The 144,179-nt window shown below is 37.3% G+C and overlaps 1 protein-coding gene across 6 annotated transcripts; it reads right to left on the bottom strand.

Annotated features, from left to right (window-relative positions):
• Positions 1–35,553: 35,553 nt before the first annotated feature.
• On the bottom strand, positions 35,554–118,020 carry MINDY3 (MINDY lysine 48 deubiquitinase 3). 6 transcript variants are annotated; one of them, XR_007131184.1, is made up of 16 exons: positions 117,692–118,020; positions 105,741–105,820; positions 101,791–101,851; positions 99,918–100,091; positions 96,603–96,654; positions 95,364–95,478; positions 92,553–92,626; positions 91,585–91,664; positions 75,667–75,737; positions 70,343–70,423; positions 50,874–50,946; positions 44,404–44,476; positions 41,745–41,832; positions 39,567–39,638; positions 38,255–38,369; positions 36,466–36,529 (listed from the first exon to the last, which is right to left on the bottom strand). XR_007131184.1 is itself a non-coding variant. In XM_047754816.1 (15 exons), exons 1-15 carry the CDS (start codon positions 117,783–117,785, stop codon positions 36,380–36,382), a joined length of 1,338 nt encoding a protein of 445 aa, XP_047610772.1. In that variant the 5' UTR covers positions 117,786–118,020; the 3' UTR covers positions 35,554–36,379. The 6 variants fall into 6 exon arrangements, 5 of the variants coding, with proteins under 5 accessions (XP_047610772.1, XP_047610773.1, XP_047610776.1 ...); XM_047754816.1 differs by lacking the exon at positions 38,255–38,369 and having other exon boundaries at positions 35,554–36,529; XM_047754817.1 differs by lacking the exons at positions 38,255–38,369; positions 99,918–100,091 and having other exon boundaries at positions 35,554–36,529.
• Positions 118,021–144,179: the final 26,159 nt, after the last annotated feature.

The following is a 144,179-nucleotide window of genomic DNA, read 5'->3' as shown; positions in this document are numbered from 1 at the left end:
TTTTATCCTAATGATGGTACTAACAATTATTAAAGATATAGATATTAGTGGCACTACTTAAATGCATAGATAAGTGTTTTTCCTTGCTTAGTAGTTGCTATAAATTCCTTAAGCTCGTCTTATCTTTTTGCTCAGTAAGTATAATTTAAGCTATTTCACAGTTGTTTAAGAGAGAAGTGATTTTATTTTGCTGTAATTTCTTAGTGGCAACAAATTGATGTCTTACCAAAAACATGCTTGGCCTGTTTGCAATTTGCTTTGGCTGTCAAACTAGTGATAAATATAGTTTGAAAAGTTTAACAGGTTTTAATATACATGGCCGTTGTTTTTATGGTCAAGTCCTTGAAAGTGTGTAGTTTTTTACTTTTTCCTTTCAGTTGTAGGGTTGCAGTGTTCAAGCAAAAGTGTCCAAAAATAGCCAACTGAAAGACAAAGACTTTTCCACCATTCAGGCTTTGTTGGAGTTTATAATCAACTCCATGCATTCTAAAAAGTTAATTTAGTTCATAAAGATTGCATTAAGCAAATGAGCTTTAGCAATTTAAAAAAGTGAAAGATATAAAAACATATATCACATAGATTATGTAGCCTATGTATCACATAGGCTTTCGTTTGTTGAAAGGTTCTTCTTTACTGATTCCATTTTGGTGCTAGTAATCATTCTGTTGACATTTTATATTTCTTCATGATTGGGTCTTTGTAGATTGTATGTTTCTAGAAATTTTTCCCTTTCTTCTAGGTTGTCCAATATGTTGGCATAATCATTCAGTCTCTTACTCTTTTTTTTTTGTAATTCTGTGGTATCAGTTTTTAATGTCTTCTCTTCACTACTGATTCTATTTGAGTTCTCTCTCTCTCTCTCTTTTTTTTTTCTTGGTGATTTTAATTAAAGGTTCGTCATTTTTACCTTTTCCAAAAAAACTGAACTCTTAGTTTCAACTCTTCTATTGCCTTTTAAGGGTCTATTTCATGTATTTCTGTTTTGTTCTGATTATTTCCTTCATACTACTAACTTTTGACTTAGTTTGTTGCTTTTGAGTTCTTTGAGGGTGTAAATTTAGAATGTTTAACATTTTCTTGTTTCTTAATGTAGGCATTTTTCATTATTTAATTTCTTCTTAGAACTTCTTTTATTGTATCCCATAAATGTTGATATGGCGTATTTCTGTTTTCATTTGTCTCTATACACTTAAAAATGTATATTTGATTCGTCTTTGACCTGCTAGTTTTCAGGAGCATGTTATTTAACCTCCACATATTCATAAATTTTCTAGTTTTCTTCTAGAAATTGATTTCTTCTGATAATTGATTTCTAGTTTCAGACCATTGTGGTCATAAAAAATGCTTGATATGATTCAATATTCTTAAAATTTATTTAAACTTATTTTGTGGTCTAACATGATTTATTGTGGATTATGTCCATATGTGCTTGAGAAGTGTATGTTCTATTGTTTTTGGTTTGAATGTTCTCTAAGTGTCTTTGAGTCCATCTGGTCTAATATGTAGTTTCATAAGTCCCTTAATCTATCTTCACACTTTTTCCACTCTTTTTTTTCTTTTTCTTCAGCAATTGAGTGATTTCCACTGCCCTTTCAGTTTACTGCTCTTTCTTCTACTTAATCCATTCTGCTATTGAACCACTCCGTTAAAATTTTCAGTTCAGTTATATTCTTCAGCATCGTAATTGCTGTTTGGTACTTTATATTTTCTCTTTGTTGAAATTTTCACTCTGTTCATGTATTATTCTCCTGAGCTTAGTGAGCATCTTTATAACCATTATTTATAACTCTTTATCTGATAAGTCATTTATCTCCATTTTATTAAGGTCTGTTTCTTGAGTTCTATCTTTTACTGTTGTTTGGAACATATTCCTTTGTTTCATCATTTTCCTTGACTCTGTGTGGTTTCTGTGAATTAGATAAAACAGCCACCACTTCCAGTCTTAAGGTAATGGCCTGCTATAGGAGAAAAACCTAGCATTCAGCCCTGCCCTACCTCATAGTTGTTTCTCTAACCGATGTGATTGTCCAGCTGGCATCTTAATTCTTACTTGTTCCCAGTAGTTAAGGGCGTGCCAAGACCTTTCAGTGTCCCAAACAAGGAGGATCTTAGCATCTAGATGCAGGCTGATTGGAAGCCAGACCATAGGCAACAGGTTTTAAAATTTGCTAATAGATCTCTTTCAGACTGGAAGATGGGCATTTCTCTCTGCTGCCTCTGCACTGAACTCTGGGGAATAGTCATTTAAGAACTCTTTCTTTGTTATAATCCTATGGGACTGGTGAAATTAACCTTTATTGATTACAAAGCCAAGAGATCAAGGGCTGTGTCTCTTAGACGGCAGCTGCAAAAGCTCCTTTCACAGAGATATCTGCAACCTGGATCAGGGCAGAGGGAGACAAAGCATATAGTTGGTGCCCACCAGTCTTGGGAGAAGACTGCTATTGGATCCTAGATTTGTGTTCTGACCCTCAGGCCAAAGTTCTTAGGATAAACAAATAGGCCTATTTCATAATAATACTGGGAGATGAGTGTTTCAGTCTGTGGCTTCTGTGTTGAGCCCTAGGATAATAGCCACTATGAGTGTACATAAACCCTTTTGTTTGCTCTTATCTTCGTGGGTCTTGTGGACTAAATCTCCATTGACTTCCAGAGCTAGGTGTTTTGGGAGCCCATCCTTCTGGTGAAAGTCTTAAAATTTGGGGCACTAGACATTGGGTCCAACTTTTCACTACTCTATGGAGAACCTGGGAGCTGCGAGTTCCCTCCCTATTTTATGTTGCTGTGTTGGGATGGGGCTTCTGTTGAGATTGTGTCTCATCCTCTCCTACTAATTTTGATATTGGTTTTTCTTTTTTTAATTTTATTGGAGTATAGTTGACTTAACAATGTTGTATTAGCTTCAGAAATATAGCAAAGTGAATCAGTTATATATAGATCCATTATTTTTTCCCATTTCTACAAACTATTGAGTAGATCTCCCTGTGCTATACAACAGTATCTTGTTAATTACCTATTTTATACATTAGTGTGTATATGTTATTCCCTTTGTCTTAATTCATCCCGCCTTAATGGCTTCCCTTATGGTAACCATAAGTTTGATTTTTGAAATCAGTGAGTTTGTTTCTGTTTTATAGACAAGTTCATTTGTATCATTTTTTTAAGATTCCAATAAATGTGTATCATATGGTGTTTTTCTTTCTCTGTTTGACTTCACTTAGTGTGTTTATCTGTAGGTCCATCCATGTTGCTGCAAATGGCCTTATTTCATTCTTTTTTATGGCTGAATAATACTCTGTTTTATATATGGACCACATCTTCTGTATCCAGTCCTCTGTCAGTGGACATTTAGGTTTCTTCCATGTCCTTGCTATTGTAAATAGTGCTGTAAAGAATATTGGGGTGCATGTATCTTTTTGAATTATGGTTGTCTCCAGATATATGCCCAGGAGTGGGATTGCTGGGTCATATGATAGTTGTATATTTAGTTTTTTAAGGAAGATGCTGGTTTTTTTTTTTTTCTCATTTGTCCAATTGTATAGGAGATCCTCAGCTAGTTTCTGGATTTCTTTCAAGGAGAATTGCTTTGTTTATAGATGTAGAAATATTGTATCCATGGGAGGAGGTAAGTTCGGGCTCCTATATTGCCATCTTGTACTGGAATCCTTACTAGTACTTGTATGCTATCAAATCCTTTTGAAATATATCTTACTACAGGGTGCAAGGTAGGGATCTAATTTTTTTCCTCAAGTAGGTACAAGTTGACACACAATCAGATCATCCATCCTTTCCCCTTTTATTTAAAATACTATGTATTAAACACACACACACACACACACACACACACACACACACACACACACACCCCTACACCTGGGCTCATTTCTGGATCTTCTCATCTGCTTTATTCATCTCTCTGCCTGTGCCTGGTCTGTATCACACTATGTTAATTATTGTAGTTTTATTATGAGGACAGTTGAGCAGAAGTGTTAATTAATCCTAACCCTAATTTAGGAACTATGAGAGTAAGTATGGACCATACATAACAATTTAGCCGTGAAATATTTCTTCCAATTCAAGTGTGATTTGTTGTGTTCAGTGAGAGAAACACTGTATTTCAAAGTCATGTATTGATGCTTTGCAGTTCCCATAGAGACAGGCTGTGAAGTCCTCCAGTGAGATTTTACCTTGTAAAATTCTTACGGCTTGTCTGTAGCCTCATGTCTGTTTTGTTGCTACACAGCCCAACACAACATAATGTCTAAATTTGTAATATTTTCTCACATTGAGAGTACTGAGATACTTTTATTTTATTTTTTTTACTAAGTCCCATTTACTAGGTATTTTATGGCTAAAAAAGGGAGTTTGAAAGGAAGGTGAGGACAGGACAGCAATAACAAAACTGTAGAAAAGAAATAGCTGCAGGAAGTTCCCTAGCAGCAGGTTTAGAATCCAGCATTGTCACTGCTGTGGTGCGGGTTCGATTCCTAGCCCAGGAACTTCCACATGCCATGTGCAAGGCTGACAAAAAGAAAGAGAGAGAGAGAGAGAAAGAGAGAAGGAACAAGTGGCTCGGTGGAGTAGTCCAAGTTTTCCTTTTTATCCATAATGATGGTACTAACAATTATTAAAGATATAGATATTAGTGGCACTACTTAAATGCATAGATAAGTGTTTTTCCTTGCTTAGTAGTGCTATTAAATTCCTTAAGCTCGTCTTATCTTTTTGCTCAGTAAGTATAATTTAAGCTATTTCACAGTTGTTTAAAGAGAGAAGTGATTTTATTTTGCTGTAATTTCTTAGTGGCAACAAATTGATGTCTTACCAAAAACATGCTTGGCCTGTTTGCAATTTGCTTTGGCTGTCAACTAGTGATAAATATAGTTTGAAAAGTTTAACAGGTTTTAATATACATGGCCGTTGTTTTATGGTCAAGTCCTTGAAAGTGTGTAGTTTTTTACTTTTCCTTTCAGTTGTAGGGTTGCAGTGTTCAAGCAAAAGTGTCCAAAAATAGCCAACTGAAAGACAAAGACTTTCCACCATTCAGGCTTTGTTGGAGTTTATAATCAACTCCATGCATTCTAAAAAGTTAATTTAGTTCATAAAGATTGCATTAAGCAAATGAGCTTTAGCAATTTAAAAAAAGTGAAAGATATAAAACATATATCACATAGATTATGTGCAGAATAATCAAAGGAGAAATACTTCTGTAATTAATAAAACAGTGCTATATGCCATTTGTTTTAAAATTACGTGGCACAACGCTACTAGGAGACTGTATACTGAACATTTGTGTCCCTCTTAAAATTCATATATTGAAACCTAATCCCCAGTGTTCTGGTATTTGGAATTGGGGGGGCGGCGGGGTGTTGTGTGGTTAGGTCATGCGGGTGAAGCCATCATGAATGGGATTAGTCCTCTTAATAAAGAGACCTCAAAGATCTCCCCCAGCCCTTCTACCATGTGAGAAAAAAAGCCTCTCTGAACCAGGAAATGGGTTCTTATCAGACAATGAATCTGCCAGCACCTTGATCTTGGACTTCCAGCCTCCAGAACAGTGAGAAATAAATTTCTGTGGTTTTTAAGTTCCCCAGGCTATGGTCTTCTGTTGTAGCAGCCTGAGGATAGAGACATTCCAAAAACATCAGTTTTTTTTTTTTTTTCAATTTTTTCACATGTACCTTGACCAAATTGGAATTTTTTCCCCTTAGATCATTTATGAATTCACTCAGCAAATATTTTTTCAAGTGCCTGGAGTGTGCCAAACACTCAGTGGACAGACACAGCAGGAACAGAGAAATGTCCCTGCCCTCGTGAAGATTTCACTCTAGAGAGAAAGACAGTAACATAAGATACCAGACAGGACATGATAAACCAAGTAGTAAATGGAAGAAAAATAACACAAGTTAAAGGAGATAGCAAAGGCCTGACCAATGGCTGGCAGGGGGAATCTTTTCTTTAGAGAGGACGAGGAGGGCATCACAATAAGACAACATGGTGTAAAGAACTGGGGGAAATGAGAGAGTGAGCCATGGTAAGTGGTGGGGGTGGGGAGCTGGGGAAAAGGATTCCAGGCAGAAAGGGCAAGAAGCACACGGGTCTTGCCCAGGGGGTTCTGGAACACAGGGAGCTGCTGTGGATGGAGTTCAAGGCAGAGAGGGTCACATGGTGAGGTGAGGCTGATAGGGAGGGGGTGAGGGGAGTTACACAATGTGGGGTCTTTTTGGCCATGTAAGGATGCTACTTTGCTCTGAGTGATATGGGAAGTCTTCTGGGGATTTTGAGTAGGACATAGGACTTTGGGCTCTGGCTTTAAGATCCCTCCACTCCTGAATTGAGAATAGATCTTTTTCTTCTTATGCCCACACCTGTGGAATATGGAAGTTCCTGTTCTAGGGTCACACTGGAGCTGCAGCTGAGGCCTACGCCACAGCCATGGCAACACCAGATCCAAGCCGCATCCATGACTTGCACCACAGCTTGCAGCAAAGTCAGATCTTCAACCCACTGAGCGGAGCCCAGGATCAAACCTGCATCCTCAGGGACACTATGTCTGATTCTTAACCCACTGAGCAACAACAAGAACTCTGGGACTAGATCTTAAGGGCTCAAATTGGGGGACATAGAGCTCTGATTAGGAGGCTATTACACAGCAGGAAGGTGGTGTATATGGGGAGAGGTAATGAGCTTCTGGATATATTTTGAAGCAGCAGATAGGCTCAGGACTAGATGAAGGATGGGAGGGAAGAAGCAGCATGAAGACAGCATAGCCGTGTTTGACCTGGGCAGCTGGCAGGATGGAGTCCATCTAACAAAAAGCAGCAGCCATGCTTATCTCTTAGATGGCTCTGGCTGCAGTCAAGTGTCTCTTTGCATTTCCTTCAGGCTACTCCACTCTATTGATTCCATTTTCTGTTTTTAATTAACACAGTAAAAAGAGCAGTGTGAAGTTCACAGGAAAGTTGAGCAGAAACTAGAGAGATTTCCTTCATACTGCCTACCTCCCTACCCCAGGACAACCTCCCCCACTATCAACACCTCCCACAAGATGGTATATTTGTTACAATTGAGGAACCTGCATTGACACATCATCACCTGAAGTCTCGTTTACATTAGGGTTCCCTCCTCATGTTAAACATTCTATGGGTCTTGACAACTGAATGAATACATGCATCCATTCTTGCAGTATTCTACAGAATATTTTCACTGCCCTAAATATCCTCCGTCTATTCATCCCTTTCCCATCCCTGTGTTTGGCAACCAGGGATCTATTTATTGTCTCCGTAGTTTTGCCTTTTTCAGAATGTCGTGTTGTTGGAACCTACAGTATATAGCGTTTTCAGATTGGCTTTTTACACTTAACAATATGTACTTAAGGATCATACATGTCTTTTCATGGCTTGACAGCTCATTTCTTTTTAGTGCTGAATAACCTCCTATCATCTGGATATTTATGCAATGTTCATTCATTTACTGAAGGATATCTTGGTTTCTTCCAAGTTTGGGAATTTATGAATAAAGCCACTGTAAACATCCATGTGCAGGTTTGTGTGTGAACATTCATTTTTAACTTCTTTGTATCATACCAACAAGTGCAATTGCTGGCTCATCTGGTAGGAAACTGCCCAAACATCTTGCAAAGCAACTGCACCATTTTGCATTCCCACCAGCAACGGATGAGATTTCCTGTTGCTCCTCACCAACCTTTAGTCCTGTCAGTGTTTGGGATTTTGGCCATCTCGTAGGTGTGTAGTGGTGTCTCAGTGTTTTAGTTGGTTCCATTTTCGATGGTTGGTAAAGAGGTTTTTTGTTTTTCGTCTTTTTTTTTCCTTTGTCTGTCTTTTCTATGGTCGCACCTGTGGCATATGGAGATTTCCAGGCTAGGAGTCTAATCCGAGCTGTAGCTGCTGGCCTACGCCAGAGCCACAGCAACGTGGGAGAGTTCTTTTTTAAAAAAATAGGTGGCCCTTTTCCAAGACCTCATCCTCCTGGATCACTCAGGCCTTTGGAACTCCATCTCAGATATGACAAGCTGACAAACAAGGCCATTGCTAGGAGACAAGGTCGTCTGAGACTCAGAGCCTTGTTTACTCAGCCTCAATCTACTTCCCCCTACTCTGGTCATCTGTCTCTAGGAATGGACTTGAGACACCCTTTCCCCCATCCTGCTATTCAATAAGAATATTTCCCTAGGCATGACATGCTGTTCCCACTCTGTGCTTAGTTTATTAGAATGTGTGACCATTGCAGCCATCATGTTTAAGCTAAGAAGTCTCAAATTTACATCTTCAGTTCTGCCTTTTCACCTAAATTCCAGCCCCGTAGTTCCAGGTGCCTAGAGAATGTCCTCATCTTGAACAGCTTGCCGTGTTTTCTTTTACTGTCTCTCAAATATTCCATATGTGCGTCTCTTCTTCCCTCTCAGGGTTTGTTATGGCTTTTCGCCCTGGGGTGTGCAGGCGCGAGTATTGCATGATTATTCGCTCTGCCTCCTCACATCCCACCTTGAATCCATCTACAGGTCTTCCATCAAAATAGATCCCCAGACAGGACAGCCCTCCACCCTCCCTTCTAGCAACATCATCTAGACCAGCATCTCTTCCTTGGTGTCCTGCAGTAGCTTTCTAACTGGTCTCTCAGCTTCACGTTTGTTCCTTTATGGCGTACCCTCCAGAGCAGCCAGAGCGATTTTCCCCCAGCTTGATTCGGATATAATTGACATAGAACATCATTGAGTAAATGTGTACACCATGTTGATTTGGTACATTTAGATTTCCAACATGAATGATTTTTATTATTTATTTTTCATTGTTTTTATTTTTTTTTATAATTTTTTTTTTCATTTTTGCCTACCCTGTGGCATATAGATTCCTTGGGCTAGGAGTCAGATTTGAGCCACAGTCTCAACCTAAGCCGAAGGTGTGGCAACACCAGATCCTTAGCCCCACTGTGCCGGGCAGAGGATCAAACCCATGTTACTGCTCCCAAGATGTCTCCAATCCCATTGTGCCACAGTGGGAACTCCTGTTATGTAATTTTTTAAATTAAAAAAAATTTTTTTTAGTTTTTAAATTAAAAAAAAATTAAAACAAGAATGATTTTTTAAAATAAGACCCCACCACTTTCTTGTAATATTATCCAGGGATGCCCTATGGCCATCAGAATAAAATCTCTACTCCTCAGCATTACCTAAAGCCCTCCCTTGCCCAAGTGAACATCTCACCTTACCTCTTTCATTTCCAGCTTTCAAATATGCAGCGCTAGTTCCCACCTAGAGGCTGTTCCACCTGCTGTTTCCTCTGCCTGGAAGGCCTTGCCCAAGTGTTCCCTTCCCTGGCTCAGGTCTCAGGTTTTCCCTGACCTCCCATGGTTATTGGTTAACACATCCCCCATCAGTCCCATTCACTCTTTCTCTCATTTCCTAGTTTTATGCTGTTTGTGACATTTATAAATTATTATCAGAAATTATTTGCAGAGAGTTCCCTTTGTGGGACAGCAGAAACAAATCTGACTAGTGTCCTGTGAGGATGCAGGTTCAATCCCTGGCCTCGCTCAGTGGGTCAGGAATCCAGCATTGCCATGAACTGTGGTATATGTAGGTCGCAGACATGGCTTGGATCCTGTGTTGCTGTGGCTGTGGTGTAGGCTAACAGCTGTAGCTCTGATTTGACTCCTATCCTGGAAATATCCATATGCTGCAGGTGCAGCCCTGGAAAAAGCAAAATAAATAAATAAATAATTTGCTTACGTGTTCTCGGTCTGTCTCTCTGTGATAGAATGTAAGCACCCTAAGAACCAGATTCTTGCTTAATGCCCCACTGGAGCTTACAGCTTAGAACAGTGTCTGGTGCACTGTGAGAGCCCCCAAAATATCTGTAGAATGCATAAGTGTATTTGAAACTCACCCCCCCCCCCAATAATTCATCATCCTCTTTTTTCTATCCAATTCCAAAGGATTCTTTCTCCCATTCAGTCCCATTTTTTTTCAGTCTCCTAAATCAGTGTTTTGGAGTCATCTTCATTTCCTGCCTATTTGTATACCCCATCCAATACAATCCTCAAAACAAATCCTGTTTCTTTTTTTTATAGCCACACCCATAGCATGTGGAACTTCCCCCCAGCCAGGGATTGAATCTGATTGATCTGAATCAATGCCAGATTCTTTAATGCACTGTGCCTGGCTGGGAATAGAACCTGTGCCTCTACAGGGACCCAAGCCACTACAGTTGGATTCTTAATCCACTGTGCCACAGCGGAAACTCCCCAAAACAAGTCCTGTTGATCTTTCTTTCCTGTGATGTTTCAGATTCTTTCTTCCCTTCCCTAGTCTTGGCCTGCACTATTGATCTATTTTATTCATCTTTAGTCTTTCTATAGTCTCCTGACATTCTTGAGGGTGATGCCAGGTGGATGTTTCTAAACACTTGTTTTCAAGTTTTATGCCCAAATATGGTACACTGTTTTTAGGAATTGGAGGCAAGTATAGAAATGCCACCCTCTGTAACTGGTGCTAAGTAGAAGCATCAAGGAAATGCACATGATTAGCTATTAGAATAACTAATCAACTGGGAGGTATTATGTATGTATTTTGTTGTTGATACCAGTATCCTTGAATTTCATCCAGGAACCACCAATTTAAATTTAAACTAGTAGAAGGTGTGTCCTTGGTAATCTGGTTGGTATTTCCTTTTGCAATAATAATTGCATACAGCTATACCAAGTGTTCAAGAAGAAATTGAAAGTGTGAAATTCTGTTTCTCTGTTTAGCACTGTCCAGGGGGCTCATTGCTTTGAATCTAGTGGCTGTTTCCAGTGATTGAGGTGGAAATCTTCTTGGACATGGAGAATCATGACACACTAGGGATTAATAGCTTGCCATAAATATCCTTTTAATAATGGAACATTTCCTTTTTACTGATTCTTGCTCATCGAGTGAACTGTCATTTGAATTTCTATTGACCCTTCCCACTATAAGGACCTGCCACCCTTGTTCCAAGTTATGATAGGCAGACTTTCCAAGAAAAATGCATTGGCATTATCACTTATAAATGAGGCTCTTGCAAAGTTGGCTTGTGTGACATGAACTCTCAAATTAGTTCACACTTTATCACTTAGATACAATGATATATTTGAGATGCTGGAGTTCAGTCTGTCTTTGGTCCAGACACGCCCTGAGATGTTCCCTTGACCTCCCACAATGACTCATGTTCTCTGATACTCATGTCCTGGTGTAGATGCCTCCCTTGTTGCCTCCGAGCTTGGTCATGTGTCTGACCTTGGCCAGCGGAACATCAGCAAAGGAAACATGAGTGGAGGCTGGCTTGGCACTTCCCATTTGAAGCTCATCCTCTTGGAACATTCCTTTTCAGAGTCCAGCTTCTATGCTGTGCAGAAGCCCAAGCAGCTATAGGGAGAGGTCCCCGTGGAGAGGAACTGAGGACCCTGGATGTAACCTGAACTGAACTTCCAGCTGTCAGCTGACACCAGCTCTTAGCCATGTAAACAAGGCCATTTGGAATTTCCCACCATCCTGGTGTCTCAGCTCCAACATAATTTTCCCAACTCAAAATACCTTTGGCGTTTATACCCTAATTTCAATTGCAAATACTCCTTGACCTACAAAGAACAGTAATAGACATCAGAGCAAACATTTATGCAGCATCTACTATGTACCAAGCATGCAGATGACTGGTTTACAATTGTGTGATCACAATGCTATGGTAGTATAAGTGTCAAAAGATTGTATATTTTTATCTAATCACTGGTTTAAAGCCATAATTTGCCAAATCTCCCTTTCCCATCCTATGATAAATTCTTGGCTAGAATTCATTTGGCAAATGCTTATTGAGTTCCCATTGTGTGTTAAACACTGGTGATACAGTAATGAACAAAACAAGCAAAAAATTTTGCTCTCACAGAGCTTATATTTTAGTGGAAAATACAGATAGTAAGCAATGTATCAGTTAGCTTAGTGGAGTGGTGGTAACAACCTAAGAGAGAAATGACTAAGTTTATATTATATGGCCTCTGGAGGTTGGCTGCTTCTCTGCTCTATGTCTCCTTCAAGGTCAAGGAGAAGTCCCTCCCTTGGGACATGCTGGTCATGTGGCCGAGGGAAAAAAGAGATGGTGGAGCTTCTGTCAGTTTCCTCAGCAGTATCACATGTCACTTCCTCTCATATTTTATTGACACACAAACAATCCTGACTGGGCAGAGAGGCCAATAATTGGGAACATTAATATACTCTACCACAGCAGAATATGTTAGATATAGACAAGGGCTCAGCTGAAAAATAAAGAAGAAAATGAGGACAAGAACGCTGGGGACCCAGGAAAGAAAATGAATTTTAATAGCATGGTCAAGGGTGAACTTGACATTTGAGCAAAGATTTGAAGGGAGTACAACACTGTAAATCAACTATACTTTATTAAAAAAAGATTTGAGGGAGTTCCCGTCGTGGCGCAGTGGTTAACGAATCCGACTAGGAACCATGAGGTTGCGGGTTTGATCCCTGCCCTTGCTCAGTGGGTTGACGATCCGGCGTTTCTGTGATGTGTGGTGTGGGTCGCAGATGCGGCTCGGATCCCGCATTGCTGTGGCTCTGGCGTAGGCTGGCAGCTACAGCTCCAATTAGATCCCTAGCCTGGGAACCGCCATATGCCGAGGGAGCGGCCCAAGAAATGGCAAAAAGACAAAAAAAATAAATAAATAAAATAAAAAAAGATTTGAAGGGGATAAGGGCATGAGATTTGGATGACGTGTAAAGAGTTTTAAGCATAGGGAAAGCAAGTGCAAAGGCCCTGAGGTAGGAGCATGCATGGTAATTTGAAGGACAGAGAGCAGTTGTGGCTGAGATGTGCAAGTGTCTTTAAGAAAAATAAAAAAAAATCAGAAAGTGGGGGGGTGGGGTGAATACAGATCACGTAGAGCTCTGCTCAGCCTTGATGCTGAATGACAGTTGCAGTTGCCAGAGGGTTGGGAACAGGAGAGTGATGTGAACTGAATTTCATTTCAGTAGGCTCTTTCTGTCTGCTGTGTTAAAATTATGCTGTATTGGGGCAAGGTTGAGAGCCAGGATACAAGTGGGGAGGCTTTGGGCAATAATCTAGGCAAAAGAGAATGACATCTTGTATTAGACCATGTGGGGTCCAGGGTGGTGGTGAGAAGTAGTTGAATTATGAGCATATTTAAAGGTAGAACTGGGAGTTCCCTGGTGGCCTAGTGGTTAAGGATGTGGCGTTGTCACTGTTGTGTTTCAGTTTGATCCCTTTCGAGGGAAAATTCTGCATGCTGTGGGCATGGGTAATAAATAAATAAATAAGAACTGACAGGCTCTTTTAAGGCTTGGATTGTGTTATAGGGAGAATGAGAGGAAATTAAGGATAACTTTTAGCTCACAGTTTTAATAATTGTAATCATCATTATCATCCTCCTCCTCCTCAATCTGGTCTGAAACTTCAATGTCAATGCAAGGTCAATATCACCTCCCTCTATTCCCCACCCTGACTTGACCAGTACTGGATTATACTGGGACTAGGACTACTTGGGCAGGGAGTAGGGATAGTACTTGGAATGATGTGCCAATGCAAGGATGGAGGAGAGAGAGAGGGATGCAACTGGAAAGCCGTGCAGTCCCCTCCTTGCTGCTTGTCACTTCTTTCCTGGCTATCGCTAAGCTGCCATTGATACTTGCATTTCAGTGGCTTCCCAAATGCTGCTTTCTCAAGGGGGTACATAGATGAGTTCTTTAGACTATACTGAGGAGCTCCTTGCATGGACTTACCTGGTGTGTGAAGTATTAGACCCTGGTGGTACTGCTCTAGCTGGGCCACCTGGAGATAACTCAAGCAAAACTGCATTCCATTGCTCTTCCTCCTTGTTCAGAAGAGTATGTCAACATATCCTCATAGCTGCTGTCCTAGGAGGTGCCTCATTCTTGCAAATACCAAGAGCTTCTCTTGGTTCCAAGGAGGTGAGACCCTCCCCCATCCACTCCCATACTTCCTGTGAGGAGGGAATGCTATTTCACCATGAATATTCCACTCCCACTGGGATGGATGACCAAAGACAAACCTCTCTGTTCCTCTTCTTTATCTTCTCACTTTCTTTTCTTATTAAATTGAGATGTAATTGACATGGGACATTGTATTAGTTTCAGGTATGTACATAACAATTTGGTATTTGTATATATTGCAAAATGATTACCACAGTAAGTCTAGTTAATATCCTTACCGTACATAGTTAACATTGTTTTTCTTTCTTTTTAAAATTTTTTTAAAGTTAAAGGAAAAATTGTTTTAAAATTGTATGGCTGCACCCATGGCACATGAAAGTTCTGAGGTCAGGGATTGAATCTGAGGTGCAACCATGGTAATGCCAGATCTTTCAACCACCTGTGCTGGGTAGGGATTGAACCCTTGCCATGCAGTGATCCATGGTACAGCAGGTTCTTAGCCCATAGTGGAAACTCCTACAATTTTTTCTTGTGATGAGAATTTTCAAGATATGCTTTGTTAATGCTTTCAAATATGCAATAAAATATTATTAACTATAGTCACCATGCTGTGCAATATATCCCCAAGACTTAAGCTACTTTATAATTGGAAGTTTGTATCTCTTGACTTTGTTCACCTGTTTAGCCCATCCCTCAACACTTGCCCATAACAACCACCAATCTCTTTCCTCTATCTATGAGCTTAGATTTATTTTTTAAAATTATTTATTATTATTTTTTTCCCACTGTACAGCAAGGGGGTCAGGTTATCCTTACATGTATACATTACAATTACATTTTTCCCCCAGCCTTTCTTCTGTTGCAACATGAGTATCTAGACAAAGTTCTCAGTGCTATTCAGCAGGATCTCCTTGTAGATCTGTTCTAAGTTGTGTCTGATAAGCCCAAGCTCCCGATCCCTCCCACTCCCTCCCCCTCCCATCAGGCAGCCACAGGTCTCTTCTCCAAGTCCATGATTTTCTTTTCTGAGGAGATGTTCATTTGTGCTGGATATTAGATTCCAGTTATAAGTGATATCATATGGTATTTGTCTTTGTCTTTCTGGCTCATTTCACTCAGTATGAGGTTCTCTAGCTCCATCCATGTTGCTGCAAATGGCATTATGTCATTCTTTGTTATGGCTGAGTAGTATTCCATTGTGTATATATACCACCTCTTCCGAATCCAATCATCTGTCGATGGACATTTGGGTTGTTTCCATGTCTTGGCTACTGTGAATAGGGCTGCAGTGAACATGCGGGTGCATGTGTCTCTTTTAAGTAGAGTTTTGTCCGGATAGATGCCCAAGAGTGGGATTGTGGGGTCATATGGAAGTTCTATGTATAGATTTCTAAGGTATCTCCAAACTGTTCTCCATAGTGGCTGTACCAGTTTACATTCCCACCAACAGTGTAGGAGGGTTCCCTTTTCTCCACACCCCCTCCAGCACTTGTTATTGGTGGATTTATTAATGATGGCCATTCTGACTGGTGTGAGGAGGTATCTCATGGTAGTTTTGATCTGCATTTCTCTTATAACCAGCGATGTTGAGCATTTTTTCATGTGTTTGTTGGCCATCTGTATATCTTCTTTGGAGAAATGTCTATTCAGGTCTTTTGCCCATTTTTCCATTGATTGATTGGCTTTTTTGCTGTTGGGTTGTATAAGTTGTTTATATATTCTAGAGATTAAGCCCTTGTCGGTTGCATCATTTGAAACTATTTTCTCCCATTCTGTAAGTTGTCTTTTTGTTTTCTTTTGGGTTTCCTTTGCTGTGCAAAAGCTTTTCAGTTTGATGAGGTCCCATAGATTTAAAAAAAAAATGTAAGTGAGATCATAGGATATTTGTCTTTCTCCACCTGATTTATTTCAATTAACATAATGCCATCAAGGTCCATCTATGTTGTCACAATGGCAAAATTCCATTTTTTATGGCTGAATAATTTTCCTTTGTATGTGTATACCACATTTTTTAAATTCATCAGTGGATACTGAGTAGTTTCCCTATCTTGGCTATTGCAAATAATGCTACAGTGTGAGCATGGGCATGTATCTGTCTTTTCAGCTAGTGCTTTCATTATCTTTGGATAAATAGTAGAAGGGGAATTGCTATATCATATAGTAGTTCTATTTTTAATTTTCTGATGAAATTCCATACTATTTTCCATAGTGGCTGCACCAGTTTACATTCCTACTAACAGTGTACAGAGGTTCCCTTTTCTCTCCATCCTCAGCTACACGTCATTTTTTATCTTTTGGCTAATAACCATTTTAACAGGCACGAAGTAATATTGTACTGTGGTTTTGATTTGCACTTCCATGGTAATTAGTGATCTTGTACACCTTTTCATGTTGGCCATCTGTAGAATTCTTTGGGAAAATTTTATTCAGATATTTTTCCCATTTAAAAAAATCTTTTTTTTTTTTTTGCTATTGAGTTTTATGGGTTCTTTATATATTTTGGATATTACCCCCTTACAAGATGTATGATACATATGATTTGCAAATATTTGCAAATATTTTCTCCTGTTCAGCAGATTGCTTTTCCATTTTATTGATGGTTTCCTTTTCTGTATGGAAACTTCTAGTTTGATATAGTCCAACTTGCTTTTTAAATTTTTCTTTTGTTACTTTTGGTTTTGGGGTCAAATCCCCCCAAAATCATTGTCAAGACCAATGCCTAGGAGCTTACTGCCTGTGTTTTCTTTTAGGATTTTTATGATTTTAGGTATAATTTTCAAGTCTTTAATCCATTTCGAGTTAATTTTTGTATATGGTGTAAGATAGTGGTCCAGTTTCATTCTTTTTCATGTGGCTGTCCAGTTTTCCCAACACCATTTACTGAAGAGACTGTTCTTTCCTTGTTGTAGGTTCTTGGCCTCTTTGGCATAATTAATTCGTCATATATATCTGGATTTGTTTCTGGGCTTTCTGTTCTGTTCCATTGGTCTATGTATCTGTTTATATGGCAATTCCGTAATATTTTGATTACTCTAGCTTTGTAATGTAGATGGAAATCCAGAAGCATGATGCTTTTAGCCTTGTTGTTCTTTCTCAGGTTTGCTTCGGCTTTTCAAGCTCTTTTATGATTCTATACAAATTTCAGGATTATTCTTTCTATGTCTGTGAAATATGCCATAGGAATTTTGATGGGGTTTGCATTGAATCTATAGATTGTGTTGGATAGTATGGACATTTAACACTATCAATTCACATAATCCATGAGCACAGAATAGCTTTCCATTTATTTGTGCCTTCTTCAGTTTCTTTCATCAATGTCTTAGAGTTTTCAGTGTACAGGTTTTTTCAGTTCTTTTGTTAAGTTTATTCCAGGTATTTTATTCTTTTCGATATGATTGTAAATAGGATTATTTTTAAAATTTCTCTTTGTATATTTTTAGTGATTAGAAGCACAACGGATTGATAAGGTTTTTGTATATTGATTTTGTATTTTGCAATTGATTTTTTAAATTAGTTCTGCCTGGTTTTTGGTGAAGTCTTCAGGGTTTTCTCTGTATGATATCCTCTATCATCTGCAAATAATGATAGTTTTACTAATTCATTTATAATTTAGGTGTCTTTTATTTCTTTTTCTTGCTTAATTGCTCTGACAAGAACTTCCATACTATGCTGAAGGAAACTGGTGACATTAGGCATTCCTGTCTTGTTCCTTTTCTTAGAGAAAAAACTTAGTTTTCATTTGTTGTGAATGATGTTAGTTGAGGGCTTGTCATATATGGTCTTTATTATGTTGATGTTCCCACTTTATTGAGATTTTTTAATCATGAAAATATGTTGAATTTTGTCAAATGCTTTTTCTGCATCTAGTAAGATGATCATATGATTTTATGCTTCATTTTGTTAGTGCGTTGTCTCACATTGATTGATTTGTGAGTGTTGAATCACCTTTGCATCCCAGGAATGAATCCCACTTGATTATGTGTATGATCCCTTTAATTATTGTTGAATTTGGTTTGCTACTATTTTGTGGAAGATTTTTACATCATGTTCATCAGAGACATTGGCCTGTGATTTTCTTTTCTTGTGGTATCCTTGTCTGGTTTTTGTATCAGGATAATGCTGGCCTCTTTCTATTTTTTTTTTTTGGAGTACTAATTTTTAAATTTGATTTTAAAATTTTATTACAGTATAAGTGATGTACAGTGTTGTGTTAGTTTCAGGTATACAGAAGAGTTATTCAGCTATACACATCCATTCTTTTTCAAATTCTTTTTCCATATAGGTTATTAAAGAATATTGAGTAGAGTTCCCTGTGCTATACAGTAGGTCTTTGTTGTTTATCTATTTTATACATAATAGTGTGTGTATACGTTAATCCCAAACTCCTTATTTATCCCTTTCCTGCCACATTTCTGCTTGGGTAACCATAAGTTTGTTTTTGAAATCTGTGAGTCAGTTTGTGCTTTTGTAAAAGTTCATTTGTATCATTCTAAAAATTTAATTCCACATATAAGTGATACCATATGATATTTATTTTCACTAACTTCACTTAGTATGATCATCTCTATGCCTTGCAAATGGCATATTTCATTCTTTTTATGAGTGAGTATATATATATATCCTCTGTTGATGGCCATTTTGGTTGCTTGTCTGTCTTGGCTATTGTAAATAATGCTTCAGTAAACATTGGGATGAATGTCTTTTTGAATTACGGTTTTTCTCTGGGTAGATCCCCAGAAGTTGGATTGCTGAATCATATGCTAGTTCTATTTTTAGTGTTTTAAGAAACCTGCATACCATTCTTCATAGTGGTTGTACTAATGAACATTCTCACTGACAGAATAGGAGTGTTTCCTTTTTCCCATACCCTCTTCAGCATTTATTGTTTGTAAAATTTTTGGTTCTGGCCATTCTGACTGGTGTGAGGTGATACCTCATTGCAGCTATGACTTGCATTTCTCCAATAATAGTGATCTTAAGTATCTTTTCATATGCCTCTTGGCCTTTATGATTAGATCTTCTGCTCATTTTTTGATTGGATTTTTTTTTAATATAAAGCTTCATGAGATGTGTGTGTATTTATTTTGGAGATTTATCCCTTGTTGTTTGCTTTGTTTGCAAATATTTTCTCCCATTCTGTGGGTTGTCTTTCCATTTTGTTCATGGTTTCCTTTGCTATGCAAAAGCTTTTAGTTTAATTAGGACCCATTTGTTTATTTTTGTTCTTATTTTCATTACTCTAAGAGGTGGATAAAAAAGACATTGCTGCAATTTATGTCAAAGAGTGTTCTGGAATTCCCTTTGTAGGTCAGTGGGTTATAAACCCAGGTATCCATGAGGATGCAGGTTTGATGCCTGGCCTTGCTCGGTGGGTTAAAGGATCCAAGCTTGGATCCTGCATTGCTGTGGCTATGGTATGGGCTGCAGGTGCAGCTCAGATCCTGTATGTGGCTGTGGTGTAGGCCAGCAACTTAAGCTCTGATTCAGCCCTTAGCTTGAGAACTTCCATATGCCACAGCCATAAAAAAACCAAAAAAAAAAAGTGCGCTACCTATGCTTTCCTATAAAAGTTTTATAGTACCTGGCCTTACATTTAGGTCCTTGATCCATTTTGAGTTTATTTCTGTGTATGGTGTTAGGGAATATTCTAATTTCATTCTTTTACATATAGCTGTCCAGTTTTCCCAGCACCACTTATTGAAGAAACTATATTTTCTCCATTGTATATTTTTGCCTCCTTTGTCAAAGATTAATTGGCTCTAAGTGCATGGGTGTTTATTTCTGAGCTTTCTATACTGTTTCATTGATCTATATTTCTGTTTTTATGCCAGTACCATATTGTTTTGATGGCTGAAGCTTTGTAGTATGGTCTGGTCAGGAATCTGATTCCTCCAGCTGTTTTCTTTTCTCAGGATTTCTTTGGCTATTTGAGGTCTTCTGTGTTTCCAGACAAATTTTAAAATTATTTGTTATAGTTCTGTGAAAAATGCCATGGTAATTTGATAGGAATTTCATTGTATCTGTATATTGCCTTGGATAGTATAGTCATTTGACAATATTGGTCCTTCCAATCCAAGAGTATGGTATATCTTTCCATTTGTTTGTGTCATGTTTGATTTTTTCCATCAGCGTTGTACAGTTTTCAGGGTACAGGTCTTTTGCCTCCTTAGGTAGGTTTATTCCTACATATTTTATTCTTTTTGATGTGGTGGTAAATGGAATTGTTTCCTTAATCTCTCTTTCTGATCTCTTGTTAGCGTATAGAAATGCAAGAGATTTCTGTGTATTAATTTTGGATCCTGCAACTTTACTGAATTCATTGATGAGCTCTAGTAGTTTTCTCATAGCATCTTTAGGATTTTCTATGTGTAGTATCATATCATCTGCAAATAGTGAGCTTTTCTCTTCTTTTACAATTGGGATTCCTTTTATTTCTTTTTCCCCTATTGCCATGGTTAGGACTTCTAAAACTATGACGAATAAAAGTAATAAAAGTGGTGAGAGTGGACATCCTTGTCTTGTTCCTGATTTTAGCAGAAATGCCCTCAGCTTTTCACCATGCCCTTTATTTATGTTGAAGTATATTGCTTCTGTGCCTATTCTCTGGAGAGTTTTTACTCAGAAATGGGTGCTGAATTTTGTCAAAAGCTTTTTCTACATCTATTGAGATGACTATCTGATTTTTCATCTTCAATTTGTTAGTGTGATATATCACATGGGTTAATTTGTATACTGAAGAATTCTTGCATCCCTGAGATAAATCCCACTTGATCATGGTGTATGTTCCTTTTAATGTACTGATGGATTTGGTTTGCTAGTATTTGTTGAGGATTTTTGCATCTATGTTCATCAGTGATATTGGCCTGTAGTGTTCTTTTTTTTTTTTTTTTTGTGGTATCTTTGTCTGGTTTTGTTATCAGGGAGATGGCGGCCCTGTGGAATGTGTTTGGGAGTGTTCCATCCTCTGAAATTTTTTGGAAGAGTTTCAGAAGGCTAAGTGTTAACTCTTCTCTAAATATTTGATAGAATTCACCTGTGAAAGCATCTGTTCCTGGACTTTTGTGTGTTGAAAGTTTTAAAATCACATTTTCAGTTTCAGTGCTTGTGACTGGTTTGTTCATATTTTCTATTTCTTCCTGGTTCAGTCTTGGAATATTGTATCTTTCTACAAATTTGTCCATTTCTTCACCCAGGTTGTTTTTTATTGGCACATAGTTGCTTCTATTAGTCTCTTATGATCCTTTGTACTTTTGGGATGTCTGTTTTAACTTTTCCTTTTTCACTTCTAATTTTATTGATTTGAGCCTTCTCTCTTTTTTTCTTGATGAGTCTGGGTAAAGGATTTTGAATTTTGTTGATCTTTTCAAAGAACCAGCTACTGCTTTTATTGATCCTTTTTATTTTTTTCATCTCTGTTTCATTTATTTCTTCTCTCATTTTTATGATTTCTTTCCTTCTATTTACTTTGGATTGTGTTTGTTCTTTCCCTAATTGCTTTCTAGGCTCACAGCTTCCACTCTTGTGGGAGAATCTCTGTGATATAATTATATTCTATATTGTGTGCTGTCCACCCAGCAGGTATGGGATTAGATTATATCAGAGAAATGCTCCTCTTAACCAGCTCATTGTGGATTCTTCTTTGTCTCTGGATGTAAAAAATCTTTGGGGGAGGTTCCAGTCTTTTTTGTTGATGGATATTCAGCAGTTAGTAGTGATTTTGGTGTTTTCATGAGAGGAGATGAGCTCAAGTCCTTCTACTCTGCCATCTTGTCTGGAATTCTGACTAATGACATTAAAAATGGAAGCAAGGCTGGGGTGGTACTCAGCGATGGTCCTCTTCCATGTGTTGGGCCAACTTAGCCACCTCCTCAGCTGCCTTTCTACAAGGTGTTTTAATGGTCCTGTGCAACCTTGAAGGTATGTATTCATCCTCCAGAGGCTCAAACTTTTACTTGGAAATCTGTACTTCGTGCCTTTTGTCAGTTTGCTCTGAGGTCACACTTCCTGCCAGGTGAATAGCCTGCTGTGGGCCTCTACAACCCCAGAGTCTTAAGCCACCCACAGTGCAAAGAGCCTAAAAAATAAATATATAAATAAAAGCGGTGTTATGCTCCCAGTTCACTCCCATCTTTGCCTTCCCTTCAGCTTCAGTGCTGGCCTCTTAACATGAATTTGGAGTGTTCTCTTTTTGGAAGAGTTTGATAAAGGTTGGTATTAATTATCCTTTGAATGTTTAGTAGAATTTAACAGTAAAGATATCTAACCATAGACTTCTGTGTTTTGGTATGTTCTTACTGATTTTATCTCCTTACTAGTAATCATTGTGTTCAGGTTTTCTATTTATTCATGATTCAATCTTGTGTGTTTCTAGGAATTTATCTGTTTCTGCTGTTTTGCAATTTGTTGTCATAAAATTGATCATAATATTCTCTTAAGATCCTTTTTATTTTTGTGTTAAGAATTGTAACATCTCCTCTTTCATTTCTGATTTTATTGATTTGAGTCCTTTTTCTTCCTTGATGAGTCCAGCTGAAGGTTTGTCAATTTTGTGTATCTTTTGAAAGAACTGGGTCTTAGTTTTATTGATATATTTTACTATCTTTTTAGTCTCTATTTTATTTATTTGTACTCTACTAATGTTTTATTAGTTATTTCCTTTCTTCTACTAATTTCTGGCTTTGTTTTTTCTCTTTCTAGTTTCTTGAACTGTAAAGTTAGGGTGTTTATATGAGATTGTTCTTCTTATTTGATAAAGACATTTATTGCTATGAACTTCACTCAGAAGTGCTTTTGTTGCACCTCATAGCCTTTGGCATGTGGTAATTCTATTGTCACTATCTCAGGGTATTTTTTTTATTACTCTTTTGATTTTTCTTTGGCCCCTTGGTTTAAGTAGCATGTTGTTTAAGCCTCACATGTTTGTGAATTTTCTAGTTTTCTTCTTGAAATTGATTTCTAGCTTCATACCACTCTTGTGGGAAACAATGCTTGATATGATTTCAATCTACTTACATTTATTGACTTGTTTTGTGCCTTAATATATGACCTATCCTGAATTATGTTTTATGTGCCCTTGAGAAGGACTGCATATTCTGTTGGTTTTTGGATGGAATGTTAAGGTCTGTCTTGCATAATGAGTCACATAAGGTTGATGATTCCATATTGATTTTGTCTCTGGATGACCTGTTCATTCATGTAAGTGGCTTATATAAAGTCCTACATTGTTGCATGCCCACAGCATATGGAATGAAACATATATGTCTAGTCATCACCATATAGTTTTTTTCATAGGAAGTTGTTGCATATGTAGCTGTAGCTTTGGTGTGTCCACAGGAGTAGGTGAGTTCACGATCCTCCTCTGTCACCCTCTTGAACAGGATCCCTTCCCTTTCATCTTCTGATACAAAGAAAAGGGAAGTGGGAAGTGATAATACAGTGGCTAGTGAACCAGTGGCAGAGGTGAAGTAAAGAACCAAAATGAGACTTGTAAGGTAGGGTGGCAGGGACCTAACTGCAGAAGGAAGTGTAATAATCCACTTTAGCTTCCTGCCCCTGGATATCACAGATTTCCTCCTTGTTAGTCTCAGGCTCAGGAAGTATCTGACTCAAACTCTTGGGAGTCCCTGTTCTGCTGCTTACTATATGTGACATTGAGCCTTCATCTCCAGGTTTTGTGTAGTGGGGATAGAACATGACCTCTACCATGTACCTTCCACCTGTCTTTTAGGAAAGCCCCTCCTGCCTACTGTTTGAAAGTTTTCCCGTTTTGGATTCCCTGCCTTGAGCACTGTTTTGGTTTTGGCTCCTAAATCCTGCTTGTGGCAACTTTACCTTTTAAAAATAGTGAACGAGGGTATTTGCATTGGGCTTCCTCCCACTGTCCTTTCTGCCAACCCTCACTGACTTTCCATAGCCTCCTCCTAGACATCTAGGCAAGAGTCTATGCCCACATCCCTCATGCCTCCTGCTCTGTGGCCAAACCAAAGCCACCATGCCCTCAAGGTTTGGCTCAGTATTAGGAGAGAAGACAGAGCCCTTTGTCACTAAAGCAATCTTTCCTATCTCATTGCGTAAGGTTTTCCCTAATCTTGTAATCAACTCTACTTCAAATGCCACCAGTCAAGACTCATTTGGATTACCCAATTGCCTCATTTATTGGAATATAGAAGCTATCAATGACATGTTCCTTTATTCCATATTCATCTATTACCCTACTTGTATGAGGTATTACATTTACTGAGGAAAAGTGGAGGAAACTTTGATAACACTGGCAGTTTAAGAAAAAAATTAATTTATGAAATGTCCCTTACTCAAATGAGTAAAGATTATAATGGATCGAAAATTGGTATTATATTGAATAACAATTCCACCTCCCACTCTGGAGTCTCCATTTTGTTCCAAAAACTGTTACTAGAGTCACAAATATGAATAAAATCTGGAGGCTGCCTCTGAAAAGCTCAAAGCTTACTGCAGTGATTATAATTTTGCCCACAGCATATGGAAGTGCCTGGGCCAGTGATCAAACACGTGCCACAGCAGTAACCCCAAACCCATGCCACAGCAGTAACCCGAGCCATTGCAGTGACAAGGCTGGGTCCTTAACCTACTGCATCACAAGGGAACGCCTTACTGCAGTGATTATTAGCATTGTAAGTGAGGTCACAAGCCCACTTCTGATGGACACTTTTGCCCCATTCCATAACAAATTGGATTATTTGGAAGCTTAATTATTTTTAATATAGTTACAATTTTCTATTTCCAATAGATTTGTGCCCCATCTCCTTTAGAAAGTTAGTATTTTCAGTTGATCGGGATCCTAAGTCATTGGCAAGTGAGGAAGCTGATAATCAATAATAATGATTAGAATATTTACTTGGAACCAGAAAATTTACACATGCTATTTAGGATTCTCACAACCCATTTCTTGGGTGGAGAAAACAATGTAGAAACCAAGCAACTAATTCAACTCGTAGCTAACTCGTAGCTAGTGAGTATGTCAAGGGTCTACTCTGCCTTCAAAAACATCCAATATGTAAACTCCTGGCTCCAGCCTCTTGGAAGAAAGAAAACTCTGATATTTCATTTAGAATTATGTTATTTTGACACATGGGAAAAGATGGTACTGACTTTCTAGGAATTGTGAAAATAAGTAACTAAGTAGACAGAAAACAAATAAGACTGTATAAGAAATTAAGAAAAAGAAATATTTTTCCCCCAGAGCCATATGATTTTGACATGGCATATTTCCCCCATTACATTTTAACAAGATTATATGTGTGTTTATAGACAAAATGTTTTAATTTAATTCTACAAGACAGCTGGAAATTGCTCACATTTGCTTTTTTGCTCAAAATATTTGTTTAGAATTACTCAATGGATTTAATGTGTAACATCAGTTAGTGTGAACAAGGAGAAAAAGTGCAATTGACAGGGAAGAAAATATTATTGTATAATGTGACCATTGTGTTGATAGAATGGGTTTGTGTTCTCCATAGAGACATGTAGTGTTAACTCTGATTTGAAACAGTGGAAAAAAAAGTTGCATTGTCAATGTTATACTCAGATTAAAATTCCTTCATAGTGTAAGTTTTTTTCATGCTTAGAAAATTGTCACATACCTTTGATATGATGGATACTGTGTTATATTACAGTGAGTCATGTACTGTATTTTCTTCAATTAAATTAATACTTATTTTTACAAATTCTGGGCTGGTGTAAATTTGCTGTGTGGCACAAGTGCCTTCCAGGTATATATGGCAATTCTGTGATTTCCATATTTTGTTGTCTTCATAAGAAAGTGGTGGGCAGAAGAGAACAAACTTTGCTTTGATCACCTAGTATGGGCTGGAGAGCTTTATATTTAAGATCTTACTTAGTACAGTAATGCTTACTAAGGTCTTGTGAATGAAAATAAGTATCATTTTCAAATCCGTTTTGCATACAAGATACATATAAAATATTGAAGTAAATTGCCCAAATCTATGCTGGAGCAAGTATTCAAAGATGAGACCAAGTCCTTCTTGTGTCTCATGGCACTGAGTGTGTAAAACCATCCTTAATGAAGGCATGGATGACATTGACTGTTCTTGGGGCTTGGTGTCATTGTGGTCTGCTGGCATTCAAGGACGTGGTACCAGAGATGGTTAAGCCAGCCTTGTGTCCCGGCCCTGCCTCATTCTGACTGTGCGATTAAGGGCAGTAAGTTTATCTCAAAACTTCCGGAACTGCCATTTTACAATGGGAAAACTTATACCATAGGGCTGTTGACATGTCACAACTGATTCAGAGACAGTATATAAATGGTACCTGTAATTATAAAGACATTGGGAAGATAATATCTGACACATGGTAAGAACTAAGGCAAACTTTACCCAGAGTGTGACTATTTTTTTCCCTAATTACCCTCCCCCCCTTCCAATTATTATCCATAATCTTTATTCTGAGAAATTAAGCAAGTGGGAATGTTGTCAATCAATGATTATTGAGTGTACCTCACTTGGTGAGGTAGGTAAAATTATTCTTTTTATGGCAGAGGAAGTAGGATTCAAAACATTAAGGGACTGGTGCCTTTGAGATTGTTGATAAAGGTTTGCTAAATGAAAAAATAAGTAAGTGATAGAGCCAGGATTTAAAACAAGATTTTATAAGGCCAGTGTTCTTTATGCGTTATTGTTTGTCTTCCTAGAAGGGACTTGAGGGAGCCTGAAATATCAGCGGTGTGCCATGTTGTTTATTTAACAGTTAGTGTTTGATTTTGAAAGAAGAGAATTATGTTGGTTTCATTAACCTTTATTTAATGATAAAGGTCATGTGTACCTTTTCTTTATTTAGCCTATAATTCATACACATCTATCCCTACAATTCTGTCTTTTTAATTGAGATATATTTGACACGTAGCACTGGGTTAGTTTTAGGTATACAAAATAATGATTTGATTGTGACAAGGTGGTTACCAGAAAAAGTTAACATTAATCACCACACATAGTTACAAATTTTGTTGTTTTTGTGATAAGAACTTTTAAGATCTACCCTCTTAATAATAATATAGTGTATATTTGAAAGTTACTAACTTTAGTTGCCATCTTGTACATTATCTCCCCAGGACTTATTATCTATTAATGAGAAGTTTGTATCTTTTGATCCCATTCCATCCATTCCCTGCCCCAGCTACCACCAATCTGTTCTCTGTATCTATGAATTTTTTTTCTCCAGATTCCACTTACAAGTAAGATCATCCAATATTTCTCTTTCTGTCTTACTTTGCATAGTGTCCTCAAAGTTCATCCATGTTAGCACAAATTTCCTTTTTTATGGCTGAATAATTTCTATTATGTATATACCACATTTAAAAGGTTCATTTATGGAGTTCTGGCTGTAGCTCTTTGGGTTAGGGACCTGATAGTGTCTCTGTGAGGATGAGGGTTGGATCCCTGATCTTGTTCAGTGGGTTAAGGTTCCAGCATTGTCACAAGCCATGGTGTAGGTTGTAGATGCATCTCAGATCTCACATTGCTGTGGTTGGGGCATAGGCTGGCAGCTACAGCTCCAATTCAACCCCTAGCCTAGGAACTTCCATGTGCTGCAGATACGGCTGAAAAATAAATTAATTTGTCTGTCAGTGGAAGCTTAGGTTGTTTCTCTATCTTGGGTTTTGTAAGTAATGCTTCAGTAACCTGGAGATGGACTCTTTTTTGAGCAAGTGATTAAGTTTGCTTTAAATATATACCCAGAAAATAACTGCTAGATCTAAAGGTCGTTCTGAGCATTTTGAGAAAACTCCATGCAGTTTTCCAAAGTGACTGCACCAATTTATATTCTCATCAATAGTGCCCAAGGGCTTCCTTTTGTCCATATTATCTGCAACATTTGTTATTCTTCCTCTTGATAAGAATAATTTTAACAGGCCTGAGGTGGTATCTCACTGTGGTTTTGATTTTCATTTCTCTGATGATTACTGATGTTGACCCACCCCCCCTTTTTTTTTTAAATTGCTGCACCTGTGGCATATGGAAGTTCCCAGACTAGGGGTCAAATTGGACTTGCAGCTGCAGGCCTACACCATAGCCACAGCAACACCAGATCCAAGCTGCATCTATGACCTATACCACAGGTTGTGGCAATGTTGGATCCTTAACCCACTGAGCAAGACCAGGGATGGAATCCACATCCTCACAGAGACAATATCGGTGCCTTAACCCACCAAGCCCCAGTGGGAACTCCTTTACCACCTTTTTCATGTACCTGATGGTTATTGGTATGTCTTCTTTGGAAAAAATGTCTGTTCAGATCTTCTGCTCATATTTTAATATGATTTTTTTAATATGAATGAAATCTCTATATACATGTAAAAATATGTATATATATATATATATATATATATATGTATATGTAAAATGTTGAACTCTTTTTGGATATAATTTGCAAATATTTTCTCTCATTGCTTTTTCATTTTGTTGGTGGTTTCCTTTCCTGTACAGAAGCGTTTTAGTTTCATGTAGTCCTACCATGTTTATTTTGGATTTTGTTGCCCTTGATTTTGGTGTCACATCTAAAATATCATCACCAACACTGATGTCAGGGATCTTACTGCCCATTTTCTTCTAGGAGTTTTATGGTTTCAGATCTTCTGTTAAAGTTTTTAATCCCTTTTAAGTTATTTCTTGTGTGTGGTGTGATTATGTAGTCTAGTTTCATTCTTTTGTTTGTGGGTGTCTAGTGTTTCCAGCACCGTTTATTGACAAGACTGTTCTTTGCCCGTTATATATTCTTGGCCTCTTTGTTGTAATTAAATGACTGTAGACAAGTGCGGATTTATTTCTAAGCTCTATACTCTCTTCCATTAACCTGCGTATCTGTTTTTATGCAAATATATTGTTTTGATTACTATGGTTTGTAATATAACTGGAAACTATGAAGTCTCCAGCTTTGTTTTTCTTTCTCAAAATTGCTTTGGCTCTTTAGGGTCTTTTTGTCTTTCCATATACACTTTAGAATTGTTTCTTCTATTCCTTCGAAAAATATGATTGGAATTTTGATAGGAATTGCATTGGAGTGGAGATTGCTTTGGGAAGAATGTAGATTTTAATATTTTTTTAAACTTTTTTTCATTTTTAAAGTTTTATTGACATATAGTTGATTTATAATGCTGTGATTATTTCTGCTGTACAACAAAGTTAGACATATACACACATCCATTCTTTTTCAGATTTTCTAATTGTAAAAGTACTGTAAGAACAGAATAGATGGTGTAAATATAAGCCTTCCCTGACAAGTGAAAAAGCAAATGCTTTTGACAGGTTTTCTTAAAGATAAGAATAAGCCTGGTGGCTTCATATCAATATCAAAAAGTTGGAAAGTCAGAGAAGAGAAAGGATCTACAGTGGTGGTTAGAACAGAATACACACATGCAGGAAAAGGTATAATTTATGAGCCCAGAACATTTTCCCATCTATTTGTTCCTTCTTCAGTTTCTTTTATCAGTGTCCTAAAGTTTTCAGTGTAGAAGTCTTTCACCTCCGTAGTTAAATTTGTTTCCAGATATTTTATTATTTCTGATATGACCATAAATGAGATTGTTTTCTTAATTCCTTTCTATAGTCTGTTATTAGTGTATAAAAATACAACATATTTTTGCATATTGATTTTTTTTATTCTGCAATTCTACTGAATTTATTTATTAATTCTATTCATTCTTTTTGGTGGACTCTTTAGGGTTTTGTCTATATAATATCATCTGCAAATAGTAATAGTTTTACTACTACTTTTATAATTTGAATGCCTTTTTATTTTATTCTTTTCTTGCCTAATTGCTCTGGCTAGGACTTCCATTACTATGTTGAATAAACATGGAAAGAGTGGGAATCCTTGTCTTGCTCCTGGAGAGATATTAGCTTTTATCAATGAGCATGATATTAGTTGTGGCCTGGTCAGATATGGCCATTATTGTGTTGAGGCATATTCCCTCTGTACCAGTTTGTCGAGAGTTTTTATGTATTTATTTTTATTTATTCACTTTGTCTTTTGTCTTCTTTTAGGGGCTCACCCCTGGCATATGGAGGTTCCAAGGCTAGGGGTCCAATCGGAGCTACAGCTGCCGGCCTATGCCAGAGCCACAGCAATGCCAGATCTGAGCCACGTCTGCAAACTATACCAGGAATCGAACCCACAACCTCATGGTTCCTAGTTGGATTCATTTCCACTGTGCCACAACAGGAACTCCGAGAGTTTTTAATCATAAATGCGTGTCATGTGCTTTTTATGCCTTCGTTGAGATGATCATATGATTTTTATCCTTTGTTTTGTTAACATGGTATATCACAATGGTTGATTGTTTATGTTGAAATGTTTTTGCATTCCTGGGGTAAATCCCACTTGTTCATGGTGCATGATTTCTTTCATGTATTGTGGAATTTGGTTTACTCATATTTTGTGAGGATTTTTATTCTATTTTGATTTTATATCTAGATTCATCATGGATATTGTCCTGCCATTTTCTTTTCTTGTGGTATCCTTGTCTGGTTTTTGTGTCTAGGTAATGTGGGCCTTATACAATGATTTTGGAAATATTCTCCCCCTTTACATATTTTTTGAAAGAGTTTGAGAAGAATTGGTAATAGCTATTGTTTATTGTTCCATAGACTTCACCAGTGTAGCCATTTGGTCCAGCATTTTTGTTGGTTGGGGGAGTTTTTTTTTTTCTTTTTAATGGCTACACCCTTGGCATATGGAAGTTCCTGAGCCAGAGGTTGAATCTGAGCTGCACCTGCAACCTATACCACAGCTATAGCAATGCTGGATTCTTTAACCCATTGTTTTGGGCTGGGAATTGAACCCTTGCCTCTGCAGCAACTCAAGCCACTATAGTTGGATTCTAAACCCACTGTGCCACAGCAGGAACTCCTTGGAGATTTTCGATTACTGATTTAATCTCCCTGCTAGTAATGAGTTTGTTTAGATTTTCTCTTTCATCATGATTCAGTCTTGATAAGTTATATATTTCTAGAAATTTCTGTATCTTCTAGGTTGTTGAATTTGTTGGCATGAGATTGCTCACAGGTAGCCTCTTAGGATTCTTCATTATTTCTCGGTACAGTTGTGTCTCCTCTTTCGTTTCTGATTTTGAGTTCTCTCTTTTTCTTGCTGAGTCTAGCCAAATGTTGCCAATTTTGTGTATCTTAAAAAAAAAAAAAAACTAGCTCTTAGTTCAGTGATCTTTTAATTGTCTTTTTAGTGTCTACTTCATTTGGTTTTTCTGTGTCCTTGAAGTATAAAGTTAGGTTGTTTATTTGAGATATTCCTTGTTTTTCTACATAGGCATTTATCATTATGAATTTCCCTCTTAGAACTGCTTCTGGTATCCCGTAAGGTTTTGTTTCAATTTTTTTGTTGTTGTTGTTTGTCTTTTTAGGGCCACACCCATGGCATATGGAAGTTCCCAGGCTAGGGGTTGAATCAGAGCTGCAGCTGCTGGTGTATGCCACAGCCATAGCCACTTAGATCCTTAACCCACTGAGCCAGGCCAGGGATCAAACCTGCATCTCCATGGATAGTTGTTGGGTTCGTTTCTGCTGAGCCATGATGGGAACTCTCCTCGTAAGTTTTTGTGTGTTGTACTTCCACATTCATGTGTCTCGAATTTTTATTTCTCTTTTGTTTTCTTCTTTGACCTGTTGGTTATTCAGTTGCGTGTTGCTTATTATCCACACATTTGTGAACTTTACAGTTTTCTTCTGGTAATTGATTTCAATTTTTGTACCATTGTGGTTAGAAACAATGCTTGATATGATTTCAGTCTTTTTAAATTTGTTAAGATTTGTTTTGTGGGCTAACATGATATAGCCTGGAAAATGTTTCATGTTAGCTTGAGAAGAATGTGCATCCTGTTGCTTTTGGATGGAATGTTCTGTATATGTTAAGTCCATCTGGTCTAACATGCAGTTTAAATCCAACATTTCCTTTTTATGTCTGGATGTTCTATCTATTTATGAAAGTGGATATTTAAAGTCCCCTGTTATTATATGGATATCTACTTCTCTCTTTAGGGCTGTTAGCAGTCAATGTATATTTGATTTATATATTTAGGTGCTCCTAGGTTGGGAGTATATTTACAAATGTTATGTCCTTTTGCCGGAATGACCCAATAAGCATTTTATAATGACCTTTTGTCTCTTATTACAGCCTTTATCTGGAAGTCAGTTTTGCCTGATTAAAGTTTAGTTAGCCCGGGTTTCTTTTGTTTTTCATTTGCAGGCAGTGTATAGATGGGTCTTGTTTTCTTTATTTTTGGCTTGTTTTTAAAATCTATTCAGCCATGCTATGCATTTTGATTGGATAATTTAATCTATTTGCATTTCAGGTGATTTTTGATAGGTATGTACTTACTGCCATTTTGTTTATTGCTTTCCGGTTGTTTTGGAATTCTTTGTTTGCTTCTCTTGATGTCTTCATTTGTGTTTTGATATTCTTCTGTAGTTGAATGCTTACATTCCTTTATCTTTTGTGTATCTACCTATTGCAGATTTTTCCCTTGTGGTTACTATATAGTTTAAATTTGTAACAATCTATTTTATGATAACAACAACTTAGTTTGAATATACTCTAACTCCAGTTTTGAATATCTGGAGAAAATGTTTCCCTTTTCTTTCTTGGTATTAATAATTTGTTTTATATCTCATTTTGTTCTTGATCAGTTTTCTTAGATGTTCTACTGGAGTATAGTTGATTTACAATGTTGTGTTAGTTTCAGGTGTACAGCAAACTGAATCAGTTATACATCTGCATCCATTCTCTTTCAGATTCTTTTCCCATATAGGTTATTACATATATATATATATATATATATTTTGTCTTTTTGCCATTTCTTGGGCTGCTCCTGCGGCATATGGAGGTTCCCAGGCTAGGGGTTGAATCAGAGCTGCAGCCACCAGCCTATGCCAGAGCCATAGCAACTAAGGATCCGAGCTGCATCTGTATCCTACACCACAGCTCACGGCAACGCCGGATCCTTAACCCACTGAGCAAGGCCAGGGACTGAACCCACAACCTCATGGTTCCTAGTCGGATTCGTTAACCACTGCGCCACGACGGGAACTCCTATTACATAATCTTGAGTAGCGTTCCCTTTGTTTGGTGTTTTTATCCTTTTTGTTAGGTTTTTTTTCAGAGAACTAACCTTTGGTGTTGCTTTTTTCATCTTTTATATATCTGCTTTCTATTTCATGGATTTCTACTTTGATCTTTAATTCTGTTCAGTGGTTTTTAGTATGTTCAGTGTTGTGCAACTTTCACCACTACCCATACTAGAACATTTTATGTCCCTATACATAGAAACCTGTATACATAGGCAATCACTTCCCAATTCTGTTCCCATCTTTGGCTCTGGTGACTGCTAATCCCTTTTGTGTCTCTTTGGTTTGCCTATTGTAGACATTTCACATAAATGGAATCATAAAATATGATCTCTTGTGACAGGCTTAATTTATCAAGTGTTCAAGGTTCATCCATGTTGCAGCATTTATCAGTAATTCATCCTTTTTTATTTGCAAATATTTCATTGTATGTATATACTATATACACAGTACATTTATTTATCCACCCATCAGTTAATGGACATTTAGGTTGTTTTCATTTTTGGCTAGCATGAGTAACACCACTATAAATATTTAAAGTTTTTGTGTGTATGTTTTGTTTCTCTTGGGTGTATAACTAGGAATGGAGATGCTGTCCCTTGATTTCATTCCTGAAGAACTTCATTACTGTTCTTGTAGAGACTTCATTTTCTATCCCTACCAACAACTTAAGTGTTCCACTTTCTCCATGTCTCTGCTAATACTTCTGTCTAGCTTTTTGATTTTAGACATCCTAGTGTAGGTGAGGTGCTATTTCATGGTTTTTATTTGAATTTCCCTAATGACTAGTTTTGTGAATCACTCCGTTTGTGTGTTTACTGGCCATTTGTATATCACCTTTGGAGACAGATCTCTTCAAATCATTTATTTACCCATTTAAAAGTATGTTTTTTGTGTTAAGATTTCTTTATATATTCTGGATACAAATTCCTTATGAGATATGATTTTCAAATAGTTTCCCCCATTCTTTGGGTTGTCATCTCCCTCCGATGATGTCCTCTGACACACAAATATTTTAATTTTGATGAAGACCAATCCAATTCATCTTTGTTGTTGCTGCTGTTATTTTTGGTACTCTGAGAAACCACTGCCTAACCCACTGTGATGAAGATTTAGTCCTGTTTCTTCTTTTATAGTTTTTGCTCTTAAAATTAGATCTCTGGTCATTTAAAGTTAATTGTTATAAATGGTGTGAAGCAGGAGTCCACATTTGCTCTTTTGCATAGGAAGACCTCTCTTTTGTCTCATTTTTTACTTTACTTTCAGTTTCTCGTTTTTAAGATGAAAACAGCTTTCCGATTTTTAAACGTTTTATTTTTCTAATATATTTAAAAACTATATGTTCTTTAAGCACTGCTATATTTATATCCCATAATTTTTGCTATGTGCTGTTTTCCTTATTATTCAGTAAAAAATATGTTCTAATTCCCAGTGCAATTCCACTTTGACCCTTGGGTTATTTAGAAGTGTGTTCCTTAATTTTCTGACTTTATGGGATTTTTCTGGATGTGTTTTACGGCCCAGCATATAGACTACTTTGCTGTGTCCCATATGGATATGAAAAGAAAAAAAATGTATCTGCAAGTGTCTGATGTTGTCTTTGATCGTGTCATGTGAGTCAAGACAACTATTGTCTACCAGCTGGGTCTCTAGACTGGGAGGCAGACAAGCCATACCTACTGTAGTTTGTTCAAACTACTGAGACATAGTCTTTGCAAAATGATTGCTTTACGTCATGAAGTTCTGGGGATGGTTTGTTAGGAAGCAATTATAAGAAGAATAGCCTATAGTGTAAGCTCAAGGTTTATGAGACAATCTATGCGTTTTGGTAATCCTCCTGGAATTTAGGACCAGAGTTAAGAAAATTAATTCTCGCATAATGTATTTTATATACATTTGGAAATAGCCAGGATTAACCCCAAAGACTGACATTTTACAGCTGTAATTGTAGTAGCTAGTATCTCACTGCTGAACACAGTGCCACTAAAAGTTATATAGAAAAGGTTTTTGCCATGTTTTTCCTATGGTACAATCTACTTATAATTGTTAATGTCTATAAAGATAAACTGTAAATAAAACCTTCAAGAGATTTATATGTTCAGCTGCACTGCTGAAGGTAAAGTTCAGTTCTAGGATGCTTAACAGGATATCCTGTCTGCTTCCCCAGTGACTGGCTATTCACAGTTCAAATTGCTGGGCAACAAACCTATAGAGATAGGGTAAATCTCTCTCAGAAATAAACAGGATGGGGCTTCTGTACCTGTCCACTGATCCAGACAGCTGCCCCTAGGTTCTGGAGCTTCTGGCTGTCAGAGTCAGTTACTGAGCTCCGAGTAAGTGGTTTATCTCCCTTCCGAGGTATTGTGTAAGTCAGGCAGGAATCTGTTCGACATGGTGCTCTTACAGTGACCAGGCAGAATCACTGAAAAATAGTTATTTTGAGCCACGAATGCAAAAAATGCAAGGGTACAGTTAAAGAAAAAAAGTGTTTATCTAGGCCATCCACTAGGATCATAATAAATAATGCAATATACTAATGTAATAACAGATGTTCTCATGCATTTATCACATTTATAAATATACAAGAAAGCTGGCTTACAGGGCTGTTGGGACAAATTTGGAAAAGTATATTTGGCAATACAGTGAAAGTCAACAGTGTTAAGACTATCAAACAGATTCTCTTTCCTTTTTTTTTAATACATCCGCTCATATCTGTGAATAAGTGGTAGTGTTCCCTTATAGTTTCTACTTTTTATAAACATGCTAGAGCTAAGCCAATTGTCAAAGATCCAGGTTGATAATTTGTTATATATCATTATTTCTAATGGAAACCAGACCTTAGAAAAGAAATAACAAAGATTAAACCCTTCTGCATTTCAATATGGAGGCTGATATATTGCATGCCAGAATCATTTAAACAATAAACTGTGCCCAAATGAAGTAAAACCCCCAACTAGAAGTTTAGAAATCATAACTGTGATACTCAATATAAAAATGTTACAGTGATATGGTGTTTCTAATTTGATAAATGACTGCTCTGACTGCAACAGTGATGAACTTTGAGTAAAGCTTAGTTTTGCTAGTGAATTTCACATAAAGAGTTTAAATAGGGGTAACCTTTAACATCATAAAGCTTTAAAACAAATAATTTAAACATATCTTAAACACTGAAAATGTGTTGTCAATTGTTATTTACAGTTCATCAGTGATACCAGTGTACAGCTTAAAGGAGCCAATCGCCAGTCCTGCATCCCTCTTTCAACAGCTGCTCTGATCTTCCTTAGCAATACTCAGCAAATCAGTTTAGTGAAGGAGAGCGATCTGTGGTCCAGAGTAGTTCAATGTAGGGCCATTTGGTTTGGAGACAGCGTTTGATAGGAGTGTCATCTGTCTGCAGCATGGGATCTTCAAAACCCATAATAACTGCGGTTCCTTCCACATACATGACCTGTTGAACAAAATGAAGCCACCAAGGTCAATCAGTATTCTTAGCAAAGTCTTAGGAGGGATACAGAACTTATCACAAGCTAGCAAACAGAGCAGAGCACTGTATACTGTTCGATATGGAACTTTCTATCTAACTTTACTTTGGTAGAAATTATAAGCAAGAATATATGCTTACTGATTAGGTACTGAAAATAAATCTGGAAACAAGATGGTGAAACAGTTTTAACTATTAGCTGACCAGCTGCCTTAGATTAAAACAAAAAGAAAGTGTATGTGACTCCCCAAGAACATATATGGTTTCTGATAAAAGAAAAATCACTCTTCAATAATATATGCCACTTGGAATATTTTCAAATTTTATTTACTTAACACTGACATAGTTCCTAGTGCTTTTATATTGAGGCACTCAGCTGCTGATGCTGCCTCCTGAGATAAAAGGCTACCCTAGAGCTCTACGTTTTGAGAAGGACTTTATTTTTACTCTCAATTGAAGTGCTGAATTTCCAGAGCTGAAAGCAAATTAGGTGTGTGAATGAAATGTTCTACTACTGTATTAGATACTACTGAATTGCTCTTCATGAATGGACTTTGTTCTGCATGAAAAATCATTAGAAAAAAATTAAAGAACGTCAGGACAGCAACAAAAATCAAATAGTAGAAGAAGGTTGAGGGATAAAAATAGGTACTTGACATGCGGTGGCAATGACCATTTAAAAGATACACTGCAGGTGAATATCAGAAAAAAGTTACATTCCAATTAATTTACATAAACTTTTTACAAGTTATCTATGAAGTAACATACTAACTAAAACCCTAACTCATAAGTGCTCACTGGCATTAACTGATTCAGTCATTAATGTCTCTTTGTACCAAGAGAAATTCTAATTGCATACTTTAAAAGAAACAGATACAGGCTGCCTTCTTCCAAAGTATGTACAGGGATTTTTACACGCTCAGTGGCTGATACACATGATTGTAATTATGTTCTTCCAAGATAAAAGCTATAAACTACTTTGACCAAGAGGCCAAAAGACACAACTTTATTTGCCTAAAGATGGAGTCTCCTTAAAAAAAAAAAAAAATACAGAATTGGAGTATCTTCTATTTTACTGGGTCATATAATTTGGTTTCATGACTCTATTCCTTTTTGGGGAAGCACTAAAAACACTGATGTGAAATACTTTATTACTTTGCACCTTTATTTTGGTTAATATATTAGTTTCTGCTTTTGATGGACTATATTTACTATTAAAACTACGAGTCATGCTCTTCAACCCTCCAGACCAAAACTTCTTTTTCTGAAAAATCATCCATGAAGACTACATCTCAGGTTATTATAATTAACAAATAAGACAGGCCCTCTTTTTCACCAAGAACTTCACTGGCTCATGGCGTTACAGCAGACCTGCCTGGACAGCGTACCGTGACCTACCTTTTCTGCAGCTTTAGCAGGCCTGTGCTGCCCGGCAGGTCACGCTCCCTCCCACGTGGCCAGCCTTCTCCTTCCGTCTACTGCCTCAGATACTTTTAACAGTACCTTACTCTGCGGTCTACCCTACTTCTGGCTCCTGAGTGACTTCAAAACGTTATACCCCTGCAACTTAACGGCATACACGCTTTGCTTTACAGTTCTTATCTACTGTGGTCATGGTAACAGTTCATCTTCGATTTCTCATCTCTTTGTTAGTATGTCAGACGCTTGTCAGGAGCAGACTTGAAAACTTACTATATACAGGTAGCGTGGTCAAGCAGACCAAGGACAGGATTGGGGAATCAGGAACTCAGTTCCAATCCCTGCTCTGCCAGTGACTTGCTCTGTGACCCTGTCTCAGATGCCTCATCTGTAAAATACAGATAATATGTGACTGACCTACCTTGCAGGGATTGGGCAGGCAGGCAACTAATGATTGACTTAGCAAGTACCTTCTATTGTAAAGCTACATACAAACTTCACAATCTACAAAAAGCATTCATTTCCACACATTAGGACGGAGCACACGAGTCTTCCTATGGACCGTTTCTATTTTTTGCTATCTGTAACCAACGATTGTCCTATGAAAAAGTCTTCGGACCTAATTTAATAAAAGTTCTAACTGATGTTTCATTATGAAAATGAGAGTAAGCTTTAGTCGCAGGGTATATTTGCTCTAAAACGATGTCTCTGATGTACATTATGATCTATTTTCTGTAGCCATCTGCAATTTTGATACAGATGAAAGCAGCATGGGTATTTCAACTTAAAAAGGCATGTTAAGCCTTATTCATCAATACTGTGACTGTTACTGGAACAAACGTGAACATAGTAGATACAGCTTGTGTGTAGACAAAGCTCATTAATCAAAGAGGCAGAAGTGGCAAGACCAAACTTTTGATTTAAACCAGTGAGTGCATCTGGAAGGGAAGCACCGATGTGCCTCTCTGTCAGTGACTTGTGAAGAAAAGCAGCAAAGCAGAGGGGGTGAGCCCAGGCTGGGAGGCAGACGACCGAGGATTCAGTCGCAGGTCTGCCTGACCTTGTTTCCTGGCTGCCTGACCTTGGCCAGGGTCCTTACCTCTCTGAGCCTGTTTCCTCCACTGGAAAATGGGGATATACAGTCAATACTTACTTCATGGGGTGGCAGGAAACTTTGGATGAAACAAAGTGCTTAAGGCAATTCTAGGCAAATAAATGCTAGTAGTCATTAGAGTTATTAATTTAAATCCTTAAAAATAGTCTTCTAAATCAAAAATCTCACTCTTACCCTTTTCTCCATTTAAATGGATCAGTACCTTTGGGGCAGCCTCATCTTGATTTAGTAATAACTACACACCCATGCATAAGAACTTGTATTTAGATGTAGTTATTTTGTCACAGTGAAACTACTGCTCCAGAATTTCAGTGAAGGTCTTACTGAGTCTAGTTCAAAAATATGTTGTGACAGTGGAGACTCTTAGAATTTTCTTCCTAAAGGAGCAACTTTATGGGGCTCAAACATTGTTATACACTCCTATATTTTATCAACCCACGTGAAGACAAATTACTGTGAGAGTTTTCATACCTTTTCATTGTAATTTGATTGCTTCAATCCATTGTAGTGGTAGACAGTAAAAGACTCTGGACCACTGGAACCCTATAGATAAAGTATGAGTAAAACTTCAGGTCTTTACATCAGGCAATGTCTAATTAGCTATTGAAAGTAAAATGGAAGTTTCTTAAAGCCACACGCTTTGAGGAATCATTTAATAAAGCAAGCAACTTTATGCAGTGGACTGCCACTAAATCTAAAAGCTGGAATAGTTGCTTCTGGGGAAGAGACTGGAAACTGGGGAAGTATGGGGAAGTACTGGTTTTTATTATAAGCTCTTCTATAGCAGCTCATTTTGTTTTTAAATAGGTGCATTACTATAATTTTTTTTTAAAAGGACAAGCTTCTAAAATACAAAAATACTTCCTAAAATGCATCTCTGCTTTTTTTTTCTGGTTGTAAATAATCTGTTCCTCTCAATAAATACAGAGGGCCGGGACATCCTTTTCACTCAGATTACAAACATACATGCATCCATATTTCCAGTTACTTCACAGCCTCATGGCAGAGGAGAACATCAGTGCTGTGGGCTAGGATCTGTCCCACAGACAGGTTGCAGCTCTTACAGGGTGTCACTAGGCAGGGATGTGACAAGTCTCCCCCTAAAGAAGTAGGTCTCAATACGGTGCCACTGGAATCCCTTGGGGGGTTGGTTCGAACAGACAGCTGGGGCCCACCCCCTACACCTCTCAACTAGGGCTGGGGAGGCACCTGAGAATCTGATTTCTAACCTGCCACTGGGGACCACACATTGAGAACCCCTCACTCTAAAGAGAACCAAGACCAGGTTGAGAAAAATAGCAGGAAATAAGCAAATGGAAAGAGATGAACTTGGAAAGAAAAAAAGAATAGTGACATAAAAGTCTGTTATCTGAGAAGGGGACTATAATAATTCTTTTTAATTACTTCATGGAATATTACAATAAAAAATTTCTTGAAATTCAAGTTCATAGACTATAAGCAGCACCATGTATTAACTAAATATATGTATATATATATCTTTTATATCTTTTGGCAATATATAATATCATATTTGGTAACTATATCACTTTGTTTACATTTACCAAGCACTTTTCAAAATACACCCCCAGAAGTTTAATACTATAATTTTAAATTTAAGGATATAAAGTTAAATGCTATAACTTATGAAAAATTTAAGATATCTAAAACACCATATTAGATTCCAAAAGAGAACTTTCAAAAAACCCTGGTAGTTAGAGTCTGAGGACCTTAAATCCAATAAGTTTCCTAATAATGTCAGAAAAAAAATTTTTTTTATGAAGCATTTTCCCAAAGTTGCATAAAGGCTAATAGCTATGCTGGGACTTCCTTAGTTACTTTATGACAGAGGTAGATATGACAGACGTAGAACAGAAATTGGGATTTCTTTAATTAGTGAGTTGTAATTTAAGTCGTGCTGGTACCTGATAAAATGATCACAGTCTACCTGGCTAGTGGCTGAGTGGTAGAACCCTTCACGCAGACAGGAAGAAAAACCAGGTGGAGGCTATAGAATTAGCCAATGATCAGACATAACTCAAGGGTACTGAGACCAGCATAGATTCTTTTAACTGAGCTCCTGTCACAGCCTGTGGAAGACGTGTCCCGACATCAAACAGCACGGCTCCACGCGAAGCTTTTCCTTTTTTACTCAGCTCCATTCAGTCACTTCTCTGAAACTCAGGAGCACTCTCAGGAGTTCACACTCATACAACAGGCTCCTCTGCCTCCTCTCCTAGTACTTTGGAACGTATCCTCCTAGAACTTCCTATTAACAACAGTTACTGGAGAGGAGGAAAAGAGGGGTGGGAGTGGACTAAGTGACACTTTTCTTTTTTCACTCCATGTACCTATGGATTTGAATCTTCCTTTAGAAGAACCGTATCAGTGTGTCTACACTGGTTTATATACTCTCTTCCACTGCCCCCATGCCCCAATCAAAGTTGTGACTTAGTGAATTTTGGAACACAGGTACCGAGCCTCCCCCGAGCCTCTCTGTCAGGGGAAAGTATTCACATGATAATTTCACTTTCTTAGTTTTGTATCTGGATGTAGGAACATTTTCAATTAGTAGAAAAAAATGCTGAAACAATCATAATATGATCATCTCAACAGCACAAAACAATAAAGATATTTCTTCAGCTATGTTACCTGATCAGGAAAAAATTCTTGAAGAAAAGGACCCAATAGTATGATTCCTAACCCTTCTGGATCTAATTTATTCTTCATGAGATTTATACTGTGGGGAGAGAAAAAAGAAAAACAGTGGATACCAAAGAAAAAAAAGCTTATTTTTCTTCTTTCGTGATTAAATTACTAGTACTCTAACACATTTGACTGCCAAAAATCCTAAGAGCTGTTCTTTTTAGATCCTTAATGACAAATACATAGGAATGACATCTAATTTGCCAAAACTTGGTTATTTTTAAACTAGACTAATCTGTTACTATTTAAAATTTAAATTACAATGATGACTTTGGAGTATTGTTCCTTATTAGGTAAAATAACTTAAAAACTCAGGCTTATAACTTCCCAAAGGAACATTCTCTTTGCTTCGTAGGTACGCTTGAATTTAACTATCAAATGAGGCATTTAACTTAAAAAAATGTTTAGGAAGAAAAAGAAACAGTGTTAAAGGCAGTGGTACATTAGATAATTAAAAACATCTCCTAAAGAGCTTACTTTCAAGAACCAAATGAGATGGAGGCTTAAAATGCTTACAGTGTAAACTGATGGTTAAAAAGTAAGATAATCCTCAAGGGCTAAAGTATATGAATTTCAATAAGTGGAAATGTACTGTATTATTCCAGAAGGAGCCTGAAGTGAACAGTGCTCTGTATAGCTTCGGTATTAGGTGTGGACAAGGTTGCTGAAAAGTGCTATGTGTGACTAGAAAGAAGGCAGAGAAAAGTGGACTGAATCAAAGAGCTTCAAAAATGGAAATGATCTTTTCAGAAAATGTTCATTCTCCCTGTTATTAACTGTCAGGTTAAATATACCTTATTATGCAGCTGACTCTTGATAACATGGATTTGAACCTCCTGGGTCTACTTACATGTGGATTTTTTTTCCAGTAAATACATATAGGTACCATAAATATATTTTTGCTTCCTCATGATTTTCCTATACACATTTTCTTTAGGTTACTTTAAGAAAACACTATATAATACATACAACATACAAAATGTGTGTTATCAGTAAGGTCTCCGGTCAACAGTAGGCTATTAGTACTTAAGTCTTGGGGGAGTCAAAAGTACACATAGATTTGTGTCTGCCCAGGGGTTGGTGACCTTAACCCCTGCATTGTTCAAGTCATCTGTACAATATACCAAAGATGTGACACTGCAGTGGGTCTGAGTAATGCCAGAAGGTTATGACATGAAACAAATGAAGGCAAGGTCATATTGTATTTAATTAAACTTATCAATCGTTGATATGACCCTGTTAGTTTATGGGCCATCACATATTATACACTCGACGAGACCAAAGGATGGAGTGAGTAACTTGTTCCAACCTTTCAGCTACTTCTAGAAAAACAATTTCACTAACTCAGCTGCGCCAAGCTTATCATTCATGTATTCTAATGAAATGGGAAAATTAAGTAGATGATGTATGGCCATCTATGTAAGAGTTTGAAAGAAAACCTAACTTTTCCTTCTTCCTCCTTCCCATCTTAAAAACTGTTAGTAATCAAAATTACCCGAGATCAGTCCTTTTTGCATATTAGAGAAATGTAAACAAGGAGGTCTCCACTTGGAGATGAGGTGAGAAGAAATATGGTAGTTACTATTATACCATTTATTAACTAGGTCAACTGTCTCTCCCAAATTTCTCCTCTGTGAGTTGGAATCAACAATTATGCTTACTAAGAAAGGATAACATCATAGCTGTAAATAGAGATGGAGACATATTAATTCAGATGTGATTAGTTTGTAAATGTTTATATGTATATCAGACTTTCAAAAAAAAGAAAGAAAATACACCCCGGCTATTTAAAAACACAATAGGATCAAGTTCTAAAAACTATGTATACGACTATGTCTTATGTTGCTTTTTGCTGTATCCTTTCCTGAAATGTTTATAAGCTAAAGTTTGTTCATTGTCAGATACACTTTCAGGAGGAAAAAAAAAACTATGCAGAAAAAGGAAAAGCTAATATAGTTCATAGCTGATTTCTAACTTTTCTGTTTGATCAACAGGTGTATCCACTTAACCAGAGAGCCATTTTCCCATGGACAATAAAGACCCCAAATTTATGGAAAAAGTTAAAGGTATAATAATGTAAAAAATGGAACAGAATGAAGACAATGACAGATACTCATGATAGGCAATACTGAAAACTATATTCTGTAATATACTGGGGCCGCTTATAAAGGTTCAGAATGTTCACTGTCTTTAAGACTGAAAGCAGAGGACTGCTGGTTATTTAAGCAGGATGACTAGTGATATAAACAGTCTACAAAACTCTCACTACTCGAACTGAAGGTACTGAAGGCATGCACAAAATTTCAAAATATGGAAAAAGTTTTGCAGTGAGAAAAAATATATTTAACATAGAAAAAGGTATTTATATTTTTAGCATCATTTTTTAAAGCGAGACCATAAGCACAGAGTGGAAAAGGAAGCTCATTTTAACTATGTCAAGTCTGCTATAATACTGACTGGTCTGATTGCCTCCTAAATCTTCACTTCTTATAAAGTGTTAGGCTTCATATATGCAATTTAGATTTTGAAAAAAGGCAATGTGTATATAATGTTTTACATTAAAAAAAAAAATCAATTGGTTACATAACACTTCCTGTGAGCTTACTATTCAGGATCTGAAACCAGGTCCAATGCTTTCATCACATCTTCTAGAAGTGAATCAGGTATGAATCCATTATCTGAAAAAAAAAAAATTTGGATTACGTTTATGTCAAGAAATACTATTACTGCTGATCAGACTCTAGCTAAAAATCACATAAGACGAGTACAAAGAATTAGGGAGCAGCATATTAAGTTTATTTTGAGCACAATGTCTATTATTATTAGGTGCTCATCTATTAGTTTTCTTGGGCACATAGGCAAAGATTTGTTTTCAAGGTTAGTTTCTAATACAAAAATTAACCACATGACTTATACCTGAGAATTTCAAGGAAACCTTGAAGCCAAAGTACTTCTTCAAAAGGCTCACAAATTTAACCAAGCTGTTTTTCTACTTAAATTTACAATTACTTACTAAGCGTATCTTTCAATTAGCAATGTAAACCTTTAAATTCCCTTTAAAATAATCCTTTACTAACAAATTCCTTTTGTCACAATTTAATTTTTTTGCAAGACTATTTAGGATCCACTGTTAATATGGATCCTAAATAGTCTTGACAACATAAGAAAAGATAGTCCTTACGTAAATCAACAGACTTGATTTTTTTTTTATTTCCCCAATACATTATTTTTTTTCTACTGTACAACATGGTGACGCAACAGACTTGATTTAAATAAAAGCCCCAGATTTAATAGGGGAAAAAAACCAAAGTTGGAATGCAGAGTAGAATCAAATGTTGATGAAGATTAGTTAATGGAAAATATTCCTTTCCTTGGGCTCAATACGGAAATAGCATTAGTAGATGGCCCAAACTAAGATGATGCAACAGAACATGACACACACACAAAGCTTGTAGGACTGTTTGAAATCACAGTACTTTTAAACAGGCTGGCTGCTGATTCCCTTAAATGTACAATGCCAGAGTTCCTCTACTCATCCACTCATTCTGGAAGACTGTCTCAGCTTGAAGTCAATGTCCAACACAACATCCTTTTCAGAGATTAGGATAATTAAAAAAAAAAAGTCCTGTCCCAGAGAACAAGATGTCCAAAAGTCCTGCTTCTATCACTGAACTACAGAATAAAGAGTGGTTGCTCTTCTGGACGTAGGGGGTACCCTGTCTCTATCAGAAAGGAAATAAAGAAGTTATGATTTTTTAAAAAGTCTTCTTAAACCTCACCAGCACATGCTTAACTCATACGAAGACAACTGGCCTTGGCTAAAAGGCTAAGAATCATTTGGGATAATTTTTAAAAAAGTGAAAGTTTGGACTAATTCTACTTTGTCAGGTTATCAATAATTTAAGACACAGAGAATAAAGAATAATTAAAGACACAGAAGATACCAGTGAAAATACTCAAGCTTTGTAAGCCCAACTTAGGTAGGAAAAACTACTCAGGTCACAGCTAAAAGCTTAGCATCTCCCAATGCAAAAGAGGCTTGATTTGGCCACTGGCAGATAGGCATTTATCTGGACAGGCTGTCACATGTGTCCCTACAGAAGCGGTGTGTATTACAGTTATTTGCAGGAGCATTGAATGGCAGGCAGGCTTATCTCTTCTTACTGCAACCAGAGACTCAGGTCCCATCCCCAGAAAGAGCTAACTGGCTGTATAAAGATGCCAACAGCAACTTGGAAAACAGCAAAATGACCTCCTCAACTCAAACATGATTAACCTCCAGCTTAAATGTTCCATCGTATCTTTAAGGGCCCTGGGAGGTTTACAGCTGGTGAGCATGGACATTCTGGAGTACAATGACACCAAGCCAGTGAGTAACTCCACATTTCGTACATATAGTATTGTGTAACTGGAGATTGCAGCATTAATTTTTTTTCAATACCTCAAAGACTTTTAATATACCCAAGATTAGGAGATTTAGAATTGCTTACCTTTTAAAAACATTTACTTTGAAGTTACTTTTTCATTTTGCTTTTTAGGGCTGCACCTGTAGCACATTGAAGTTTGTGGGCTAGGAGCTGAATTGGAGCTGCAGCTGCTGGGCACAGCAACAGCCACATCCACACAGGATCTGAGCCACATCTGCTACCTACCACCACAGCTCATGCCAACACTGGATCCTTAATCCTCTGAGCGAGGCCAGGGATTGAACCCGCATCCTCACTGGATACTAGTTGGGTTGTTACTGCTGAGCCGCAACAGGAACTCCTACTTTGAAGTTACTTTATTCTTTAATAATCATACCCATCAAAACAAATTCTTTAGGAAAAGAACAGAAGCCTTAACTCTAAGCTGAGGAAACTCATAGCATCTAGTATTTAGTCAATTGTTTCCTTAAAGAATATGGAAAGGGAGACACATGATAAGACCTCGGGACCAACTGCAGGGGAAATCTGAGCGTACAATGTATTGACTACTTGAGCAGACCTAAGATGCATTGAAAGAAAAAGGAGAATTTGAATGCACTGGTAATTTAACCACATGAATATAAAACAGACTTCTGTAAGCTTTTCAAGCTCAGAAGAAAGGGGAAGATGAGATGGGGCAGGTGACAAAGACACAACAGTTGTGATGGTGAGCAGTTACTGGGTAAATATTCAAATGGGTTCAATTGTCTATTAAGACCTTTGAAAAGGAGGGGGAAAAGCTGTTTGAATAAAAAATTTAAAAAGCCTTTGTTTTTGTTTGTTTTAAACCAGTAAGCGGACTGTGAGAATGTGGGAACTCCTAGAGCTTGAGAGGAGGAACAGCTCAGCGAGTGGCGCTGCCCAGGGAGAGCCACAGTGAAGTGGGTTAGCCTTTCCTGGGTAGGCGACGGAGGGCCACTTCATAATTGTGAAGACCTCAGAGCTGGGCTTTAAGGAGAAGGAAGGACCGATCACAATTTCCCTTCTGAGAGGCTGGGGAGGACTTGGCGGAGGGTGGGGTGGGGTAGGGGGAAGTCTGGCAGGCAGGCCTCCTTCAGCACTGGCCCCTGCTAACGGGAGAGCTGCAGGCAGAGAGCGGGTGCCAGGAATTCACAGAGAAACAGCTTGTGGGGAGACAGCATTTGGGACCTGACCTGAATGTTGTCAAACCCCAGTGGATGAGAAAGAGTCAAGTAAATTTGGGGTGAATAGATGCAAACTATTGCCTTTGGAATGGATAAGCAATGGGATCCTGCTGTACAGCACTGGGAACTGTATCTGGTCACTTGTGATGGAGCAAGATAATGTGAGAAAAAAGAAGGAATACATGTATGTGTGACTGGGTCACCTTGCTGTGCGGTATAAAATTGAGCACTGTAAATCAGCTATAATGGAAAAAATAAAAATCATTTTAAAAAAAGGAGTCAAGTTTCTTAAGCAGAGAAAATTGAAATCTAGTTAAGGAGGATTTAATGCTGTTGCTTTCAGTCCAAAAGTTAATAAATGATTTTACTTTTATTAAATGTTGTACATAATTTACCTAGTCATATAAATTGTAGGTATATGTTATTATTTAATAACACCTACAATTTATTATAACTCTTACTGAAAAGAGTATGTGAAAAGAGTATGTGAGTTCTGCCTGCAGGCAGGGGAAGGTCTTTTCATAGTTGCTTGCCTGGTCTTGCCTGTAGCTTTCCTCTTGGACTCTGGGTGGCAGGGAAGCAGGGATTCCGTAACCCCAGGGCCCAGCATGGGGCTGGACACAAGTAACTGCTCAAAAACCTTTCTTACATTTACTTACTCAAGCTAATCCGAACTTCACATTTAAACAAACCACTCTGTTCCAGAACTGTGGTTCAACCAAAAACAGCTCTGTGAATTGACATAAGAAGTTCACAAAGAAATGAGTAGTTTTAACTTAGGGGGCTTGTCCCTGTAGGACCCCTTCAATTATGTGATGGGGAAGGTGCTAAACCAATAAAATATGGGTGGAGTACAGAAAAGCTATGGCAGCATGAAAGAAACAGAGGTGTTAATGGAACACAGGTGAATGGCAGTGATGGAAGGGAGGCAAGGATAGAAGAAAATGTTATTTAAAAGGTTGAGAAAAGACTGAATTAAATGATAGGCAATTTCTAGATAATGTCTAAGAATTGGTGTCTACTAAACTATAAATGAAATTATTCTTAAAGATTAAAGACAAAAGATGCTGTCAATACATTTTAGCAACCAAAAAACAAACAAAAAATACAAGGGCTTTTAAAAATCAAAATATAAATCCCTCGCCCAAACAGGATTGAAGAATGCTATAATGGGGTCAGGAGAAGAAAGAGAGCAAGAGAGAGGCAAAGAAGAAAACAAAACCCATTATGTGTGATGCAAAATTTTTCAAATACCATCTATGTAGAATTTAGTTCTTTGGAGTATGAGCTCAATGCTACATAGTTTGGGATTTTTCCTTTTTAAAACAACAACAATATGTCAGTTTATTGAATACATGAATGATGATATAAAGTAGATATAGTCCATCTTACAACTGAGAAAACTGAGGTTAGGAACTTGTCCAACATATACACAATAATGAGGCTGGATTTAAATCCAGGTTGTCTGACAGTCACTGGAATGCTTTCAGCAATTTGGAAAGCCATTTTCTGAGAACACCTGGAGGCACTTTAAAATAACTTTAAAATTCCTCTCTTGTCCAGTATCTTTGATCACACTGATCAATTTCCCTCCATCTCTACACTTTTATTGCTATTTTAAAAAATTCCTATACAACATGTACTTGAATACAAACCAAATATCCAAACACGTGCCCCCACAAAAGGGATATAAAAAATTACCCCCCCAAACCCCCAGAAAACAAACCTATGGACCTTTGCTAAAGCCCATATGTCACCCTTCTTATGGGTCCAGTATCTGATTCTCTTTAGGATCTGAGCACACATACTAGTGTTTATTTTCATTTCTGAAGTTGGGATTACTCATTAAAGTGAACCATGTAATTAGAGGCAAAATATGTCAAGGTCCTGCTGATATTAAATTTGGGCAGTATTACAAAGAAGAAGTTAATAGCTAAAAATATATTTTTGAACTTATATATATGCTTGGCATCAAAATAATTATTAAGTTCCCAAGATCATAAAGACTCAGAAATGGAGATTATTCTACCTGCTCAATGGGAATGACAGCAAATATATCCTTGTTCCAATAAATTAAAAATAGTTAAAAGTAGACAAAGAGGTTAAAAAAATACCTCTTAATGACTTCGGTTTTCTTAAAAAAGATAATTGGTATAGAGAGAAGGGGAAAGACTGCCTGACATTCTGGAAGAACCCTTCGAATCTGGTCTCTGTTCTCACAACAAGGTTAACGCAGCTCTGATGAACTGACAAACTGTCACAACATTCGGTTTCTTAAGAACGAAATGGTGCTGGAAATCCCTGCCTGCCTCCTAGGTTTATAGTAAACTTCTAATGAGACCATGCAGGTAAACTGCTTTATAAAGTGTGATACATCATGCAAAGACCAGAAAACATTATTACTTTGAGACAGCCCCCACTTATCAATCAGGTATATGTCTCCAAAGATCATTAATAAGTGACCTATTTAGAACACTGAAAATGCAGTCTCATAGAGGCAACGCTATCAATGGTGATGAGCCTGCAAGTCTATTTAATTCATCATATACCTAAAGCATGTTTAAGGGCAGAAACATGCAACTAGCAGATAACTAAGTTCTGGAGAACTAATGAAGAGCATGGTGATTATTAGTCAAAAATACTGTATTATAAACTTCAAAGCTGTTAAAAGACTAGATCTTAATGCTTCATTGTGTGATGTGATAGAGGTGTTATCTAACACTGATGTAATAATCATTTTGCAATGTATAAATATATCAAAGTAACATGTTGTATACCTTAGAGAATATTGTATGTCAATTATAACTCAATTTTTAAAAAAGAAATAGAACATTTATCCATTCGAATACATAAATAAAGAAATGATGACTTTTCAAAGAGCTTATTCCGAGGTGGTGTCTTTCCCTGTTAAACGGCTTCAGAGGTCAAGATTCAAGTAACCTGGAGTTCCTGTGGTGGTTCCATGGAAACAACCAGACTAGTATCCATGAGGATGTGGGTTCAAACCCTGGCTTCACTCAGTGGGTTAAGGATTTGGTGCTGCCATGAGCTGTGGTGTAGGTCACAGACGTAGCTTGGATCCAGTGTTGCTGTGGTGTATGCCGGCAGCTATAGCTCCATTCGACCCCTAGCAGGGAACTTCCATATGCCACAGGAATGGCCCTAAAAAGCAAAAAAAAAAAAAAAAGATTCAAGTAACCCTAACTTTAGTACCTCAAGAAACATGACAAAACCTTATACCATGTAAAAATTTGAAAATGTGAAGATCACTGGAGTACTCAATTTTTTTTTGGTTCCCACTTTCACCAGTTCCTATTTAAAAGTTTCAAGAAATGCGAGCTGTATTTCATTCATTAATCCAGTAACTCTTTAAAATAAAACTCAGGAATTAAGTATCAATATATTTCAAATATATAACAATACAAATCACAGAGTCAATGTTAATAAAAATAAAAATCGCTTACCTTCTGGATCATAAGTTTGAAAAACTCTTCTGGCTTGTTCTGAAGGAGCCTCAGGGGCAACTAAAGCCATATCCTGGGGGAAAAAAAAAAGCATGCTATCAATGAACTACAGTTATAGTAACTTTTAGGGCCTCCTTTTCCTGCATTTTCAATATTATTTTATAAACACTATGCATGTTAAAGGACATGTTTTCCTCTGGTGGAACTTTCGATGGTTTTCTGGTTTTATGGTCCAGTCCTTCATAGCTGCATCCTTGGACTGTGTCTTTTACTATTATAAACAAAACTGCACCAAACAAACCTGAACATGTAATTTCATACATGAACAGTTGTACCTGTAGGACAGAGTTCCAGAGTAGGACTTCTGGGCCAAAGGGAGATGGCATTTGTAATTTTGGTAGATATCGCTGGATTCTTGAGTTAAATTTGTTCCCTTAGCCTACTTTTGAACAATATTCCCAAAAACACTTTCCTTTTTCTCTCTAGCACCAGCAGAGCCTTGGCTCTATAATCACCATTATGTCAAAGCTAGGACTGCGGTGTTGGCTCTCACATTTAGGGAGCAATTGTGAACACTGGAACTACCATTATTAATGTTCCTTAGCTTCTTTTACCTCTCCTAAACCTTATTTGTAAACATTTCTACATGTGTTCCAGAATAAGTTTTAGCCCCCTTAACTATTTCTGACTCTTCTTTCTTTTTCTGTTTTTCCCTTTAGACTGGCTATTGGAATTCGCGGGTGAGCCACTGTCACTGAAATTCTGGCTGAGGAGGCCGGGTGTGGCTGGTGGTGAGATTCTACACAAGGGGGAACATCTGGGGCCACAAGGTGAAGGTACAGTCCTTCTTTTTCTTCACTATCTGCTGCATTTCAACTTTGTTACCAGTAAGTGATGAGGAAAAGTTTGAAATGAGTTTTAAAGCATTAAATTTTCTAAATGTTAATTAAAACTGCTCTAAATAGAAGGAAAGGAAATAGTTTTCCGTGGTCAAAAAGAGTCTTTTGGGGGGAAGAGGTGGCAGAGACTACAACTGAAGCATGACATTTATCTTCCTACAAAGTGAAGTTTTAGGAAATTACCACTGTTTATAAAGTTGGGGGAACAAGGACGATTCCAGTTTTAGTCCTAGAAAAAGGTCTGCATCAAATTCTCTGGCGTTAAAGATTTCAGAAAATATAAGAATACAAAAAGAACTTAACATGAACTACCTGATGCCTCGTCTCTAAGTTCCAAATGCTACAAATAAAAAATATACTACGCTAATGTGGAAAGAAAGTAGACCTAAGGAACTGTTCACTGCCTATCTCTTGCCTCTGGTTATGAACATACACAAAATTCAGGCTTTAGAAAATGTGTTGTTAATTCCTGCTTGAATAGGCTTGGCCTGATATAGAAAGATCAGCTGAAGACTGGGCAAAAATTCCTGGTGTACTCTGGTTTAACAAATGTTCATTTAGAGTAAGGGTTGGCAAATTTTTTCTGTAATGGGCCAGGAAGTAACTATTTTAGGTGTTGCAGGCCATATGGTAGCAAGATAATACAGCACATGAACAGCAACATAACACAATACATAAACAAATATGCATGGATGTGTTCCAATAAATATGTCACAAAACAGGTGCTGGGGTTTGATTTGCCCTGTGGGCTACAGTTTGCCGATTGATGATTTAGAGAATATATTACATTTTCCCCCCAAATGCTCTGACACTTATTAGACATGCCTTCTTTTGACAGATATGGGCATGTGATGATGTCTTAATCACCTGAGTAGGTTGGACAAAGAGATACTTTGACTTTCAGCGGAGAGAGAAAAGAAGACGGGGAATTCTAGCTGGCAGGAATAGGATTATGAAAGGCAGAAAGATGTGAATTAGCTAGCATAGCTCAAGAGGAACTGAAGGCGTTACACAGGACTGAGAACTGTGAAAGAAAAGCAGTAGGTGGGCAGGGGAATCGGCTTTGATGAAGAATGAATTAATTTTGAATGTTCTGAATTCAGAGGTGACTGTTCAACACTCAAGCAGACCACATGCTGGCTCACTGCCTGGCACACTATCAACACCCAGTGTCTGCCAGTAGTAGGCTTCGCATAGGCCAGCAGGAACTGGCGCTGAGCACTAGAGGAGAGCAAGGCTGGAGAGCCTGCCAGCTAAGATACGGAAATGGGTGAAAGCAGTTACTTCGAAGACTTCAGAATAGAGTGCTTCCAAAAAGTAATTTATAGAATGTGCTGCTTAAAGTTTAAACGGGTGAAAACGTATCTCAGAACCCTCTGTGAGGAAACAACAAAAAAAAACCCAGACGTAAACTACCTACACAAAAATTCCTTTTTTCCATTCAAGATACAACCCAGTGGTTTAGCAGTCAGGTTCCACATAATAAAGCCATCAACTGTAACTGTCATTACAATAAAGCAAACTGTGTCTTGAATAATTAAGAAAAAACTGTGGCGTTCCTGCTGTGGTGGAACTCAATCCCTAGCCTGGTGCAGTGCGTTAAGGATCTGGAGTTGCCACAGCTGTGGCGCAGGTCACAGTTGCGCCTCAGATTCAATCCCTGGCCTGGGAGCTTCTACATGCTGCAAGTGTGGCTGAAAAGAAAAAGAAAACAAAAATTTTGTTTTGTTTCTTTGGTCTTAGTGATAGACTCATAGCTAATCTGCTAAACTCCTTAGGAATTAACTGTTCCTATACCACTTATTTTAAGATGTGTTTATATAAGGGGGGAGGCCAAAAAAAGAAAAAAAAAATCCACAGTAAATTTTAATGAAAACATTCCAAAAGTTTTTCAACCACAAATCAAAGCCAGTACAGTCTTCTAAACTGATTGCTTATTTTGAGTGTTTACATTGCTTTTTTAGATTACCATAAAAAAACCTTTCAGTTAAAGCTTATTTAAATTTATATAATGTTTAAAATGTTTATGGATGAAAAGGTTCGTTTGTGCCTTATATTAGAAAAGAAAATCATGGACTTGTAGAATAGACTTGTGGTTGTCAAGGGGGAGAGGGAGGGGGTGGGGTGGTTGGGGACCTTGGGGTTAACAGATGCAAACTATTGCCTTTGGAATGGATTAGTAATGAGATCCTGCTGTGTAGCACTGGGAACTCTGTCTAGTCACTTAGGATGGAGCATGATAATGTGCAAAAATAGAATGTGCACATGTATGTGTAACTGGGCCACCATGCTGTACAGTAGAAAAAAAATTGTATTGGAAATAGCTATTAAAAATAATAATAATAAAATGAAAAAAACCCAACAAAATGAAAAAATGTTTAGGGATGAAATCAGGAAGTTACAAAACCACCTTCTATTTCCATTAAAGTGCTTCATGCTCAACTCCTTTTAACTGTTTAGGTTGATTTTAAATTACAAATTCCAACACTCATTTGTACTTTTTGCTTTTTGGGGGGGCTTTTTAGGGGTGCACCTGCAGCATATGGAAGTTCCCTAGCTGGGGGCTGAATCAGAGCTACAACTGCCAGCCTAGCCACAGCAACACCAGATTTGAGCCATGTCTGTGACCTACACCACAGCTCACAACAACACTGGATCCTGAGCAAGGCCAGGGATCAAACCCGCATCATCATGGGATCCTAGTCAGGTTCGTTACTGCTGAGCCATGATGGGACCTCTACTGCCTTATTTAACTTAAACACTTCTGAATTAGGTTCCCAGTTTAAATATCTGGAATAGAATGTAGTAAGTTTGGCATCATATTAATATTAAATATATTTCATATTTTGCATTGTAAGTCTGAACAGCAAGTACAGAATTCCATTAATTGATAAAGAGTCTTTATAAACTTAAGACAAAATATTTTAATGTGATATCAGTGCCAAATTTTTCTCACTGCACATAAAGGGAATGGTTTAATTAGAAAGGATAAAGTAAAACAGTACTCTTAGTTAAAAACTATGTTAAGTGTGAAGAACAATATGAAGAAGAGGATTCCACTCTTAGATTTTCCATTTCCAAAACTTAATATGGCAATAGCTTTTAGATTACATCTTTAATATATTTTCCCATAAAACTATCCAGACACCCATAATGTTTTGAATACTGTCAAGTCTATTAGAGGAGATAAACACCTGTTCTATACATTTAAAGTCACAATCTAATGGGAAAGAGAAAAAGATGTTCCTATATCCTTATTTCCATGAATGCTGTTAAAATTATCTCAGGAAAAATTTACTTCTAAAATAAAATTCAAACATACATTAATGTCTCACCCTCAAAAAGTGAGTTACACAAATGCTGGAGAGGGTGTGGAGAAAAGGAAACCTCCCCATACTGTTGGTGGGAATGTAAATTGGTACAGCCACTATGGAGAACAGTATGGAGGTACCTCAGGAAACTAAATATAGAATTACCATGTGATCCAGTAATCCCACTCCTGGGCATATATCTGGACAGAACTTTCATTCAAAAAGATATGTGCACACCTATGTTCACTGCAGCACTATTCACTATAGCCAAGACATGGAAACAACCAAAATGTCCATCAAGAGATGAACGGATTAAGGAGATGTGGTATATATATACACTGGAATACCACTTGGCTATGAAAAAGAGTGAAATAATGCCATTTGCAGCAACATGGATGGAACTAGAGATTCTCATACTAAGTGAAATAAGTTAGAAAGAAAAAGACAAATGCCATATGATATCACTTATATGCAGGGTCTAAAGTATGGCAGAAATGAACCTATCTTCAGAACAGAAAAAGATGCATAGGCATGGGAACAGACCTGTGGTTGCCGAGGAGGAGGGGGAGTGGGAAGGAGAGGAATGGACTGGGAGTTCCGTTCCGGGTTAGTAAATGCAAACTGTTACGTTTGGAATGGGCAAGCAATGAGGTCCTGCTGTATAGCACAGGGAACTATATCCATTCACTTGTAACAGAACATGCTGGAAGATAATATGAAAGAAAGAATATACATATACATATATATATACACACACACACACATATATATATACACACATATATATATAAAACTGGGTCACTTTGCTGTTCGGCAGAAATTAACAGAACATTATATATCAACTATACTGTAATAAACGCTCTTTTTAAAAAAAAACTATTGAGTTATATAAATAAATAGATTCTAAAGATGTAATTCCAAGTTACTCCAGTCAGCAACAATACTTGCATAAGCCTTTTCTTTTTGTCATCCCTAGCTGTAGCAGTCAGGAGAAAATTTCAACGTGTACTGCACCTGAAACACTTTTGCGTACCCTCCCTCCCCCATTAGCAAGAGAATCTAAAAACAAGAGTCAAATATTTAAACATTATTTTAATTAGCTATGTTTTAAAACTCTGATTTATCATCAACATTATTTTTACTCTAAAAGTAGCTCTCTACATTAGTCAAGTATAATCAGATGCTTTTATCAAAGGAATGTTGGAGCAAACAACCCCTTCTTAGCCAATTTACTGGTCAACAGGGAAGGCTAAACAATACAGCTTTTAAAATTATCTAGCTTCACCCAACTTTCCTTAATGGCAAAATGGTACAAAAGGGAAGGGAACAAAAACACCCCAAGCTGTAATGGGACTATCTAATATCCCAGAGTCATGAAACAAATACCTCATTTTCATGTCGTTCTATCTATACACCATAAACCTTTTAAATGTTGTAATGCTAGCTGTCCTTCTGAACACCTACTGAAATATAAGAAAGACTTGTGTTTAGTTTGTTAGGTAGGTATAAGTATGTAATTCATTACGGAAAAGGTCTTTAAAGCTTACTCACTGTACCTTTCATTATCATCAGGAGCAATCTGTTGTCATGAGTAATCAAAGAACCTCTGAGAGTTACCTAAGTTCAAGAACGATCACACACATATAAATTACATCATAGCTCGTAGATATTTTTTAGAGCTACTAAGAGTCCTTCAAAAAAAAAATGAGGTTAACTGGTATATAATTTCCCTTTAAGCTGTAAGTAAAATTTCACTTTAAAATCACTTTATTGTATGCTTCATATTGACTCTTCATTCATTAACAATACTTAGGTAAATAACTTTGGAAACATTTAAAATTCTCAAATGTTCTCAAGTACATAATATTCTTCAGTGTCAATGTCAGAAACAGTAATCAGTGACTGCCATCAACTGGAAGCAGGTAGGACAGTGGTCTTTTTTTCTTACTCTTCCATCTTTCCCAAACAATGGGCAGAAGTCCCAGCTATCTCCACAATAGCTCAGGGCGGTGAGCTGGCTCCGTGCTGGGTCAGCAGAGAAGTCAGCATAGGAAACATACCGCAAAGCCCTGTGAGGTTCTTTCTGGACAGAAACATGCACTCTAACAGAGTAAATGAAAGAAGGCAGTAGGAGGAGCAGTCTCCAATAGATGTGATTTGCCGTAATTATTACAGTTATTACTATTAACCACTGGACTTCTTTTTTTCTCTTTATTGCCATAACTGCACAACTCACTTTAATGATCCTCCCACCCCAACCCCAGCCTTTCTCCACCAGTTTCTGCCAGAGAATTCACCCCTCAGGCCTAAGGGGTCCACTCTCTCCTATGCACTTAGAATCACCTTCTGGGTTCTGTTGTTTACTCTGAAGAACTGGGCCAAGAAATGTCTTCACTTTTAACCACTATTTCATTAAGCAAACAGCTAACATAAGCCAATTCTCTCTAGGTATGAACACCTACAGGATTCAAGAGAAATGATTATCTGACTTTTTAAATGTTAGATGTTAATATTTTATAATCACCTGGGCAAAAATCAATCTGATAGTCAAAAAATTCCTCTTTATTTCTAGGCAAAGACTCCTTGTGTCCTTGACACTAATTAAAACTCTGTTAAGTCACCTGGACACACGGTAACCCATGGTGGTTGATGGTACTGCTGTTCTCAATTCCTTTTACTTCCCTGTAAGCTGTCACCTCTGCTTGTTGCTGTGGGACCCACAGTACCTCTCTGTGAGAGGGGCCTACTTCCTGGCCCCAGTGACATCAGGTTTGGCCAGAGAAATAGAAGCAGAAGTGACATCCCGAGAGCTCCTAGAAGAAACCCTAAGTGCCATCTGTGGTTTTGCCTGGCATCTCCTCCCTCTGCTGAGCAAAAAGGCCATCCTGACAGAGGCTGCTCCACAGAAGAGGGAGGCGCACAGAAGGTACGTGCAGCCAACATTAAGATTAAGAGCGAAAGGAGGAGTTCCTGTCATGGCTCAGTGGTTAACGAACCCAACTAGTATCCATGAAGAAGCAGGTTCGATCCCTGACCTTGCTCTCTGGGTTAAGGATACGGCATTGCTATGAGCGGTGGTGTAGGCTGCAGATGTAGCTTGGATCTGGCATTGCTGTGGCTGTGGTGTAGGCCGGCAACTACAACTCTGACCTGACCCCTAGCCTGGGTACCTCCATGTGCCATGGGTGTGGCCCTAAAAAGACAAAAACAAAAGAGCAAAAGGAGCACGGGGGTGTGTGTTTGGGGAGATGGGTATGGTGGGAACAGTGTGCTCCAGCACCGGCAAACAGAGGGTGCTCTGTATGCAGAGTTTAAATATAATAACACTGACTCTGTGAAAGTCCCCTTTATCATCATTGTACGCAAGCAGTTCTGAACCACTTCAGTGGTCAAACATCCCTCCTACCTGGGGCGCACTGCTCTCGCTGCTCCCTTCTTGAACACAACTGTGTAAGTCGTTTAAGTTTTAGGGTTGTTTCTGTGACTTCAGAAAGCTGGCCAAAGGAACTGAACCCTAATCGTGTACCCCAGGTTTAGTCTGCTTGCCCACGTGTACAGTATTTGCTCTTCCTCTTCACACTTGACCTACTTCCCCCTCTTCCATTCCCTCACGCCACCCATCGACATTGATTTTAACAACACAAGCTGCACACGGGACTCTCCGCACGTACAGACTTCCTATGAAAATGGAGGCCTAAAAAGATGATGGAAATTGGAGTCCACACACCACGAGTCCTCTGAGCTTAGGGGGCTTGGATTAATACAAAGGCCTTTTCTACACTTTTAAAAAAGTTTGACCGTGGAAAAGAGTCATAGTATCCAATTTCTAATACTCAAGTTTTATTACAGCTTCATACGGAAATTCTTACTGTTCAATTAAGGAGGCTGTTTTACGTCCATGAAGACACTTCATTCAAACCTTGGACACTCATGCTTAGCCTTTCCCATCAAGATAAGAATGTAAATATGGTGTAATGAAGATGGTCTGGGAAGAGACAATTATTGCAGCTGGTACTATATCTGATCCCAACCTCTGCTTGCATCTTAGTCTCCTAGTGCAACAAGTACATTTCGGCCATACCGAACCAACTACTGTTCTCCAAACACAGCATGAAGTTTCACATCCACGTCTCTTGCCTTTTCGCTTCATCTTTTTCACAAGCCTAGAAATTAGCCCTCTTTTTATACATCTAATATATACCATGTCCTCTAATTCAAGTATCATCTCCTCTGAACCTCTCTCTCCCCTCTATCAGTCTCTATTTCACTCACTGTAAAAATTTTCGTGTCTTTTCTTTTTTTTCCTAAAGGACAGACATTAGTTAAAACCTCAGAACTCAGAATCCTTGCTTTAGCCAGGAGGTGTTATTTTTCACTTGCCCCAAACTATAAAATATAGATGAAAATACTGACTTCACAGGGTTGCAAGGAGGATTGAATAATAAATGAATGTGAGATACTTAGAGCCTGACACATAGGAAACAGTAAAAGTAAGTAGCAAACTATTACAATGTATATGAATCTCTGCATTTCAACAGTATTTAGCACAATACTAAATGTTTGTTCTACTTGGTACTTGGGAAAGCAGATAAATCAGGAAGTATCATAGATACAAGAATGTAGAAAGGAAATTATAGGAGCATCAAGGGAGAAAGAGAATCAGCAGTCATAACACAAAAGATGGCAAGACTGGACCATGAATGTTGAGCAGGATTTTGATCACATTCTGGGCAGAAGACAACATAAACAACAGCAAGGAAAGATAAACAAGCAAAAACACAAATTTCTTAACACTTACTATTATACATTAAATATGTGCTGTAAGACCTTTTCTGCAGTCAACTCTATTTGCTACAATTATTTTCATCAATTCTAGACAGATGGGTAGAGGTGCAGACTTCTCAGTGCTGATTCTAAACGCATAGACCTGACTTATAAGAGAATGCCTTTAGGCTTCTCAGTGATACTTTGTCTTATTTGAACAATTATTTGGGTTCTATTGTTAACAAAAAATTATAAGAAATTTAAATGGAAAGAGGGATTAGTTTCGGTAGGCTGAGTGACATCACTGACATGACTGAGATAACTAAGAGAAGAAAAAAATTCCTAAAAACCAATATAGAAACATGACAAGTTATGATTTAAACTAAAAAAAATGAATACCTTAGCTCTTAAATTCAATCCCTTCTGTAGGAGATAAGGCTTGAAATTTAAACAAATATGTGAACTCTAAAATTTACTTAGGATAAATGGACGGGATGACCACACTGCATTAATACATAGGAAAACCCCATTACAAAATGCCCAACCACGAATTACATTCCAGTCCTAAGACTTTTTCCCAGTAATTAAAGATACACAGAAGTGAATCTTCTTTATAACAAATAGTGTCTATAAAGCATCATTTTACTTCTTTTCCTTAAAACTGTGTTAATACGTCTAGAGAAATGTATTAATGGTAAAGTAGAACTGTCCAACTTTTAGAAACCCTAAAAAAGGGCTCTAACTGTAATGTAGTCCTGCTAATGTTACACCAAAGAGTAACACACAAAAGGAGCTTGCTCTGTGGAGAGAATTCTACCTAGATTCCCAGTAACAGATACCACTGTAAGAATTGGCAGCTGGTACAGGATCAGTTCAATGTTTTGTTTCTCCTTTGCATTAAATTCAGTTTCTCTACATACTTTGCATTTAAACAGAAATGTATTTTCATGTGTTCTTACCTGAAAGGAAAACTGCTTTATCATAGGAAAGGTCAAAGGTGACACTCTGCACACCCATACAATGAGTCCTTTTATAACCATAAAAGAGACAAAAGGGAATGTAAAATGCATCTTCCCAATTTCAAAAGTCTCAAATGGATTACCAAGCAAATTAGTCACTGATCTTCTGAAGATGAAACTAGATGTTACAGGTAGATTTGAACTATTTTTATGTTGGATCGGCAGCTGCTATCCCAGATTTAAGTGCACAATAAAAACCAAGATGATAAAAATTTATTTTATCACTGCATATGCATAATTCTATATAATACTTAAGTATCATATTTATATTTTCAAATGCAAAGCCCTCATCTTGAATTCACACTGAACATTAGTTTCATAATTAGTTCCAAATCAAGAGGAAATTATGAAAGTGACCCAAATAACTTAATCTTAGAACCCAAATATAAAAAGGAAGTCTAAGAGTCAAAAGGAAAAATGATGGTTAAAGAAGAAAAAAAAAAGGTAATTGAACAAATGTCCAAATATTCTATTGGGCAATATTTGGGCCTTTAAAGTATATTAATATGAGCATGAAAAGGCCTGGTTTATAAAAGATTTAATTAATGTATTATTAAAACAAATATTACACTGCTTTATTTTTTCTTTTGAAGTTAAGGAAAACTGCTCAAAAAGATAAATAATTTTAAAACATATGTCCTAAATTCTTTAAGTATCTGCTATTCAAAGTCATTCTTTTTACCTGTGCAGGAGATTTGCAAGTTTGCAGCTAAGACATCAAAAGCACCATGGTATGACGTCTGAATACACTGCCTATGCCCACAGAGCCTAGGCTCTCACAATGTACCGATCCCGAGGTTTTATTCTGCCGTGGCTCAGGAACCTACTTGGAAAACTCTCCTTCCTACTTAATAGAAATTGTTTCCTTCTTTGAAAAAGTCCATTTATGTACTGCATTTCAACACCTTATAGGAGCTTCTGTGGGACCCCTGCTGCTTGATGCCTCTGAGTTCCTAAAAGGTCCTTGCAGTTAGATTCCATGCTGTTGTCCCTCAATATTTAGTATAAAACTCCTATTGACAGAGGATAGCAAGCTATACATTTTTTTCAACTACATTCTCTAAGATAATCAGAGTACAGTATCGTTTCTATTGTTTCACAGACACAGATGTTGATAAAAAAAGGTGACCCTGTCTATATTAGATGGAAAGTAAAATTATGTATAAAACATGGCAGAGGGTCAAATTAAAAAACTTGAAGATTAAAGATGGATATAAATGATCAATTGAAAGTTTTACCACCTGTTCACAAAGGTTATTTATTTTTATTATTGATTTTCAAATAAAACAATTACGAAAAATCTCCTCCAATCCTACCAAATGTGTTCAGTGATTCTCCATGGCTTGGGAAGAGGGTTCTAATGAAATAAAAATAAGTCCTGGGCCACTGGACATCTCCAGTATCAAGTGATTTTATTAATTAAACAGGTTGGCACTAAAACTTAATCACAAATTTACGCTCAACCTCACTAACAGAGAAATGAAAATCAAAACCACAATGAGGTACCACCTCGCACTGGTCAGAATGGCCATCATTAAAACATCTATAAATAACAAATGCTGGAGAGGGTGTGGAGAAAAGGGAACCCTCCTTCACTGTTAGTGGGCATGTAAGTTGGTTCAACTGCTCTGGAAAACAGTATGGGGGTTCCTCAGAAAACTAAATATAGAACCACCATATGATTCAACAATCCCACTCTTGGACATATATATCTGGACAAAGCCTTCATTCAAAATGATACATGCACCCCTATATTCATGGCAGCACTATTCATAATAGTCAAGACATGGAAACAACCTAAATGTCCATCGACAGATAAATGGATTAAGAAGATGTGGTACATACATATACAATGGAATATTACCCAGCCACAAAGAACAAATAATGCCATTGCAACAACTAGATGGAGGCAACTAGAGACTCTCATACTAAGTGAAGTAAGTCAGAAAGAAAAAGACAAATACCATATGATATCACTTATATGTGGAATCCAAAATATGGCACAACTGAACCTATCTACAGAACAGAAACAGACTCACAGACAGAGAGAACAGACTTGGCTGCCAACGGGGAGGGGGAAGAAGTGGGATGGATGGGGAGTCTGTGGTTGGCAAATGCAAACTATTACATTTAGAAGGAACAAGCAATGAGGTCCTACTGTATAGCTCAGGGAATATATCCAGTCTCTTGGGATAGACCAAAATGGAAGCTAATATGAGAAGAAGAATGCATATATGTATGTCTGAGTCACTATGCTGTAAAGCAGAAATTGACTCAATGTGTACATCAACGATAGCCTAATAAAAAATAAATTTAAAAATCACATACTTATACCTCTTTTTAAAAACAGTAATTACTTAGAATCCAAAAAATAAATTGTTCATCAAAAAATGAAAAGCCACAACAGATAGTTAAGAAGTTATTTCACTCAAGAAAAACAATTTTCTTATCCACCTCAAACCGTGAACACAAATCTTAAACATGATGGAGTATATAATGTGACAATGCTTATTTATAAATACTCATCAAAGTTGTTTTTATTCACTAACTGGAAAAAGAATCTGTGTATGCATGTGTATTTAAATTGATCAGATAGAAGAATAAAAGCAGGTTCTTCTGTTTTTACCTCCACACATGATACGGCATGCATTAACTGTTGTTTTTTTGGCTTATAAGCTTAGGGATCTACTGAATTTTTATGATCAAAGGCAATTTAGCACACTTAAGCCCCCTTTCCCCTCTTCCTCAAGTATCAACATGGTTATATCACAATGTGAAACAAATTTTTGGTGTTTTCTTCCAATTTATATGTTCAATAAAAATTTATACTATATGAACGCGTGCCTGACACTGTTCTAGGTGTTAGGTAATGCAGGAGACAAAAGAGACAAAAATCCTGCTGTTATAGAGCTTATTAATGAAATAGACAATACACAGAACAAAACAAGTACAATACAGAGAATACGCCTGGTAGCCAGAATATATTAAAACATTTTACAATTCAGTAAAAAGAAAAACAACCACATTCAAAAGTAGGCAAGGGACCTGAACAGACAGTTCTCCAAAGAAGATATACAAATGGCCAAAAAGCACATAAAAAGTTGATTAACATCGTTAGTCATTGGGGAAATGTAAATCAAGATCACAGTGACCACTTAATATCCACTAGGATGGCAATAATAATAGGACAATAGCAAGTTTTGGCAAAGGTGCGGAAAATTGGGAACCCTTGTTTACTGCTGGTGCAAGTGTAAAATAACGTTGCTGTGGCAGTTCCCCAAAAAGCGAAATGTAAAATCGCCGTATGACCCAGCAATTCCAGTTCTAGGTACATACCTAACTTCCCCAAAGAACTGAAAAGAGAGGCTTAAATAAGGGCCTGTGTAGATGTTCACAGCAGTACTGTTCACAACAGCCTCGAAGTGGAAACACGCCACTGATGAGGGAATAAACTGTGTGAAACACATACACTGTGACATCATTCAGCTGGAAAAAAGAAATGAAGCACTTGTACATGCTACAATGAGGATGAACCTTAAAAACTTTATCTTCAAAGAACCCAGACACAAAAAATGACATGTTGTATGATTCCATTTATATGAAACATCCAGTATAGATAAATTCATAGGCCAGGGACTGGACCTGTGCCACAGCAGCAACCAAACTGTTGCAGTGACAATGCCGGATTCTTAACCCGCTTCGCCACATGGGAATTCCTGAATAGGAGGTTTTATTTTGGGGTGATGAGTATGTTTTGGAACTAGATATAGGTGGTGGTTATACGACACTGTGAATGTACTAAGTGCCACTAAGTTGTTCACTTGAAAATGGTTAGTGTTGCATCCCAAACCCCCAGCAGATCCCCCCACACCCCAACCTGTCTCATTTGGAAACCACACATTTTTCAAAGTCCGTGGGCGTTTGGGATGGAAATGCTATAAAGCTGGGTTGTGATGATCGTTGTACAACTATAACTGTAATAAATTCATTGAGTAATGTAAAAAAATAAAACTTAAAAAAAAAAAGAAAATGGTTAGTTTTATGTGAAGTACGCCTCAGTTAAAAAATCTATTTTTTTTGAGAGTGAGCAACGGAATGTTAATGAAAAGGGGGAAGGGAGAGGGGTTGAGATTCTAGAAGGAGTGGCCAGGGAAGGAGGTGACACTTGGATGAGGACCTGAGGGAAGAAGGACTTCTACACAGACATGAGACAAAAGATGCTAACAGGAAAGAGCAGGAGGCAGAGGAAAGGCCACTGTGGCCAAGCAGGACAGTGCTCTCTGTGGGGAGGGCAGGAGAAAATGAGTCTGAGGGTCAGAGGGAATCTGATGAGTCAAGGTAGGGACTAGGAGGTTTTTTTCTCTTAGTGGAAAGGGAGCTGATGACATGAAATGACTTATGTTTAATGGGCTCATTTTAGCTGCTGAATTGAGAAGATACATGAAGGGCACAGCATGGTCATGAGGTAGGACGCTATTTCAATGACCTAGGAGAGAGAATCCTCTGATCTGTCTTTCAGCAAATTTTCAGTTTCTCTTTTGCCCTTCAAATACTCTTTTCCCATGGCCTCCACAGTTTCATGGGTATAATCACTTTTACGGCTTTTTGAAGTTGTCTTTTGATCACTACACTATCCTACACTGTCAACTTTTTTGAGTTCCTTTCCCCATCTGCCCTGATTTCTGTTTTTCACGTAAGCATCACTCAACTGTCTGGTGACCCTGGGTGGTCTGCTAATACATGAAAAATTAAAAAGTTTTGTTTGTGTGGGCAGGACCGGTAAACCACACTATGTTACTTGGCAGGGCCATTTCAGTGAGATGCACGAAAATGCAGTATTTTATTTTATTATGTCTTTTTTAGTGCCACACCCATGGCATGTGGAGGCTTCCAGGCTAGCGGTCAAATCAGAGCTGCAGCTGCACAGCCACAGCCACAGCATCCTAGTGTCCAAGCCACGTCTGTGACCTATGCTACAGCTCACAGCAATGCCGGATCCTTAACCCACTGAGCAAGGCCAGGGATCAAACCCACGTCCCCATGGATACCGGTCGGGTTCCTTACTACCAAGCCACAATGAGAAACCCCAAACTGCAGTATCTTCATCCTTCTTTTTGACCTTGGTCAATTTGGCTGAAGAAAAATAAAGTGCTTTAGTAATGGGCAGCCACCATCAACAGGAGCAAAACTCCTGAGCTCTTTCTGAGGGTCTAAGATCTAATCATCTGGTTAGACTGCTCACCCCTCATCTATCCAAGTCGACCTATCACCAACTCCTGTCAGTTTAACCTAGGAATGAATCTCTAAATTAATATATCGCTGACCCTTGAACAATGAAGATGTTGGGGGCACCGACCCTCAGCAAGATCAAAAATCTGCATCGTGTATAGTTGGCCCTGTGTCCACAGTTCCTCTGTATCTGTGGTTCTGCATCCACAGGCTCAATGGGCACTCAACCAACTGGGATTGTCCAGCACTAAGCATTCACTATTGAAAAACGTCCATGTGTAGGTGGACCTGCTCAGTTCATAACTGTGTTGTTCAAGGGTCGGTTGTACTTCTGTCTCCCACCACCATCACCCTGGATCAAATGAAACTCTGTGATTACCAGGAATACTTGTTGGCCAGCTGACCCAGCGCCTAGGGCATCCTTCTATCTCTGTTTTCCACAATTAGCCAGACAGATCTTTCAAAAGGCAATTTTAGTCCACTTCCCGTCCTTCCCACCTCCTCCTAACCACTCCCACCAGAGATTTTCAAGTCCAGTGGCTGTCGTTAGGCTTAGAAGAGCTGAATGTGCTGCCTCCCTTTGTAGCCTCATCCCGTCCCCGCACAGCCTCCAGGTCTCCAGTCTCCTGCTCTGCTCTTTCATTGGTTCACACCACAGCCCTTTCTTCTGCAGCTGCTTGCTTGCTCCAGCTACTTCCTTTGTAGGGAGTGCCCTTTTTACCCCCTCTTCCCATAGTTTAATCTTACTGACGAGGCCTCGGTGCTCACTTTCGATATCAATTCTTTAGGGAAACGCTCATCTTACTTACAGCTTTATAGACCTGTGCTTTGTTAGCACTCATCACAGCAGTAATTTTGTGTGATTCTTCGATTAAGGCCTCCCCCATTAGAACGCACCCTTCAGAAAAACAGGAGCCTCGTCTATTTTTGCTCATCACTGCATTTACAGCACCCAGCATAATGCCAGGCACACATTATGGGCCCTGTGAATACACAACAAATGGACATAAACAGAAATAAAGAGACTTGAACTACCATTGCCTCGAGTGTATAAGGGCATGAAAAAGCCTCCTGGCCTGCTGCTTTTCTTTTCCTTCTTTCCTTCCTCCCTTCCTTCCTTCTCTTTCTTCTTCCTTTTTTTTTTTTTTTGGCCTTTTTAAGGCCACACTCATGGCATATGGAAGTTCCCAAGCTACAGGTCCAGTCGGAGCTGTATTTGCCAGCCTACACCACAGCCACAGCCATGCCAGATCTGCGACCTATACCACAGCTCATGGCAACGCCAGATCCTTAACCCACTGTGTGAGGCTAAGGATCGAACCCACATCCTAGTGGATGTGGATACTAGTCTGATTTGTTTCCGCTGAGCCACGATGAGAACTCCATCAAAGGCATTTTACAAATGCTAAATTATAGACTGCCCTGAAAACTGTGACCTTAAAATGTGTTTTTTCTTAATCGCAATCACTACAAAGAAGTCAGCACATGAAATACACAACCAGAAAAACACACTAGTTTTACAGAAAATTATATCAACATTTAATTAAGCTCCTGGGGGTGGTGGGGTGGGAGGCAGAATGGTGGTGTTAATTTCAGGTCAGGATCATAAAAGTGAACAAATCCACCAAAACAAATCAAACAAAAATCAAGAAGAATAACAAAAACAAACCCACAGTCAAAATTACTTGCTCAAATATATAAATATTGAAGAACAACCAACTAATAGATCTTTGTAAAGAACAGAAAAATTTACAGTATTTTCTTTATAGAAAAGACTACATAAATACTATTTCATTAAAAAAAATTAAAATTGCACCGAGTAAATGTTATCTAGTATTATCCCAGTAAATGTTACCTAGTATTATCAATGTCATTTACCATTTATGTGTTCTTCCAGCTTTATAATACTTTATTTCAAAGGGAAAAGTGCTTTACTTGTAACTCTTTTTGAAGATAAACTGTTCCAATAATCCAAATTCAAATGCTCTAAAATTCACTGAAATGGAAGCACTCATGCTTTTAAGAAGTTTCAGAATGAGTCATGAAAAAGAATTTTTAGAAGATAAGTTGCTGGAACTCAACTGCGAAAACTTCATGCGAAGGCTTTATTCCCTACACTAAATTGTACACACACAGTATCTACATACCAGATCCAGAAAACACAAAGCTAAGTATCAAAACAACAACAATTAGTAGGAAATGTAAGGGTTCTCAAAGAAAAAGAAGGTATTTGAGTTTTTTTCTTTTGGGGGGCAGTGCCCATGGCAAGCAGAAGTTCCTGGGGCAGGGACTGAACTTATGCCACAGCAATGACAATGCTGAATGCTTAACCTGGTGTGCCACAAGGGAACTCCTCGAGATGTATCATTTAAACGATTTACAGTAGTTGAAGAACCTAAAATTTGAACGTAGACTTTTCTATAATCACTGCATATGTGTGCACACTCCCCTATCGGGATTATCAGTAGCTTCAAGGATGCAAATAATGAAGACATTTAAAAACCTTGACTGACTCCCATGGTGTACACTGAGTGTGGTTTGTCAGGCCTACATGTGGTGCAGCGGGGGGTTTTGTTTTTCTATGTACTTCCTGGCTCCAGCTCAACATTTCAGGGCGCATGCCTGAGGTCTGTGAATACGAAGATGAATGAGAATCCCTGCCCCACCACACCAGGCTCACTGCTGACCCTGGGCCATGCTAAAAAAGGCTTGGGAAATAGCAGCTGTGTGTCATGTGATAAATGCAACAGGGCAATGTACCAAATGCTATGGGAACAACCAAGAATACCAGAACAGGTAGGCCAAGAAATGTCTATTTCATAGAAAGGTAAGTGTCACGCCCATGACTCTCTCAACACACCTAACACTTCCATGCTCGAAGCCCTAATAATTACATATTTACACAGTGCAAATGACACTGTTGCTTGTATCAATCTGTAAAAATCTCTTCTGCTGTTTGGACGACAAAATCATTTTTTAAATACCAATCATGAAATTTAAGATTTAAAATACTCTTATCTTACTGTCTTTCTATTTGGTACTTAGGTAGTTTTATAAAATTAGTTTTCCTAATGCTTTTAAAGGATAGACTTGGTGATAAAAATAATAATTGGCTTGAAAATACATTTTTGGTGTGTGCATTGGAATTAACTTCCTTTCCTGGCAATATTTAACACTTGACACAAAAATCAGTCAAATGATGAAATCCTCACTCAGGAATTAGTTGTTTAGTTTCTGTAGCTTTCATGTGCTTTTAACTTCTTCCTCTCTGCTTCAGGAGGGCAAATTAACAGCAAAAGCTGTCAGATGAAATATAACAAATCAGTAAGTTCTGTCCTTGCATTTTACAGCTTTCCCTGTCTCGGGTAAGGTAAGTACGTGTCTTTCACTAAATCCACTAGCTGGACATTTACCAGCACAATAAAAGTAATAAATAATGAAACGGATCCAAAAAGTTAGAACTGTCAATCCAGTCTTTAGAACAACGTATACAATTCATACTTCTCATAGATACAAATAAACTTACATTTACAAATACAAGCTGAAAAAGCATGCTGAGGAGTCAGGACGGTGCAACAGAATTAAGCAACTTCAAAAATATAATAACACATTCTCTTCCTTTAGCCTAACATCTGGCAACTCTACGTAAGGCATACCAGAAATGTTTAACACATCAAGAATAATGAAAATAATGATGATGATGATGATAATAGCTAAGATTTACTGGGTATTTAAACTGCACTTGGTACTGCTAAATGTTTTATACTCAAACCTGACGACAATTCTAAGTCAAAGGACTATTATTAAACCCTATTTTAAAGAGCGACTGTCTTCTATACCATTGAATTATTAACAGACTTTAAAATGTTTTCATAGAAAATGTTATATTATTTTATACCATGGAAGTTAGATTTTTATCCTCTCTATAAAAGACCACCCAAAATTTTTAGAGTTATTGTCACCATAACACAAGTGATTTTTGAAAAAAATCTAGAATCAAAGTTCTAAAGTTGGAAAAGATAAAGAAATTATAACTAATTCAGGACAGATTTTACTGAAATGATTCCAAAACCAAAGCAGTACAGCAGTACGTTCTTCAGAATTAACTTTTTACATTATGATCCACTCCTCAATGGAAATACACTTAAGTCTGTATAAATATCCAAATTAAATATAGACTTACATTACTTGTTTGTCTGATGCCATACTTGGGAAAAAAAAAAAAATCCTGCTATAAACAAGCCTACCTTGGCAAAAAATACGGTGAGGTGAGTTTCACTGCCAACAATCCAAATAGGGAATTTTGGAGATTTCAAGTAAGAACCAACCTAGAACAAATGTAGCAAAATAAAAAAACAAATGAAAATTTTATACTGCCTGTTAAATATCTGCCAATGAACAGTTGTAGCATAACTAAAGTGCCGTATTCATATTTAAATGGAATGATGCATTGCCAAAATGCCTTACCCATAACGGTCAAATGCTGAATGTGAAAATGAATGTTATAAAAGACAGGGCTAAGCTTACATTGCATCTTTACATTAGAAGAATAACACAGATTTGTACAGCTAAAAAGAATTGGTTTAGCCCTAAGAATTATTCTCAGGTTTTACTAAAAATCCTAGATAGAATGACCCCTTCTAGAATTTCTCCTTGCTCAAACCCTAAAACTATAAACTTGGTACTGTAAACTTTACCAGGAAAATGATTATAAATTAATGAGTAAATTTTTGAATAAATAAGGAAAAAAGCCTTAAGAACATCCTGTCTTCAAAGAACTTAGGACAATATATAATAATTTCTCTAAAGCAAAATACATTCTCCTAAACATTTAACAATATAAAAGAAGCCTGTCATTTGATTCTTCATGGTAGAAAGTAAATTCAGTTTTACAATATGAAGTCTCCTTAAATGCATAAAAAACTACACTTTATAGCCTGTTTCAAGATTATATATTTAATCTATAAAAATGATAGTAACCCAAATTTGAGAGTATCTTTTTGTGTGTGTGCATGACAAAAAAGGAAAACTTTAAATTCACCAAATAAAAAACAGACCTGTGAAATCCAATCATGTTCACATCAATCACTCACTCTTAGGCAGACAAAGACTTTGACTGAACAACTAACCTTACCGATCACAGATGCTCAATTCTTTTCTCACGCAGACTCCCTAGAAGTGGGAGAGTCCAAGGGGCTGTGTGTGGCAGTCAGGACCAACTATTCTCCCTCATCAGCCAAAAGCCCTGCTTTGATGCCACTTTCAGCCACTCTTTGGAATTCTCTTATTGTTAGGAAGGCAGTGGGAAATAGGAACTCTTTGTATTCATGGACAGTAAAACAAGTATCCTTGACCTAAGCTGGGAGGGATGAGCTGGATGTGCTAACAGCAATGGTGAACCAGCAGAGGATTAAGGATGGTTTGAGGACAACAGAAGAGTAACAGCGAAAGGACAAAGAAAAAGGAAAAGCTCTGGTCACAGGTTTGGAATAAACGGATTTTAGAATGTTTGGCGCAAGTCCTTCAATTTTACATAAGGAAACTGAAAAGTTCACCGGATCAGTGCCTGGTCTGAATTCAAACAGCTAACTACCATAGAGATGGAATTAAAACTCAGGTTTTCCACTCCTAATGTGGCAGTTTTCCATTATATCATGCTGCATTTTGTGATGAAAAGTTTAGATGTAGTTTAATTTCTCTTTCAGCAAAAGTATCTGTGTGTATGTGTGTTTAAATAGGGTAGAAGTAAAAAATGATGACAAAATTATATACAGTAGGATCAAAGGGTACATGAGTACTGAACTCATGAGGATTTTTATAATAATCAAAATAAATAAATCAAGAGGGCATAAACAGTGCAACCACTTCGGAAAACAGTTTGACAGTTCCTCAAAAATTAAACATATAATTACCATATGACCAAGTAATTTCATTCTTGGCTGTATACTCAAGAGAAATAAAAACATGTTCCCAAAAAACACATTTATTAATACTCATAGTGGAATTATTCATAATAGTCCAAAGTCAGATACAACCCAAATATCCATCAACTGATAAATAGAAAACAGATATTAACTGATGTGTCACACACATAATATTATTTGGTCATAAAAAGGAATGCAGTACTAATGTATATTAAGACATTAATGAACATTGAGAACATAATGCTATTTAAGTGAAAGACACTAAAGGCCACAGAGCACAGGATTCCATTTAGATGAAATGTCTGGAACAGGCAAAACTAGAGCGAAAGTTGCCAGGGGTCGGGGAGGAGGAGGAGGTAACAGCTAAAGGGTTTAGAGGATCTTTGGGAGAACATACTGAAATTAGACAGTGGGATGGTTGCACAACCTTGTGAATATAAGAAAAAGCGAACTGCACACCTGAAAATGGAATTTTATGGCATATGAGTTATATAACAATTTTTTAAAAAGTGCACAGCCAGGAGTTCCCGTTGTGGCTCAGCAGGTTAAGAACCTGACTAATATCCATGAGAATGCGGGTTTGATTCCTCGCCTTGCTCAGTGGGTTAAGGATCCAGTGTTGCTGCAAGCTGTGGCATAGGTTGCAGATGCCGCTCAGATCCAGCATTGCTGTGGCTACGGAGTAGGCTGGTGGCTACGGCTCCAATTCAAGCCCTAGCCTGGTAATTTCCATGTGCCATGGGTGTGGCCCTAAAAAGACAAAAACAAAAACAAAAAAGAAAAAAGTATAGAGCCAAAAGCATTCAGTCACCTGCTTCTTTTCTCACTTGAATATGTACACCACCACACACACACACACATACACACTCCAACACACAAATACAAGTGGGGGGGGAGAGAGAGAGAGAGAGAGAGAGAGAGCGAGCTAAAGAGACCATTAGAGAGACTGGTTCATTTGTGTTAATGAACACACATGATCAAAATGATGTGAAAACAATTTGCTAGACAATCATAAATAGGGAAATATTCAGATTCACAAGACCAATACAAACACTATTATTTCCTTAATGCCATTTCTCTAAATGTTTGGTAAAAAGTAAATGTATATATATTTTCAGAAGGATATCTACAGCTACATATGGATGAGCACCACAACATGATCAAGCTGTTTTTATTTTTAAATGCTCTCTTAACTCAGTTTTGAGGCCCTGATGAGGGGCTGGTCAGTTCCCTCAAAAAAGACAGCTTGGAGTTCCCATAGTGGCTCAGTGGTTAATGAATCCGACTAGGAACCATGAGGCTGCGGGTTCAATCCCTGGCCTTGCTCAGTGAGTTAAGGATCCAGCATTGCTGTGAGCTATGGTGTAGGTCACAGGTGCAGCTCAGATCCTGTGTTGCTGTGGCTCTGGCATAGGCCAGTGGCTACAGCTCCGATTAGACCCCTAGCCTGGGAACCTCCATATGCCGTGGGAGTAGCCCCAGAAAAGGCAAAAAGACAAAAAAAAAAAAAAGACGTCTGATTAAGGCCAAACCCCTACCATGGCCTTAAGTGCCCTGGAACCAGGTGCCAGACAGGGACAATGCACAAGCCCCAGAGCTCACCAAAACTACTCAAACTAGCCAGTCCACAGGGAGCCCATGAGACCCAGCATACTCTACCCTAACTCTCATTCATCAGCTTGCTGTTGCTCTGTTCCCAGGTTAATTCTCTCTTCGGCTCTGCCTGGTAGCTTTCTCTTATTTGGAACCTTAAGTGACAAAGAGATGCCTTCCATCTATCTGAGTATTAGTGTACTGTATCTTGCCATTCAAAACATCTTTAGGAGCTCCCATCGTGACTCAGCAGTAACAAACATGACTAGGATCCATGAGGACATGGGTTCCATCCCTGGCCTCGCTCAATGGGTTAAGGATCTGGTGTTGCTGTGAGCTGTGGTCTGAGTCATAAACATGGCTTGGATCTGGGTGTTGCTACTGCTCCAATTAGACCCTTAGCCTGGGAATTTCCATAAGCTGCACATGTAGCCCCAGAAAAGCAAAATAAAAAAACCAGCTTTAAATCTTAGAAAATATTTACACTAGAACACTAGAGTAGTAACACTTGAGTAATACTTGAGCAATAATACTGGAGTAACAGTAGACTATTCAGCAGCTAATGACTTCCCACTTGGGGAGAAAACACATTTCTCTGTTCTACCTAACAGTTAAAAAAAAAAGCAAATGACCATATTTAGCATTTATGTGCATTTAGAAAATGCACATAAAAGCTTACAATTCTGGTTAAATTTCCATTCATTCATTCAACAAATATTCATATTCACTGAGTACTGACTATGTACCCAGAAAGACAATGAGCCTGCTTTCAAAGAGTTTACATTCCATTAGGGATCACAACAGAAAAACAGATTTAAGACCAAAAAAAGATAAATATGTAAACAAAAAAAGTTATGAAAAAGTGATTACTGCTATGAAATAATGTGAAGAGTAGTCACTGAGGGAATAGTCAAAGAAAAAGTCTTTGCAGCATGGTCTGAAGAAGGACCCAAGGGGAAAAGGAGCCATCTACCAGCTTGACTCTCTGGTTGCTAGGCTACTTCAGAATAGCTTTAACTCCTGTAATTAAAGTCAGTGAAAATATAAGAGTTGCTACTGTTTCACAGAACAATCCCTTCTCACCAACAAGAGCATGATGAAACCTACTTGATTATCAAATCCATGTCACCCCTGACCAAGTGCTGTCACGAAAGAGGAAATGTTGTCTGGTAAAAAAAGAAAGGAAAGAAGAGAGAAAAGCACCTGCTACTAAAAAATAATCACCATCACCAGAACCACTGCTATGGCACCACCATTCTAAAATAGAAAAGAATGTAAGATCTACTTTCTTTCTTCAAAATCAGAAAATCTTTTTAAGTGCACATCATTAATGATTTAAGTTCCACAGAATTATTTCAGATTTGCAAGAAAGAAATGAGATATATATCAAAAAAATGAGAATTTCATGGCAGTCCCTAGCCATGTGTTAAAGAGTTTAATGCTATGAAATGCTTGGATTTTCTTTTTTTAATTTTTTAGTGCTAAATTATTTTTCAGATGACAGAGACAAAAGTTAGAATTGCAGGAAAATTTGCTAAAGCAAATTATTTTTCTTTGCCTGATCAAATATTACCAGTTGTTTCAGTGAAGCATACGGTTAGTGAGGAACAGGACATTCTTCTCCTCTGTTTACTAGAAACTGCATTTGTATTTAATAATAAGTACCTCTGTTTTTATAAATTATTTTATACTGGCTTTTGCTCCCCAAAACTCAAAAAGGAATGAGCCTCAAAAATAGAAAACTCAGAGTTCCACGCTTGGCCTTGTGGTTGAGGACTTGATGTCATTACTGTGGCTCAGGTTCAGTCCCAGGCCTTGGAACTTCCTCATACCATAGGCATGGCCCCTCCCCGCAACAAAAAAGGAAACTTAGCATGGTCAGCCAGCTTAACTCTATCCTTGGTAAGGCTGGCAGTTCAGGAAGGGAAATCAGAAAGGAGGTGAGAGTATATACTATCGGTAGGACACTAAAATACGTTGTCATAGAAAAATGCTCTCCACAACAATGCATGTGTTAACAAAAACCATTCAAAGTACCTTAAAAACCAACTCACCTTACAGTATCTTAAAGCTTCCATTAGTGTTAAGAATCCCACAGCTGCTTGTTCATGTATACCAAGAAGTTCTGCAACAGAAGTTAGCATTGCCTTAGTATATAAATTTGAAAAGCACTTAAATGTAAATGTACATATATTCCACACTAAAACTTTTACCCAAAACTAGACTTTAACGCCTGGTACACATTGTTAAGAGTTCACACCAAGTCATCATTACAGTACTACTCATTACAAAATGTCATTAGATTAAGTAGCGGGTGAAGTGATACTTCAGATGTACATTAAGTGTATTTTTTAAACTTTATAATGATAACTTTTTTTTTTTTTGGCTGCACCTGTGGCATGTAGAGACTGAACGTGCACCACAACAGCGACCCAAGCCGCTGCAGTGATAACACCAGATCCTTAACCGGCTGTGCCACAGACCTCGTCAATGATAACTTTTGATGGACATTTGAAACCATGTCTCTCTCCTATAAATAAACACAGGCAGCATGCTTCAGATGGGGTAAATAATGATGAAAACAACACGGTAACAGCTTTACAAAGACTAATATCTTGTCGAGGGAGACATGAAAACACTTGGGTTCTGTGTTTACATGCACACACGTTATCCTATAGCGGTATGAGAACATCTGCTCCCTGTGTTAGGGAAGGTGTACACGAATGCTAACAACTGAGTTGAATCCTGAATCATACGTAGGAATTTTCCAGAGGAGGATAAGAAGAAAATTCAAGGCAGAGGAAATGACAAATAAGTGTGAAAACGCAACGTACATAAGGGGTAAAGAATTTATCAAAGCTTCCTTAAAGGTTTCTATGTAGCCTGGGGAGCTTGATAAATGGTGACCAACCAAGAGAAAGAATTCAGTAGGTTCTCAAGTGGTATGAAGAGAGAACATGAGTTTGGTCTTAGACAAGCCAGGAGAGAGGAACCTTTAGGACTTCTAGCTACAGACAGATACATAACTAGAAGTGAGGCTCGGAAACATGGAAGAGAGATCAGTGTTGGAGGTGAAACTCTGGGAGTCATGAGCCTCAGAGATGAGAGTTAACATCATGGAAATGGATAAGAAAAAACAGAAAAAGCAGAGGAAACGAAAAGACATTATTCTACATCAGACATGTAACTGTGATGATAATAAAGTCTTTTCATAGACTACAGCTTTCAGCTCATGTATATTAAATATCATTATAATAGTAATTTGGGTCCATTCATATTTCTAAAAAGCATTTTTTTTCCTGGTTAAAAATTATGTCCACTGTAAACACAACGTATATATAACTTTGCATCCTTTTTATCATTTGGTCATGTATTGTCCATTTTACTATTAGGAAATTATGTTTTTCTCAACTAATGTAGTAATATAAACTTAGCTGCTTTTGTTGTAAATATCTTACTATGTATCCTTAAGTCCAACATCAAGATGGTGTAAGCCAAGAACTGACATTTCAGCTTTTAGGTTTGTTAATTCAAAATTAATAGAAGGCATGTATACATACAGTTTGTATTTTTTCACTAACTACTTACTAGCATGGAGGAAGCATACATAGTAATAGTTCTCAAAGTGGATTAGGATTCTTTGGGATCTACAAGACCCTTTTAGAGGCTATACGAAATCAAAATGATTTTCATAAAAAGATGTTTATTGTCTTTTTCACTCTTACTCTTTCCTGAGTGTAGAGTAGAGTTTTCCAGAGGCTAAATGGTGTTATTTTCCAACAGATGGAATCTATAAACAGATATAAGAATCCAGCTGTCTACTAATAAACTAGACATTAAAGGGATTTGTAAAATTTTAAAACAATGTCACTCTTCCTACTAAAATTTTTTTTCTTGTTTTGGAAAATAGTTTTTTAATTAAAAAGGTTTATATTTAAAGTAATGGGTGGGAGTTCCCGTTGTGACTCAGCAGTAACGAACCTGACTAGTATCCATGAGGATGCGTGTTTGATCCCTGGCCTCACTCAGTGACTTAAAGATCCAGTGTTACTTCAAGCTGTGGTGTAGCTCGCAGATGCACTTTGAATCCCATGGTACTGTGGCTGTGGTGTAGGCTGGCAGCTGCAGCTCCAATCTGACCCTTAGCCTGGGAACTTCCATAAGCCGCAGGTGTGGCCCTAAAAAGCAAAAAAAAAAAAAAAAAAACAAACATGATTATGAGCACACAGGACCCCCAAAATTAAATAAATAGGTGCATTACTGTTATTTTAAAATGAATTAATACATCTTTAAAACTTCCTCAGCCTTTATATTTTAAAAAAAAGTGACCATAATTTTCTTATAAACCAAATAAGCAAGAGCTTTTTCAGATCCTCAGTGATTTTCAAGTGTAAAGGACATGAGAACAAAAAATGTGGAAACTGTTTTATTATACAGCATTTAAGGGAAAAAGAGAGTGAACAAGAGCAGCCCAAATAGGCAGAGATGGTACTCTATAGCCTTTCAAAATTTCCCCTCCTCTACTTTCTGAAATGTAAGCAGCACTAAATGTTTTCGAGTTCAAAGAATACATGTTAAAAGACATTTTCACACTTTAATTTCTAAAATCAGTTACTACCACCTAGTGTTGCAACTTGATACTACATCTCTTTCCTTAGAATTTTAAATGTCTACAATAGTACACTTATAATATGCTACTACATAAAGCAAATTCACTGGTCATAATTCTTGAACAAGGAATTATTCAGATTAGGTCAGTTGCCACATGTTTAGGCATGTTGTTTGGATAATGTTTTAAAAATGTATTACTCCCATTTCATTAAACAGGATATATACTTAACATTTTTATCTTCTTTTGATAACCGAAGTGCACGATTAAGCATACTGAATATTATACAAAGTTGTAATTGGAGTTTACATTCAGAGTTTAGCTATAAGAGAATTTTCTCAGTAAGTCTCAAAGAAGTCTATTGAGGAGTTCCCGCTGTGGCACTGTCTCTGCAAAGGCGCAGTTCAATCCCCAACACTGTGCAGTGAATTAAGGATCCGGCACTGCTGTAGCTGCATTTAGGTTGCAGCTGGGGTTGGATCTGATCCCTGGCCCAGGAACTTTCATAGGCCTAGAGTGCAGCCAAAAAAAAAAAAAAAAGTCTACTGACATTTGCAGAAAATTCTAATAACCGCACCATTATTTTTCAGATTTTTCTAACTTTGTTTTCTTAGCCTCACATTTAAGACTACTTATGATCAGTGCCTATCAGCTCTTCTCTTCAGCCAGTGAGAGTGTATTTAAATGCACAGTTTTATATTCCTGAGTTTGCTTTTTTACTGCATTATCCTCCACTCCCAACCATCACTTCCTTCTCACTACTGTCAGGGTGTCCAGAGAAGTCCTTCTTGGGCCTTGCGAATTGATGCCGACTTGGAAACCAGATAACTGCACTACATTTATAGAACAAACACATCTTGAGTGCCAAGTACTGAAAAGAACAATGCTAAGCAAAGGAATACAAAGGTACCCTCAGAGATGATACCATGCAAAGACGAAGAAGCAAAGAGCCTCTCTGCAAACCATTTATCTGATGAGGAGTTACTATCCAAAATAGATAAGGAACCCTGACAACTCAGTGGCAAAAGACCAAATAACCCAAAATGCAAAACCAAACCCCCAAACAAAAAAATCTGGGCAAAGGACTTAAACAGATATTTCTCTAAAGAATACATACAAATGGCTACCAGTATATGAAAAGATGCTGAAAATGACTAATCATGAGAGAGGTGCAAACTGAAACCACAATGAGGTATCACTTGCACCTGTCAGATAGACATTAGAAAAAACACAAAAGGCAAGTGCTGGGGAGGATGTGCAGAATTTGAATCCTTGTACACTGTTGGTGGGAATGGAAAATGGAAAACAGTATGGATGTTCCTTACAAAAATTTAAAAAAACATATAATCCAACTGTTCCACTTCCAGGTGTTTAATCCCAAAGAATGAAATCATGATCTCAAAGGAATACTGGCACTCCCATGCTCACTGCAGCATTGTTTCCAATAGCTAAGAAACCGAAACAACCTAAATGTCTAGCAACGAATGAATGGATAAGAAACTTTGCAACATCCGTATGATGGAGTACCATTCAGGCATAAAAAAAAAAGGAAATCTTACTACATGTGGCAAATGTATGAACCTTGAGGGTCTTATGCTAAGTGACATATGCTAGTCACAGAAGGAGAAATATTTGCATGATTCCACTTACATGAGGTACCTAAAATAGTTAAACTCAAAGACGCTGAGAGTAGAATGATGGCTGCCAGGAGCTGGGGGGAGGAAGAAATGGGGAACAGCTCATTCAATAAATACGTAAAGTTTTAGTTATGTAAGATGAGTAAGTTCTAGAGATCTCCCGTACAATTTCGTACCAACAGTTAATACTCTACTTAAAAATTCATTTTAAGGGTATGGCGTTCCCATCGTGGCTCAGTGGTAATGAACCTGACTAGCATCCATGAGGATGTGGGTTTGATCCCTGGCCTTGCTCAGTGGGTTAAGGATCTGGCATGGCTGCAAACTGCAGTGTAGGTTGCAGACACAGCTCAGATCTGGCGCGGCTGTGGCTGTGGTGTAGGCCAGCAGTTGCAGTTCTGATTCGACCCTAGCCTGGGAACTTCCATATGCTGCCGGTTTGGCCCTAAAAAAACTTCATTACAAGGGTATATCTCATGTTTCTCATGTTAAATGTTCTTACTACAATTACGGAAATTCAGCCTCCTCCCCCACTCCAAAAAAACTCCACAGTAGGTGACAAAGTAGAATGTGGTAAATGCCATGAAGGCAAAGTGCTCAGGGCAGGCTGGATCACCTGTGGGAATCAGGCCTGGGGACGGCCATTGGGAAGGGACAGCATGTGAAGTGGCAAGTAAAGGATGGGTGGATCACAGGTGGGAGGGTCAGGTCTTCAGGCACAAGGAGCAGCATGAACCGAGAAAAGAAAGCAAGCGGCCAGGACTCTGTTCAAGCAGAGGTTCAGGATGGCTGAAAAAATAAGCTGGGGTGAAATTATGTAGGGCCTTGAGTAAGTAAGGTATAGAATCTATAGTTAAAAATATGAAAAATACGTACTTTTTAAAATAAGAACATTAGAATAGCTAAAATAAAAAAAACAATACAATGTAGAGAAAGGCTTGATTATCTCATAGGTAAAGGTACATGCAAATTGAGCCATGAACTTGGTGAAATCTATTTTTGAAGTAACGGGCTTTTAAAAACCCACTTACTGGTTGATTATTATATTCTTAAGAAGTCAGACTGCTAGAGAGTTGGCATCTAGTCAGGGTTGCCAGATTTACCAAATAAAAACACAAGATACCCAGTTAAATTTAAATTTCAGATACAAAATATAATTTTTAAGTATATTCCAAACACCCTATGAGACATACTAAAAATGACCCATTGTTTATTTGAAATTCAGATTTAAATGGGAGTCCTGTATTTTATCTGACAGCTTAGTTCCAGCTAATTCAATGTATTTTTATAGGCAATAAAATTTGGAGAAAATAAACACTTCTGATCTCCACGTATATTCTGATAAACCAAATACTTCTCAAATTTGTATTAGCACCTAGCCACTTAATGGCAGTTCATATTAATTACGTAAAAATACTAAAATTTCAAAATGTTCGTTTTTGTTTGGCCTGCCCATGCCATAATGTGGAAGTTCCTGGGCCAGGGATCAAACCTGTGCCACAGCAGCAACCCAAGCCACTGTAGTGACAACACAAGATCCTTAACCTGTTGGGCCACAAGAGAATCCTCAAAATAATCTTAATCTTCAGAGTTTAGAATCTCTTACTGTCTGTGTATCATGAGTTTATCAACTTTCAAATAACTTGCCTACGTAGACTGTGATATTGACTTCTATCAAAAAGAAAAAAGAAATACGTGGATTTATGATTTATAAGAGTTGACTCTATTTCAATCTCATGAAATGAAGAAAGCATTAAAATAAAAATAATCATAAAATAAGCATACAAAAGCAATAAATGTACAATACACAAAAAACAGATGGTACACAAATACTGGGATTCATCTGAGACAGAAAGGGGGCCATGGGAAGATGGATCTGCAGGAAAACAAAATCAAAGAAAATCTCTGCTTAAAATACAGACAATAGTAAAAACGAACACATCCGGTAGGTCAATGGGTGCCAGGGCACAAAAGGATTTGAGAACCTGGCTGTGAAGTTTGGATTTTATTTTAAGTGAAGTGCATGGGGAAGCGAGCTATCAAATAGTTTTAAGTAAGAGAATATTATGATGAGCCTAATTTAGATTTAAAATACCACACTCATCACTGTGAAGGACTGAGGAGGTGAGCAAGAGTGAATCTGGTGATTAGTTCTACTGCAGTTTTATTTGTACTCTACTACAGAAGCAAAAACTAGTTTTAGCAGGTGAGGAGAATTCAGGAATTTTATGCTTTGTATGACCAACAATATATACTTTCATTATCAAAATAGAAAAAATAATCTAGATGGGAAGACCTAATATTGTGAAGATGTCAGTTGTCTAAAATAATATACCAATCAGAGCTCCCATTGTGACTTAGCGGAAACGGACTGATCAGTATCCATGAGGATGCAGGTTTGATCCCTTGCCCTGCTCAGTAGGTTAAGGACTGGGAGTTGCCATGAGCTGTGGTGTAGGTCACAGATGCAGCTTGGCTCTGGTGTTGCTGTGGATGTGGTGAAGGCTAGCAGCTGTAGCTCCAATTTGACCCCTAGCCTGGGAACTTCCATATGCTGTAGGTGCAGCCCTAAAAAGCAAAATAATAATAATAATAAACAAATTTACAGTAACCTCAATCAAAATCTTCAGATTTCTTAAAACCAGAACCTAAAAATCTGAAAAAAATTTCAATTAGAATATGCAGTGTGGAAAGGACTATTAAAAATTTGAAAAAGTACAATCCTAGGAAATCTGCTAACAAATATCAAAGTATATTAAAAAACTATGTAACAGTGTAGTTTTGGCATAAGAACTCACAAATAAATTAGTGGAATAGAATACTCCAGAAAATAAATTATATGTATGGGAAAAATGGTTATTTAATAAAGTAGGTGTTTTGTACCTATGGAGAATTGACTGGAATTAGAATATTAGGTATTCTTTGGGAAAAAAAGTAAAAAAGTAGATCCCTATCTCATATTGCTCATAACATAAAACAAATAATCCAGATGGATTAAAGAGCTAAACATTAAAAAAAATAAAGCCTACGCAAGTGTTTGAAGAAAATACTAGAGACTATTAGTTTTAACCCTGGGTGGCTGTAACATAAAACAGATACATGGGAAAAATTTAAAAACAAAACAGAAGCCATAACAGAAAAGATCAAATGATTTAATTTCATAAAAATGAAAAGCTTTGATATATGAAAGATACCAGTGGCAAAGTTCATGGAAACAGAAAAGGCTGAGAGAAACTATTTGCAACACAGATTTAACATACAAAGAACTAAGAATTTATAAAGCACTCCTAGAAATTGTAAATAAAATAACCTTTCCCGTGAAAATGCCATAAGACAGAAAGACACAATTCCCAGAAGAAGAAACACTACAAGTTGACAAACATATGAGAAGATGATCAAGTGCGGGCTCACCAGGAAGAAACATGAATCAAATTAGGCTAGAAACCGTCAATAAACTGACTGAGAAAACATAAAAGAGGGGTAGTTCTGAGTGTTGTCTAGGATGCAGGAAAATAAGGACTTTCCTATATCCTGGAAGCTTAATTCTATACTTTTCTAGTTGCTAAAGCCAATTTTAGAAGGTAATTTGGCATTATCTATCAAAGTTTAACAGGTGTCCCTCAAAAGGTTAAATAAACACAATTATCATATGACCAAGAATTTTCACTTCTGAGTAGATACTAAAGACAAATAAAAACATCATCTCACAAAAATTTGTACATAAATATTCCTAACCACATTATTCATCATGGCCAAGTGGAAAGAAGCCAAATGTCCATCAATTGATTAACAAAGAAAGAAAATGTGGTATAAACCATACCATGAAACAACATTAAAAAAAATGGAGTGAAGTGCTGGTACATGCTACACAGGCATGAAACCTGACATGATGCTAAATTAAATACGTGTGTATCAAAGACCAGATATTACATAATTCCATTATAAGAAATGTTCAGAACAGGCAAATCTATAGAGACAGGAAGTAGAATAAGGGTTAATAAGGGCTGAGGAGGAATGATAGCAATGGGCACAAGGATTACTTTGAAGGGGACAAAACTGTCCTAAAACTGATGTGATGATGGCTGCACAACTCTGAAGAACATACTGAAAACCACTGAATTGTACACTTCACCTTGGAGATTTGTAGGATATGTGAATTATATCTCCATAAAGCTCATAGTAGGAGTTACTGTCGCAGTTCAGTGGAAAATGAATCTGACTAGCATCCATGAGGACGTAGGTTTGATCCCTGGCCTCGCTCAGTGGGTTAAGGATTGATCCGGCATTGCCATGAGCTGTGGTGTAAATCACAGATGTGGCTCCAATTTGGCGTTGCTGTGGCTGTGGTGTAGGCCAGTGGCTCTAGCTTCAATTTGACCCCTAGCTTGGGAACTTCCATATGCTGTAAGTGTGGCCCTAAAAAGACAAAAAGACAAAAAAAAAAAAAGCTAATAGTGAATAAATGACAAGAACAGAAGCCTAAACTTTATTTTATTTTTTTTATTTTTTATGGTCCCACCTGTAGCATATGGAAGTTCCCCGGCTAGGAGTCAAACCAGAACCTCAGCAGCAGGCCCACACCACAGCCATGGCAACACCGGATCTGAGCCGCACCTGCAACCTATGCCACAGGTTGTGGCAACGCTGGATCTTGAATCCATTGAGCAAGACCATGTCATCCTCATGGAGACAACATCTGGTCCTTAATCTGCTGAGCAGCAATGGGAACTCCAGAAGCTTAAATTTTTTAACATATATTTCTACTTTTAGGAATCTATCCTATAGGAATATTTCAATAGGAAACAGACACAAAAATATTCACTGCAGAATTGTTTCTAATAGTCAAAAATGTTGACCATCTAAATGTTCATCAAAAATAAACTAAGGGGGAGTTCTCCTTATGGCTATGATCTGACCTTTAGTTCAGGAACTTTCATGTGCCACAGGTGTAGCCATAAAAAGGAGGGGAAAAAAAAAAGCCTAAGGGCAAAAGACAAACCAGGGGGAAAATATCTTTATTTCATACATTTCATGACGTATCAAGCACCAATAAAGTTTATAAACAAAGGTGAGAAAACCACACCATTCATTTTCATTGGACCTTCTTGGCTTTTCCCAGATAACACACAAAATCCATTTTCCTTCAACTGCCAGACTGATGATTACTGCTAGGAAGAAACTGAACCATAAGCTTTACTGGCTGGATCCACTCTCAATCAGTCTATGTAACCTCATCTCAGTTCTTAATTCTGATAGCACATTTTAAAATTTGTTTCATAATCCATTTTGACATTCCTTCTTAAAGCAGTTGATTCAAACCTTTTCTCTCCTTTTTATATGCCTCTAACTACTTTTGTCCACTCATTTCAGCAACTGCAAAATTTCAAGAGTTATTCCAATTTAAATCTTTCATACCTCAAAATGCCTTTTTGTTTCCTCAACACATTCTTCTTGTTTTAGAAGAACTGTTCATCTTTCCAAGGTCACTGTGACCCTAAACTCTACTCAGCATCTCTTTCCGTAAAAGCAGTTCCCCTTCTAATAAACAATTTAGGTGACTTCTGTCCCTTAAAACAAAACCCAGGGATACCAGCTCTCACCTTATTATGACCAGGCAATGAACTCCTCTCTCTGCATCCTTTCACCAGCAAAATTTCCTCTCTTACACAGCTAAAATACTTCCTCCTTATGCTATGGCTTCCATCTCAATTGCTCTTTCAGAGGAAGGACCTTGCCAATTGCTCAATTCATAGCCTATTCTTAGTCCTCATTCTCCTTGAATGAGAGAGAGATACAGCATGGCTCATTCACTAACTCTGTTAGCATGGACAGGAATCTTTGAATTCTCAATCTCGATTTCTTTTATACATGAGGCAAGTAACTACCTCTCAGGACTACTCAGAAATGAAATAAAATAAACTTCTTCCACATCATATTCATTTTCTCACTCAAGACTTTGTTAAGTGTAGTATAAGAGGCTGTATATTATAACTAAGTAGGCTGGTTGTAGGGAACCAGGCTATTGTGGTTTAAATCCCAGCTCTGCTATTTACTAGGCTGTATGGATGAAGCAAGATTCTTAACCATTAGTTTCCTTAGTTTTCTTTATTCTATGACCTTCACAGAGTTGTTAAAAGAACAAAGTGAGCAAATGGAAATAAAAAAGACAGTCATTAAGTACGAAGAGCAGTGCTTGGCCTTGTTAAAATAATGTTCATCACTGCTGCATAATGGGCTTCCTTAACAATCAACAGCTGTAATTGCTCTTGAAGGAATATGAAATAAATAATCTGAGGACAAAGATTGTTTTTTGCCACCAAAACATACCCGGTGACTTCAAGCAGACTCCCCATGATGTTTCTTTCATGTGTTCATTTATTTACTAAGCTTTATGTGAAAACCTATTGGTTATTTGTACCTTACCCTCATCTATGGAATTTGAAGCTGAATCTACAGATTCTACCCTCTTGCAGGCTCGTTCCCAGAGGCAGAGGGGTCCAGGAGAACGTGCTATGGTGGACTAAGCACAGGCCTTGGCTGTGGTCAAAAGAAGTTGGACAGCTTCTGCTGTCCAACACTGGGCAAATTACTAAATAATCTGAACCTCGGTTTTCTTAACTATGTACTGAGGTTACGAAAATACATATCCAAAACATACTGCTTAGCACAAGGTACATAAGTACCAGTTGCCTTCTCTTTTCCTGCCACGCCTACTTCATCGCCTTATGTTCCCCATCTTGACTATGTGCTATAGCTTTCAACTTTGCAACCTATCTATCCCACTCCAATGCATTCTACAGACTGACAGATTAATGTTGGGTATGTTTTTGTTTTTGTTTTTTTAAATTTCTGGCCACGCCGGCGGCATATGAAAGTTCCTGGGCCAGGAACTAAATCCAAGCCCCAGCCAGCTGCGACGTCAGCCACAGCCCAGGCTGGGGATTGAACCCACACCTCTGCAGAGACCTGAGCCTCTGTAGTCGGATTCTTAAACTACTGAGCCATGGCAGAATCTCCTAATGTTCTTATTTCTTATGTTACTGCTCTGTTCAAATAACTTCAATGACTCTCTTTCTAACGCTCGCCAACTAATGTTGAAACTTCTTAGCATCTATTCTTACCCAATCCTACGTTTATGATCTTTCCTCTTACTCATCTGCTTCATAAAGCTAATGCTCCTATTTCCTGGGTCTCAAACCTGCCTGTACATTAGAATCATCTAGGGGTAATTTAAAAATGATCATGTCCAGGCCCCACCACCTAGAAATTCTAATTTGTTTATCTACTCTCAGCTTGGGCTTGAGCATTAACTTACTTTTAAGCCCCCCAAGGTACATCTGGGATTAAGATACACTACTCTCATCAGACTGATCTGTCTTCCTGTTCCTAGACAGAACCTGTATCTTTCCCTCTCTCTCATTCCATCTGGCCCCATTAAAATGTTAACTTCTGTGGAGTTCCCTGGTGGTCTAGTGGTTAGCTGTGGCTGGGGTTCAATCCCTGGTCTGGGAACTCAGATCCCACATCAAGCCACTGCACGCTTGTGGGATCAAAGGTTAAATACCGTAGGAGAAGTTTTCTCCTTCCCCTGAACTTCTACAATACTTTTATATTACATTTACCACAGCCTCCTCCCACGTTGTTAGACAGAAAAACATCCAATAAAGGCTGATGTATGGACTTTTAAGTTTGATGAATGAAAACTGATTCAACCTTAAGTCACCATTCCTAACAATTAAGGGAAAATGCAGGAAATAGACTCTACCCATTCTATTTTCCAAGATAATTATTTCAAAGTCATTGCTTAGTTTTGATATTTAAGCTTTACTTAAAAAAAAAATCGATACCAAGACAATAGTTTTGAATACTAATATTTCAAGAAACAGGATGAATTTGTACATATCAAGAACCTAATCTTAGATAACCGACCAATATCCTGTAAAGAAACCATAGCACAAAGAAAAGCCTAAGGGAAACTAAAGAAACAGATAACCTTAACTGGCAGGATTAAATCCTTTCAGATGTCCGTCAAGAACATGATGGCCTCAATCACAAAAAAACAGAGCAAGGTAACAGCAGTTTTTCTGTCTGTGAATTTTACTGTTTAAATTCTGACCTTTACCAGTAATCACCTGAACTAGCTTCTCATTCTGACCTCATCACTAAGAGAATAATTTCACATATATTATCTTATGTAAGAAAGGGGGGTAGTGCTTCACTTTCTAAAACAGTAACATGAAGAGCTGGATCATGTTAAGGTGCTTTTTAATTTTGAAATATTAACGATTTTTACTAATTTTCCCCTTAATATCGAATCCTTTCACATTTCTGTTAATTAACTATACATATTTCTAAAATTTGAAAAAAACTTCAGATTTAAGATCAAGATTCACTCGGAGTTCCTGTCGTGGCACAGTGGAAACGAATCCAATTAGGAACCATGAAGTTATGGGTTCGATCCCTGGCCTCGATCAGTGAGCTGAGGATCTGGCATTGCCGTGAGCTGTGGTGTAGGTTGCAGACATGGCTCAGATCCTGCCTTGCTGTGGCTGTGGTGTAGGCTGGCAGCTGTAGCTCTGATTTGACCCCCAGCTTGGGAACCTCTATATGCTGCGGGTGTGACCCTAAAAGACAAAAAAAAAAAAAAAAATCAAGATTCACTTATTTAAAAGGGAGCAAAAAGCAGTAACTATTATTTTCTCAATCATAATATTTGCTTCTGTATTTAGTGACAGTTTTATCTAATTACAGAAGAAAAAATGAATTTTCTCTGTGAACTATAGGAGCGATGGTGCTTGGGAACGGGATTAAGATGGCGAAATAAAAGGACTAGAGCTCAACTTCTCTCCTAAAAACAACAAAATTCACAACTAAAGACTGAGCATACTTCACCAAAATGGATGGGAAACCTTAAAAAAGATAACCTACTCCAGAAGAAAAAGAGGAGGCCACATCAAGAGGTAGGAGGGGCAATTTTGCAATATAAACAACCTCACACCTCTGGGGTGGGAAGCTCCACAGACTGGAAACTAACTGGTTCACAGAGACTCACCTACAGGAGTGAGAGTTCTGAGCCACACATCAAACCCTCACGTATGGGGATCCGGCACAGGGAGAAAGAGCCCCGGAGCATCTGGCATTGAAGGCCAGTGGGGCTTGTGCGCAGGAGCTCCACGGGACTGGGGGAAATGGAGACCCCATTCTTAAAAGGCACACACAGACTTTCACATGCACTGAGTCCCAGGGCAAAGCAAAGTCTCCATTGGAATCTGGGTAAAACTGGACTGCAGTTCTTGGAGGACATCCTGGGAAAACAGGGGTGAATGTGGCTTGTTGTGAGGGAAGGACATTGAAAGCAAAGCTCTCAGGAATATTAAGCAGCAGTGCCTTTCTCTGGAGGTGGCCATTTTGGGAAGATCTGGCCCTACCAGTCAGCCAGCCGCTGAGAAGCCCCAGGGCAAACAACAACCCAGGTGGGATCACAGCCCCACCCCTCAGCAAAAAGACTACCTAAAGACCCCTCAGGCACACAGCTGCCTCTAATCCCATCCAGAGACTAAGCCCCACCCACCAGAGGGATTAGAATTGGCTCCTCCTACCAGGGGGCAGGCATCAGCCCCTCCCATCAGGAAGCCTACAGCAAGCCCCCATACTGACTTCAGCCACATGGAGGAAAGACATCAGAAGTTAGAGAGGCTACAACTCTATTATCTGTAAGAAGGTCACCACACCAAAAACCTATAAAAATGAAAAAACAGAGAACTATAACTCAGATGAGGGAGAAAGAAAAATCCCCAGAAAAACAGCTAAGCCATGAGGAGATTCTCAGAAGATGTAAGACATTGGAAATAAACTGGAGGCAAAGATGGATAACTTACAGGAAACACTGACCAAAGAGATACAAGATATAAAACTTAAATAAGAAGAGATGCAAAATATAATAACTGAAATAAAAAATTCACTAGAAGCAGCTAACAGCAGAATACAGGAGGCAGAAGAATGAATAAGCGAGGTGGACAACAGATTAGTGGAAGTGACAGATGCAGAACAGAAAAGAGAAAAAAGATTGACAACAAATGAAGAGAGTCTCAGAGAACTCTGGGATAACATTAAACGCACCAACAGCCGCATTATAGGGGTGCCAGAAGGAGAAGAGAGAGAGAAGGGACAGAAAAAAAATTCCAAGAGATAATAGCCGAAAACTTCCCTAACATGGGGAAGGAATCATTTCCTCAAATCCAGGAAGCACAATGAGTACCATACAAAATAAACCCAAGGAGGAACACCCCAGGACACATACTAATCAAACTGACCAAAATTAAAGACAAAGAGAAAATCCTGAAAGCAGCTAGGGAAAAGAAACAAATAACATACAAGGGAACCCCAATAAGGCTATCAGCAGATTTTTCAACAGAAACTCTGCAGGCCAGAAGGGAGTGGCATGATATACTCAACGTGATGAAAGGAAAAAACGTCCAACCAAGATTACTCTACCCAGCAAGGCTCTTGTTCAGATTTGAAGTAGAAATCAAAACCTTCTCAGATAAGCAAAAGCTGAGAGAATTCAGCAACACTAAACCAGCCTTACAACAAATACTAAAGGAACTTCTATAGGCAGAAAAGAACAAGAGAAGAAGGAAAGGAAAAAGAGCAACAAAAACAAATCTAAAGTAATTAATAAAATGGCAATAAGAACATACATATCAATAATTACCTTAAATGCGAATGGACTAAATGCCCCAACCAAAAGACATAGACTGGCTGAATGGATGCAAAAACAAGAACCATATATATGCTGTCTTCAAGAGACCCACTTCACTTCTAGGGACACATACAAATTGAAAGTGAGAGGATGGAAGAAAATATTTCATGCAAATGGAGATCAAAAGAAAGCTTGAGTAGCAATACTCATATCAGACAAAATAGACTTTAGAATGAAGAATATTTTCAGGGACAAAGTAGGAGCCATGGTGCTTTCTGTTCTGCACTACATACTTCAAGAGGAGGTGCATGGTAGTTATTCAGCATAACTTGAAAGAGTAAATACATGGATTTAGACTGACCCAGGAATAAGCTAAAGGGAATTTTTTTTCAGAGCTGTATATCAGCTCTCTGTATCTAGATCGATTGGCCAAAGATTTTTCACTTCAACGACCCTGGCAACATATGAAGCTACAGGAAAGAAATACCTCATACCAGAAATAGAGGAGATGGTGGTTTAAAAGTCTCAAATAACAGTAAATTTGCCCAGCATTTTAAAGATGATTATAAATTAAAAATCAATCTAGGAAAAAAACCACTGGACTCTTAAAGAAAATATTTCAAATTGTAATACCTGTAATTAAAAAAAAAAAAATCCAATAGCACTCCAGAATTTCAGATACCCCTGGATAAATATGAACTAACTGTACATATACTAAGATATCTATTAATTACTTTTTTCAAAGAAATTACAATCCTCATTTTCTACTAGAGAAAACTAAAGGCTTGAGAAGTAACTTGAGTGCAGTCATACACTTGAGATTTGAACCCAAATCTGTCTGCCTTCAAGTTCTCTGCTCTTCACATTACAGCGCCTTGAAAACTGTAAGGGATTCTTCTATGATAAAGCATTTATCCTAACCTCTAAGAAACACAGAGCTTTTGAACAGATGAATTAATAATCAGCTGTATTCCAGTGAAATATTAACCATAAAGGAGGTAAACACCACAAAGACTGTACTTACTCATTCCTGAGCATTCTCTGTCACCATCCCATACGTTAGAAACAGCATGTCCCGTCAGGAGGAGGTTAATTAAACTTTGGCTATTAATAAAAATGAAAAAGTAATTAAAATATGAATACATTAATTTTCAAATCAAATGATTCCTATGGTCAGGCATAAAGTGATGGCTTTTTACATTAAATTTTGTTGTTTAAAAAACAGAGAAAAACCTCACAGTTCTCACTGTATACACTCTGCTGAACAACTTGCTAAGTGTATCTCTTATTATTGTATCACCACAATGATATCTATTGTTCTATACATTCATATAAATTTAATAACTTTATCCAAGACAGTGTATTTAAATGGACGAAAAAAAATAAAGGGTACTTAGACTGATAATTTACCTAATATTTATAATTATCTAAAAATACATATATTATTGTTAGTCTTCTGTGTTTGATGAAAGATATGTGAATTTTAACCTCTGAGGCAGAAATATCTGAAGGAGATGACATATTTTAGAGTGGGTTAACAATTGATCACTGTGTTATCAATTATAGCAGAACTAGCTATAAAAAGCTTGAGTGGGAGGGTATTCTTAAAGAAAAATAAAGACAAATTTTTTTCCTCTCAGGCAGGAAAGCATTAACAAACAGGAAAGGATATACTTATTTCTAAGTCAAAATGAGTACAATTTACCTATTAAAAAATTTCATGAATGGAATATCAAGCAGAATTTGTTAAAATATCCCCATTACCACCGTAAAACAAAATATTTGCTATAATAAATGCAATGCTCACATAAACCTAAAGTGGAAATTAACACTTTATACCTAAAGCAAACAACGCATAAAGCACAAGACTGCTCAAATTCATAGACATTATATTGTCAATGCTGACAAAATTATCTGACTCAGTAGTATTTTTTTTTTGAGTCCCTGAAAATGAAAGTCTATATGAGGAATTAACAGATTTTAGTTAATTACCTGCCATGTCCATACACAGGATCTATCAAAGGTTCACTTGCATCTTCAATTTCATTTTTTATGTTTTCAATGCCCTAGGGAAACCAAGAATTTATTAGCTCATTTTAAAAACTAAAAATGAAAATTATGGTGGTTTAAAAATGACCAGTTTTTACTATGGATTAAAGAAACACAATAATTTAAGTAACTTTTCTCCCAAAGAATTACCCAGATTTGAAATTGGGGGGGGGGTACATTTAATATGATAATGGTGAGTAGTAGTTCTCTAAGGCTCTTTTTTTCTTTCGTGACCTCTACATAAGAATACGGGGGGGGGGGGGGGGGGGGGGGAAGAACACAGGTAACAGATCCAACGTTGGTATGTTGGTTACAGAGACAGAAAGCTTGAGTTTCAAAAGGAAGGGAGAGAAAATTGCACCCAGAGGTTAAACTCATTTAATTTCAGGCAAAACTAAATTTGAAACTAATATACCTGCTATGGCTTCTGATGTATTTTCTTAGGTCATTAAAAAAAAATTATTGATACCAAATACATACACGTGAGTGTTGATAATGCTATAAATTTACATACACAAAAGGTATATCTGGTACAAAAGAAAATAGAAGGTTTGCTTCTGGTTGTGTGTCCTTACATAATTCAAATGGACACTTACAAAATAAAACATAAACTAGGAGGGCAGGAAGTTTCTTATTTTCTTGAAAGCCAAGTTTCTGATATTTTTAACCATCCCTCCCACCCCTGCCAAAGAGCCCAAATGCCTAAAGGTCTAGATACTGGGTGTCTACAGAAAGACCTAGGCATTTTAGCTCCCTCAATTCCAAAATTACAGAGATTAAACTGCCATTTATTGCGCAGTTCACCAAACTTTAATTACTGGTTCTATTACATGCCATTTCTAAGAATTAAAGAGATGCTAATCAACAATCAAAATATTAATGACTGTGTAAATATTACAGAAGGATACAAACGAGTGGGAGATCTTATACTGGCCTTCCTTGGAAACAACTATACAAAACAGACTATGATAAAGCCATGATGAATGACAGGAACAAGTGACACAACCACTGGTCAGAGAGGGGAGATCAATTCAAAGACCAGCTCAAGGAAGAAGAGCTAGGCATGACGGTTTTATTGGCTCTAAAGGACAAGAGACAGAAGAGGTATCAAAAGTTTTCAGCACAAGAAACTGGGAAAATACTGAACAGTCAAGGTGAATTCATAAGAAACGAGTCATCCCAGACACCTCCATCTCTGCCATTCCCCATGGCTAACCAACTACCAAGTACTTTTACTTCTCTTAAATATTGTCTAAATGTTTTAAAAATTCTAAATGTGAAACAAGCTTCTAAATGTGCTCCTTTTCTTTCCCATTTCCATGGTCATGGCTATAACTTAGGTTCACCTATTTCAGTAACTACTTTTCCAGTTTTCCTGACTCTAGACTTAGACTTCACAAACCAACTCCCTCCAGCACAACTCTTACCCCAATTTTAAAAATCTTCTATTGACAAAAAGTTCTTGTTACTCTATTGTTTATAATTTTTGTGTTGTTCCAATTTTTGCACAGTATGCAAGCATCTTCATAGTCTTAGCCTTTTCTACATCAATGCACAGTCTCATCTTCCACAGCTGCCTCTCTGTTATATTATGTTGCATTAATACTGAAGTGCTTATAGTTTCCCAAATGTGTGTTATATCTCCACTTTATGATGCCTTTATACTTGCTGTTCCCATAGCTTGAAATATCTTCCCACAGCTATTCCATCTAAAAAACTTCTCATCCATTAAATGTTCCCTACAGTTAGTCAGCCCTTGATTCCATCAAATGAACCTATGAACGCCTTTTCCTATTTTCCCACCATGCTTTATGCATGCAACAACAACAACAACAAAAAAAAAACACCAAAAAAACCCCCCAAAACACTGCCATAATGGAAGTAACTATTAATGTGCCCATTTCTTCATTTACTACACTGAAGAGAGTTGATTAAAAAAATTTGTATCTGGTATTTTAAGTTTAGTCGCTAGCATAGGGTCAATGCTCAATAAACACTTGTCAACGAACAAAGTCTAATTTCAGACAGGGCAAATCTAGTAGGGTAACTGGACTTAACAGGCTGCTAGAGAAAAGGGAAGAACTCTAAGTGTACACGTTGGGATTAACTACATGAAGGTCAGCTAAGAGCATAAAGGAAGTTAGTAACAGGTAAAGATGGAAATGAACCTATAAACAAAAAAGTAATTATGAAGCATTAGAGAAAGAGAACTAGTATAGTAACTTATCAGGTAAATTAAACAGTATGGGGGTTATAAACAGCTTCCAAAAGGGTTAAGGGGTTAAAGTGCCTGACACTGCTAAGAGCAAAGAAAATAAAATTCAGGAGAACTGACTCAACTTCATAATTAGAACATTACTGATAACCTCTGTGCTCCAGAACATCAGGGTGAAAGTTGAAAAGTGGTTAAGTAACAAGTGAGTGAAGAAGAAGAGGCTGATTATTCATCATCAGACTAGGAGATTTTTTGAGATTTAGGAAGAGCATCAAGAATAAAATTTCTTGGAGAATAAAATTTCTTGGCATTCCCTGGTGGCACAGCAGGCTAAGGACCTGGCACTGCAACTGCTGTGGCTCAGGTCGCTGCTGTGGCACAGGTCTGATCCCCAGACCTGGAAACTTTTGCATGATACAGGCATGGCCAAAAAATAAATAAATTTGAGGGAGAAACAAAGAGTAAAATTTCTTTTCACACCAGGACAAATACTGAACTCAAACTAATAAAAACCAGAAGAAGCAACTTCTTTAACAAACCTTTGTCAGTAACACAGAATACAGAAAAAGCAATACTCCAAATTTGTTTCCCCACATTGAATACTGGTCCAAGACAGCATCTTTTAATTCTGATAAACTTCTGAATGATTTTTTTCTGGGGGGAAAAAATATTACATGTTAACACCATGGTGATATTGACTATATTCATAAATGAAAAAACTTTATCTTCTACATTAAAATGCATACATACAAACAGGAGATTTCTGTGTCTCAAATTTTCAAATAAAAATTTAGCCATGAAAAGCAAAAGCTACTGCTGACAATTGTCACCACATATAATAGATAACATTAAAACAGAGAATGCCTAATTGGTAGGAAAACTTTACATCTCTTAGGTGAATTGTCTGGCATCAATAGCTTCTTCAACGTTAATACGGTTATTTAAGGACTGAGTCCCTCTTCTAAGATATGGTTAATAAAAAGAGAACTTGACTTTTGGTCTTTGTTTTTTTCTTTTTGCCTTTTAGGGCCGCACCCACAGCATATGGAGGTTCCCAGGCTAGGGGTCTAATTGGACCTACAGCTGTCGGCCTATACCACAGCCACAGCAACACAGGATCCGAGCCACGTCTGCGACCTACACCACAGCTCACAGCAACGCCAGATCTGTAACCCACACTGAGGCCAGGGATCGAACCGTGAATGCTAGTCACGGTTCGTTAACTGGTGAGCCACGACGGGAACTCCAGAGAACTTAACTTTTAATGCCTGAAAATTATTTAACAAATATCTGAACACCAAAGATAAGGTGTACATTTGCAGCTTCCTTTAAAATGATGTTATATTTCAAACCAGATTCTACTGATGTAGCTATCCTTACCTTTTATTTCGTAACAAAAAATTTACATACTCTAGTGAAAATACAGTACTTTTAATGAAAATTAGAGAAAGCATATTTTGGGCAAATAATAAATAATAATACAAATATTTATCCTACTAGAAATTGCTATATGTACTTAAAACAAAGAAACACTAAGCTAAAATGATTTCTTTCATTATGATGAAAAAGGCTTTAATGTTATAAAAAAGTGTATTTTGACAGTTAACTTAGAAATCAGAATATTTTAAGTACACATTTATAAATTATTCTTTTTTTTAAATTTGAAAACAAACTAATCCTTAAGCATATAAATCTAAGTACCTTTCCACAGTATGAATAGACTTAAAATGTCAATGTGTCCACAAGGTAAGTATTTTAAATGTTCCAATGTTACTTACTGAATTAATGCATGAAATCGCTCAAAGCCAAGCTCTTCGACAGCCAAGGCAGCTATACATAAAAGACACTTTTCAGCACTACACATGGCAAATAAATGACACAAGATACACACAGCAGGCTGTAAATACTTTCAAGCAATCAAAAGTTTCCCTCTTTCCTCACTCCCCTAAAATTCTGTTTATTTTCACCTTTACTATAACATAAATTTGTATTTCAACATCTTAGTTACCATGATTATAACTAAAATGGATTTAACATGAGAGTGTAGAAGGGTGATTAGATAATAAACATTTCTTTTTAATTCAGTTGTGCTGGGATAGTTAATGAAATATGAGAAATTACTGACAATCATAGTGCTTCACACAAAATTATAATGTGTCCTGCACTTTTAAATTATCTTTCAATTCAGAGGGCCAAGTAAAATCCTCATAGCTAACTTTTCTCCTTCATATATAAAATCTTTGGGCTTGATGCTTAATTACTAAACAAATGTGTATAAAACGGTAAGAGCACTTTGAAAGTACACAGGTTCAACGACAGCTTTAAGTTTGTTTCCTTGTTTATTTGTAAGTTAAGATTATGTTTATTAATACAGTACAATTATAAGTTTTTTTTATTTAAACCAAAGGTAATATTTACATAGCACTTTTCTAAGTGCCAGGCCCCTTTCTAAGTGCTCTATGGGACTTAACCACATTTAATCCTCAACAAACCTAGTATCCCATTTTATAGAAAAGGTACCTGAGGCCCAGAGAAGGTTCCTCCCATGAGCACAAAGCAATAAACAGAGCTGATATCTGAACCTAGATCGGCTCGGCTCTGCAAAGAGGAAGTCCTCAAAAATATCTACGTGAATCAAAAGGCCTACTATAATTTATCAAAATGAACAATTCCATTTATGTTTCATAAAGGAAATCTTAGTACTTTCAAATATTAATTCTCACTAGAGAATCGAAGAAATTGATTCAATATGAATTCAAAGTTAAAAGTATGATTTACAATTTAAAACGTCACATTATTCTAGCTTCCAAAGTTCAGTTTTGATTTTCAGATGTTTCAAATTACTTTTGAAAAGTTGTAGAAGTCCAAATGGATTAATTTAAATAATCTTTTGATTTGTGTGGGAAACAAACTGAAATTGAACCCGAGTATTCACTATTGCAAACAAAAGTGCGTAACCAAAAGCTAGAACTATACACACCACACAAGCCAATGAAATTAATGTTTGTACAGAATGGAATACTGACAAGGGGAAAAACACTCCACATTTAAAATTTTGAGATAAAATGAAAATTCTATCTAAACATTTCCAAACTGTATTAATTATTCTGAAACTCCTAATCATCAAAATAATTTTACTGGGTATATACTATGAAAGGTGACATGAAAAAAGAAATTTAGAGAAAAGAGGCAAGCAAAATAAAAAGCTTAGCAGGCAGGATGGTGGAAAAATATAAAACACAAGAAAAAGAACATAATTGGGAATAAAGGAAAGAACAGGTAAAATAGATTGTTATATGGAATAAAGATCTTCATATAAGTTCATCTATTAACATCTAAAGTGAATTTTCAAGTTTTCAGTTATTTAAACTTTTCAAATTTATACAATATTAAAAGCGAATTTAAAATACAGTTTTATTTCATGTCCATTTTAAAATGAGACAAAGTAAATTGAAAAATCACTAAAATATTTTTTGGATGGGAATCCAATATAATACACCCACCTACATTAATTACTGAAATAACAAAGATAATGCATTAGGAGACCATTAACCTACCCTCATAGAAATGTACAGCACAGACTACTAAGATAATAATGGAAAATGTTACAAATAAAGACCTTACTAGTTTCTTCCATATTAATATATAGACCAATTTTAAGCACATATTCCTTAAAGCAAGTTCTAATTAGTCCAACTATTCCTATTAAAATTGTAATATCCTAAATAAAACTACTAAATATGCCTATATGCAACTCAGTAAAACCTGGAAAATATTTTAAAACGAGTCTTAATGACATTTTTAACTATCAATCTTGTGAATATTTCCTACTTGTTTGCTCCAACTGTCATCAATGCTGAAAATACATTAAATTCTTTTTGAAAGGCTATAGGTTTAAGAGGCCTGAAAAGGAAATGTCATTGAACTGTTTAAATTTTAAAAATTATTCCTTGCGAATGTACTACTAGTAGAATTTGCCACTGTAACTGCAAAGATAAAAGAAAAAAGATGCTGACACCACAGAGATATTTCAGCTCAAGGAGACAATGTGCCCATAGACCATCCTCTAGGGAAAGCAAGATAAAAGTTGGTTTATCACAACCAATTGAAATTTACTTTCAAATGTGAGGCCGATCTGGCTGTGACATCTGTCACCCCAGTAATCACCAGGGTTGAAATTTACTTTCTAGAAATTGGGTGTCCAATTTCTTTAAAAACAATTTCCGCAGAGATGATAGTTAATGGAACACACTACAGGCAGAATGAGTCACTTATTCAACATATCGGACTTGGAACTACTAATTATCAAAAGCCACCTAAAAGTAAGATAATTCCTGAAAAGAAAACCAGAAAAGCAACTCTTTTTATCTAGCTTCTGTGCCACCAGAAGTCTCCACTTTACTAGTTCATTCTGGCACGTTTTTGCTCAATTACCAAAGAATTTTCAAATACTAAAAGACCACAGATTATATAATTTCTGTAAGTAAGAATAGCTGTTATTTATTTTATTTTAAAGAAAAATCTTCTATTTATGAAACCTTAAGGAAGGAAAAATTAAAATTCACAATTAAAACCACCTTAAAATAATTCATATATAGTAACAATGTCCAAAAAGTACAGGAAGAAAAGCAATGTGTCATGAAGAAAAATGTCTCCATCTTTGCTTTAGAAAGCAACTAAAGATACCAAACAAAACAACCCTCTTTTTCCCAACACCAAAGAAAACATTAAGGTATCTGAAACTAAAGACTATAGAAATACGTTCTTTAAGCTTTCTAAATGAGAGTTCCAAAGCTCAAAAGGGACTGTCATTAAGCAGAAATTAACTAGAATTTTTTTCTAAGTTTAGGAGATGCATTCCCTATTTTTTTTTTCAAAAATGAAAGAAAAAATAAATGTAATATCCTCCAGAAATTAAAATAATCAAAAGGGAAATGAAAAACTAACAAAACTCATGAATTAAGCTTAGGCTAAAAAAAAAAAAAAAGAGAGACCTTATAAAAAATTTATATCTTTTTTACTTTAAAAATTTCAATAGTTTCAGTAAAACAAACGTACAAGAAATTATTTCAGGAAATAAAAGTGTATCTTACAAGAATGTTCCACTTGGCAACTAGACTGTGCAGGACTCCCAGAAATACTAGCAGTTTCCTCAGTTGTCTTTCCTCTTAACCATGAAACCAAGCAGTATGATCCAGAGTTGTCACAACAAGCACTTTCTAAAATATCACATAAGGTATGACAAAGGAGTTCCTTCCGCTCTTCCTCTAAAAATAACCAAAGTATAAGTTATAATGGTTTTCTTTGGGGAAAAAAATCCTGTCATAAATAACAATATTAAGAATGCGTTAACTGAATAATGAAAATCAAGTAATTTTAGCAGAGAAAAATTCAACAACTGACCTTAAATTAGAGGTTAGAGGTTAGATAAACAACGTGCTTGAGGGTTAAAACATCACCTCTATTAAATATTTCCATTAATGAGAAAAAAGATCCTGGAAAACGCAGGATTAATCAGAAGAAAGGATATGCTATATGAAATAACCTGATATTAATCTAATCATCCCCATTTTTAGGCTGCAAATGGAGCATTTAAACCACGAGGATTCCTTTTTTGTAGAACCAGGCACAATGTAAGAGCCTGCTGAGACCTCTGTTTTTCCTGTTTCTGAGTTAGTCTCATGTCTTTGATCTCCCTGTCCCAAAGAGGTGAGAATAATGAGATCCTAAACTGTCAGCACACACCAATGTCACAATCCATTCCATTAGCGGAGGCCACTGCGGTTATGCTTCATAATGCAGACACTACTGATGCTGTACTGCAGTGATCAGAGCATTAGATGTTTACGGAAAATAGTATAAAAGCTCAGTTTCTTCTTGAACCTTAGCCACCCTCCCCCTTTCAAGCAGTATTAATCTCTAGAAGTAGTCCTACTCCCTGACAAACAAAGGGGCAAAGAGGTATATACATCTGATGTAAAATTTTATGCTACAGGGAGGTTTATCTCTCCCCTGATAGATTTAAAGTTCTAAAGGCAGGACCTGTGCCATTCACTTGATAGCCACTAGAGCATTTATGGCATTTATGACAATGCTACATAAATTTTTTATCAACATGAATATATTTCTATGCAAGAAATACTATAAATATTATTAATTATAATGACCATGTTAATAGCATCTTTTGAATAGTTTCTTCTCTACTGAAATTTATTTTGCATTTCAGCCTATTCATTAATTAAAAACACATGACAGTGACGCTTTAACTCTTAATCCACTAGTAGATTCTATGTGCATGGTTTGGAGTGGAGGCTGTTTTGCCCTTACATACAAAACTGCGATTATAATACATCCTCCCTTCTTCCAGCAGTTATTGTGAGTTTGCATAAAATATGTTAAGTGAAGGAAATATCTTTGTAAACTGTCAAGAGGAATGCAAATGTTTATTATTAGCAGATAGCACATATAGCTCTCAGACTTAATCAAACTGCAGAAGCCATGACAGCTTGATTTGTGATTTAATTCAGAATTACCTGCAGTATTACTTGAATTGTGTAAGGCATTATATTAAAAGATGCAAGAATACAAAGATAATCCTGAGTTTTCACTCAAAGCTAAATAAGGTAAAACAAACATAAATGGCCGTTCCTTATGGCATCATATTGTTGAACAGTTCAGGGAAATGAAATAAAGGCTTTTCCCCTTAGTTTTTATAATATCCTGTCTTATACCTCTTGCCTAGGAAAACCAAATTTGGAAATGCACCTTTTAAATTCTGGAGTCGTCCATGAAACTTTCTGAAACATTTAAAAAGTAAACCTCAGCAAAAAAAAAAAAAAATAACCCATTGATAGCTTACTTTTTAAAGATAGACAATGTCAACTAAAATACTGCCGATGAATGCTGCATGGATCATTTCTACAATAGAAAATGGAGCAAAAGTTGATAAAAAGACAGCTATCATACCTGGGCACTCCCTCCAAGAAGACTTCTCAGAAGAAAACAGGAGCTTCTTCAAAAGAAATGCCTTTATACAATTAAAGCGATAATTATTAGAATGCATTAAAAACATAGCTGTATCATTCTTTTATTTTAAAATAGAAAAAAAAAAGTAAGACGTCCCTCCTTTCTGATCTTTTGACTACTGCTATGCAAATCTCAAATGTTTTCCCTTCACAGTCAACAGTAAATGAGCATAATTACTTATTCAAAATATACTACTACAAACATGATGCTAAAGCCATACAATTCTTCCTTTTTTATAATACATATTTTCTGGCAAATAGAAGAACTGACTCAGAAAAAGAACCACATAACTGGAAAATTAAGTAAGTTTACTGCTCCATTCACAGAGTAAAGGCCCTACAGACCAGGAAAAAGTCTTCATTTCTCTTTGATTCCATGGGGAAAAGAAACCTAAATATCAAAGTGATTCTGCTCTACTAGCTCTGATTTGTTGACACAACTATATCACTATGTATGTGGGCCATCACTTTATTATAAGGAGCTCCTAACTTTCTGGTTTAACTCAAAAAGCTTTAAGATTCCAAACAAAAGTAAACTGGTTTCTAACCTTTCCTTAAGTGAGCCAACTATGTTGCAACAGTGACTTAGTTCAGTGTGTAACAGTGTTTCCTTCTCAAACTGTAGTTCAAGGGCTATTTGCATCCCAGACAACTGACTTGTTTATTTCAAAGGCAGAGTCTATTGTATCTCTAGGGGGCAGAGTTCAGAAAAAGGTTACTATGGTGATTCTTACTCAAAAATGTTTCAAACAGTAGTATACAGATAAGAAGACTGCTGGATAGACTTCCAATGGAATCCTGGTTCCATTACTTTACTAACTAAGCATAGTAATAGCACAAACTTTAAAAGGTGGCAGTGAGGATTGTATGAGATAATCTATTAATACACTTAGCACAGTACCTGGCACCTAATAAGCAATGAATTTAAAGTATTTAAACAAAAAGAATAACATTTTATAATATTCTCATTGAAATAAAATCTAAAAAAAACTACAAAAACTACAACTTCCTCCAAATAAAATCATAAAATCGAGTAAAATAACTACATCACAAATTTTGGAAAGGTGAGGTGGGACATCCATTGTTTCACCACTAATAGAACCACTGTTAGCATTTTGATAAAATCATAAAATCGAGTAAAATAACTACATCACAAATTTTGGAAAGGTGAGGTGGGACATCCATTGTTTCACCACTAATAGAACCACTGTTAGCATTTTGATAAAATCATAAAATCGAGTAAAATAACTACATCACAAATTTTGGAAAGGTGAGGTGGGACATCCATTGTTTCACCACTAATAGAACCACTGTTAGCATTTTGATATACGTCCTTCTAGACTTTCTTTCATGGCAATTTTAAATTTTAAGTGAGACGCAAAATGGGTATGTGATTGGCTTCCATTTTTCTGTTTTCCCACACATTTCCTACCTAGAGCTCTTAATCTCTAGATGCGTATCAAGCTATTAAAATTTTCTTAAACACTATTCCATGTCTAAACTACATTACAGTACATGAGGTTGTTTGCAATTTTTTTAAAATTGCTATAAAGATAAAACATCTGGACTTGCTCTAAAAAAATGCTTTTTCTTGAAAACCTTTTCAATATTAAGGATTATTTATTTAGGAGAGATTCACAGAAGTACAATCATTGCATCAAAGAATATGCATTACTATTATTATTACTGTGCCAAATTTCCTCCCTAACTCAAACTGCAAATTTATACTACATAGAGATACCTGAATGTGCCAGCATCATCCTATCCTTATAGGCAACCGTGATTATTTTATATCTAAGTTTAGAAAGAATAAGCAATAGAATAGAGCTACAGTTTTATTTGTACTTTCTTGGATTCCTAGTGAGATTAGACATTCTGATTCTTTGGTTGTCTAGCATCATTCCACCTGTGATGGCTGCATATACTTGCCCATTTCACCTCTGAGGTTTAGGGTTTTTCTAACCAATTTGTACAAGTTCTTCATATAAGAAAGATTCATTTATTGCTAACATTATCACAGTATTTTTCTGGGCTTGGGACTCATCCTTTCTCTTAGACAGTTGATGATACATTATTTTTAGCTTTCTGAGGTTGAACATTAAATTAAGAATACACTTGGTATAAAGTATGAGATGACTTAAATTCATTTTTTCCCTTGAAGTTATCAACCATTCATATCAGTGACACTTACTAAACTACATTTTATTCAACTTCTGATTTGCATGGTTCATGATTAATTCTTGGTAAATTATTCTACGTAATGTGGTCTACCATTGTATTATCTATTTCGTTCCATAATATGCCTCTTCTTCTAGCAAAAAGTGTCATGTTCTAGTTTTTATAGTTTAAAAAAGTTTTAGTATCTGGACTTGCTCATTTCCCTTCCTTACTCATAGTAATTTAGTTTTGTCTTTACACTGAAACATTACTATAGACAATTCTTCTATGATTGAAAACATTTTTGTGACTATGACACTAAGGTACTACTTCAAAGATGCATCAGGATTGTGAGCATTACAATTATCCTTTGTTACATAGCAACTCCTCTTGCAAAAATAACTACCATTTTGGAAATTTACTGAAGTTTATAAAACATGAAACTCCTGTGGTTTACCTTGCATTTATATAGTCACAGACTTGCAATAAAGACTGCAGGGTACTATTACAGCCCAAAAGGGGCAGTGTTAATATAGTCTAACTTGCATATGGACAGGATGAAGAATTTTCAAGTTCAGATAGTAATATTCCTACTAGCACCCAAAATCTGCCTCAGTTATGCAACATAACAGCTCTAGTAAGTATTCTTAGTTAAACTTTATTTTTTATAGTATGTAATTGCCAAGCAAAACGTAAATATTCAAAATTTTCTTTTTTTTAATAATTCTACTAATAAAAAAAGATTATCAACTTTACTCTCTAAAGAAGAAATAATTATCTATAGAAGACATATTTTAGAATCAACCATAAAGGGGAATTTTTTTCTACTTCATACATTTTAAATTTAATAATGTAAATGTATGGAGTATAAGGTTTGGAAGACAGATTTACTTTGCAGCTAACAGTTCAGGAATGCATTCTTCATGCCCAATGAATAATAAATATCGCATTAAATATGTATTTTCAAAATGTGCTGATTAAAACAAACAATAAATTCAAGGTTCTTTTTATAACAGTTCTGAAGTTACACTGCTGTTTAGACATTGTAAATATTAAAGCAAACTGAAAATTCAATTCTCCATTTTAATAACGTAATGGTTTATAGCAAATTAGCCTTTGAATTTCAAAAAATGCAACACATCAGAATCAAATACATGTAGTGAGATTAACCCTATCTTTCATGCAAAGGAAAAAAAGTCTGCTTTTTATTTTGGGAATTGTTTGAAATCAGTGGCTACTAATTTTATTTTAAAAATCAAAATCTAGAGCCTACAACAGTATATACTATCAACATATTTTAAAAATTGATAAAGTTTTAGGCCATGAAAATGTTAACTCATCTTTAACATTCTATAAAAATCATTTTTATAGACAAGACAAATGTAAATAGTACCAACTGCTATGGTGTAACTATCTTTGGCATAAAAATGTTATTACTCCACTGAATCACCGTGTAACAAAGATGTCATCATCATTACTTCTAAATTCTCTCAAAGTCAGGGAACACATATTACGTTTTCTCAAAAATAAAGACAGCCACAAGCCACTGTTGTGTAACCTACTCATGTTCTGAATTCATTTTTATTTTGGATATTTAAAGCAATTTGTATGAACAGACGTTAAGAGGTAACTGATCATGCCTCATGATTACATAGAGTACAGGTATCAGAAAACAAAAAGTATGAAACGTTTGAACACGTCCCTCTAAGGAGTTGGTAAAGTAGTCTATGTTACCTGAACAGGTGCAATAACAGCACAGGGGCCACCTTCAAACTGTTCTAATGCAGATCCCTCTGATTCACTAAACACAAACCCTAAAAACGAAAGCAAGTAGTAAAGATTAAAAACATAATTCAAGTAGAAGCTAAAAGAATTGTTAAAGTACTTTGCTTTGAGAAAGATCACTCATCATAACAGCAAAATATCTTCCAAGTCGGTCACATGCAGTGGTTCTTAACTTTTGAGGGGATCAAGGAACACTTTGGAAAAAGATATGGCTCCCTACCAAATGCACACAAACACACACATATACACGTACACACACATGATTCTGCACTCAGGGACCTAAGTGGACCAGAGAGAAAGTGTGGACTTCAGTAAAAGGACACTAAATCTGATTTTAAATAATTTACTGGAAGGAAGACTAGACAGTCTACCCACAAATTTAAACAGAATTTTTAGGACCCTTTTCAGAGAGTATCTTTTATAGTTTCAATCTCCCTGGACCCCAGTCTACCTTGTTTTAAAATGATCACTTCCAACTCCAACATGCTAGGAATATGCCAAATTTCACTAATGGTTATAATTCAGTCATCCATACCACAAGCACTTAATGACATCAGATACCACACCAAGCATTTAGGATATATGAATGACAAAGTCCCTGGTCTGGAGAAGCCGACAGTTCAGGTGAAGAGAGATATATGAACGCATAATTACTAAAATCAATACATGTTACAACAGAAGCATGAAGAGAGTGTTGTGAATACAGAAAAGCTTGACTATGCCTAAGTCACAACAGACTTTGAGGCTGACCTTGAATAGAAATTTACCAGAGAGGCAAGGGGTGGAGAATGACTTTCAGGTAAAGAAAACACCTTTATTAAAGGAAAAAGATTTGGTAAGAGCAGGACAAATTTACGGATCAGAGGGAAGTTTAATGCAGCTGAAGAGCAGGATGGGGGTGGCAAGAGGGGTGCGGTGGGTAGGGGGAAGATGGTAAATGGGAGGAGGGAAAGCAGACGGACTGGGAAGGGCCACACTAAGACAAGTGCTAATTAAAATAGTAAGAGTCATACTGGCCTTTGTTTTGTTTTTTCTTTTCCTTTTTAAAGGGCCAGAATGGGGAAGAAACTGTTTTAACAGACCTATAGAGATGGTGCCAAACTAATAAAAGTAACATTTGTGTGGAGAGAAGACACTATATCCAAAGAGTATTTTTAAAGCAAAAATTAAGATTTGATGAGTATGTGCAATTGGGGCAAAGGCTCGGTAAAAAAGAAACTTGAGCTGACTATGCAGTTTCTAGCTCGAGGCACTAGGTGACAGCAAGTGAGGTAAGAAATAGAATGGAGGATCCCATTCCATCCCATCTCCTCTCTCTTTACACTTCAATCATATTTAGATTCTACCAAAAGGGCCTTGGTATTGACCCAAAGGAGTGAAAACTTATGTCTACATACAAAAACCTGCACACATTGCTTATTACACTTTTATTCACAATTGCCAAAACTTGGAAGAAGCCAAGATATCTTCCAGGAGATGAATGGATAAATAGTATATGTAGACAATGGAATATTATTGAGCTTTTAAAAGATATTAGGTTGCAAGCTGTGAAAAAAACATGGAGGACCCTTAATTGCATATTACTAAATGAAAAAAAAATAAAAAACTATCTGAAAAGGCTATATAACCATATGATTCCAACTATATGACATTCTGGAAAAGGCAAACTTTGTAGACAGTAAAAAGATCAGGGGCTGCCAAGGAGCAGGGAGTAGGGGGAGTGGTGAATACATAGAGCAGAGAGGATTTTTAGGGCAGTTAAAATATTCTATGATATTATAATGATGGATTCATACCCTGCGCCTTTGTCAAGACCCGTGGGATGTACAACACCAAGAATGAAAACTATGGACTTTGGGTGATAATGATGGGTCAATGCAGGTTCATCAATTGTAACAACTGTACCACTCTGGTTGAAGTACATGATAATAGGGGAGGCTGTGCCTATTATGGGAACAAGAGGTATGTGGGAAATCTTTGTACCCTGCCCACAATTTTGCTATGAACCTAAAATTTTTCTAAAAAGTAAAGTCTTAATTTAAAAAAAAAAAAAAAAAATCCCTGGACCATTAAAAAAAAAAAAAAAAAATCCACCCAAACTCCAAACCTACTCTCTCAAGGACCCAGTTGTCTACATACACTGTCTCAGTTTCCTTACCTTCCAATTTACTCAACCCACAATTATCTGGTTTTCAACCTGTGACTACATCAAACTCATTCTCACCAGATAGCCTATTTCTCAAGTCTTTTCTTACTGAACTTCCTAGAGAATCACCTGAAATGCTAACCACTGATACCTGAAAAACGTTTAGCCCTTGTTTTAGTGGTCCATCTTGTGCCAAATTTTCCTTTTCTGTTTCTTCTCATTGAGCAACTCCTTCTACATGCTAATGCTCCTCAGGTCTTGGCTTTAGAATCTTGCTTCTTTTATTCTACATGTTCTCCCTGGGTAATTCATCTACTTCCAAGGTTTCCATTATAATTCCCAAACAGAGCCCAGATCAGAACTCCAGCCACAGACAGAATCCAAATTCTCTAACATGGTCGATAAGGTCTGGTTTCTGCCTCTGACTCCTACCTCATCCTTTGCCACTCTCTCTCTCTTTAGCCTCCACACATGTAGAACTTCTTTCGGGTCCTCAGACACCCATTTCCTCTCCAGGTTCTTATGCTTTGAACAAGCTGTTGCTCCCTCCTCTTGAAACTTGCTAACCCATTCTCTGAAAAAATTCTGACTTATCTTTAAGGTTTCACTTTGTCAAGGTAATGGTCCTCTGGTTCAAGGCCCTCAGACTCTGTATCTGCTCATTTTTATCCCATTTCTAGCCCACCTTCAGGATGAAATCACCATCATCTTTCACTGAGAAATACTGTTAAAGAGTTTCCAACCACATGCCCCCTTCTATCCACATTCCAACCTCCACCCCACCCCTTATCTATTCACCATAGAGTTACCTGAAAAATATTTTAGAAATTGAAATCAGTTTCTGTCCAAGTCTGCTTAAAACACTTCAATGGCTTCTAACTGCAATCACAATAAAATTCAAACTCCTTTTCAGGCCTTTTCATGGCCTGTATCATCGATCAACCCCACCTTCCCCCAGTTCACTCTTCCCTTCCTCATCTATAGCGATCTTAGGCCTTTAGAACATCCCACAGTCTTTTACCTGGGGCCTTGATGCTTGCTGTCCCCTTTGCATGAAATGCTCTTTTTCCTTCTTTCATCATACAGCTGAATCCTTCTCATTATTAAAGACTTAGTTTAGGTATTAACTCCTCAGAGAGATATTTCCAGATGAGCCTAAGTAAGTAGATCTTTCCTATCATCCCCCAGCACAACCAGTACTTATTATCATCTCTATTTATATTATTGTTCACTTATTGTCTTGCCTTATAGGTACCTTGCTTATTATATTTGCTGCTGTTTTCATAATATGTTATATAATTAATGCTTAATAAAGGCTTGCTGCTGAAGCTTTAGGAGGGAATATAATGCAGGTGTTTGTTTCTAATTTCAGTCTCTAAAATGTGAATCAACAATTTGGTTAAAAAAAAAAAAGATGTCAGGAGCTTAAGGCAGAGGTTAGGATTGGAGAAAGCAACTTTAACCATCTTAACCATGGCAGTTAAAGTGAATGAGAACATGTAGAACAAAAATAATGAGGCTGGTGCATTTTGAACCTGGTGCATTAAAAAGTGACCAGAGGCCAAGTTAGCAAAGGAGAGTGATGAAGAATTGAAAGGTAAAACACAGTCACCTGTTACAAATGCTGCTGAGTGGAATAAAAACATAAATAAAAATACTGGATTAAGCATATCACTGGGAATACGAAAAAAAGAAATTCAGGGACTTCCTGTTGTGGCTCAGTATAATACACCCAACTAGTATCTATGAGGATGTGCATTTGACCCCTGGCCTTGCACAGTGGGTTAAGGATATGGCGTTGCCATGAGCTGTGGTGCAGATCGAAGACATGGTTCAGATCCCGCATTGCTGTGGCTGTGGTGTAGGCTGGCAACTGCAGCTCTGATTGGACCCCTTGCCTGGGAACTTCCACATGCCATATATGCGACCTTAAAAAGCAAAAAAAAAAAAAAAAATCAGAATGCTGGGGAGAGCAGCCAAATTCAGAATACAAGAAGAAGGAGAGGGAGTTCCCATTGCGGCACAGCAGAAATGAATCCAACTAGTATCCATGAGGACACAGGTTCAATCCTTGGCCTCGATCAGTGGGTTGGGGGTCCAGCATTGCCATGAGCTGTAGTGTAGGTTGCAGACGTGGCTCAGATCTGGCGTTGCTATGGCTGTGGCTGTGGTGTAGGCTGGCAGCTGCAGCTCTGATTTGACCCCTAACCTGGGAACCTCCATATGCCTCCATAAGCAAAAATAAATAAATATATAAATATATAAATAAATAAATAAAAAGGAGGAGGAGAAATGCAAACTACTTGTTAAATAAGTGACGGGAAAAAAGACGACAGATTGAAGGATAGTTATAAAGAATTATTATTTTACAGACTAAGGGGCATGAGTTTTTAAGAAGGAAAAAGAGTGATGAAATGTAAAGAGAACACTTTAAGGACTAAGGACTCCAAGTCTTGGAAGAACTGAGTGTGGTGTGGTGGTGGCAGACTGGGTAAGGTAGGTTCAAAGTATGGCCCACAGACCCCTAGAAGTTCTAGAGACCTTTGAGGGAACCCGCTAGAGGTTAAAATTATTTTAATTATAATGCTAAGATGTTATTTGTCCTTTTCACTGTGTTGACATTTACAGTGATGGTATAAAAGGATGAGCGGGTTACGCTGCTGGTGCCTGAGTACACATCAAGGCAGTGACATTAAACTGTGCCAGCAGTCACTACATAAGGAAGCACACTATTCACTCTCAAACACACAGAAAAAGCCGATGTACCTTAAGAAAGTCTTTACTGATGTTAGTTTTATTAAATCTTGACCTTGATACAATATTCTTGAAAAAAACTGTCTGTGCCACAAAATGGAAACTACCCAGAAAGCATCTCCGCTACATGTCTAGTATGATAACTGACAGCTGTCTCAAAGAAAAGCACATGTTATCTTCCAAATTGTGAGCTGAATTAATGGCTTTTCTGTGGAGCGCTATTTTTGCTTTGAAGAGCTAGTAACAAACTATGATCATTCAGACTTTTTCTCAGAACTGAATGACGTCTAAGCCTGGTACTTCAAGGAGAATAACTGACAGTATTTTTGCCAGTGATAACATTTCAAGTTTTCAAGTAAAAACTAAAATTCTGGAAAACTTGTGTCCAGTACTGTGAGTTTGACAACTTCTCAATACTTCAAGTTTTCTTCTGACAAGATCAGTGAGATAGCAATAAATGTGACTTTTGATATTGTATAATGAAATGTGTTAACATCTGGAAACTCTGCATAAGCCAGCAGACCAATAACTTCCAAATAACTAGTGCATGCTGTTAGAAACGAATGCATCAGAGTTCCCGTTGTGGCTCAGCAGGTTAAGAATTCAATGTCTCTGTGAGGGTTTAATCCCTGGCCTCCCCCTGTGGGTTAAGGATCCGGCGCTGCCCAAGTTGTGGCATAGGTCACAGATGAGCTCAGATCTGGCATTCCTGACCCCTGGTTCAGGAACTTCCATTTGCTGCAGGTGTGGCTGTAAAAAGAAAAAAAGAAATTAATGTCTGGGTAAAAGATCCACTCCAAGTACTAACCAATGGATTTTAATTTAACAGAACACGAAAAGTTCATTGATGTGGCTTCAGAATCCACACTGCAACTAAACTCTGAGTTACTACCACTTGTCAAGTTTTGGTGTAGTATCAAAGAATATCCACAATTATCTGAAAAGGCTATTACACTACTTTACCAATTTGCATATCTGTGTGAAGGTAGATTTTCTGCACACACTTCAACCAAAACAACATCTTATAACAGACTGAATGGAGAAGCAATGGGAGAATCTTGTCTTCTAATGAGATAGACATTTAAGAAAATTTTTAAAATGTAAAATAGTGCCACAGGTCTCATTAATTTTAAAAAAATTTGAAAAATATGAAGTTTTTAATAATGTTTAAGAGTATAATGGGGTTCTGAATTTAAAAAACTTGAGACGGAAATCTTAGCAGCCTCCTCAGTTAAAAATATAGGCCAAGAGGAAGTGAAGAAATGTTACTGATTGAGATCAAGGAGAACTGAGGTGGGCAGAAAATTGAGGAGAATGTTAATTCCAAAAAACATAAGAAAAGGAGACAGGATAAAGAGCTAAGAGAATATTGAGGGTTCAGGTAAGATTTAATTACTCCATTTGTATGGAAGCTGATCACAATTTTCTCCAGCAATACACAACAGCTTGGGCACAGAGGCTAAATTTAGGACAGGATGGGACAATTTTTTTTTTTTTTTTTTTTTTTGCTTTTTAGGGTCGCACCTGCATCATGTGGAAGTTCCCAGGCTAGGAGTCGAACTAAAGCTGCAGCTGCAGGCCTCAAGATCCAAGCCACACTGGCTGCCTATACCACAGCTACAGCAACATTGGATCCTTAACCCACTGCACCACAGTGGGAACTTGGGATAGGATAAATTTAATAAGGACAACTGAAAACTAAGGGTGCTGGTTATCACATCAAGACAATCAAATCTGAGATGCAACCTAGAAACAAGAGATGAAGCCAAGGGGCCTCCACTCTTTGTTCACCTCTTTTCCTGCTGGGAAGAAGCAAAGGGTTACTGCTGTTAGGCCTAAGAGCAGAGCTGAAACTGGGCTCTTCCAAACTTTCAGGGTTGTGATAAACATGTATCTGTAATGGATTCTGGCCTTCCTTAAAATTAGTAGTAATGTAAATCACTTTTCCAAATCCATGGATAGGGGCTTTTAGTTTGAAATGTATTATGGTGAACTACTTTTATACATTAGAGATAAAAATGCCACAGAGAGAATTTTATGCAGATCTGCTTTATGCCAAATTCTGTTTAATTACAGTATACATGTGTCAACGTGTTATTTGATAATGAACAAAGGCTACTGGAGCTTAAAATGAAATAAAGTCAGATAAATGGAAATTAACTATTTTATCCTAAAACAGCAGGACTATGCCAAGTAGGCATCTCCTCCATTAATACGGTTTCACTTGAGGTCGAATTTTTTAGGATGTAAGTTTTCTTACCAAGTGTTCTCACATTCATAGTATTTCCTAGTTTCAAGAGGAATTAGCATCACAAAATGGATGTTTTCTTTCTGATGAGATCCGAAATTGGCCATCTAAAGCATCTGACCCTAAATACAGATTCTTTATCACATTCCACAGCACTAGAAACACAGAAGTCTGTCTCAGTTTTATAGCTTATAACTAATTTAAACCTGAGCCATGAACCTCTTAGCAATTTTCCAGTCATTTATTTTCATGACTTATTTGCATTATTCCAACCAGTTTGACAACTACCACCTCCATAGTTCTAACCTTCCATATAAACAAAAGGCCATAGAAAGACAATGTCATTACAAGTTAGATAGTATTGGTTGAGTGGAATCTGAACTATGCCTTAGTTTTCTCATCTATAAAAAGGAGGATAACTACATTAATCCTTTGCTATCTTTTCTGGTTGTTGCAAGGATTAAGCAAGATTTTCAAAACTATAAAGCATAATACAAATATTTGACATTAAGATACTCTGAACTAAAAAATAAGTCATATTTAAAGTATCAAGTTAAGCTTGTCATGTAAGTTTATAAATTATGAGTTTAAAAATTTGGGTTTTAGGTGAGTTATGATTTAGGTAGGTTGGGGAAAGGAAAATCTGTATTTGAAAATAAAAGGCTCCCAACAACAAAAATCTCTGAAATAATATGATCCACAGTATTAACTTACCTTCACTTTGGAAGACAAATGAATGACACCGGTGTTTGAGTTTAATAGTTCGGTAAAATGTTAAATCACATTATAATAAACATCATACTTTCGGACTTTAATCCCAACATACATTTTATACTTTATCCCTCGCTTTTTCCAAAGTTATTTGGAATCCCCTCTTTTCCGTATTACATAAAAATTGTCCTATACCAAAAGTCCAAGACTCTAATTTCAACCAACTATATCTCCCTCCCCACCTCCATCCCAAAACACACTCAACTGCTCTGACCAGCATAACTGGGTTTCTCTTCTGACTAATCTTTTGGTGAAACAACGTAAGAAAAGGGACAGGAAAAAAGGAAAAAATGGCTTCTCGGAGTTTATAATTTAGATCCGGGTTTGGCTTGTTTTTTAACTGCAGTTTTGGAACACAGCCACACCCATATTATCTAGGGCTGCTTTTGCTGCAATAGCAGAGTATTAAGACAGAGACAATAAAGGCACAGTCCCTTTACAGAAAACATTTGCCAAACCTTGGCCAGACAATCGATACTGACAAGAAAACAAATTCTCAATTAAGTCAAAATGTGTGCATTACAGTAAGATGACTCTTATCCTAGTTCTGCTGGGATGCAGTCAACACAACCACTCCCTACCACCTCCACTACTACCATCCTGGGTTTAAGGCATCTTTTACCCCCTGGATCACTGCACTTGTCTCTCATTTGGTCGTGCTGTCTCACTCAATACACTAGAGTCTACCTTCAAATTTAGGACAATCCTTTAAAAACTTGTCATGTCCTGTCTCTCCTTTGCTTCATACCTCCCAAAGATCTCTCTGTTTCATTCAGAATAAAAACCAAAGTCCTTACAATCGCCCCTAAATGTTTATATGATTTGGGTCGTATTATTTCTTATAATGTCTTTATTACTGTCCCCTTCTCTCATTCCCTCTCCAGCCAAACCACCTCTTTCCTGTTACTTGAAAAAAGCCATAAACAATCTGCATTAAGTCTTTTCTAATGGCCATCCTATCTGCCTAGAACACTCTTCACACATCTGCATGATGCAGTTACTTCAAGTGTTAGGCCCGTCCAGGTTACTTTACCCTAAAACTCCCTATTTCTTTACCTTCTAACTATCACATATACTTAATTTATATTATATTAATGTTTATTTGTCTTCCCTCCCACCGTACCAAGTCTAAGCCTAGAACACTATCTAGTTTGTGGGAAGAAGGGAGAAGGACAGCTAAATGTGCTTACAAAGAAGGAATGAGAAAATACAAGCTTTTCTTGAAAAAGTATTATAGGCAATTGAGCAGGAGGGAAGCGAGCCAGAAGTAGGGAGTAAAGTTCCAAGTTAAGCAAAACAACTTCAAATCTTTAAATTATGTGACTTATTACCTTCAAAATATAAACTGGCAGAAAACAAAAAATATCCTACTTTTTTTAAGAGTAAGTATTTGCAGAAGAGAATTATCTACAACTGCCAAATGAATTTAAAACAGACAAACAAAAACTATGTGCTGCTTCTGCAGCTTACTGCTTTAATATATTATCTAAAACTACCCATACAAGAGAGAAGGAAAAACTCCCAACTCCTGCAGCTGTTTAACATATCAAAGGAATTTAACATGACCAGTCAGTTTCATAAATGGAACACCCCTGGACACAGTTCTATAAATATTCACCCCAAACACCTTACACTTATAACTTGTTTCCATTCCAAAAGACTACTGAGATTATAGCTGTCAATTCAAAGAATAGCTATAGACCATGAAATAAAGCCAAAGCTGATGTCACATTATAAATGCAGTAAGGCAAAGCTCAGCAAAGCACTGCTGTGTGCCAATTCCCACAATCTCCAAATCACTGCCACAGCCGTGTTCAGCAACGGTTTCTGCCTCTCAGATTGAACAAATGAATACAAAGTCAACAGAGGCAAATAAATTAACAACATCCCGCTGATTCAGAAGTGATAACTTAAAGATACATACTTGGTTGCCTTAAAATCATGATCAATTTAAGAGCTTGAAGAATTACATAGCCACAATATAACTGCATTCTCTGAAAGAGCAAATAAATAAATAAATAACCTTTTATTTTGAAATGGTACTGATTGAATGAATCTACTTAAGGAAACTCTCTACGACTAAAAGGTGGCTACTGCATTCTAACATGTCATTATAAAGTTCTATTTAGTGATTATCCATCAAATAAACAATTTCTTGCAATTGTCAGGGCATGGCCAGAGAGTGATCTTTGCCTTGGTCTAAACACTTTTTAAATTAAGCTACCATTTTCTGAGTGTTGACTCCATGTCAGATATTGTGCTAAGTGCCTCAAGTATTTACCTGCCTTTAATCCTCACAACAACCCTGCAAGATTGGCTCTACTATTATCTGCACTCTCCAGAGAAGGAAACTGAGGCTTACATAAGTTTAAAAAAAAGCTTGAACCTAGAACCCAAGTATGCCTCTCCCAAAGCCTGCTCTTAGTCATTATTAGAACTGCTTCTCCGAATTCTCCCTGAATCTGCACAACAGTATTAAAATAAATGAGGCCTACTATCTCCTTCTTCTGTGTTGTCTTATTAATTAATTAACAAGAAGTAAAACTTCTCAATCTTTCACAGCTTTGTGTACTTTAGGGCTGTTGACTGTTAAAAGAAATAAGACAAAAAGTACATTTTCAAATAAAATCTGCCAATGTGGATGTCCAAGGTTTCAGAAAATATTAGTGACAATTAAATGTGTAAAAGGAGCCAAACTAATTACATGAGGAGTTTAGAAACACAAAGGAAAATAACGAAGACAGAGTTTGTATTAGGAGCTGGGAGAGGTGAAATTCGCTCCCAGTTCTGTCCATTTGGGCGACTTTGGTCTGCTCATTTAGCCGTCGCAACTTGTTTTTCTCATCTTCCAAACAAGAGTAATGGACTAAATAACCTAATTGGCTGTGATACATTATGATTTTAATTTTATCAGCTCTTAGAAGTATCTGGGAGGGAAAAAGGGATTACTTATCCTGAATTTTCGTTAATAAATACACATTATGAAGTAAGAAGTTAGATTTACTATGCTAAATTTCCCCCAAATCCTTTGAAAATAGGCATTTTCTCAATAAATATTGTAATAATATTTTAATAGTAATATTAATTGCCCATTATTTACTGCCTTGTGATGTTTTACATACATACATTACCCATCTTTCTGACTCCAAAGGCTCTGCTCTTAACCTCACCACAGTCTTTTTTTAAGTCACCTTAACTAATGTGTCTGTTGCGTTTTAATATTAAAACTTACGAGTCACGGATGATTACGAGCATTAAGTGCCCAGGGCAGAGCCTCAGACAACGCTGAAATTCAATAAGTAGTATTTTAAATTTCACTATTATTTGTATTAATAAAACTTATATAACTCAAAATCCTGTTGGGGTAATTAAATCGGCAGGAATTTCTAATGATCCCCCTTCCTTTTAATTGCAAAATACTAAACCACCTCAAAACCAGGGATACTTTGGGTCAAGAGAACCCTATGCAGCAGCAACATTTTACTTATGCACCGAGTACCACGCCTAACCGCCTAACCAAAATACGAACAAAATCGCTTTTCAGAGTTAACTATCCGTCGACTTTGAGGTGGCCTTCCTTCTCTTCAAAATAAAACCAAACGCCAGTAACACGAAGCCCTGTTAGGGAGGTAAGGATCCAGGCGGCCAGAACACTTCTGGAGAGACACCGGGGCACTCGGCACACCTTCAGGGTCACACCCTGCAGCCCAACAACCAGCCCTTCTCTTGTCCACCCGAAAGGCAGCCCAGGAAGTGGGAGAGGCTCTTTGGATATTTAGTGCCCAGCTGGAACCATTCTCCCACTCAACCTCTCCCCTCAAGGCTGGCAGGGCGTTTCTAGGAAGTCCAGGTTCCGAGCTGAGCGAGGTAATTGGGACAGAGTACGGGGCACGCGAGGGGGCTGGCGCGAGAGGCGTCGCGGCTCGACTCTCGCCGGGCAAAAGGAAGCGGCGACTGGACGTGCGAGTCCAGCCAGGGTACCTTGAGTCCAGCGGCAGAAGATGGTGTCAGAGAGTCCAGGGCTGCTCTTGGTGCCCCACACCAGCTCCATCAGCTCTTTAGTCAGTTCGGACATGATCGGGTGCCGGCGAGCGGGTGTTGGCTTTCAGGACTCCTGCCCCGGCACATGGGGAAGGGGCGGATTCCGAGACAGGAGTGGCGGGACGGCGGCGGCAAAGGAGCTGGAAGGTTTAGCCCCGAGGAAGGCGAAAGAAGAGAGCTCCACTTGCAGGGACAGCGCCTGTCAAGCCGGGTCGGAGCTGCAGCAGAGTTTCCCGTACCGGAAGTACTGAGGCCGCTTCCGGCTCCGCTTTCGCTCCCGCCCCTACAGCCGGAGGGCCGGGCGTCACCTCCCCGGAAGCGGAAGTGGGGGCAGAATGCGCTGAGGACCTGCGGAGGCCACTGCCGTCTCTGAGCTTAGTGCCCGACCGGCTGGACCGGTGGCTGCCTTTGTATTGGCAGGAGCACCGCGTCCCATGGGCGCTGGCATATTTTTACCATCCTGGAAAACGCTATTCTCACTGCACTGCTTTGAGCTTGCCTGGAGGCACCGAGGCCCAGGCCCTGGGGCTCGCTCAGAACAGAGCCTCCACCTTAAAATTTTGAAATCTGAATTATTCCAAACTGCAGCTTTAAGGTGATGGTTGAGTCTCCGCAAGAAAACGGCCGTTTCTGTGTAGAGAGCCATGATAAATTGAAGGCTATCAGCCTCTTGATAAATCGTATAAGTCAAACCAGCTGTTAACATAACCAGAGACTGTGGTGCATCATGCCTTAGAAATGTCTGCAGAATTACAAAGCCATTTATATGAAAACAGATTCCAAGCTGCTTGTTTGTAAAAGGTAGAGCAGTTTCATCTGCAAGTTTCAATGCTGTAGGGTGTGTGGGCAACACCTGAACTAAAGACCAGGTTTTAGTCATTGATGGGCATTCAATTACATTTCGTTTGGGTAAAAACTTAGGTTTATGATGCTCAAGAAGAGAACTTATTCTGGCTGAGCTTTGAATTTAAAACTAAAAGGCATTTAATCTGATGAATTACTGTCATGTAGAAAATACGAGGGTTTGCTAATTTATACTTTATTTCCGACTTAAGCAGCCTTTGCTGTAGTTAAAAGGAATTGTTCAAAGAGCTTCAACCATATCCATAGTCTTCCTTCTAATTGTTAGTCCCTTTGGAATATCCTTTATCCTGTTTCAAACCAAATCTTACCCATTCTTCAAGACCTAGTACACATGGCATTTTGTAATAGAGCTTTCCCCAGTCATTACAATATAAAGGAAAATTTTTATCTTCTGAAATTTTGTAGCACCTTATCTGTAACTTGCTTATGATAATTATCATCAGTTGTATTTACAAAGAATTATTTATCCTTCTCCTGGGATACACATTTATGAAAGCCAAGGTCTCATCTTATTCATAGTACCTGCTAAAGAGCCATAACTTAGCTAGATTTCAATAAGTATTAGCTGACAGAATGAAATTTACCTTTAATGGAACTTAAGAATTCACTATTGGAGTTCCCGTCGTGGCGCAGGGGTTAACGAATCCGACTAGGAACCATGAGGTTGCGGGTTCGGTCCCTGCCCTTGCTCAGTGGGTTAAGGATCCGGCGTTGCCGTGAGCTGTGGTGTAGGTCGCAGACGCGGCTCCGATCCCGCTTTGCTGTGGCTCTGGCGTAGGCCGGCTGCTACAGCTCCGATTCGACCCCTAGCCTGGGAACCTCCATATGCTGCGGGAGCGGCCCAAGAAATAGCAAAAAGACAAAAAAAAAAAAAGAATTCACTATCTTTCAGAAAGTAAGGAAATCAGTACCATTGACTGGTCCAATTAAATATCTAACATTTGCACGGTGATTTACAATACCTAATTATTTCACATCCTGAAAGACATAGATGGGTCAATGTTTATAGATCCTGTAAGTGGCAGAACTCTGTAAGTTCAAAGGTGTTTGCCACCATTGTTTTCTTTCCATTAATAGACAGTAATTATAGATTTGATTAACTGTTGACAGATATAAAGAAAAAACTATAGTTTCAAAATGTATTTTTAAAAATGAAATAGGGAGTTCCCTTTGTGGCTCAGCAGTTAAAAAATCCAATGAGTATCCATGAGGATGCGTGTTCGATCCCTGGCCTCCATCAGTGGGTTAAGGATCCAGCATTGCCATGAACTGTGGTGTACGTTGCAGACATGGCTTGGATCCTGAGTTGCTGTGACTGTGGCATAGGCTGGCAGCTGTGTAGCTCCAATTTGACCCCTAGCCTGGGAACTTCCATATGGCATGGGACTGAGTCTAAAAAGCATAAAAAATTTTTAAAAATAGTAAAAATAAAAATGAAATATTCCTTTATCTGTGATTTTTCTTAGTTTCCAGCTGTGATGAAGCTGGAAAAATCTTGGGTAGACATTGGTATGTATGTTCTTTCCACCCTTAGGTTATGTTCTTTATTTGCAATGTTTAAAAATTTTTAAGTAGCAGGATGTATTTTTAACAAGGAATATTGAATTATTTATGTTGCTTAATTATTCATTACTTATAACATTTAAATGATGAACTTGCTTAAGCTACAGTAGAAAGGCAAATTAACATTCATTTAAAAATTTTTTATTTGGTAATTTATAGAAAAATAATAAAAAATTGCAAGCAGTCAAATTTGCTGCAATATATCTGGTACAGGACAATAAAGACTTTCTCACTTATTATAGTGATTTGAAAATTATGTAAATTTTTGGAGTATTTTTCTCACTCCATATTTTAACATACTATTATTTTTTTCCTTAGAACCATCTATGATTTTGACTAAATTGAAGTGTATCATTAAGATGCACAGAGGTTGCATAAATTATATTTGATGGTAAAAGAGAGTCCTAAAATATGAGAAACTTCCTGTTCACACCTAGTTTTATTAGTAGTATTTCTCTTTCTTTCAAATTCAAGTCAGGGCACTTCCATAAAACTGGGCTTAGATTTCCATGATAATTAATTCTCTTTAGCCTACCTCACAGCAAAGTTAATTACTCTATTATCAAACCCTAAATCTGTGCTTAATTATTTTCTTGGCTATCCCCAAATTTCCCTGTCAACTAAAAGCAAAACAGCTCCATTACCAGGTCCCTAGCAACTATGATGAAAAGAACAATTCTCCAGCTAGAAGCCCTTAACTGCTAATTTATTGTAGTTTCACTACCACTTACTTAGGAGAAATCAGTCGTTCAAAAACCCACCCTACAATAAGATTTAATTCTAGGCAGGTTGCTGTGACAACCCTGTACTCATTTGTTAATAAAACTATTTCATTTACATGCCTTATGTCTTCTATTAACAGTATAAATCTATCAAACAAATGAAACTCTTTCCTCTGCATCACTTTAACCTTATCTCAGCAGGATAATTTTCCAATCAAGCATACCAAAGTCCTTTGAAACCCACCATTGTCATACTCAAATATGGCATAGTGTATCATTTCCCAAAGTATTTCCTATGAACGTTAATACATGGTGGAAAAGGGCTTCTATTATTAAGTGCGGGGTTAAAGTAAAACAAGAGGTGGGATTATATTCAGGGTTAAAAACCACATTAGGATCATTTTATTCACCAAGCTTCTCATACAGTTTATGTTCTACAGAATACTACTTGGGAATCACTGGTATAAGGAAAGAGTTTTGATAGGAATTAGAAAATCTGAATGCTAGTTTTTATTTGGATATTATTACCTTGGATGAGTCACTTAACACACTATATTGTCTTTTTTCATCTTTAGAGAGAACTAAATTTAGATAATCTCTTAATATCCCATTTATTTCATATCCTACCCACTTCTGGTTTTAAGTACTAGCTATTAAGATATATGGAAGGAGAAGAAAAAGATTGTTGAGCAAATATGAAGAGTAAACAAATAATTTAGCCCTATTCTTCACTAACACATAGAGTAAAAGAGATTAGTAATTTGACACTTATGACTTATTTGTGCAAACATTATGAAATAGCAAATCAAACTTGTATACTAATCTAGGGCTAGCTATATTAAGTGAGTACCTAATATTTGCATACTTGGATGTGTCATAGGCGCTTCAAACTCAATATATGCAAAATCGTTTCCTATGAAACCTGCTCCCCTTTTAATGTTTCATAAACTGTAGATGGTGTCATTATCTATGAACAAGCACATTTTTTAATATTCTCCATTTTTATACAATAAAGAAACAACCTCTTTAAATCTCAGTTGCCACATACATAAAATAAGCTTAGTAGTAACAATTATATCATATAATGATTGTGGTATTTAATGGAGAACATTGTATGTAAAAGAAATATGCAAACTGAAATATTTTGTTTTTATGCTAGCTATATTAATAGTTTGAATGAAGGACCATAGGAAGAAAGATGGAAGATGAGTAGTTATTGTGTGTAAGCTGGAGAAAACATCAGAGAATGTTGAACTAGATAGAATTTGACTAGAGAAGACAAGGAGAATATGCATCTAGGCATGAAATACTATTGTGGCAGGAGCCCGGCATTTATGTCACTAGTGAGACATGTACGTCACTAGTGAGAGATGAATGAAGAATGTCAAATTAGAAGTTCCCGTCGTGGCGCAGTGGTTAATGAATCCGACTAGGAACCATGAGGTTGCGGGTTCGATCCCTGCCCTTGCTCAGTGGGTTAACAATCCCACGTTGCTGTGGCTGTGGTGTAGGCCGGTGGCCACAGCTCCGATTCGACCCCTAGCCTGGGAACCTCCATATGCCGCAAGAGCGGCCCAAGAAAATGGCAAAAAGCCAAAAAAAAAAAAAAAAGAATGTCAAATTAAGGAGGATGCCATAGACTAAAATATGTCTTCCAAACCCATATATTGAAGCCCTAAGCCCAATATGAGTGTATCTGGAGATAATACCTTTAAAGAGGTAATTAAGTTTAAATGAGGTTATAAACATGGGCCCTAATCCAACAGAACTGCTGTCCTAATACAAAGAAAAGACCGGATTTTTGTGTGTGTGATTAAACAATAAGTTATTTTTATTTTTATTTCTTTATATATATATTTTGTCTACTGCACAGCATGGTGACCCAGTTACACAGACATGTATACATTCTTTTTTCTTACATTACATGTTCCATCATAATTGACTAGACAGAGTTCCCAGTGCTACACAGCAGGATCCATTGGTAATCCATCCCAAAGGCAACATTCTGCATCTATTTACCCGAAGCTCCCAGTCCCTCCCACTACCTGGCCTTCCCCCTTGGCAACCACAAGTCTATTCTCCAAGTCCATGATTTTCTTTTCTGTGGAAAGGTTCATTTGTGCCTTATATTAGATTCCACATATAGGTGATATCATATGGTATTTGTCTTTCTTTTTCTGACTGACTTCACTCAGAATGAGAGTCTCTAGTTCCATCCATGTTGCTGCAAATGGCATTATTTTGTTCTTTTTTTATGGCTGAGTAGTATTCCATTGTGTATATATACCTCATTTTACTAATCCAATCATCTCTCAGTGGACATTTGGGTTGTTTCCATGTCTTGGCTATTGTGAATAGTGCTGCAATGAACATGCAGGTGCATGTGTCTTTTTTAAGGAAAGTTTTGTCTGGATATATGCCCAAGAGTGGGATTGCTGGGTCATATGGTAGTTCTATGCATAGTTTTCCAAGGTACCTCCATACTGTTCTCCATAGTGTTGTTCCAGCTTACATTCTCACCAAAAGTGCAGGAGGGTTCCCTTTTCTCCACATCCCTTCTAGCATTTGTTATTTGTGGACGTGTTAATGATGGCCATTCTTACTGGTGTGAGGTGGTATCTAATGATAGTTTTGATTTGCATTTCTCTAATATAATCAGTGATGTTGAGCATTGTTTCAAGTGCTTGTTGGCCATCTGTATATCTTCCTTGGAGAAATGTCTATTCAGGTCCTTTGCCCATCTTTCCATTGGGTTGTTGGCTTTTTTGCTGTTGAGCTGTATAAGTTGTTTGTATATTTTACAGAGTAGGTCCTTGTCAGTTACATCATTTGAAACTATTTTCTCCCATTCTGTAAGTTGTCTTTTTGTTTTCTTTTTGGTTTCCTTTGCTGTGCAAAAGCTTGTCATTTTGATTAGGTCCCATTGGTTTATTTTTGCTTTTATTTCTGTTGCTTTAGGAGACTGACCTGAGAAAACATTTGTAAGGTTGATGTCAGAGAATGTTTTGCCTATGTTCTCTTCCAGGACTTTGATGGTATCTTGTCTTATACTTAAGTCTTTCAGCCATTTTGAGTTTATTTTTGTGCATGGTATGAGGGTGTGTTCTAGTTTCATTGATTTGCATGCAGCTGTCCAGGTTTCCCAGCAATACTTACTGAAAAGACTGTCTTTTTCCCTTTTTATATTCTTGCCTCCTTTGCCAAAGATTAATTGACCGTAGGTGTCTGGGTTTATTTCTGGGTTCTCTATTCTGTCCCATTTGTCTGTCTGTCTGTTTTGGTACCAGTACCATACTGTCTTGATGACTGTGGCTTTGTAAAATTGCCTGAAGAAAAGACGAGATTTTTATCTTGATCTCCATCTCTCTCTCCATGTCACACAGACAGAAAGCCATGTTCGGACACAGCCAGAAGGGGCATTCTACAAGCCAGGAAGAGAAGCTTTACCATTAACCAAACTTCAAGCCACACTGACCTTGTACTTGTAGCTTCTAGGACGGTGAGAAAATTAATTTCCATTATTTAGGCTACCCAATCTCTAGTATTTTGTTATGTCAGACTGAACAGACTAATACTGAAAGCAAGAATCTTAAGAATATTGAAGTATTCAAGAACATTGACTACAATCTGACAATTATAGAAGTTAACATGGATTGATCAGATATTGCTGGTTACCATACTCAGCTCCTTCTGTGTATTACTGCAGAGAACTCTTGTCAATCTATGAAGTAATACCGTTACCTCCTCGAAGGATAGATAAAGACTTTGTTCTGCATCATGCAGTAAATGGAAAACCTCAGATGCAAACCTAGGTTTTTCTGACCCACAATCTGTGCTGAAACAAGGTTCAGATTTGATGCCAGAGTCTATGGCCTTACTACTACTTGGTTCTTAATGCTACAAACTTTATTCTAAATATAACAAGAGTGAGTTAAGATTTTTGAATAGGGGGATGATAACATTATCTATTTCGTAACGATAACTGGAAGAACACAGGGAAGCCGTGCAAACTTGGGGTCAGACAGTGCATATGTACTATTGTGAATAGTGCCTTGTGAATGTGCCATACCTCTGATCCTCCTTCCAGATCAGGTATTGAAGAGACACAGAGGCACATTTGTCATATCAAGAGCTGTATTCTGTGTACCCGAAATTGTATTAATTAGCTTTAGTAAAATTACCACAGCCTGCACAGCAGCTGCAATGAGGGCTAGTTTTTTTTCCTTTTCTTTTCTTTTCCCTCCCTCTTCCTTCTTTCCTTCCTTCCTTCCTTCCTTCCTTCCTTCCTTCCTTCCTTCCTTTCTTTCTTTCTTTCTTTCTTTCTTTCTTTCTTTCTTTCTTTCTTTCTTTTTCTTTCTTGCTTTTTATGCACCTAGCAGCATATAGAATTTCCCAGACTAGGGGTCAAATCAAAGCTGCAGCTGCCAACCTACACCACAGCCACAACAACGTGGGATCTGAGCCATGTCTGGACCTATGCCACAGCCCACGGCAATGCGGGATCCTTAACCACTGAGCAGAGCCAGGGATTGAAACAGCATCCTCCTGGATACTAGTTGGGTTTGTATCCACTAAGCCACAACAGGAACTCCAAGGACTACTTTTTACCTAAGTTTGTAGTAATCTACTGATATCCTCCCTTATCCATCCAGTTTTGAGAGGGGCCAGACTGGTGAATTAAATGGGGAATATGATAGGGGTCATTACCGCAGCATCCTTTAAGTTATTTGGTGTGGCGCTAATCTTTGACACTCCCCACAGAATGGAATATTGTATCTGATAATCTGTCTTGGCTGGAGGGAGCAGTCTCAAGGGCTTCCACTTGACCTCTCCTACTTCCTACTCTTATTCTGTAATTCATGGGGAACCCTCAACCAGAATTGCCCAGCCATGCTGCACCCAGATTCCTGCCTAAAGAAACTAAGAGGCAATACATGTTTATTTTTATTCTAAATCACTAAATTTGAAGGTAACTGGTTATGCAGCAATAGATAATTAACATAGGTGTTGATACTAGGCGTTTGGAGCTACCCTAAAAAAAAAAATCTAAAAAAATGTAGGAATTGCTCTGAGACTAGGCAGTGGGTGAAAAGTTGCCTTTTAAAAGGCATGTTAGTATAAGCCTAAATGGCAGTAAAATGACTGTTAGTGGAAGCCGGGTATTTCCAAGGAGACCAACAATGAGGAAAGTGAGAGAAATATTGGAAACTACAGAGAAAGGGATCCCAGTAATCAAGCTCTCTCTTGCAGTAATGTGACAGGTAGAAAATTTCCTTAGCAAACTGGGTGATCTAGCTTAAAAGATTTCCAGCCACAGTGTTGAATGTGCCAGCTGGTTTCTTGTCGCCTGTGGGTAAAATGCAAGAGGAGAGAGATATGCTTGGAAAGAACTGTTAAGCATAAAAATCTAGGATTTGCTGGTTTGGAGCAAACAATGTAAAAGTTAAGAAATAGCTTTCAGACAAAAATTAAATACAGGGAAAGATCAGGAAAATATGGTTTAAAGTTGAAAAGAAGGATGCGATTGTAAAAACTTTCGAAAAATCAGCCAAAAACCAATGTGATTGTAAAAACTTTGGAAAAATCAATTAGCCAAAGACCCTCGAAAGATTTTAAGGATGTGTCTCATGGATCCTACACTTTAAACAGAAGGGCTTCTAAAAATCTAAATTGTGTGTCATCTTCAGCAACATCATTGGGAAGTCCAATTACAAAAAGTCTTATTTCAAAGAGAACCATTGTGTGGCTATTACATAATATATTAAACTTTGATGATAAGATTCACAGGAGACCCACAAAGGTTTAAAAATAATCGTACTGGAGTTCCTGTCGTGGCGCAGTGGTTAACGAATCCGACTGGGAACCATGAGGTTGCGGGTTCGATCCCTGCCCTTGCTCAGTAGGTTGACGATTCGGCATTGCCGTGAGCTGTGGTGTAGGTTGCAGACGCGGCTTGGATCCTGCGTTGCTGTGGCTCTGGCGTAGGCTGGCAGCTACAGCTCCGATTAGACCCCTAGCCTGGGAACCTCCATATGCCACGGGAGTGGCCCAAGAAATGGCAAAAATAAATAAATAAGTAAATAAATAATAAAAGTAATCATATTTGAGGAAATAGCAGCAATTTGGACTGAAAGGATCAGAGACAATAAAAATAAAAATTGGACTATGAACCCTTAAATTTATATAGGAAGAAGGCTGAGAAAATTACCTACCTGTAAACATGATATATCTTTCATGGCAGAAGGAAGGGTGACCAAAAGGAAAGATGACTAAAAGAATCAGGAGCTCAGGGGGCAGACCCATAATCATAATGACTCATTCCCAGGACCTAAGTCCAAAATGAGAAACTGTCAACATGTGTCCCATTGCGTCCTTCTGGATTTCAGAAATACTAAGAGGCCGTAACTCCCATATACCTCCTCTTTTGCTAGTTTTAGAGAGAAGAGACTCTTGTGGTTATCCTGTCTCTGCCTCACCATTATGATGGGTGTGTGAACCAGACAACTTGTCTCTTAGTTCACAAGTCTTCAGAAACTACACTAAAGGAAGCTCATACACAACTGTACCATATGTATGTATGTATTTATCTTTTTTAGGGCCAAACCCTTTGCATATGGAATTTCCCAGGCTAGGGATTGAATCAGAGCTGTAGCTGCTGGCCTATGCCACAGCGACAGCAACATGGATTCCATGATTTACACCACAGCTCATGGCAACACCAGATCCTAAATCCACTGAGCAAGGCCAGGGATCGAATCCTCACCCTCATGGAGGAATTCAGGCTGATGCTGTAATGGTATGAGACGTTGAGGGACTTTAGGCAGGGAATAGATAGATATTACATGTAGGAGAAACTTGAATTATTAGAGACTAAAGGATTGTGGAACAGACGTCAAGATGGAAACCAACGGTACCTGCCCTTGAGCAGTCCTCTCCCACAGTGAGGGCTGAACTGTGTGACCAGCACAATATTGGACATGTAATTTCCAAAACCTGGTCACAAGAGGCACTGCAGTGCTGCCTAATCTCTTAGTGCTTTCTCTTCGTGGGAAGTGGGCTGCCAAAATGTGAGGACACTCAAGCTGTCTGTAGACAGGCACACACATTCAGATATCCCTGGTAGACATCCCTTTACCAAATCTCTGAATCCCACTTCTTTATTATTCTCCTGACCTGGGCAAGGAGAATTTGGCCTTCTCTGAAGTTCTATTGCTCTCATAGGTAAATTCTACATCTGGCCTTCAGGTTAGTTTGTTCCCTCATGGCAGGAAATGAGCGTTTTATTTTGTTTTGTTTTGTTTTTCCTTAAAAATGGCTGCTAGGAGAATTTTTAAGTCTCATATTTTATCTTGGATTGCTGATTAATGAATATGAGTCTGCTTTTTTCTTCAATATCTCATTGGTATTTACAACGTGGTCCATCTTTGCAATCCCATGTTTGTCATTATCCACTGGTTGCCCCAGTGGGTCCAGTTTGGTCAAAGTTAATTCTTTGTGGAAAGAGGCCACTGTAAGATTTAACTGTTTATAATTTCTAATAGCTGGGGGATGACTACATTGACTAATTCAATAAAAAGGAAACTGAGCAGAGACTAATAGCATCTGTTATGGCAAAGTTGGTTAAGGATCCGGCGTTGCCGCAGCTGTGGCTTAGGTTGGATCTGATCCCTGGCCCGGGAACTCCATATGCTGTGGGGTGGCCAAAAAAGAAAAAAGAAAAAAAAAAAAAAAGGAGGTCCTAGTCAGCAAGGCAAGAAAAAGAAATTAAAGAATTAACAGAATTAACAAAGTAGAAAGAAAATTGTCATTATTCCAAGCCTATCTCATGTTTTAGTCTATAGATAGCACTTTTTTCCCCCTGGATTTCTATAGCACTGTTTTCCTTTAATGCTCAAGACCTTTCCCTCCCACTGTTACTTGTGCTTTCTTCTAGTGTTTACCTGCTTATGAGTCCATCACAGCACTGACTGAATCCCTTTTGGGCAGGGTGAGACTCTACTACATAAATGCAGAATTGACCCTGCTTAATTTTTGCCAATCTAATATCTAATTACTCTCCTATATCCTGGAAGAAGAACAACAATTTGTGTTAAAACTAAGAAACTAAATGGAATAGAACAGCCAGGAAAGAACTTTCTGCAAGTTTTAAGTAAGTAAGCAGTGGTAGTGAATAGGAAAATTGGTTCCATGAGTTGAAGCTGCTTTTCATTTTATTCCACGCTGTCTCCCCAGCTTTCTTGGGTAGCTTCACCAGGAGCTGTCCAAATTTGCTGGACTCAAAGTTGATACTGGAATGCAGTATATAAAACCAGAGAAGGAAGAGGTGAATGAGCATCAACTCCCTGTTCCATGAGGGTCACTATTGCTAGCAGGGCATCTGTTCAGAAAGAATGCCACATTCCCTGAAGGATGAATTCTCTGTTTCTGAATTTTTTGATGCCACACATTCTGCAACATTGGGCAGCAGCCTTAGGTGAGACTGGAGCCTAGACAGACAGAGGTCTAGTTCGAATTTGCACCTTGGAAAACAAGCAATAGCAGAGCCCCCAGGCTGCTCCTCTTTTCTTTGGTTTTTATTTTTGAAACATTATTCTAAAATTTAAAAAAATACACAAAGAAGAAGATTATAAATGCCTTTCTCTGAGATGTAAAGGTGAAAACAGCAACCATCAAGGGATTAGTCTTCAAAATATACAAACAACACATGCAGCTCAGTATCAAAAAAACAAACAACCTAATCAAAAAATGGGCAGATTATATAAATAGACATTTCTCCATAGAAGAAATATAAGTGGCAAACACACACACACACGAAAAGATGCTCACTATCACTATTAGAGAAATGCAAATCAAAACTACAATGAGGTATGATTTTACACCAGTCAGAATGGCCATCACCAAAAGTCTACAGACAATAAATGCTAGAGAGGGTGCAGAGAAAAGGGAACCCTCCTACACTGTTGATGGGAATGTTAATTGGTAAAACCCCTATGGAGAACAGCATGGAGATTTCTCAGAAAACTAAAATTAGAGTTAGCATATGATCCAGCAATCCTACTCCTGGGCATATATCCAGAAAAAAACATAATTCGAAAAGATACATGCACCACACTGTTCATGAGAGCAATATTTACAGTAGCTAAGACAAGGAAGCAACCTAATGTCCATCTGTGGAGGAATGGATAAGGAAGATATGGTACCTATACACAATGGAATACTACTTAGCTGGAAAAAGAACGAAATAATGTCATTTACAGTAACATTGTTGGACCCAGAGACTATCATACTAAAGTGAAGTAAGTCAGACAGAAAGACAAACATCATGACGTCACTTTTATGTGCATTTAAAAAATGATACAAATGAACTTATTTACAAAATAGAAACAGACACATAGACTTCGAAAAGAAACTTATGGTTACCAAAGGGGACAGGTAGCAGGGAGGGATGGACTGTGCATTTGGGATTGGCATATGCACACTACTCTATCTGGAATGGATGGTCAAGGGGGAGCTGCTGTAGAGCAAAGGGAACTCCACACTCAATAATCTGTGATAACCTATATGGGAAAAGAATCTGAAAAAGAATGGCTTATGTATATGTGTATAACTGAATTACTTTGCTGTACAGCAGAAATGATCACAACATTGCAATAAAATGTTATAAACTTCAATAAAACTTTAAAAAATGGGAAAAAAAGAAATAGGATGAACTACAGATCTTCCTTGAAGCAGAAATTCTCCTGCATATTTTAGCCCTGTGTCTGTCAGACTACTGAGAGTCAGTAAACATTTTATTCAGTAAATTTTAACTGAATAAAAGTAAATGAGTGAAAAAATGAAATCATTTGTTACAACAATTATTGATAAATTTTTGAATATACATTACAGATGTCATAACAAGAAACCTGAAATTATTTTAGTCTCCATCTCTGAAATTCACTTTTCACATAACCACAACAGCATTATCACACAACGAATTTAATAGTAGTTCCCTAAAATAATTTAATACTCTTTCATATTATCCAGATGTCTCTGTTAGTTCATACAATGCTTTTTAAAGCTAGTTTCTTCAGACCATGATTCAATCAATGACAATATATGCCATTTCTCTAAAGAATATTTTAATATAGAACATTCCTCTCCTCTCTCCTTTTCCCATGACACTAATCCTTTGAAGAGACTGGATCAATTTCCCTTTATAATTTCTGATTTCCTTTAATGTGTATGGTTGTTTCCTCATGAAGACTGTTTGACTTGTACCTGAATGTACATTTCAGTATTTCCTGTAAATTGGAAGTTTAGGTATAAAGATTTATGTGAGTAATTTAAATAAATTAATTGGACAGCAAAACACTTGCAAAGGCAAGAAAACTTTAAAAATAATTCTATGTGTTTCTCATTGCATCACAATAAAGGGCTGGGTGTCTAATTGCTAAAGCTGTTAACATTGGTTACTGGTGGAAGGTGTTAGCACCAGGTAATCTGTAGGCTCTACTCTAGTTCTGGGTCAATTAAATTTTCAGTCGACTTTTTATCATCCTTTAGACATCCCTGCCTGAGTCAGTTAATTTGTTAGGAGTTTTAAAATTATCATGGTCTATTTATTTGTTGTTCTTTTTCTCAACTTCTTGAGTTGAGTGGTTAATTTGCTATTTTTCAAACATTTTAATGTAGCAGTTAGTGCTAAGAAATTACTAAGAGTTATATGTTTTGATGTATAGCATTTTCATAATTATCAGTCGGTTCAAATATTTCATGATTCCCACAATTTTTTTCTTCCATAACTCATTAGTTATTTCCAAGTGAATTTGAAATCTTCCAATTTTTCTTGAGGCATCTATTATCACTTCCTAGTTTAATTATATTTTGTTCACCAGGCACATATTTCATGATCCTGAAAATTTTGTATTTAGTGAGTCTCACTTTTACGCTTAGCTCGTGGTCATTTTTTTCTTTTTTCTTTTTGCCCCACACATGGCATGTGGAAGATCCTGGGCCAGGGACTGAACTCATGCCACTGCTGCAACCTGCACCACAGCTGCAGCAATGCTTACTCCTTAATGTGCTATACCACAAAGCAACTTCCCATGGTCAGTTTTTATAAAAGTTTTATGCATGACTGAAAAGAATATCTGCTGTGTGATTTTTTTTTTTTGGTACAAATTTCTAGATACTACCAGTGGATGAAAAGGTTAATTCATTGTTTTATTCATCCACAGCCTTAAAAACTTTAAAAAATTGTTTATTAATATTACAGGAAAGAATATTAAACTCCCATGGTTAAGATTAATTTGTCAGGAGTTCCCATTGTGGCTCAGAGGAAATGAACCTGACTAGCACCCATGAGGATTCAGGTTCAATCCCTGGCCTCGCTCAGTGGGTTAAGGTCTGACGTTGCCTTGAACTGTGGTGTAGGTCGCAGACATGGCTCAGATGTGATATTGCTGTGGCTGCAGTGTAGGCCAGTGGCTATAGCTCTGGTTTGACCCTTAGCCTGGGAACCTCCATATGCTGTGGAGTGGCCTAAAAAGACAAAAAAAAATGCCAATATTTTTCTTGTGCTAAGCATTACTTTATATATTCCTATGTTACATATTAGTGTCTACACATATGGAACTGTTATATGTATCTGGAAAATCATCCCTTTATCTATAATGAACTAAATTAGAATAAACAGTGATAGGATTCAATATTTAGTTTTCCCTTGTTTATTGTAATCTCAAAATTCTGCTTATTATTTTTTTATACTTGAGGTTTGTTTAGTTTACACATATGGGTGCTACATTCTTTGTTCACCATTCTTTCTTTTTTGATTTAACTTCTCAGTTTGTAATGTATATCTTTTCTGAATTCTTCTAATGAGAAGTTTTTGTGGTTACTAAATATTTGTTTGTAAAAATGTCCTATGTGCTCAAGTGATAATTTAGTTAGGTATAAAATACAAGTTTAAGTTCTTCCTTGCCATGTGACTTTCAAAATATTACTTTACCTCAATCTTCCTCAATTTTCTTATCAGTGAAATGAAATTTTAAAATTGTACCTACATTATGGGGATATGAGATTTATGTCAATTAAATGGGTTAACACTTGTAAGGCCCTGAATAGTGTTGGCTCATGATAAGTATCATTGTAAATATTTGTTAAAAAAAGAGAAGTACATGAATAAGCTGAGAGTTGTTTACTCTTATTCTTTAAAGGTAATGCTCTACAGCTGTCTGTTGTTTTTATTACTTTTGAGAAGTTTGTCAATTTATCTAATTGTGGTTTATTTTTAGGAAACCTATCCTCTCTGTTTGCATTTGAGAACACTTCTTTAACTTTGGTTTCTACTGTTTTAATGGGTTATCTCAGAAGGGTTCCTGTCTGTTTATCCTGCTTGTTATTTTTTATTCATTTTCAATTAGAAATTCATGTCTTTCATCAATTTGGGAAATACTTCAGCCATTTAATTTTAAATTTTCTCTTACTCATTTTACTTATCATCCATTTCTGGACATCTGAACAGACATATGTTGGATTCAGTCATTCCATCTTTTGTGTCTCAATTCTTATTTTCCATTTATTTATTTTTCTCTATAGTGTTATATATTACACGTGAAATAAAGTCTTCTATTTTTTAATTCTCTGTTTACCACTTCTTTCCTGCTCTTAGCCAACTTATTGAATTTTAAATCTCAATTATTTAGTTATTATTTATACCAAACAAAATCTTTGATTGTTTTCCAGATTTTCCAGAACTTTTTAGTATTTTCTGAATCACTTATGACGGAACTTTTCCTTCTTAATTTTATCATTTTAGATTATGAGTTCACTTTCAATTAGGTTTTATTTTTGAGAAACTTGTATGTCTGTATAATCTAGATGGAGTGTTTGTTTTTGTTTTTGCTTTTTTTAGGGCCGCACCCAGTGGCGTATGGAAGTTCCCAGGCTAGGGGTCCAATCGGAACTACAGCTACTGGCCTACACTACAGCCACAGCAACATCAGATCTGAGCTACTTCTGTGACCTACACCACAGCTCGCAGCAACACCAGATCCTTAACTCACTGAGTGAGGCCAGGGATTGAACCCACAACCTCATGATTCCTAGTTGGATTTGTTTCTGCTCCGCCAGGACAGGAACTCCTAGATGGAGTATCTGTTATTCAGTGAGACCTCAAATTTGGGGCATTGGCTAGCCCCAGATGTTGCTTTCTGAGCTGAAACACTCCTGGATCACAGAGATAGTATAAATAAAAACTTCAGCCTGTTGGAGGAAAACTGTTATCATAAATTTTAAATCTGACTTCTTGTTGATCCGTCTAGATCTTATGTCAAGACAAACAAGCTTCCTTGTCTTTTTTTTTTTTTTGCATGGTGGGCATATTTTTTTTTAAATTCTACACTTTCAATAAAGTTACAGCCATTTGAAAGTTTGAGTTTCAATGGGTGACATCCCACGAGTTCAAGTTATCATCTTTTGATTGAATGTCTGAAAACCCAGTACATTTTAAAGCAAAACCCTGTCCTCAACACACAAACACCTTCCTCCAGGACAGCTGGGGATTATCCAACTCATTGGCTTATCGGTCTTTTTTAGGTCTGTTCTATGGGAGTATCTCTTACTTTCTTCCAAGTATTAGTATGCACATGAGAATGTGTTTTATAAAGTTATTTTAAAACATTCTGCATACTCCTAACATTTGATGTCACTGTGTTTATATAAAAAATCAATCTTGTTGTATTTTTCTTCTAAAATTGCTTTAAAATATATGTAAGAAAACAAAATTTAACTATATCAATCTTAGGTTCAAGCAATGTTTTAGCCCTTGAAGAAATGCTGTGACTTTTCATGGAAAGTCAAAGAAACAATTGACATAAGTATATCAATTACCACCTAACCATCTCATTGATAGATATCATCTAATCAGTAATCCAAGATGTATGTTTTATATTTTGATTTATAATTCCAATAAATGTTTGATACGGTGTTGTTTGTGATTTTAGGATTTCAGTGCTTCCATTCCATCAATAGGTGGTGCCATGGTATTACAGTTTTGAATTTTGTGAAAGAAAAGACCATTTTGGAGCAGTTGCTCCTGCAAGCATCTTCCCTTACCTGAATGCTTCTGTCATTTTTTTTTTTTTGTATGCTAAGAAATTTTTATTTTATGGTTCTTTTTATTTATTTATTTATTTATTTATTTAGTCTTTTTTTGCTATTTCTTTGGGCCGCTCCCACGGCATATGGAGGTTCCCAGGCTAGGGGTCTAATCGGAGCTGTAGCCGCCAGCCTACGCCAGAGCCTACACCAGAGCCAGCAACGTGGGATCCGAGCCGCATCTGCAACTTACACCACAGCTCAGGCAATGCCGGATCATTAGCCCACTGAGCAAGGGCAGGGATCGAACCCGCGACCTCATGGTTCCTAGTCGGATTCGTTAACCACTGCGCCATGACGGGAACTCCTATGGTTCCTTTTAAACAATTTTTATATTAAAAAAAATATGTCATGGAATAAGTTTGGTTGGATTCTTCTAGTGATGGGATACTTCTAGAAATTGCAGGACACATGTGTGCTATTTTGTTTACAAAGCAATAGTAAGCCAAAATAATAGATAGTTATGTATTCTGATATGCACAGGATCAATGTATAATTTATAATTTTAGATTATTACAAGTTCTTATTTTATAAAGAAAAATACAGGCCAATATCCCCGGCGAATATAGATGCCAAAAGCTCAATAAAATACTAGCCAAGAGAATTCAGAAGCACATTAAAGGAATTATTCACCATGAGCAAGCAATCTTTATCCTTGCGATGCAAGGATGGTCCAACATAAACAAATCAATCAATGTATCCATCACATTAAATGAATAATAATAAAAAAAATAATCATATGGGAGATCCTGTTGTGGCTCTGTGGGTTAAGAACCTGGCATAGCGGCCATGAGAATGTGGGTTGGATCCCTGGCCTCGCTTAGTGGGTTAAGGATCCGGCATTATCACAAGCTGTGGCATAGGTTGAAGATGAGCCTCAGATCTGGTGTTGCCATGGCTGTGGTGCAGGCTGGCAGCTGCCACTCTTATTTGACCCCTAACCTGGGAACTTTCATATATTGCAGGTCTGGCCCTGAAAAAGAAAAAGAAGAAGATGATGACTATCTCAATAGGCACAGGATAAGCATGTGACAAACTCAACATCTATTTATAATAAAAACCTTAAAGTAGGCACAGAAAGAAAATATCTCAGCATAATAAAGGCCATATATGAAAAAAAAACACAGGAAATTTCATAATTTTTAAAATACTCCTTTGTATTAAAACAAACAAACAAACAAGAAAAACCCCCTGCATTTTGGAGTTCCCGTCGTGGCACGGTGGTTAACGAATCCGACTAGGAACCATGAAGTTGCGGGTTCGATCCCTGCCCTTGCTCAGTGGGTTAACAATCTGGCATTGCCGTGAGCGGTGGTGTAGGTTGCAGACTGCGGCTCGGACCCCGCGTTGCTGTGGCTCTGGCGTAGGCCGGTGGCTACAGCTCCGAATTGACCAGATTCGACCCCTAGCCTGGGAACCTCCATATGCCATGGGAGCGGCCCAAAAAATGGCAAAAAAGACAAAAACAAAACAAAACAAAACCTGCATTTTTTTTTTCTACTGAGAAAAGCAAGACAGTACCCAATGTCTATTTGTGTGTGTGTGTTTAGAGATGCTGTGAAATATTACACTGGTCACAGCTCAGTCTCATTGATCTCATTCTCAGTCTCAAGAGATCTCATTGTAGTTAAGTGTTCCCAGGAATAACAGCACTGTAGAGGTCTCTTCATATTGCAGCAATTCATGCCGGGTCATCTTGGAATGGAATGGGTAACCCCCATGCACTGGTAAAAAGAGAATGGATAGAGGAAAACACTGGGCTCCATCCCTTTCTTAGTTCTGCCTCTGGTTCACTATGTAAACTGGCAAAGCTCTTTCCTCAAGGATGGTTGTCAGAGTCACAGCATGATCACAGGAGGTGGTAATAAGAAGTTGGAACTTACTGATAGAAAGATGCTCCGAGGTGTCCTGTGATTCTCCTCAGTGATTTCAGCAACAGCTAGCCCTTCTAAGCTAATTAGTCCTGTGTTGTTCATATGGATGATCTGAAAGTAATTGAAAATGATACAGTTCTTTAGCAATACTAAATATGTAGGCAACACAAATATCAAGAAACGAAATAAATACATTTAAAATCATTTGCATCAATTAGGTGAGCAGGTCAGCAGATGGAAAAATCAGTTCAAAGTAGACAAAAGCGAATTTATTTAGGAGCAGACATCCAAGTTAGGGGCTCTATGGTAAATTATGCAATTATCAATATGCTGGACAAATTCTGTTTTATTTTATTAAACTAAGAAGTGCTGTGAAAATATTTCTCTTCAGTGTAAATTTTAATATGTAATTCTCATTGATTAGCATATTTCTATGGCTCAAAGGCACATTTTAAAATTTATTATTAGATCTACTCTCATTGGTTCTTAACATACAACTTTGTAACAATTCCCATTCCATAATTAAGATAAATTTTTAAAAGTTACGCTGAAGTACTGGAGCCCAGAGTAAGCCAGATCCCTTTAACTTATATGTCATTTTTTCATTATACACTGGGGAGTGAAAAGATTAAATTTTAACAACTATACTTGTTCTGCAGTACAATAAATGAAGAACTTTAGAGGACAAAGGCAGAGCATAGAATACTACAAATGTTATTTTTATATTTATTTTTTAAAAATTTTTATTAGAGTTGACTTACAGTGTTGTGCCCATTTCTGCTATAGAGGAAAATGACCCATCATATATACATATACATTCCTTTTCTTATATTATGTTTCATCATAGTCTATCCTAAAGATTATATCTAGTTCCCTGTGCCATACACTAGGACCACAGTGCTTACCCATTTTAAATGTAAGAGTCTGAATCAACTACTCCCAAACTCCCAGTCCATACCCCGACCCTCCGCTCCTTGGCACCCAAAAGTCTGTTCTCCATGTCTATGAGTGTGCTTTCTGCTTAGTAGGTAAGTTCATATTTTAGATTCTGCATGTAGGTGATAATGTATGGTATTTGTCTTTCTCTTTCTGACTTACTTCACTTAGTATGAGAATCTCTTGTTGCCTCCATATTGCTGCAAATGGCATTGTTTCATTCTCTTTTATGGATGAGTAATATTTCATTATATATATGTACCACATCTTCTTCATCCATTCCTCTGTTGATGGGCATTTACATTGCTTCCATGTCTTGGCTATTGATTATAGTGCTGCAGTGAACATTGGGTACATGTTATGTTTTCAAGTCATAGTTTTCTCCAGATAGATGCCCAGGAGTGGGATTGCTGGATCATAAGGGAATTCCATTTATATTTTTTTTTCAGGAAACTCCATACTGTTTTTCCATAATGGTTGCATCAATTTCCATTCCCACCAACAGTGTAAGAGGGTTCTCTTTTCTCTGCATCCACTCCAGAGCATCTTTTTGTGTGTTTTTTGGTCATTGAGATGTCTTTTTTTTTCTTTTCCTTTATAGGGTCACATGTGTAGCATATGGAAGTTCCTAGGCGAGGGGTCAAATCAGAGCTGCAGCTGCCAGGCTACACTACAGCCACAGCAATGCCAGATCTGAGCCGAATCTGTAACCTACACCACAGCTCATGGCAAGCCAGATCTTTTATCCACCGAGCAAGGCCAAGGATTGAACCCACATCCTCATGGATACTAGTCAGATTCATTACTGCTGAGTCACAATGGACCTTCTCCATGTCTTTGTTGTAGAAATGTCTGTTTAGATCTTCTGCCCATTTCTTGATGGGTTGTTTGTTTTTGTTTTTTTGTTTTTGACATTGAGTTGCAAGAGGTATTTATATTTTGGAGATTAACCCCTTGTCAATCACTTCATTTGCAAATATTTTCTCCCATTCTGTGGGTTGTCTTTTAATTTTTTTTTAATGGTTTCCTTTGCTGTGAAAAAATTTTAAGTTTAATCAGGTCTCAGCTGTTTATTTTTGTTTTTAATTTTCATTACTTTAGGAAGTGGATCTGAGAAGATATTGCTGCAGTTTATTACATCAGGGAGTGTACAACCTATATTTTCCTCTAAGATTTTTACAGTATCCAGTCTTACACTTAGGTCTTTAATCCATTTAGAGTTTATTTTTGTGAATGGTATTACAGAGCATTCTAAATTCATTCTTTTACATGTAGCTGTCCAGCACACTTATTGAGGGAACTTTATTTTCTCCATTGTATATTTTTGCCTCCTTTGTCATAGATTGACCATAGGTACGTGGGCTTATTTCTGGGCTTTCTATTCCTTTCCATTGATCTGTTTCAGGGTTTGTGCCAGAACCATACTGTTTTGATGATTATAGCCTTGTGGTATAGTCCAAAGTTTGGGAGCCTGATTCTTCCAGTTCTATTTTTCTTTCTCAGGATTGCTTTGGTTATTTGGGGTCTTTTATATTTCCAGATGAATTTTAAAAATATTTTGTTCTAGTTGCCTGTGAAAAATGCCATTGGTAATTTGATAGTGATTGTGATGACTCTGTAGATTGCCTTGGGTATTACAATCATTTTGACAATTTTAATTCTTCCAATCCAAGAGCATAGTATATATTTCTATCTTTTTGTGTCATCTTTGATTTCTTTTATCAGTGTCTTATAGTTTTCAGAGTACATATCTTCTGTCTCTTTAGGTAAGTTTATTCCTAGGTATTTTATTCTTTTTGATGTGATAATAAATGGGATGGTTTCCCTAATTTCTCTTTATGATCTTTCATTGTTAGTATATAGAAATGCAACTGATTTCGGTGCATTAATTTGGTATCCTGAAACTTTACCAAATTCATTGATGACCTCTAACACCTTTCTGGTTTTTCTTTTCAGGATTTTCTTTTTTTTTAATTTTTTTTATTACTCAAATGAATTTATCACATCTGTAGTTGTATAATGATCATAACAATCCAATTTCACAGGATTTCCATCCCCCATCATGTCATCTGCAAACAGTGATAGTTTTACTTCTTCCTTTCCAACTTGGATTCTTTACACCTAAAGCAACTAGAGAAAGAAGAACAAACAAAACCCAAAGTTGGCTGAAGGAAAGAAATCATAAAGATCAGAACAGAAATAAATAAGATAGAAATGAAGAACAGAAAAGATCAATGAAACTAAAAGTTAGTTCTTTGAAAACATCAACAAAATTGATAAAACATTAGCGAGACTCATGAAGAGAAGAAGAGAGAGGATTCAAATCAATAAAATTGGAAATGAAAAAGTAGAAGTTACAACAGACATCACGGAAATACAAAGGATCATAAGAGACTACTACAACCAACTATATGCCAATAAAATTGACAACCTAGAAGAAATGGACAAATTCTTAGAAAGGTACAAACTTCTATGTAATTTAAAAATTTCCAACATACTAAACGCAGAACCAGATGGCTTTACAGGAGAATTCCATCAAAAATTTCGAGAAGAGTTAGCCCCTATCCTCCCGAAGCTATTCCAAAATATTGCAGAGGAAGGAACACTCCCAAACTCATTCTATGAGGCCACAATCACCGTGATACCAAAACCAGACAAAGATACCACAAAAAAAGAAAATTACAGGCCAATATCACTAATGAACATTTATGCGAGAATCCTAAACAAAATTCAAGCAAAACTAGTCCAGCAATAATTAAAAGGATCATACACCATGATCAAGTGGTATTTATCTCAGGGATGCAAGGATTTTTCAATATCTATAAATCAATCAATCGATGTCTACAAATCAACAGTTATAAAACTATACTTATTAATGGAAAAATATTGGTATTACTGAAAGAGAAAAAGTAGGTTATTAGATGTGTGTGCATGTGCATGGTGTGTGCATATGTTTGCAAAGGAAAGAAACCAAATCAAGGTAGTTAAAAGAAAGCGAATTTATCCCTATGTTCATTGCAGCACTATTCACAGGAGACAAGACACAGAAGCAACCTAAGTGTCCACTGACAGATTAATGAATTAAGAAGATGTGGTACACATACACAATGGAATACTACTCAGACATAAAAGGAACAAAATAAGGTCATTTGCAGCAACATGAGGGTAAATAGAGATTCTCATACTAAATGAAGTAAGTCACTAGGAGAAAGACAAATACAATATGATGTCACTTATCTGTGGAATCTAAAATATGGCACAAATGAACCTATCTAAAAAAGCAGACAGAGGGAGTTCCTATCGTGGCACAATGGAAATAAATCCAACTAGGAACCATGAGGGTTTCAGGTTCCATCCCTGGCCTTGCTCAGTGGGTTAAGGATCTGGCATTGCCGTGAGCTATGGTGTAGGTTGCAGATGCGGCTCTGATCCTGAGTTGCTGTGGCTGTGGTGTAGGCTGGCAGCTGTAGCTCTGATTCAGCCTCTAGCCTGGGAGCCTCCATATGCCACGGGTGTGGCCCTAAAAAGCAAAAAAAAAAAAAAAAATAAAATAAAAATTAAAAAAAATAGTAAAAAAACGGAAACAGGCTCATAGATATAGAGAGCAGACTTGTGGTTGCCAAGGGGAAGGGAGGAGGGAGTGGTATGGATTGGGAGTTTGGGGTTAATATATGCAAACTATTACATTTGGAATAGATAAGCAATGAGATCCTGCTGTATAGTATGGGGAACTATGTCTAATCTCTTGGAATAGAACATGATGGAAGATAGTATGGGAAAAAATACATATGTATGACTGGGTCACTATGCTATAAAGCAGAAATTGACACAACACAATAAATCAGCTATACTATAATAAAAAATTACATTAAAAATAAAGAGCTAGCTCAAAGATTTCAAAGGTACTTCTTAGGAGAAATTTCTTAGGAAAAGACTAAACTGCATATTAAAAAATTGTAAGCATTCTTAATCTCTCATCTCTGTTTCTCAATTCCCAAATGCTTATTCCATGATCCATGTGGTGAATTTGATTATTTGAGAATTCCTAACTTTATATATTGTAGTCCAGCTGTATCTAGAAACTGTCTGGTGTTTTGTAAACTCCAGTTCCAAATTCCTGCAGACTTTGGACTAAGATTCCATGAATATATTATGTCAATCCTAGTATATTAAGAATGACCAGAGGAAGAAAATTTTGTCAGATGAATGTGGCAGCCAGGAGCCTAGTAGGTTTAGAAAGTTGGTGTCATCACTCAAAAAAGGGAATGATTGCAACTGGGCAGAGTTCCCACAGATATCATTAAAATGTGTAAATATATTCTTCATATCCGGCTGAGGCCACCATTGGTCTTCATTCAAATAAATGGCAAAATAAAATCTACAAAAATTTAAAAAGATATAGTGGCATACTCAGACACATTTCCTTAAAGTTATCCTCCCCCCTCCCTCTCTCACACATCCAAACATCCCACATGTGACACTAACATATTTATTCTTCCTCTTTCAAAATTACCTAAACTCTCACTACAATATTTTTGCTTTTGCTTCCATATTCCAGATATATTCTATTCTATTTCAATGCTCTTTCATATGTGAATCATTAAAGTCAGCCTTGTTCCTCCCCCATTTTATTTTTTAAATTAATTAATTATTATTATTATTTTGCTTTTTAGGGCCACACCTGTGGCATATGGAGGTTCCCAGGCTAGGGGTTGAACTGGAGCTATAGCTACTAGCCCATACACCAGAACTACAGCAATGCCAGATCCGAGCCACATCTGTGACCTATACCACAGCTCATGGCAATGCCGGATCCTTAAACCATTGAGTGAGGCCAGGGATCAAATCTGCAACCTCATGGTTCCTAGTCGTATTTGTTTCCACTGAGCCATGATAGAACTCCTGGTTTTTAAAATTTAATTTAATTTAATTTAATTTAATTTAATTTAATTTAATTTAATTTAATTTTTTCGCTTTTTAGGGCCACACTTGCAGCATATGGAAGTTAACAGGCTAGAGGTGGAATTAGAGCTGCAGCTGCAGGCCTACATCACAGCCACAGCAACAGCAGAACCAAGCCATGTCTGCAACCTACACTGTAGCTCATGGTGATGCCAGATCCTTAACCCACTGAGCAAGGCCAGGGATCAAACCCACACCCTCATGGATACTAGTCAGGTTTGTAACCCGCTGAGCCAAAACGGGAATTCCCCCTCCCCTCTTTTAAAAAAATTATGGTCAGAACACAAAACGAGAGCTATTCTCAATAAAGTTTTTTCTTTTTTTCTTTTTTTTGGTTCCCCTCACCACAGCCTCAGCATTTGGAAGTTCCCAGGCCAGGAATAGAATCTGTGATACAGCTGTGACCTACAGTGCAGCTACAGCAACACTGGATTTGTAACCCACTGCACTGGGCTGGGGATGGAATCTGCACCTTTGCAGACACAATGCTGGATCATTAACCCAGTGCACTACAGCATGAACTCCTCAGTAAAGTTTTAAGTGCACAAGACAGTATTGTTAACTATAGGCACAATGTTGTAAGCAGATCTCTAGAAGTTATTCATCTTGTATAACTGACACTTTGTATCCATTTAACAGCAAATCCCTATTTTCTCTCCTCTTAGCCCCTGGCAACTACCATTCTACTCTTTGTAAATGAGTTTGACTATTTTAGGTACCTCATATAAGTGGAATCATACAGTATTTGTCTATCTAGGACTGGTTAAGAAATGGAAAGACATCCCATGGTCATGGATTGGAACATTTAATATGGTTAGAAAATCCATACTACCCAGCGAGATCTACAAATTCAATGCAATCCCCATCAAAATCCAAATGGTGGAGTTCCACTGTGGCTCAGCGGAAATGAATCTAATATTCATGAAGATGCAGGTTCGATCCCTGGCCTCGCTCAATGGGTTAAGGATCCAGTGTTGCCATGAGCTGTGGTGTAGGCCACAGACGTGGCTTGGATCTGGCATTGCTGTGGCTGTGGTGTAGGCCAGCAGCTATAGCTCCAGTTCGACCTCTAGCCTGGGAACCTCCAAATGCTGTGGGTGTGACCCTGAAAAGCCAAAAAAACAAACAAACAAAAAAACCCAAAAAACAAACAAACAAAAAACCCAATGGCTTTTTTTTTTTTTTACAGAAACAGAAAAAAAAATTCTAAAATTGATATGGAACTACAAAAGACACCAAATAGTGAAAACAATATTGAAATGAAAAACAAAGCTTGAGGGATTGCATTTCCTGATTTTAAAATACATTAAAAGGTGACAGTAATTAAAACAGCACGGTACTGGAATAAAAACAGACATGTTGACCAAG

The sequence above is a fragment of the Phacochoerus africanus genome, chromosome 12 (assembly GCF_016906955.1).
Source record: "Phacochoerus africanus isolate WHEZ1 chromosome 12, ROS_Pafr_v1, whole genome shotgun sequence".
Taxonomy (NCBI): Eukaryota; Metazoa; Chordata; class Mammalia; order Artiodactyla; family Suidae; genus Phacochoerus; species Phacochoerus africanus.
This window is presented reverse-complemented; position numbering and strand designations above follow the sequence as displayed.

Coding starts and splice junctions, on each gene's coding strand:
- MINDY3 (XM_047754816.1), bottom strand. CDS start 117,785: ATGTCCGAACTGACTAAAGAGCTGATGGAGCTGGTGTGGGGCACCAAG. Junction 91,665..92,552: donor CCTGTGTATGGACATGGCAG/GTAATTAACTAA, acceptor TTTTATTAATAG/CCAAAGTTTAATTAACCTCC. Junction 50,947..70,342: donor TCACCGTATTTTTTGCCAAG/GTAGGCTTGTTT, acceptor TTTTTCCCCCAG/GATATGGCTTTAGTTGCCCC.